Raw genomic sequence first — 144,179 nt, forward strand, 5'->3', positions numbered from 1 at the left:
AAAATACCGTGCTTACATGTAGTTGCAAGACAGGTAAATGTTGCTTGGTTGTTTTGATAGAATTATTTTACTTTTTTACCAAATTATGTTTTAATTTTCGTTTCTGTATTGGACATCATTAATGTATTTAGTTATTCGAAAGAAAAAACACACAATAACCAGTCGAAAGAATTGGTAAATACCAAAAAACTCTATATAAAATCTGGGACCAATAATGGGAGTAGGATTATTGGTCACATATTGATATAACACATATTAATATTATTTTAATGATATATTCACAAATATTATTGAACACAGTAATTACAATATTGGGCAGTAACATTGAAAACGTCAGTGAAATACAGTCTGGTTTTTCTTCAAAATTAAACATTATATTATTGTTTCATGGGTTCTGATCTTTTTTATATAATCTCAAGATCATCCGGAATTATCGAAACATTGGCAACTGTTAAATTTATTATGCCACCAAAACAAAGAGCATCGTTAAATAGATTTAGATGCAGGGTAGCCCATATTCGAGTGGAAACGGACCGATATGAAAAACTTGCCCTTAATGGTCATCTTTGCCCTTTTTGCAACTCTGTTGAATCAGAAAGTCATGTGTTTTTCTATTGTAGGTTGTATAATAATATACGAAAGCCATTATTATAAAGGGCGAACACAATCAATCCAGTATTTCAAAGTATGTCCGATATAGATAAGTTGTCTTATATTTTAGCAAATAACATGTTGTCAGGACATAGTGCCAAAACCTGCAACGATATTCTTAATTAGAGGATGTTTTATTTGTGTAAGTAATGCTGTTGTTATTTTAAACATAAATTATTGTGGTATTTTATGTGTCTATAGCTAGAAATAAATGCTTATCAGTTCATCTACGGTCTGACCGGGGTGATAATCGATTTTTACACCCATTTCTTAAGTATGCACGATTGAGCGCGTTAATGTTTTCAGATTTTTATTTTGTTTGATTTAACTAAGTTTTAAAACAAGATTAGCATTGGTTTCTAGTTTATAACTTGTAAATAGATATATGGTATCCAATATGTGTGCAATACTGTGTGTTGTGTATATGTATCGATTTTAGATGTTGTATAAGCAATGTATAGTTTTATTTTGTGTGTGCTATAGTCTCTTATAACTCACACACTGAGTGGAAATACATGTTTTAAGGTATATTATGTGATGTATATATGTTGAATTGATGAGAAGTTAATAAACTATCAAACTCTGGAATAAGTTAGAACAGATTTCATTATGTTATTATCAACCTTCCTGTTTATTAAAGGCAAAGCACGAATATACACAGCCCTTGGTAATCAATTGTCTCCAAAAGGTGTATGTATTTATTGAATTTAGCCAAGTGACAAGCGTATACTTTATTAATCATAACGAAGTTTACCATGATTAGTTTAAAAAAGATGTTCTTCAATAGTCTCAACTACCTTTAAAATGATAACATTATACAGATCATATCAAAACAAAAAGCTAGCTTGACCTGATCCTGTCATAAGGGAAATAAGCTTGTTCTAGAGGTTGGGTTGAACGTCGGTGTCACTTAGACAATTGGAATTTAAACTGTATCAATTCCAATCTAATTGTTATAAGATGCTATTATGTTGCATCTTGTATAATTGGATTTTCGACATTGCAAAACGCGTGTATTCATACCACCTTATAAATGTGATTAAGTGTATTGTTTGGGATATGCATATAAGAAGTATTGTCTTCAGATGGAACGACAGAAAGCTATAACCGACTTTTAGTTAATTATATAATTCTTTAAGTATGGCGTCACGGTACAAACATATATTTATCTTTAGCTGTTTTGAAGAAATTAGCTATACAGAATAAGAGTGTTCACATGTAAGTATTTTATTAACATAACGTAACGTAGTTCATCAAAGACATAGAACAATCAAAAACAGTCAATAACCATTAACAAATTTTAATATATTGCACATTTCCGACAATGCCAGTTTGCATTGATAACATTGATATCCAGCTTTCCTGGCAATACGAGTTGTTGATTTTCACCGATATTCGCAGAGAATCAAACCGAGGTCTGCTTATGGCCACTTTCATGTCGTTTATCAAGCACTTCGTAGATCTGTAACAGAAATCAGCATCATTTTAAGCAAGCTAAATTATCGAAAAAATAACAAAAAACATTCCTTTAAAAAGGCAATTAAATTACGTCTTATAAACACATACTATGTAAATGTATGTGTTATTATGACGATAAGCTTCTTATGCTTAAGTATAATAAACATTATGTTCTGTTCTGTTCATATTATCTCAAATATTAATGCAGTTGCCGTCCTTGAATGAAAATCAAGTGCGTTCCACTTCATGAAAAAATAGATGAAAATGAGATTTAATATGATACAAAATAAGCTTGCAACTGATAACATACACACACCTTTTCAAAAAGTTTCTTGGATGCCGAGTGATGATTGTAGCAGCGAGTCGAGTTGAGGATTTGTTGTGTACGTCTGAGTAATATGCACCTCTCCACGAAATCCAGACAGGCTTGGGATAGGTCCGGTAGTCTGAACTGATGAGCCCCACAAAATAGACCTGCTACGGTTTCTTCTGTGATACTGATAGACCCACAGTGGACGAACTGGATCAGGGAACGAAATGTCTCGGGGTCGTACTTCCTTACGGGGATGACGAGTCTGTCCGAACACTGCCGAGCGATGCCAACTTTTAATTTGTCTTTACTGTTCTTGATTTTCTTACAGTTTACCTTCTCTTCCGCATCCTTCAGTGAGATGTACTTCAGGATGAGATCGTAAAATATTCTGAAAAAAGAATACACATTGCAAATACAAAGAACTGAGTTTAGTCAATTTGGTATTTCACTTTTGTAGTTTAGATATATATTTTTAAGGCCTATTTTGATTGTAGGATGTGTGCATATAATGTTTCAAATATAATTCGACTATTGTTTCATGTCCTTTTTGTAAGTACAAACGATTATTTTTTTAGCCTTAGACATATGTATGTGGAGTATGCTTTATACAATATAATGATTAAGGTAGATTATTTACCTGCTCCTGGTTGCAAGAATAGCTCTAACCGCATGAACCGGGACTTGGCGTTCACCAACCAAAAATGTGACGTCACACATATCAGGCATTTCTAGAATCACTTTCATGGTCTCGCAGAGTACATGCGTACTTTGAAAGTGCATCACCTCCTCTCTAGGATCACGTGCCGTAAGAAGGTTAATACTGCTGTCATCGACGGCACTATCGCTGGATTCATATGACGTCACAGAATCGACATCGGAGATATCAGATGAACTGTAACCCGATGATGAATCTGAAAAATGTAATAGCTTTCATTAGCTGTTTTGTTTTTGAAACGGGTTTACAACAAGTAAATGTAAAAATTTCGCGTTTTAACAATAAACTATATTTTAAAACACATGTACTCTGTTAATTAATAATTTGGCACAACATGTCTTCCTTCGTTTTTAAGAAGATGCATAATGCATTTCAAGAAACAAATTTAAGGTTGCTTACCATCATACTCAAAGCATTCGTTTATTAATTGGTCGTCGCTACACTTGGGAAGAAGAGGCTGACTGCACTCAAAATCCATTCTTTATTAAGAAATATGAACAGTTTTGACTGATAATTTAAATACAAAAATATTTAATAAGCTTTTAAAATTATTGATTCTGAATTTGTATAGTTGAAGGAAAGTATTCAAGTGAATGACATTTCGAGAAACCAACCCGTTTATATACATTTCAAACACATGTCATTTGTCAGCTAGAACTTTATTTGTGAGTGACACGCTGTTAAAGAGCGAACGATGGTAAACCGGCGTGACAAGCGATTGTGAGTGATCGAAAACGTGCAAACTGCTGAATACTAAAGAAAATTGTTCACACTTCATATTAATTAGATTTCTACATTAATGAACTCCATACTATGTCAGATATGTTTTCCAATGCTGCACTTGTTTATTTAGTTCTGTGTTCTAATATTTGTTTAAAAAAATGAAAATTAATTTATCTCTTAATTAATTAATTAGTGCTTTCATTCATTAATTTATGTATCTTCTATATTATTCAAACTTTCATTCTTTTTTGTTTTTATATTTGTTTTATCATTTTCTTATTGGTTGTATTATTTTTCGTATTTTTCATTTTCTTTTGTTACCATTTAGAGCATTTTATGAGTGTCTTTGTCCGTATGGCCCTAAGTATGGTCCGTTATGTCTGGGCCGTAAGGTCCATGGTCCGTTATGTCCATGACTCGTGCTCTCCGGCTGTTATTCATTTTGTGTATCGAACATAAAAAAAATGTGTATTTTTGCTATAAACCGTAAGAAAAACACATATCATAAGGTTAAAATACCGTGCTTACATGTAGTTGCAAGACAGGTAAATGTTGCTTGGTTGTTTTGATAGAATTATTTTACTTTTTTACCAAATTATGTTTTAATTTTCGTTTCTGTATTGGACATCATTAATGTATTTAGTTATTCGAAAAAACTCACAATAACAAGTCGAACGAATTAGTAAATACCAAAATCTCTATATAAAATCTGGGAACAATAATGGGAGTAGGATTATTGGTCACATATTGATATAACACATAATAATATTATTTTAATGATATATTCATAAATATTATTGAATACAGTAATTACAATATTGGGCAGTAACATTGAAAACGTCAGTGAAATACAGTTTGGTTTTTCTTCAAAGTTAAACATTTATATTATTGTTTCATGGGTTCTGATTTTTTTTTATTTTATAATCTAAAAATCATCCGGATCTTTAAAGCTATATATATATCGAAACATTTGCAACTGTCCGGCATACCAAAGGTGGACGGAGATGAACCCTCATAGAACTCCAGCGCACACGGTGTTAACTGTTAATGGTCATGCATTTCAGAGATACTTTCAATGAGACCTACGTCTTTTTAGGCAAAATTTATTTTCAGCTGACTTTTAAAATTATTGTTAAAATTCTATGTACGAAGGGAGGCCACTGTGTCTGCGGTTTCACAAATAATAACTGTTGTCTGCTTTTAGTTTTTAGTTATAGACAAAAATATGTGGTCTGCTACTTAATTTCAGAAAATGTAAATTGCAAGCAAACTTAAACATTTCAAAGCGATGGCAGAAATGAATAACAAACTGGACAATGGTACTTTGTCAGAAATAAAGTCGCTTCTTTGGGGAAATGATTTGAAGGATGAAGTATTTTCCAGATGGACACAAGGTATGTATATTAGTTGTTGTTGATTGAGGTAGTTTCGGATGAACGAATTCGGATGAACGAATTCGGATGTTACCTATTTAGCTATAAAGATCTTAAAGAAACTATTAATGCTGATGATCATTGTGCATTCATATATTTGGGCATTTTTTGACGAAGTATTTATAAAAATTATATTGTATTCCAAAACATGATAGGTCTGGATCAATATGGGGTATTAGTCCAAATAATTGTACGTTGACAGATTTTTTTTAGATTTTTGATATGGCAAATCCTTCACGTACAAATTGTTTAGTATCAAAAGTGGGTAGTTGTTCTGATCAGGATTCCGGGTTAAAGCATATAGCGTCTATAAAATATCATAAAAACAAGAAATATTACCAGATAATGTTATTTTATATTAGTTCCGTACACAAAAAATAAATATCCAACTTATAATTATGAGTTTGACTGCTTTTTTCATTTCATTCTGTCAAAACATAACGATATATACATGAAGGGCACCTGCAAGACTTTAGGGCACAGTTTTAAATCGCTCGGAACATTTCGGCCATGGCAGAGTTGTTACGATTGTATAACAAGGTCTATCTCGAAGCTTTGTCGAAGGAGGCCGAGCTATTACGATTGTATCGAGTTGTTCCCCTTCGCATAATTGTTGCCTGTGTCAGTCAACTTTCGTTTTATTGGAAAGGTAAACAACTTGTTTTAATGCACTAAATGCTTGTTTAGTGCAAAATAACATTTCACTTACATGGTAAAATATGAATATAACTCTTTATGATCAATTTCAACCATAAAATACTTCACTTAAAACAATTTCAATATTTTTAAAACACCCCCGTTTTTTGCACATTCCCGTTTCGACGTTAGGGATTGGAAGAATCCCGTATAACATGTCTATTATTTTAGACTATATGGGGTATGTGACGAAAACAGGAATCCAGTGGCAGAATTTCATTTCCTTATATACCAGACACTGTTATTCCGTGTCTGACTTTCATCAAGGAGGCATGTTTTCCCCTTTTCCTGAGAAAAAAATCCCCTTTAAAAAATAAATTCCGGGGTTCCCCCTGGTTTGTAAAAGTTGCCGCCACTTTTTTGCAAAGGTTAAGGGGGCAAAAGGCACAAGGGTCCAGGGCAGCGCCCTTGTGGTTGCTCAGAAGGGGCGAAACCCTGAAGCTCATGGGGTTTAAGCATTTTAAGAGCCTTAAATTGCATTTATTTAGCACATTCAATGATTGTCGTGCAGAACATAATATAATATTGTTGTACATGAAGTACAAGATATTTGCTATTCTATTGACAAAATATAGATACAAGTATATAAATTATAAAAAATAATGCAAATATTGCCGAAAATGCGACATATATGTATCAATATGTTGATTTCAGTTTAATGCCTGTATACAATAGTGTCATAGAATTAAAGAATACAATTATGAAATTATGAGATCTATAAATTTAAATTAAATGGGAACTCACTTAAGAAATATATATTGTATATATATACATTGGCCATTATGTGACTGTCCTAATAAAATAGTGTCTACTCTTTACTGCAGCCTTATCAAATGGGATGTAGTTCCATTTATTTGTAAGCATACCCAATGACTTCTGTTAATCTTTTTGACACTTTTTAACCACCTAAAATGCTGCATTTATAGCAATTACAAATTGCGACAAAAACGAAAGTAAATCTATTCTTAGCGCGTAAATGTCATTACGAAATTTGCATATCACGTGTCTTTCTGACAACCTAAAATTTGCATTTTTTACATGTTACATGTTAACTTACATGTTAGTTACGCATCAACAAAGCTGTTGAGCTTAATCGTAAAATTGTTTGCTAATAAGAGACAAAATAGTTAAAGGATGTCGTTGTTAATCCGTGAAAGCAATAAAATTTCGCAATTATTAACGAGGTGTTGACTGGGCTGTGACTGCTTGCCCTAATTATCGGATTTGTTGTCGCACCAGCAGATGCACTTGATTTATAACAGTGACAGAATCAATGCCATGGCAACCAAAAGGAAAAACTTTAAAAATCTTCTTCTCCCGAACCACAAGGCTTAGGCCGTTGATATATGGTAGGTAGGATCACCAAATAGTCCTCTACCAAGATTGTTCAAATTATGGCCCTTGGGTCAAAATTGGCCCCGCCCCCGGGGGTCATGGGTTTTCTCTATATGTTTATAGTGAAAACTTCAAAAATCTTCTCCTCTGAACTTACTTGGCCTAGAGCTTAGATATTTGGCATGATTCATCGTCTAGTGGACCTCTACAAAGTTTGTTCAAATTATGGCCCTGGGGTCAAAATTGGCCCCACCCCGGGGGGTCATGGGTTTTCTTTTTATGTTTATAGTGAAAACCTTAAAAAATCTTCTCCTCTGAACTTACTTGGCCTAGAGCTTAGATATTTGGAATGATTCATGGTCTAGTGGACCTCTACGAAGATTGTTCAAATTATGGCCCTTGGGTCAAAATTGGCCCCGCCCCGGGGGGTCATGGGTTTTCTCTATATGTTTATAGTGAAAACTTAAAAAATCTTTTCCTCTGAACTTACTTGTCCTAGAGCTTAGATTTTTGGCATGATTCATCGTCTAGTGGACCTCTACAAAGTTTGTTCAAATTATGGCCCTGGGGTCAAAATTGGCCCCGCCCTGGGGGGTCATGGGTATTCTCTATATATGTTTATAGTTAAAACTTCAAAAATCTTCTTCTCTGAACTTACTTGGACTAGAGCTTATATATTTGGCATGATTCATCGTCTAGTGGACCTTTACAAAGATTGTTCAAATTATGGCCTTGGGGTCAAAATTGGCCACGCCCCGGGGGGTCATGGGTTTTCTCTATATGTTTATAGTGAAAACTTCAAAAATCTTCTCCTTTGAACTTACTTGGCCTAGAGCTTAGATATTTGGCATGATTCATCGTCTAGTGGACCTCTACAAAATTGGCCCCGCCCGGGGGGGGGGGGCATTGGTATTCTCTGTATGTTTATAGTTAAAACTTCAAAAATCTTCTCCTCTGAACTTAATTGGACTAGAGCTTAGATATTTGGCATGATTCATCGTCTAGTGGACCTTTACAAAGATTGTTCAAATTATGGCCTTGGGGTCAAAATTGGCCACGCCCCGGGGGGTCATGGGTTTTCTCTATATGTTTATAGTGAAAACTTCAAAAATCTTCTCCTTTGAACTTACTTGGCCTAGAGCTTAGATATTTGGCATGATTCATCGTCTAGTGGACCTCTACAAAATTGGCCCCGCCCGGGGGGGGGGGGCATTGGTATTCTCTGTATGTTTATAGTTAAAACTTCAAAAATCTTCTCCTCTGAACTTAATTGGACTAGAGCTTAGATATTTGGCATGATTCATCGTCTAGTGGACCTTTACAAAGATTGTTAAAATTATGGCCTTGGGGTCAAAATTGGCCCCGCTCCCTTGGGGGTCATGGGTTTTCTCTATATGTTTATAGTGAAAACTTCAAAAATCTTCTCCTCTGAACTTACTTGGACTAGAGCTTAGATATTTGGCATGATTCATCGTCTAGTGGACTTCTACAAAGATTGTTCAAATTATGGCCTTGGGGTCAAAATTGGCCCCGCCCCGGGGGGTCATGGGTATATTTGATATGTTTATACAGGGATGATAAAATTCCGGATTTAAGGCCTCACGGATCGATTTTGAGATGAATGTAAATCCGTTGAGTTTTTTTCTGGGGGGAGGGGTACAGGGAGCGATTCGAGCTCAGTTCGAACAATATGGGTACGAAAGGTGAGTTTTCCGGAAGCGTAAAGCCGGAAATTAACGAAACTATTTACGTCTTGGCAATCGAGCTATATGATTGGTTAAGATAGCATCCGGTGATTACGGAAATTACCGATGGGACTAGAAGACTGTATCAGGATGGTCGTATCCGGATATGACAGACGACGAAGACGAATAAACGGGTATTGGAAAATTGGAAAAAAACGACCACCACCAACTTCTAAAAACATCGATTCGTCGATTTTAAGGGTACTTTTTTTTTTAAGAGAAATTCCCGAAACGTTTCTTTTTAAGTTAATAGAAAGTGATCAAACTGAGAATGAATTTTGCGCATGTAGCATATTTCGGACATCCCGATTCGGATTGTGTCATAATCGATTTTTATTTTACAAATTTTATTTCGCCGATGGAAGTTTAAGCTGTAAACCGTTTCTTTATTATTCTCATAATGTTTGAAGCATTGTTCTCAATAAGAAGTGGCTGTTGACCTTTATGGTTCAAATGAAAATTGGTTTGGTTCAAATTTAAAAAAAAAAAATGAATAAATATTTTGTAGTAGTAATATATATATTACGTATAGGCAGTCATTTTATTTTCTATTTGAGACAGTTCAACGAAACTTCTTGAGGACCCAGTTTGAGTGAGATTTAAAATCTATAGTTGTAATTTGTATTTCCAGGTATGTTGATGGTTACAAAAGTCAGGGATGAACAGACACCTCAGCCAGTGCGTCCAGTTGTTCCTGTCAATGACTGACAATTCAATCCAGAGGCCATGATACTTGGATTTATGGCTGAACATGCTCCCTGGCACCACAGTAGTGTGTCTTACTTAAGACACTTGCCAAAGATACAAAAGCTCTCAGTGAATTAATACTTCTAAGGTGTACAGCATCATACAAGATGACTTACGGAGTAGCTAGCCATTTCAATGATGAACATGTGGAGGAGTTAATGGATCTCGGTTTTGTTTCAACTAAGACAAGTCAACAAACACAAACAATGAGAAAACTGTTGCAGATATTTTTCTGCTATAGAGAAAGAAATAGTATTGAGACATTTGGCCTCCTTAAAAATCACAAGAGCTGATTCTGAATCAATTTTCAAGGATTTTGAAAGCCTGTTTGATAGACTTAAACTGCCGTGGGACAATCTAGTTTGTGTGCTACTGGACTCATGTAACACCATGAGGGGAAAAAATCTGGCTTTGGGACCAGAATATGTCAAAGTCCACCATGTCCACAACGGCTACGCTGCAAAAGAATTTAAGTCCCGTTTGGATATTACTTGGAATAATATATATATTAATTAATAATATGATATTCCCATCAAATGTGCAGAAAATGGAATAAATACTCTTATGATACATAAAAATTGAATTGATAACACTTTTACAATAAACATATGCAAGCATGATAATTGATATGTTGTTCATTATTATAAATCAAACATCCCACAGTGTAGACTGTTCATACACAGGCATTGGATCATAGCCAGTTGAGTTTTATGGGAAGTTGACAACTGAACCAAAATGTCAGGTACATGTCTAATGCCTGTGACTTCAGGTAAAAAAAGTAAATTTATCTTTGTTTAAAGACAAAGGTGTTAAACTTCACTGCTAAGATAACCTGATAATTGTTCTGATTGTGGATGTCTCATGTTGAACATAATTATTTCTACCAAACCAAAAGGTGTACTCCTTGATCACTATTCTAAGGCAAAAAAGGGTATTAGAATCCCTGAAAAACTGAAAGCTTCGGGGGGCTTCGCCCCCCTTGTCCCCCCACCAGGGCTTTGCCCTGGACCCATCGGGGGCCTTAAGCGGCCCCCTGAACCCCACGCAGACATTTTCAGGATTGGCAACTTGGCTCTGTTATCATCCCTGTTATAGTTAAAACTTCAAAAATCTTCTCCTCTTGACTCACTTGGACTAGAGCTTAGATATTTGGCATGATTCATCGTCTAGTGGACCTTTACAAAGATTGTTCAAATTATGGCCTTGGGCTCAAAATTGGCCCCGCCCGGGGGGGGGGGGGGGTCATGGATATTCTCTATATGTTTATAGTTAAAACTTCAAAAATCTTCTCCTCTGAACTTACTTGGACTAGAGCTTAGATATTTGGCTTGATTCATCGTCTAGTGGACCTTTACAAAGATTGTTCAAATTATGGCCCTGGGGTCAAAATTGGCCCCGCCCCGGGGGGTTAGGGTATTCTCTATATGTTTATAGTTAAAACTTCAAAAATACTTTCCTTTGAACTTACTTGGACTAGAGCTTAGATATTTGGCATGATTCATCGTCTAGTGGACCTCTACAAAGATTGTTCAAATTATGGCCTTGGGGTCAAAATTGGCCCCGCCCCGGGGGGTCATGGGTATACTTGATATGTTTATAGTTAAAACTTCAAAAATCTTCTCCTCTTAACTTACTTGGACTAGAGCTTAGATATTTGGCATGATTCATCGTCTAGTGGACCTCTACAAAGATTGTTCAAATTTTGGCCCTGGGGTCAAAATTGGCCCCGCCCCTGGGGGGTCATGGGTTTTCTCTATTTGTTGATAGTAAAAAAAATCAAAAATCTCCTCTGAACTTACGTTGCTTAGAGCTTAGATATTTGGCATGATTCATCGTGTAGTGGACCTTTACAAAGATTGTTCAAATTATGGCCTTGGGGTCAAAATTGACCCCGCCCCGGTGGGTTAGGGTATTCTCTATTTGTTTATAGTTAAAACTTAAAAAACTTCTCCTCTGAACTTAATTGGACTAGAGCTTAGATATTTGGCATGATTCATCGTCTAGTGGACCTCTACAAAGATTGTTCAAATTATGGCCTTGGGGTCAAAATTGGCCCCGCCCCCTTGGGGGGTCATGGGTTTTCTCTATATGTTTATAGTGAAAACTTAAAAAAATCATCTCCTCTGAACTTACGTTGCTTAGAGCTTAGATATTTGGCATGATTCATCGTCTAGTGGACCTCTACAAAGCTTGTTCAAATTATGGCCCTGGGGTCAAAATTGACCAAACCCTGGGGCTGAAGGGTTTTCTCTATATGTGTTCATAGGCTTAGGTTTTCAATATTTGTATATAATGGAAGAATGTGCAATATATGACAGGTGAGCGATTCAGGGCCGTTTGGCCCTCTTGTTAATCCAGATGTGTCTTTTTTATGATGGGGTAATAAAATTTAGATCGATCCCAGCATTTTATTACTCTTTGATTTAATGCAATTATGACATTTCAGAGAAATGTTACAATTCCATCTTGGAAATACATTCACAGCTGAAATAAAATAATTTAATATTTCATCATTGACACCATTTATTAGATAATTTACCGTAATTATCTATAAACAATGTATTCACATAAAAAAGATTTGGACACAATTATTTGGAGTAACATTGATTTTAAGGTCATACTGCTGTATTCATTTTCTCATTTTCAAATATCCTGAAAAGTACCTATACAGATAAGGACTGCTTATCAGTAAGTTGGCTATTGACTGGGAGGTGCAATCCGGCCACTTGTCTATGTGCTAAAGGGTTAAGAGTGATAGATTTCGAAAGCTATTAAAGCAAATTTAATGCAAAATGTTAAAACTTGTTCAAACAAGATGCTAACAATACCTAGCATCTGCCATAGTGTTTACAAAGTGTTAATATGTTGGTGTTTGTAGGGCAGTAACTCACTTCTCTCTATTTCACAGTCTGGAAAAAATCATAGACAGGCTATGGAATCCAAAACATTTGTTTGTCATCACAAAAGCTTCTTATAAACAATGTAGGGTACAATATTAATGTAGGTTATGTTACCCTTTATAAATACTATTGTCATTAGAAGTACTTGTAATTCAATATATACACTTTACTTGACTGTAATGTAAGACAATTTTCAGGTTTTGTGTTTGGCAGTGATGAAAGGACGGCACTTGTACAGTATGAAGGGGGTCCTTGTGCAGTTATAGCTCCTGTCCAGGGATTTGTTGTGAAGAATGCACTATTTGGTGATAAACCCTGTAAGGATCATACACAATTGTCAGGTATGCATTATAACATGTTTTTGATCTCAATTAACATATTAAAGTGGATAAATAATCTTTCTAATTTGTGACCTTTTACCATTTATCTGTTCTTAACATAAAGTATAAGAACAATACCTGTTTGTTTTATATAAAAGACAATGTTGTGTATTGAGAATTTGTTTAATATCTTTATAAATGAGATAATTTTTTAGTGTTGGAGCTTATGCCTCCTGCAGTATCTGATTAAATCATTTAGAAAGCCTCTGCGAAAACAACCTCCAAATTTCCATTCACTTATTCATTAATTAGTTCCATTATGTAAGTTTATTAAGCATGCTACTTCTAGTACAAAGGCAATTCTAAGATATTTGTTATTTGTTTTTGCTTTACTGTACAATGAGTTTTGCAGTCATGCTTTGCGCGGTAAATGCCAAGCAAATGGTACTATAAAGAAAAAAATAAATATCACATTTATGTTGTCTTACTAAAGGCTTTTTTTATGAAAAGGAAAATGAAGTTTAATTTAAAAATACTGTTATAAATTTATTAATAAAATAAATGTTTAAATTTAAAATTAGTTAATATGTCGAATCAGTCTCTTGAAGAGTTTTTCTATCAAGTCTTTGTTCCATAATGTTTAACAGCTTTTTACTTTTTCTTCAGAAAATGAAAGTCTGGACTTGCTAGTACAAGCACTTTGTGATATTCTAGTCCTCATCTCCACTAATGGCTATTCGGTTATTAGCTTGGAGGAGGAGGAGGAGCCAGAAAACAACAAGAGTCAATCAGAACTGAGCACTGAGTCAGCTGACTGCAACAAAATTGATATGGACCAATCAGAAGCAGGCCAGAGCTCTTGTAAAAGATCCAAGCTTCATGTAGATCAAAATGTCTTCCATTCAAGATTGAGGTAAAAGTCTACATCAAGAGATGATGCTATTTGAAACTGTTCCTTCTTTCTTTTTTAAAATGTGCTGATGATTATATTGGTAACCATCAATTAAATACACTTCCCAAATACAATTAAGACGGTATTCTTGTTAGAATTAGGTACTTCAATTATTCTCAGTAATCCTAAAGATGCAAAAGATGAATTTGTGTGTAGACTTCAGCTTGTTCTTTAAAGAAATTTATAAAATGTTGGTATGAAACACAAGTAAAAATATGATTGTCTAATCCAAAGTTAACAGAACTATCTATACCAGAGATTCCGCTGTTATATTTGCCTCCCTATTCTGTTAAATTTTTAGGTGTACCAAGTGTGAAAGTGAAGCATCTGTTCGGAAGTGTCTGCGGGAAAATATATCTGCGTTCACAGGTCCTTCAGGCGTTCTACTATATCTCTACTCTATAGTGCTAACTAAAGTAAGGTATAATGGTCTACAGGTATAGTTATTACTATTTGTTGAGCCTGACTAGCTATAAAGATTTTGTCTTTAATTTCATGGAAAAGAATATAATAAGTTACAGGTTTAGAATGTGACCAGATATGGGATATACAGGGCAACGGGTGAGAGCGAAGTTTGAGCAGGAATATGCGCTTCGTATATCCCATATCAGGTCAGCTAACCCGGTAACAATTATATCACGTCGACAACCCATACCGTACATTTATATTGATTTATTGATGGGAAATGTTTCAATGATTCATCTGAATTGGAAAATATACCCAATTTTGGTATGATATATTAAATTGGTGACCCAATGTGGAAAAATACAGGGTCACCGAATGGCGTTGCCTCATTCATGTTGATGGCGTGATATTGCTGAATATTAATATTGACATATAAAGTTGATTGAATTGTTTGTGGTAAGATTGATTTTTTTGCCATTTAAGGTAATATAAATTATGTTTCTAACTTATTTACTTATATTTTGACAGATAAGTCCTACTTAAGTGAACAGTGTTTATCAGTGTCATTCATGTATTTCACCCACCGGGTAGGCTATCCTTTGTAATTGTATGCTTGTCTGACAAAAAATGTTAGTCTGAAAATAGTTGTTATGCCCCCCTTCAAAGAAGAGGGGTATATTGCTTTGCACAGGCATGTCGGTATGTCAGTCGGTCGGTCGGTAGACCAAAGCTTGTCCGAGTGATAACTCGACAATTCCTGAATGTATGGTCATCAAACTTGACATGAAGGTTGGGCCTGACCAGTAGATGACCCCTATTGATTTAAGGGCTCATCAGGTCAAAGGTCAAGGTCACACTGACCTTTAATGGTAAATAATTTTAAAGCTTGTCCGATTGATAACTCAACAATGCCTAGACCTATGGTCATCAAACTTGATATGGAAGTTGGGCCTGACCAGTAGATGACCCTTATTGATTTTAGGAGTCATCGAGTCAAAGGTCAAGTTTACAGTGACCTTGAATGCAAAAATGTTTCGAGTGATAACTCGACAATGCCTGCAACCATGGCTCTCAAACTTGATTTGATGTTGCGTCTGATCTGTAGATGGCCCCTTATGATTTTAGGGGTCATGTGGTCGAAGGTCAAGGTCACTGTGACCTTGAACGAAAAAAATCTTGTCTGTGTGATAACTTGTCAATGCCTGCATCCATGGCCCTCAAACCTGACATTTAGATTTTTTGTGACCAGCTGATGACTCCTATGGATTTTGAGGTCAAAGGTCATGGTATCTTAAAACTGCCTTAACGGCATCCAATGTCAGTGACAAACCAGCTGTCATTTGGGTCCATGCATATTTCATTCAATTGTCCATATAATCCTGACAACATGGCGCTCAGGGGGGCATAATGTTTGACAAACATCTCTTGTTTCTGTTGTCTTGTTTAGTTTAGTTAATACTTACTGTTTAAAGAATAATGCCTGACCTTTCACTGTCCACGGAAAATAATGCCTCACCTATCACTTTCCAATGAAAATAATGCCCCACCTACTACGGTCCACAGAAAAGTTTGGTCACTGCAAGGCAAAAAAGTTTTATTCTGAATTGATGTCCTTTCTTTGTTACTCTTCAGGGTATAGAACAGATTCGCAATGAAGTGGAAGATCCTGGAGAACCACTTATACACGGCCTTTTTGGACATGGCACGTAAGACCAATGTTTGTTTATTTTTGTGTCGTTTACGTAGTATGGCCATCATATACAGATCATGTTGTCCAGCTTCATCAACATCTGCGGCGTTCCATTTGCATTTCTGCCCTATAACTTGGACATTTCTTCTCCAATTTTTACAAAACCTGGCAGCATTGGTTATTGCCATTATATCTTGACTTTGTTTCATTACCAGTCAGATTTTCCTTGAGCTGAAAAAATGATAAGGGCTCTTGACATTTAGTGACACATCTGATTTGGAGGATTCTAGTTAGTTCAGCTGGGTACGAAATAATGATTTTTTGATTGGTTCTTGTATGTTGAGCATTGTTACATAACGCATGTAAACACTCAAGAGGCCGAATTTTCTCTCTCATTGACACTTAGTCAGAAAGTGCGTCTCTATGTAACTAGGTCATATTGGTCAAGTTTGATCATGGATCAAGAAGTAAAACCAATTTGAGTTTTGCTCACATTCTACACCAAATCTTAATGACACTGTGTTTGTTTGTATGAAATCTAGATCAATGTTATTATGCCCCCTCTTTACAAAGTAAAGTAGGGGCCATAATATAGGAATCATGTGCATCAATCTGGTCGATATCTTTCTCATTCATGGTCAGATTTAAAAGTTATTTTGCAGAAGTGACCAACATAGCATGAGAATGTGTCGCGCACAAGACCCGTGTCCCTACCTTTGAGGTCAAGGTCACAGCAATCTTCTGAACTGAACTTGATGTTTTGCCATATAAGCCTTACTGATGATAGTTTGTGTCATATAACAGTAACAATATTTTCCAATCTTCCTTATGTCTCTCTGTGGCATGTTTACCTATAGTGACACATTCTTTACTTGATTTCTTAAGCTGTTCTATCAAGGCAGTATGTCTGACACTTGGGGGTGCAGGGGGATTTATCACATTCTCTGATAGCTCTTTTTATAATTATTCACCTATCAATATATGATAATGACTAAAATGATTGTAAAGAAATTTAATTCCTCCACTTAAACTGTCATTAAAATGCCTGCTTTTAATTAATTATAACTGTACCAATACTTTCATTTCAGACAAAGTCTGATAAACCTGCTCATCACTGGTAAAGCTGTCACCAATGTATGGGATAATGATAAGGACATATCTGGACTCAGTAAGTAATTAATTGAATGTATCGGACTTCTCGACAGTTGTAAAGTTACAGGACATTGTTGTTACAGAACATATGGTTCTGTATTATGAACATTGCCACTTTGTGTTGCTAGTCAGAAACTGTAGCCTTTATCTTTCCGTATTGTAGAAACTATGAGCAATTGCTTCAAGTCTAAATTTTTAACCTGCAATGCCCCCTGACCCTTAAAGTGACACTCTTATTCAAAATCAATACATACACATGTACAACAAACATAGTTTTTGAGTGATAAATCTTTAACTACTATCTAAATAATGCATTTATGGAAAATATTAATAACTGATAACAAAATTGAAACTATGTATTTGATAGCTGAAAACGCAAAAGTATTTAATGATTGGTAAATTTCTAAAACATTTACTGTAATCTGCTATAGTCTCATAAGGTAGAAATGTCGTGTTTTATGCACATTTCTTTCAAATTAAACACAGTATCCTTCAAAAGAACCATTGTTTTCGACATTTAATTATCCTTTTTGGAATATTAAAACAATTGTATTAATTGTGGTAAATCTTATGTGGGAGTAAGAGTGCATCTTTAAAACCTCTTGTATGGCGATGATCACTTAGACCATGAAACAAATCAATACGTCATCTTAAAAGTTCGCGGCAACACATCGTTTCTGTCAGTGACATGTCTGACAAAAGAACAATTGTTTTCGACATTTAATTATCCTTTTTGGAATATTAAAACAATTGTATTAATTGCGGTAAATCTTAACACTATAGAGGTAACATTTTTAGCCCAAATATCCTGGAAATTTGTCAGAAAGGTGGTTTTGATAATTTTGAAGTCAAGCTCGAATATGAGTCATCTGTTTTTTTTATTGTTATTTATTGTTTTAAAATCATTGAAAGTACCAACTTCAAACTTCATGAACTTATTCACAGAACATTGTGTTTTTTTGTGAAGAGTTGTATAAAATCCAACCTAAATATTGTAAGAGTAATTGTCCTTTGTATCTTTTTAAACAAAAACATATTTGTCATGTGTTTAAAAAACTGGACATATAATAGTTCCACCTCTGGTGTATGGAAGGGCAGACAGGCACCATCCAGTATAGATTCCGATCAATTACTTTTTAACCCTTTGTCCAATCAAGACCAAATTTGGACAGAATGTGTATGAGCGTGTTTGATAATTAGCAAAGTTGCTGTAGTTACATGAGAGTTATTGCAATTTAATCATAGAAATTACCTAAAATTGCTCTTGTCCTATCAATAACTTTTTAAGCATTTGTCCAATCATCACAAAATTTGGTGAACATGTGAATGGGCATATTACGTCAGAGAAGCCAAATCCCTGTTATTGCCCTTTAATTATCAACAAGTATGTAGCACAAATTTTTACTCAGGTGAACAATATAGGGCCATCTTGGCCCTCTTGTTTTAAAAAAGGGGTGAGAAAGAGGAACCGCTGGTGTCATTGCGCAAAAACATTTGAAATATTTATATGTTCTCATGAATATTTGTTAAAGGCCCAACATTTCTGCTAGAATTATTGCTGTTATGTCCTATGGTCAACTGAGAACAACCAACAAGCATATGCATCTGCTTACCATGCTGCTGCTCATTATATCCTAGTGACAGATTGTTTTGATCGAATCGTGTTGTATGATTTTTTAATGAGTATTTTGTTACATTTCAGAACTACAAGGTGTATCTCGAAGGTCTTGTATAGGTTTCCTGTCTTATATGGAGCACCTTAGATACTGTGAAGTAAGTTATTTAATCTTTCAATGACTTTTAGTGTTAATGTTGACAAATATTGGTACTTGATGGTACAAAGCACAACACTAACAAAATAAATAGATAAAAAATATGTTCAATTTTGATCGTAGAACCATAATAAATTGCTACAAATGTCTAATTGTTATGTCTCCTGACGAGACAATATACATATGTAGGTTTTACTTTTGACAATGGTTGCATTGATGGCTCTGCAAAGCCTTGTGCGGACAGTAAATTTTTATGCCCCCGAAGGTGGGCATATTAAAATCGCACCGTCCGTCCGTCCGGCTCTGTAACTTTCCCTTGTATGGACAGATTTTAAAATAAATTGCCAAATGTGTTCCACATACCTAGACGACGTGTCGCATGCAAAACCCATGTCCCTACCTCAAAGGTCAAGGTCACACTTAGTGTTTATTCACAATGGAGTGCTGCATATAAGGACATAGAGTATAGGTTGTCGTGTCCGGGCTGTAACTTTCTCTTGAATGGACAGATTTTAAAATAACTTGCCACATGTGTTCCACATACCAAGACGTCGTGTCACGTGCAAGACCCGTGTCCCTACCTCAAAGGTCAATGTCACACTTAGTGTTTATTCACAATGGAGTGCTGCATATAAGGACATAGAGTATAGGTTGTCGTGTCCGGGCTGTAACTTTCTCTTGTATGGACAGATTTTAAAATAACTTGCCACATGTGTTCCACATACCAAGACGTCGTGACGTGTGCAAGACCCGTGTCTCTACCACAAAGGTCAATGTCACACTTAGTGTTTATTCACAATGGAGTGCTGCATATAAGGACAGAGTATAGGTTGTCATGTCTGGGCTGTAACTTTCTCTTGTATGGACAGATTTTAAAATAATTTGCCACATGTGTTCCACATACAAGACGACGTGTCGCGTGCAAGACCCGTGTCCTTACCTCAAAGATCAAGGTCACACTTAGTGCTTATTCACAATGGAGTGCTGCATATAAGGACATAGAGTATAGGTTGTCGTGTCCGGGCTGTAACTTTCCCTTGTATGGACAGATTTTAAAATAAATTGCCAAATTTGTTCCACATACCAAGATGACGTGTCGCGTGCAAAACCCGTGTCCCTACCTCAAAGGTCAAGGTCACACTTAGTGTTTATTCACAATGGAGTGCTGCATATAAGGACATAGAGTATAGGTTGTCGTGTCCGGGCTGTAACTTCCCATTGTATGGACAAATTTTAAAATAACTTGCCACATGTGTTCCACATACCAAGGCGACGTGTCGCGTGCAAGACCCGTGTCCCTTCCTCAAAGGTCAAGGTCACACTTAGTGTTTATTCACAATGGAGTGCTGCATATAAGGACATAGAGTATAGGTTGTCATGTCCGGGCTGTAACTTTCCCTTGTATGGACAGATTTTAAAATAACTTGCCACATGTGTTCCACATACCAAGACGACTTGTCGCGTGCAAGACCCATGTCCCTACCTCAAAGGTCAAGGTCACACTTAGTGTTTATTCACAATGAGTGCTGCATATAAGGACATAGAGTATAGGTTGTCGTGTCCGGGCTGTAACTTTCTCCTGTATGGACAGATTTTAAAATGACTTGCCACATGTGTACCACATACCAAGATGACGTGTCGCGTGCAAGACCCGTGTCCCTACCTCTAAGGTGAAAGATACACTAAGTGTTTATTCACAAGGGAATTCTGAATATAAGGACATAACAGTGTAGGTTGTCAAGTATGGGTGGTATTTTTTATGTTCAGAGGCAATTTAAAATAACTTGCCATATGTATTTGACACGTAAAGGCAAGATCAACTTTTCATATACAGACCTTGTTCGTAGGTCAATGTCACATTCGGGGGCATTCGTCACATACTGTGACAGCTCTTGTTTATCCAATCATGATATAACTTGTTGACAGTGTTTATGGGCATAATGTCTCAGTCAAACTTGATCATAGTGTAAGTATCCTTTTTAATTCAAGGGTTGTTGGCCCTTTTTACGTTAAAAAATAGTAGCTTATGTCTTGTGCAGACAATATCTAAGTTCAGTTGTGGGGTTAATTGCTGCAGTTACCATAGAAATATGCCCCATATACAATATCATGTTTATGAAAAATAGTTGGCTCATATCTTGTGCAGAAAATTACTTCTGATAAGTAACTTCTATCCAATCATGAGGAAACTTGGTGACAGGGATAGTCAATATAATGTGTCGGTCTTTTTTTATTGTGTGGTAAATTATGTCAGAAACACAATAGTTATACCCCTTTTACATTAAAAAATAGAAGGCTTATGTCTTGTGCAGAAAATTACTCAAGTAATTTTATCAAATCATGGTGAGTCTTTGTGACAGTGTTTATAGACATAATGTCTGTCAGCTTTGATTTTTAGGTAAATACCTTTTGTAACTTGGTGGTTATGCCCCTTTTACATTAACTACAGCTGGCTTACTTTTTGTTAAATTGTATGATAATATTAATCAGACAAAATTTAGCTCCCTTGACATTTAAATTGGTATAACAAGTAATTTGATTAAACAGGTAACACACAGGTAAACAGGATGCATGTTCTTGTAAATTTGAGTGTCAATTGAAATGTTTAAATACAACATTGTACATGAAAACATTTTGAGGGCACAGGGCATTTGTTTGACATCTCAATGGTTAATACATGGCCATTTTTTAAACACTAGACAAGATTATCATGAAGTTATCATGAAATTATTTATATTCTGGTCCTCAGGTTTATGTTGATGAAAAGAGGAGGGCATATTGTATAAAATATCAAATAAAAAAGTCATATTGACTCAAATGAAATTATTGACCTTGTGAAAAGTACATTTTAGGAATGTTGATTGTAATTTGCATTTACAGAGGATAAAATTGAAAATCCACCTGTAATGTCTTGTTCTCTGATGTTTTATTGGACACACTGATAAAAACTAAGGCATTTGTTTATTATAAATTGTGATGCATTTCAGGTAGGTTGGAATCTGAAAAATCCCAAATACCCAATCTGGTTGATAGGAAGTGAGACCCATCTGACTGTGCTCTTTTCCAAGGTAAGGACATACAATATCTGATAAAAAAAATGGAATAGCTCACACCGCTTAAAATCCATCAAGTAGATTACAACCACCAAATGTTCATTTAGTATCAAAAACAACTTCCAAATCTCCATTATAGCTTCGTTATAGCTTGGTTTTACTCAGTGACTAAATGGTAATTAGAAGCTTACTTATGTGCACTGGCTAATAAAAATGCATTTGCTGGGCATTTCCCACTAAACACTTAGAAAGTTAGCATTTTTTTGGTCTTTTAAACAATAACTCTTAGACGGGCTGCTCCCAGCTTTATGACTTAATTCTTTAGACACAAATAAACACTCCCCATAACTTGCTGTAGCTTCTCCAAACTCGGTATATATATGTCATGGTTAGTACTTGACCCCTATCGATCGTTTAGCGTCAGGTTCCGATTTCAAAACCTACCTACACAGCAAGAAACAAAAAGGTTCCATTGAAAAACAGTTCTTAATCTCTTTACACTATAAAGAAAGCACATGTACATTTGAAGATCATAACTCTAGAAATCTAAAGTTCTTACTGTATGTGCTATATTTATTGACTCCAATCATTGCTATTCTAATTATTCTATTCTAGGGAAACATATTTAGATTTTGTTTAATGTTTTTGTTTCATTTTGAAGGCCGAATATTATTATCATATTATTCTTAGAAAGTGTATTCAAATTACTCTTATTCCAGTTTAGGCATATAATTAATAGAACAAATGTTTGTTTCAATGTAAAATAGCAATATATTTCACCTTGTGGACACCGAAAGAGAATATTTCACTCATGACTACGCCACTCGTGACTACGCCACTCGTGAAATATATCTTTTGATGCTCACACAGTGAAATATATTTCAATCTTACACTGAAAAAATAATTGTAAATTTTGCAAAGAATGTTAAATATATACTTATTCCAACCCATATTTTTCAGGACACTAACCTGATCATCAATGAAACAGCTCAGTCTGTAGCACGGAAAATATTCCAGAGGTTTGATCCAGAAGGTATAGCAAACTTCTTCAGTACACTAAGAAAATATTCAAGGTCTTGTCATAACAAAGACTTACTTATAAGTAGGCCAGAAAAAAAGTTCTTTGTTTCCACTAACATCTCAAAAAAATAGGGTACGTAGACAGACATTTTTTTTCTTAGTTTTTTTTGAGAACCGGCATTCTGTTTCAAACCAACCTATATCAGGGTATGTTTCTATTGTAGAATGTTTTTAATATAAAGTGGTTCACATTTTTAAGGACTTTTCGGGAAAAAATCCACACTATGGTCAAAATAATGTAGGGTCAGGAGGAATATATAGGGTCGTTTGGGTAAGTGGAAAAAAATAAAATAAATAATTTAACACCCAAGTTGAAGTGTCTAGAATGACTGGTTATTATACACTTTTTGATTGAAGATCAGGTGTTGATTTTGTAGTACGTAAAATGTGATTTTCATTTCAAAAGTATTTTCTATTTTTACTTTATATGTACATTGTATAGGGAAAATTATTGATTATGAATAACCTGAGGAATAACGTGAGGGCTGGATAAATGATCAAAGAACAACCATAAAGATATTATGTTTAACATTTCAATGGAGACATTGTCTTGCAGGTAATGGTTTCATAGCAACAGTCTTGTTAGGAGATCTTCTAGAAGCCCTGGATCTGGTCTCAGAGAAGGAGTAGTAAGTGTTGATCATAGTTTTAATGTAAAATGTATGTAATATCTTAAATATATACATATATAGTTATTACTACACCCACAGACTGAGTTATTGAAATTATGCAGGAGCATTTTAGTGTATAATTCCATTACAAGGGTAGTGGGTGGCTGTATTGTACCATGTTGTCAAGGACTGAAAGGTTAAGGCCACCCACTTGGTATTGGTCGGATATGGGAGTAAATAAACAGAAAAAAACTAAGGAAACCCACTGACAAAGTTGTTTCATACATATTACCTCCAATCTCTGTTGTTTGTTTTGCATTTCATTAATTCTGGCTGAAGGCAGACTCTTTTTAATCACTGTACATGAAACATACATTTGTGACAAAGTTATAGATCAGGCCATGCCAGATTGATTCTTCGTTAAGCTTCATAGGGTGGGGAGGTTTTCAACCTTTGGAATGAGCCAAAATGTAAATAAAGCAAAGAAATATGATGTTCTAGTACTTAATGTAATTATTAAGATAAATACATTTTGAAAGAAGTAATGCGGGATATCATATACATGAAGAATTCAATTTTCCATTAATATTGACTTGTACCGTAAAATGATGCATCCTTTGTGATTTTTATTAGTGAAGTTTTCTATCAAGGGCATCTGTTGTTAAGAGAGTAGGGATTTAACTAAAGAGTTAAGTAAGAGTGCTGCACCCTTCACTTTTCTGGTAGCAATCTCCTGCCCTCATTGACACCAGCATTGGCACCCTTCTGCCTTCATAGAATTAAGTATTAAAGAGTTTCCAATAGTTCTTTTTTTAATTAAGACTTAAACACTGATTTTAAATTCATTCAGACTGTAGACATTTGAAGTTGACACTTAATATTACTCTATTACACACAATTCCTAACATTTTCTGTTAATTCATATAATTAATTAATATATTCATTATGTTCCAGCTTCTTCCCAGCCAATTTCAAGCTTAGCACCCTGGTATTCATAAATCATGTTAAGTCATTTCCTAACTTATCTTAAGTTTCTCACTTGACATATGCTGTGATAACTTAATTATATCTAAACTATTTTATTTTCTATAATTATATGTAATCTACATTCTTTCATGTTAAAGTCACTTGTACTTTTCTTTTAATCTGACTACGGACATTTTAAGAAATCTACTAAAGTTAAGAAATTACTTAAGATGTTTTATGCAGACTCACAGGCCCAGTCCTTTTTGTGCTGCACCCTGTCCTTTGTGTTATGTTCCCTGACCTTTTTAAAAGTCACTGGAACCCTAGAGGATATTAGTTTACCTCTTTTGCATTTTTTTCTGCCAGATAGTGGAAGTCTGAAGCTAGCGCTAAACAAAGAATCAATTTGGTATAGCCTTTTAAATAATTGAAATAATGGTGCAAAGCACAGTTCTGGAGGGAATCTTTTGAAACAATGACTTTGAATTGCATTGATAACTCATTCATATTTGTTTTACATTTATAGAAATTAATTATGCCCCCCTTCGAAGAAGAGGGGTTTATTGCTTTGCACAGGCATGTCGGTATGTCGGTCGGTCGGTCGGTCCGTCGGTAGACCAAAGTTTGAGTGATAACTCAACAATTCCTGGACGTATGGTCATCAAACTTCACATGAAGGTTGGGCCTGACCAGTAGATGACCCCTATTGATTTTGGGGGTCATCGGGTCAAAGGTCAAGGTCACAGTGACCTTTAATGGTAAAATAATTTTAAAGCTTGTCCGAGTGATAACTCAACAATGCCTGCACCCATGGCCCTCAAACTGGACATGGAGGTTGTGCCTGACCAGTAGATGACCCCTATTGCTTTTGGGGGTCATGAGGCCAAAGGTCAAGGTCACAGTGACCTTGAATGGTAAAAGGTTGTCCAAGTGATAACGTGACAATGCCTGCACCCATGGCCCTCAGACTTGACTTTGCGGTTGGGCCTGACCAGTAGCTGACCCCTATTGTTTTTGGGGCTCAATGGGCCAAAGGTCAAGGTCACAGTGACCTTGAATGGTAAAAGGTTGTCCGATTGATAACTCAACAATGCCTGCACCCATGGCCCTCAAACTTGACTTGGAGAATTGGCCTGACCAGTAGCTGACCCCTATTGTTTTTGGGGCTCAATGGGCCAAAGGTCAAGGTCACAGTGACCTTAAATGGTAAAAGGTTGTCCGATTGATAACTCAACAATGCCTGCACCCATGGCCCTCAAACTTGACTTGGAGAATTGGCCTGACCAGGAGATAACCCCTATGGTTTTTGGGGGTCATCTGGCCAAAGGTCAAGGTCACAGTGACCTGGAATGGTAAAAGTTTGTCCGATTGATAACTCGACAATGCCTGCACCCATGGCCCTCAAACTTGACTTTGCGGTTGGGCCTGGCCAGAAGATGGTCCCTATTGATTTAAGGGGTCATTGGGCCAAAGGTCAAGGTCACAGTGACCTGGAATGGTAAAAGGTTATTCGAGTGATAACTTGACAATGGCTGCACCCATGGTCCTCAAACTTGATTTGGAGGTTGAGCCTGGCCAGAAGATTGTCCCTATTAATTTCAGGGGTCATTGGGCCAAAGGTCAAAGTCACAGTGACCTTGAATGATAAAAGGTTGTCCAAGTGATAACTCAACAATGCCTGCACCCATGGCCCTCAAACTTGACATGGAGGTTGGGCCTGACCAGTTGATGACCCTTATTGATTTTAGGGGTCAAAGGTCAAGGTCACAGTGACTTTGAAAGCAAACTCGACAATTCTTGGACCTATGATTAACAAACTTGACATGAAGGTTTGGCCTGCCCAGTAGATGACCCCTATCGACTTTGGGGGTCATCAGGCCATGGTCAATGTCACAGTAACCTTTAACACAAAAAAGTTAACAAATCTTCCCCCACTGATATCTCAACAATGCCAGAACCTATGATCATTAAACTTGACATGGATGTTAAGCCTGACCAGTAGATCACCCTTATTGACTTTAGGATTCATAGAGCCAAAGGTCAATGTCACAGTGATCTTGACTTGAATGGTAAAAGGTTGTCCGAGTGATAACTCAACAATGCCTGAACCCATGGCCTTCAAACTTGACTTGGAGTTGCATCTGACTTGTAGATGACCCCTTATGATTTAGGGGTCATCGGGTCAAAGGTCAAGGTCACAGTGACCTTGAACGAAAAAAACTTGTCTTGTGATAACTTGACAATGCCTGCACCCATGGCCCTCAAACTTGACATTTAGGTTTCTGATGACCAGCTGATGACTCTGGATTTTGAGTTTATAGACTCAAAGGTCATGACAGTCATAACACACTTTATCCTCACACTTTAATGGTCATAATCTTAAAACAGCAACAAATCAGCTGTCATTTCGGTCCATGCATATTTCATTCAATTGTCCATATAATCCTGACAACATGGCGCTCAGGGGGGGGGGGGGGGGCATATTGTTTGACAAACATCTCTTGTTTAAATTTTATTGTGAGTATGAAGACAAAATTCATGGTTGAGTCTGCTTTCTGGGTAAAAACCAGTACTGTTGTCCATATGTTAAATTGAATATTCACCTGTTGTTTCTCGAACTCAAGATGTTGGGTTAGAGATTAACACCTATACAACTAATGGACTATAACCCTCATTCCTCTTTTCAGCGTGGATATTATGGTAAGCAAACTGGATGCAGAGAGTCTTGGGATCATAACACAGAACAGTTTCTTTGAAGAGTTTTACCCAGGGGAGACAACACCTTTGATTCCGAAACGCTTCAAACTCTACCATTACAATGGCATAGCCAGGTCATGCTTGGGCAATACGGTGGGTATTGGGTAGATAATTGGTAAGCAATACTTGCCAGTTGTTGTACCTAGTATGTCTAAATACATGATTTAACAAAGCTTTATTTTTCGACAGAAAGATTCTGAAATTACCAGCATGGAAACTTCATTTGGATATTGGACTATTCATTGTATACGAAAACAAATCTTTGATATGTACATAATACCAGTACATGTATGTTTATTGATAAATGAGCCCCTTAATGTCTACATATTGTCATAATACACAGTATTTTTTATTTGAAAACTGGTTCGCGAAACACTCTTATAATAATAGTATTGCATTTGACACTTTATTGTTCAAAGTCAGGATCAAGTTCTCTTTTTATATGCTTTCCGATCAGTGAGATGAAATTTATATTTCATTGTTTCAAACATATTTTGCACTGTTTTGAATTTTTGCCTTCTTTCTGTTTAAACGTCAGCACAATATCAGTGATGTCATTTCTGAAATGGTGTTATGTGAGCATACAACTTGACTTTTGATTCCAATTTAAGGCATATAATAAAAAGAAAAAATGTTTGTTCAATGTAAGATAGCAATATATCTCACCACTCATGAAATCTAACTTTTGGTTCTCAACAAGTGAAATATATTACTATCTTACACTGAAACACACAATTATCTGTTAATAATGATCAGTTAATCACATTTCTACAAAATAAATAATCAGATATACAAACTATTATTTCAGGTTCAGTACGCAGAGGGTGAGGCAGTCCTTCACGATGAGATAGAGGTCCAACTGGTCACTGATACTTCGCCCATAAAACTCTGCCTTCTTACTAAGTGGCCTACCATTGAATTGCAGTGGAAAAATGATCACATACCCTCAATGAACTAGGATATGGGGGAACTAGCTAGGATCATATTATATATTTAATGAATAAGGATTTTCATCTTTAACTTCAGAAATACAATTATGTTGAAAATGAATTTTAGAAGAACTTAATCTAGTGTAAATAGTAGCACCTCCACCTGCTGACAAAGAAGCTAACTGTTGACTTAGAGTTGATGAATGAAACATATGAATATATACCTTCAGCGAACTTACACATATGGTAGTACCTCTCATTAAACAATAGTGGCATATACATGTATATTTCACAGATCTAGGAACAAATTGGCCTATTGTTGAACTAAGGTAGAAACCTGAGCATAAACCTTATAAGGGGATATACATGTACTCATGTATTCTATAGAACTAGGAGATTATAATAGGCATTGTGTATTTCCCTGAAGTAAGAACATGTATTTTTGTTGAATACACCAAAGATAAACAAATTTAAATGGCAATTTATTGAATTGAATTGTAAATATGATCATAAACCTTCATTTTACTAGGACATAAGACTGAGTTTTTCGTCTATACTAGGATAAAAATACACATGCAGATTTCATGACTACTTCACTATTCCAAATATATAAACTTTTTGATTATGATATAAAACTATACCTTCTTCCAAAGTGGACTACTATGGAATTGAAGTGGACTATGAATGACTATAAATGAGTACATTCTAGTATTCATTTGTGTGAAGATAACATATCGCGGGCCTATTTGTCAATGAACTGCATTGAAAACCATACCTCTTGTATTTTGGAACAAAATATAAATGGTAAAAACTTCTATCAAAAATGACCACATCCACGCTCACTGAACACGGATATAAACTATATAGTTTATTGGACTTGGCGATTTTGCCTTTCTTTGCGGTGTTCTTGTTCTATTTTTGTTGTAAAATCAATTTTTTTGTAATTAATGCTCTTTTAGTGTTATATAAATTTAATGTTTCATACATTTTAAAATTGTTGTTTTCTGAATAAAACGATGGCAGTACACGGTGTCTGTTTGTCAAATAGATTCATAATGATAAGGTGACATCATGTGCTTGTTCATGCACTTATTTCGACATCTATCAAACATCAAGGTCACACGTATTATGACTTTAGAATCTATCTCGCTATATATATATATATATATATATATATATATATAATAGCAGAAAGAAACATGGTTTGACGGCCATATTTAGGCTTGTGGTAGAACCCCTGTGTTCAAAGAAAAACAACCCGGAAGAATTATAGCCTTGGATGTCGCATTCGTCGGATGCAGATGTTCAAAATCTAATCTGCGTCCACTCAATATTCTCTTTAGTCTTTGTAGACATTGCAAAATTGTTAACGTTAAACTTTACAGACCATACCTGACAATGGACGAGATTGACAACCGCTGGGCGCTCTCTTTTATACTATGATATATAACCTTAAAAGACATTTCCTGCCCTACTGTCTATTAGAAAGAAACTCGAAACGTACGTTTTATACTTCAAAATCACTCTGATTGTACAATGTATTTCATGTTTCAACGTACAGATTGTTAAAGAAACATCACAAGTACGCCAGTGAAGCTTGTCAAACGATCACCCCAGACGCCTGTGTTGTCATGACGTCCAACTTGCACGTGCACCTGGTCACCAACGGCCAGCTTCATGGCAACCGTCACGCTTCCTTGCTCTTTGTTACCTCCCATTCCGTTTGCATATGCAGCACCGATTTCAACGCCTGTTACGAGCAAATTTAACTTACAAATTAATTGGAATATTTAAGAAAGTGACACTCTAATTAAAAATCAATGCATAGCATTTATAACCAACATCAATTTTGACGGATAAACCTTTAACTTTTTACTACATAATGCATTTATGGAAAATATCAATTACTGATAACAAAATTGTAACCGTGTATTTGATAGCAGAAATTATTAAATGATTGGTGAATGCTTAAATATTTACTGTGGTCTACTATAGTTTCACAAGGTAGAAATACCATATATGTTCGTTTCTTATTAATTCTTCAAATTAAACTCGATATCCTTCATGAAAACCATTGTTTTCGACATTTACTCATACTTTTTGGAATATTAAAACAATATTATTAATTGTGGTAAATCTTATCTGGGAGTAATCTGTAAATATTGGTTGTATCAGAAACAGCCTAACTTCTTAACATTTGATAATCATTACATGTAGAATGCTACATAACCATTGTTTTTGTTTGAAACTTCGCAGTACTGTTAAACTGAATTTAAGTTGAGTACCAGACTGACATATACCATGCATACATCTCATCTAGAAGACTATTTCTTTCTGAAGAACCAACTATGATCCAAAGAAACATCTTTCACTGCTACACAAACAATTTCATATTGTGATATATTTAACTTCCATCAGTAATTCTTATTGACTTTTACGAAAACAAAAAATCCGGAACTGGCCGTTTTTCATAATGATGGCGTGCATCTCCGCCCCTTGACCTTCAAGACACATGACTGAGGTGGAGAACAGGTACGTCCCGGACATGGTCGCTGTGAACTCCCCTGTTTGTGAGTTGTAGCCACCACCTGTATAGTGAATAGTAAAAGAGAGGTTGCGAAACAAAACGCATAGTTGTACATGTGTCTACAGGTACATGCAACAGTTGTAGTTGAGTGTAATAGTCGTAGGCAAAATCTTGCTTTGAACTTGTAAGTGTAGTCGTACAGATACTCACTTAAAGCGACAGTCCGCAAAAGTAACCGTATTTCAAAAGTTTTTAATAAGTTCCACATTGTTTCAGACCGACTGAACCGCAATTATTTTTTTTAAAAATCGCTTTAATAACTTAGATTTAACAAATTGAAAATTGCCGAAAGTTGCTATTTTTAGACGGCAAAAGAGAAAGTAGGTCTACGGTTTTTCCGACTACTCTTGGGGGCGATACTATTTCCCGGTCCCGGTCTCATCCGGTCCCGGTCTCCTCCGGTCTCTGTTTTATAGTAGCTATCGGGCGTGATCAAAAAGGTGTTAATGACCGCGGGGGGTAATAGGATTACAAAAGATTACAGTTGATTAAAACATTAGATATTTGATGATAATTATGTCACTATTTATTTCAAATTTTATATCAATAAAACATAAAATAAATTTAGGCAAAGATAAAAAAATGAAATATGCACATGTACTGAAATTAATGTCATGAATAACAAACACATTGAGTGTGTGTTTTTTTCATATTAAATTCAGTTATAAGTATACTATTGATAATAGTAATACAAAAAATAACAATGCTTGACTACATGTAAATCAGATATGAGTCGGATATGCAAACATGGAATTTTTCAATTGTAATCATTTATGCTTAAAAATTTTTATGTCGGGGGGGGGGGGGGGTAAACATAAAAGGAAGAACAATAACATAACATAACATAATTTAAAAGGTGCAATTCTAAGTTACTTCATACTCTAGGCGTCCTCAATCTTTTATGCAAAAAACATGAGCATTTGTACTGCATCGCATCTTTCTCTACACCTTTAACACGAATTGCATAAATAGTGTATACCTATAACAAATTGCATAAATTAAGACATAATGTTTATATATAATAATAATGTTTACGCATTTTGTTACATATAAAAACAAATAAGATTGTCAAAATCGTGTTATAAACATCAGCAACACAATCCGTTGCATGGGGCCATAAGTTATGAACCGGGAATTATGAGACCGGATGAGACCGGATTTTACGAGGAGAGACCGGGAAATAGTATCGCCCTGCGCATGCGCAAGAACTTTGGAATCCCACTGTTTTTTCTATTTATATAACCGTTAACTCTCGGGGGGCCGATAGTTAAGAAGAAATATTGAAAATGACACGAAAAACTCATTTCTAGGTCGATTTGAACCAAAATTTTTTTGGATTCGTCAGTCAGGAATGCTTATCAACACATAGATGATTTTTTTTTTATTTCATGGCTAATTTGCCCGATTTGCGGACTGTCGCTTTAAATTGCGTTGTTCGTGCTTCTGTACATTCCATTTTAAACGATGAATTCGAGTCAAGCGAGTTTGACCCAACGGGGTTCGAATGTAAAGCCTGTTTTATATGTTTGATAACACAATTCTCCCACCCCAGATAAGTAGATCAAAATATTTTGCCATGCTTGAAATTCTTTTCTCCCACCTCAGATAAGTAGATCCAAAATGTTGACCATGCTAGAAATACTTTTCCCTATTCAGTTAAACCAAATTAAGTAAAAATGTATTTTTTTGCTGGAACTCTTTTGTGCTTAGTGCCACAAGACAAGGTTTCCGTGGTGCTACAGACGAGTCTTCAACAAGGGAGGTAATTACAATGTGTCGACTAATAAAAGGGAGTTCCATACGGGCATTTTATCTTCGCCCGTGGGCAAGATAAGAATTTCTAGCATGGTTAAATTATTGAATATACTTATCTGAGGTGAGAAAAAATTATAATCACGAATTCCTCTCTGCTCGCAACACATGACTTTAAATAAACTGCCGTGAATAAACACTTATGCTTTTCCTGTACTGCTTTGTCGATTTAATATCTTGACCTTCTTGTGTATGCATCCAAGTACATAGAATCGTACTGACTTGCGATTTAGATAGTATCATCGAAATACAATTAGCATAAACTAACACATCATCAAAACCTCAACTCCTCAAGCATAAATAGGAAAGTATACATGACCTGTATACATAAGTTTAAACAATGTGCATGTTTCGTCTGTTACTGTAGTTGGATGCAATGTATAGATAATGAACCAAACAGCAACTTTCACGCTTGAGGCTTTAAAGGGGCTAGACTAGTTGAATCTTACTTACTGATGTATCAAATCGACACATTTACACTTTAACGGGGAGATTAAGTCCCCGGGGGTAATAACATTTTGTCACCTTAGTGCTTTAACTCAATAACTGCATATAGAAATAGAAGCAGATATTGAGTTCTTGCACTAAGGTGACGATTTATATTTCAAATGCCATGTTTAAAATTTGAGTTATTTGGGTTTGGCCAATGTTTCTTGTATGCTTCTTTGTTTCTTTAATTTTAATTGGGTTTTCATCAAACAAGCAAAAAGTAATGCAGGACATTTGCAATATGTGCCAACCTTTCTTCTTCTGGTGTCTTGGAGTATTTCAAATGCAGATGAATGAGCCATCGGAAAGGATTATTACAATTTATTTACCATAGGCATTTTGTCCGATACCTGGCAACTGTGAGATTCACGAACATTCTCAAGTATTGACTCAGTTGACCGCACTGAGTTTCACCAAAAAATCAAAGAAACGTGAAAGAAACTTTGACTACACCCAAGCCAGAACTGAAGCATGGCATTTACAAAATTTATCCAGGGGACTTAATCTCCAGGTTTAAGTGTATTTCAGGGGCAGATAAACGAGTTATCGGAAAGGACAATACCACGTTAATCCCACTATGTTTTTAAAAAAAGTTTCTGTTCTCATAAACAGATATGATTTAAACTGGGAAACCATAACGCGCTTTTTTAAAGGGGTAAACCGAGATGAGACAGCAACATGACTGTTGCTTTCATTTTAATGATATAATATCGGCCTCAAACTAGCTCGCATTAACAGTTATAGGCTTGTTTTGAGGAAATCCTGTATTTGCCGATTTTTGGACCATCTGGTGTTTAGACCCTTCAGGATCGTTAATATCCATTTGTTGTTAGATCACTTTAATACCGACCGGAGACTGTTTGTCATATTTCGGTCTGTATAGAGTGAGTTGCGATGTACTGCCGTCGTAACTTGGCTGCAATTTGTTCAAGCTTTTTTATAGTCTTTTTATAGTTTGGGCGTGCCTTGGCAATGCAACATCCAGACAATAATTGCATAGTTTTACTAGAAATGACATTCACAATTTGTACCGATACTCAAGGAAAACGCTCCACAAACATACCTTGTATGATATGAGAGTGGACTGAACAAGTGTGATTAAAATGAGTTCGTTGTACTAAGTATCTAATCATAACCATGAGTGTAATTTGTTTGTTTGTTTACCTCAACGTCTAAGACATTAAGCCGGTAGCAAATCATAAAAATTTGGTGCAATCTTGATTGAAAAGCATTTCACAGCTTTGTATGAGCATTCCCTACAAACACATAATATAAGCATTAAATATGGAAATAAACAATATTTAATATAAAAAATGGCTCACGTGAGATGAAGCTGATTGAAACGTCAGTTAAGCATGGAAAACGTCATCATATGGATCGAAACAAATGGTGTTTACATAGAGGACAATATTTTTTTCAGTGTCAGATCGCAATATATTTCAACCTCCAGGGCACCAAAAGCTATGTTTCACGAGTGGCGTATACTTTTGGTGTTCACGAGGTGAAATATTTTGCAATCTGACTGTAAAACTAGCATTTATTTCCCCATTTTTATTTGCTATGTATCTAAATGACTTAGAAGAAACTTTAATCATGAAAGGCCATGATGGCATTGATATTGGTATGTTAAAACTATATCTCATTTTATATGCAGATGATATATGTATTTTTTCTGAAACGGAAAAGGAACTTCAAACTAGTCTATTCATACTTGAAGAATATTGTAATAGATGGAAGCTAAAAGTAAATGTCAGTAAAACTAAAATCATGATATTTAAAAAAGGAGGGCGGAGATTAGGTAACATTATGTTTACTTATAACACTGAAGAAATTGAAATTGTTCATAAATTCAATTATTTGGGAATTCTGTTTACCACAGGTGGATCTTTTAATACGGCCTTTGAAAGTATAGCTGGTCAAGCCATGAAAGCAATTTACACGATGAAATCATATCTTGTTAAATTCCCATACAATTCTGTAAGTCACAGATAAGATTTATTTGATAAACTTATCGACCCAGTGATATGTTATGGTAGTGAAATCTGGGGATATTCAAATGCACCAGTCTTAGAGAGATTATACCTTAGATTGTATAAGCATTTACTTTGAGTCAAATTGCAGACGCAAAATGTCTTTGTTTATGGTGAACTGGGCAAGATGGCATGTAAAAATAGAACTATGTACAATGTCATTAGATACTGGACTAAGATTATATGTACATCGGATATTAAGTATGCTAAACTTGTATATAATATGATGTTAAATGACCTAGATATATATCCAAATAAGCCATCTTGGGCAAAGCATGTTAGAAACATATTACAACGATTAGGACTTAACGATGCTTGGATATTCCAGACCGTAGGAAATGTAAATTTGTTTTTATATCATGTTAAACAAAGAATAAGTGATCAATATAAGCAAGAATGGAATGCAGATATAGAAAGTTCAAGTAGAGCATTAACGTATAGACTGTTTGCTGATTTTAAATTTCAACCATATTTAGATATTGTTTGCAATGAAAAGTATAGAATCTCACTAACTAAATTACGTGTTTCGTCACATAGACTTTGTATAGAAACAGGTCGATGGAACAAACCTACACCTATACCAGTTAATGAAAGAGTCTGTTTATTTTGTAACTCTTTAGAAGATGAATTTCACTTTATTTTCGAATGTGAATGTTTCATAGAACTAAGACAAACACTAATAAACAGATATTACCGTACCAACTCTAATGTTATAAAGTTCAAAGATTTATTACAATCAGAAAGTTGTGTTGTTTTGAAAAAATTAGCAACATTTTGTCATAAAGCATTTGCTGCAAGAAATTTACTTTTTTTACAATTAGTAATATATATATATATATATATATATATATATATATATATATATATATATATATATATATATATATATATATATATATATGTGTGTGTGTGTGTGTGTGTGTGTGTGTGTGTGTGTGTGTGTGTTCATTTATTGTATTGCAAGTTACTCTCCTTTTGCTGTATCTTACTACATGTACATACTACTCATCGCTAACCATATGAATGTACTAACCATTGTATTTGTACACATGTATACTGTACTCATGGGCTTATGCCTACTGTATATGTTTTCCCAATAAACTTATATAATGTTATGTATAAAATTTATGAAAATGAAACGCCTTCACAAATACTTATAGGAATTTGTAAGAGTGCGTTTTTATTTACTGTCAGTGTACATTGGATTGACAAAACATTAACTGATATGGCGAAACCGACATAATGTCGCAGAGGAGAGGAAGGGGGAATGTTATGTCTTCGGGTATGACCCAAGATTTGCATATGGTTAATTTTCGATAGAATTAAATGTCAAGGAAGCCGAAACTGAGAAATGACCCGTGCTTTAAGTATAAGTATCGACAATAGATTTATCAAATAAGATTTGGTGTTGATAATAATCTACGATGCGTTTGGAAAACTCACGAAGTGGTATACATATGATTCAAATTATTACTCCATTAACTAGTGTTATAATGTGAGATTACCAAGGTTGAGAAGCTCGTCATCGAAGACGATTTTCTGGTTGATATGGTAGTTCCTTGCGGCCCCGGATAAAGTGGCATGAAAGGCGACAGTCTCGTCATCCAGGGCGAACCTCTTTCCTACATAAAATGCAATATTTGTTGCAAATTGTATTCCCTGTGAAGATTTGAATATTGTGTTTGGTGATGGACAGGTGAACTTTGCACCTATATCCACATACATGTGTAACTTTATCTTTTGTGCATAGTTAATCAAATGAACAAAATCAATCCTTAGGACAAGAATTCTAAGAACACTTTTTTAACTAACGTTTTGATTACCGAACGGTGGATAATTCTAGCGTATGTTTACTGGTTTAATGAACATGATAGTACACTGGCAAGAATAGCATAAGAAAACTACCTTTCCTTGGTGTAATACTCTTGCCTCCTTGGACATGTTTTTGTTTCCCAAATCCGTGTGGTATATTGTTATGGTGTTCGTCAACTATGTCTTCATCTGAAGGAGTAACAGTCTCGATTGCAAAAATAGTCAACGTTTGTAATTTCAGTTACAACTTTAAATTACTTTAGCGTGCATTTTTATTGTTTTCGCCAAAACAAGTTTAATATTTTGAAAGAAATGCAAAAACTAAGCAGGACCTAGTAGTTTTCCGCATATGTACCATCCTCGGCACCCAGTGTACTATACTCTATGTGATCATATAGGTTATGATACGCTGGGGTGCCGAGGAGGCATATGTACAACCATTTACTGAATGCAATCATTGTAGATTATTCCTAGATAGGCCATTGCAATTGACAGTCAGGGGCAAATGTTTATTCTTTTGTCCTTTTCATACTTCTCAATAGATAGGTAAAACTATTTATAACATAAAAAGGTCATACATCAAAGCTATTCCGACTGGTATATAAATGGAAACGGTATAATGGTGTCGATATCAGCTCAAAGCAGTGCGAACTTAAATAGATTAATATGTCAAATGTGGCCCAGATAAGGACTGAGCATGCTTAAAACTTCCAAATGCAACATTGAAAGATAAGGATCCACATAGATCAATGTAACACCTTCTTGTCTACATTACCGTGCATTTGTGGATCCGCCAACTTTAGCTTCCCAAATCCATGTGGTATACCATTGTGGTGCGCATCGACAAGGTCCTCATCTGAATACAACAACTGAGTTTTGTTACCATTAAAGGTATCCCAGGCGCAAGTATCTTAGTTTTTTGAATGCCCGGTGACCCCATATTATTTTGTATCATTTGGAAGGGAATGATGTTGCTTAACAGATTAATTCAACAGTCAAAGTAGAAACATAACGTTAGAAAATACAAGTATTGTATACGCATACAATTTTAGGGCCATCGTGGATTCTTAAGCAATCTGCAAGAGATATTTGGTAAGAAATTGATAATCTTATATATTGGTCATATGGCCTCCTCTGGTTTAAATTACAAATTTAGGCGATAGTTTTTATTTAATTGGTAAAGGTTCCGTTGCTCGTAAGTTGTCGTTATTACATGTATAGAAACAGAATAATGTTATTACCACGTTCAGCTTGTTGCCAGTTGCCAATGTTTATGTGATGTTGGTCAACAATGTCCTCAGAGTCACTGTCCACATTTTTCTGGAAGCTGTTTATTACGATTTCTTCCTTTTCTTCCTCCTTGGACCTCAGAAGTTGTATTTCTCGTTCCAGTTCATATATCCTTTTATCCTGCTTAGAAATGTGTTCCCTCTGTAGCTGACCTATATATATATGTGTGTGTGTGTGTAAAATCATTGAGAGCTTTAAATACACAATGCATTTTAACAAAAAAGCTCAGCCCAGAAAAATCCATGTGGATATATTAATTTTTTAATCAATAAAACTTAATTCGCAAGTAATGTGAATGACAGGGTTTATGTTTAAACTCTTGCCTACTTATATTGTTTCTGCATTTTTTATGTAAATATACTGGTCTGTGTTTTCGTTTATCAGAACAAAAATTAAATAAATGTACTGCGTTTTGGGGTCTCTGAGTGTGCGCAGTGATACGAAATTGTACCTATTAAATGGTTAAATTGTTAGAAAACTAGTCTGAAACATAACAGGAATTGTACTGATGTAGTTATCAATAACATTATAGCAATTATTAAATGAATTATATAAGATGCCCAATCAGGCATCAAATGTCAGCATAATTGTCATAAGTATAAGTATAAGTATATGTCATAGTTCATTTTTGGGATGTACAGAAGCTGGAGCGAGTCGCTGCGAAGCCAAAAAGCACCAAAACATGATAATATTAAAAATAATCAAATTGTTCATATTTAGATCATTATATTGATTACCTAGATATGCTTGCATAGTACAGGAATATACTGGGATGACCTCGTTAAGTTTGTTATTCATAATGATCAACGGAGGAATGCACTTTTTTGTACTGAATTTGCTTAATTTGTTGTCTTTTCTAAAAAGCATATTAAAGGAAAAAACGTGAATGCTTCACTTCTACATGTAATTGAATATTGTCACATCAGTATTTAAATTGTGAGGTTGAATAATTGCCAATTCGATTTGATAGCTTTTTACAATTCTGGTTTATGGCAAAAACTTCAACTGCCTCCAGACCATCGCTTAATTTGATGCCACTGAAAACTGAAAGACCAATGCCAGTAGCCACAAATGCCTGTTAAAAGGTTGACGAGTCATAGCCAAACGTATCCGAAACTAGAGACACCTCTCTTATTGACCCCAAACATTGCACAAAGATCAACCTATCGTCATTAGTAAATATTGGAATCACTGCAAACAGCTCAGCCTCACACTTGCCCCTTTTGATTTATCCATAAGTACAAATACCATTCGATTCTCTGATCTAAACGCCACTTAAGCCGTATTGAAGACATTTTTCATTTACGTGTCGCCCTTGTATATGCGCTCGTATAAGGACACACACAATGGAATTTCGAATAAGTGTTAAGTGAAGTATTATTGAAATGTCAATCAAATAAAATGTTATGAAATGTGCGACTTTACCTTCCTTTTCTAAAGCCTCAAGCCTGTTGATTATATCTACCAAATAACCATCAGACATTCCTTGTGAAGGCTGCTGCCACAGAAAACAAACGCAAACAAAATACCACAAACGAGCCATCGTTAATTAGTTTCAAGATTCTCTGTGATTATAACTTAAATTAGAAGTCTTACGAAAATGTCGACCAGTGTAAGATAAGCAGCCGCTTACGAGATGTTTATCACTTGTATAACGTATTGACCAAAGATAAAAGGAAACATTCGTCATTATCAATGCATTTAACTCTCATTATAACATATACATTATTTGCGATACAAATCTTACGCTTCTTCATTACTTTGACATTATTTTATTAACTTCAGAAACGTACACCACATTCAACCATATTTTTTTTTTATCTTTTTAAGCTTTTCATTGACTATCAAATGTATAAATCTGACAATATCACGATCTTTACGATATATTATCTCAATCATTTATAAGGTCATAACAAACTACGAAAAAGAGCGAACGTCAGTCTGTCAGTCTAAAAGCAAAATTTGAACAGTAATAAAGAGATTTGGACCTTGCTGAACATATAAGTTTTGTCTCCGGCAACATTTGCACCAATTTTTATTTGCATATCTTAAACGGTTCCTGGGCCCCGTTTTACTAACGGACTTACGTAAGCGTAACTCCAATATTTCCGTAAGTTTTTGCGTACGCACAATTTTTCAGCGTAACTGCGTTCTACTAAATAGTTCGTACGTACGTATGCACGTAAGTTTTTACGTAAAACTACGTTAGAAAAAGCATCCGTAAGTTTGTTATGAAAAACGTAAATATGGCCGACGGATGAAATCCCCGACATCGTCAACCCCATAATTTTCGCGATAGAGTAGATTTGTTAATAATTTGAACGATAGTGAGGTAAAACTAAAGTACAGGCTATCCAGACAGCCAATAATTGATTTGCACGACCTCACTCAAGACGACATTAAACCAAATAACATGCGAATTCATGCCATTCCAGCGATGACAAAGGTAAAAAATGTTTATATTTGATGAGATAAAATCTGATGGTACAGTAATCGTTTCAATAGCTCGTTTCTATAGCATGAATTAAGTTCTTTCACGATAGCCTCCTTTTCTCAGATCTGACCTTCACCTTGGATGTGTCAACGCTTGAAACTGTTGTTTTACAAACTTTCACATAACTTGCTTTTCCAACTGATTTGAAAACAAAAGCATCGGAGGAGCACATCGTAGATATTAAATCATGGTTTAAACGTGTATTGAAAGACTGTGGATTGTTTGTATCAACGTAATGTGAAATTAAAATTTTTATCCGAATATTCTCTCTATCCGGATGAAAGGAAACGAGGTTTTGAGATTTAAAAAAAAAAGTTGTTTGTAATAGTGTTTGTGCTTTATTTCTTTTGGGTGTCATTTAATCCCCAATATGTGATATTGCATGACATTCATTTATTTGCAACTTATAATCTACAAACTGAAATGTGCTGTGTACTGGAAATATTATAGTCTCGGCTCTTGCCGCAATGGCACATAGCCTGTCATAGGTAAACATCATTTTACCGGTAATTGATACAAATGGAGTCACTCAGGTAGGGTTTTCGCTTATTATTGCGCTTTTCTTCCAAAAACTTTGTTGCTACACAAGCGTTGTTGCCTTGATTACTTCCAACCTCTTCTGTAATCAACCTCATATTCTCCTTTCATTCCAAATTCTACCGTTTTATTTTAAAAATGCATACGATGATACATTAATACAAACATTTAATGCCGGGAAGGAAACGCAACGATGTCATTTAGTTTAGTTTGCAGTATGATGTCATTTGGCTAAAATTTAATGTGGTTATCAGGTAAGCTATCGATAAGCATAAAACTTGTTGTTTTTTCAGTGTAAGATTGCAATATAAATCATCTTGTGACAACAAAAGGTAAATATTACACTTGTAGAAAGCCACTCGTGAAACATTTCTTTTGGTGCTGACTCGGTGGAACTTATTGAATGTCTTTAACTGAAACAAACAATACTGTATGTCTAGTTCAAAATTTGATAAATACATATTACCTTCATTTTATATATGTATTTTTCAAAAAGAAGTGTAATTTTATATCAAATTGTTTGGTTCTTTGTTGTACCGGAAGCTCCTCATAACACCGCAGTTCTTGGCGAAAGGGGAATTCTAAAGTGAGGGTGGACTTGTTCATGGCATCTCCAGAAGCTCTGTATGTGTATGATACTATCAGTTTGGAAAGTAAGTAAAAATTTATGTTGATCATTTAATGATTTCAATTAATTTATTTTTTGGTGTTGCATGAAAATGAAATTTTAAAGATGTATCAAACTTTTTTTAACAGACATTCGAAATATATATATATAAATTTAATATGTGATATGGGATCTTGAAAAATCCTATACATTTTCCTACTAATTATGTTCTTTCTCGTCAAGAAAAGATAGGCTCTAAGCATGGGCAGTGTAATTGTTAATCATAAATATTTCATAGAAAATATTAATTTAAGTTAATATAAATAGCCTGGATGGGTTCCACTTTGAAGTTGTGGATACTGTTTTGTGAGCAACAATGGCGATGTTTATGTGCACATTCCATTGTCTTCTTTCAGTAATGTATTCAACTTTATGACAGGCTTACTAAATAGTTGTTATACCTATAAAAGCAAAGCCAATTTAGACAATTAGGAACATTCTTATTCATGAAATGAATTAAATAACTTTTTTCAGTTAAGAATTGACATACAGTCTTTCAATGAATTACATTAAAACTTGTGGAATAGTCAAGCAGGCTATTTTTATGTTCAACAGGTTTTTTTTTATAAACCATTCCTGTTCAATGTAACTAAATCATAATGGAAAGCTAGTTAGCAAGTCTTTTGAATAATATAATTTTGCTGCTCTCTTGAAATTTTGTACCAATAGTTTTAATTCTTATGTAATGTAGTGGAATTGCGTTATAAACATCCAAATAGTAAAATATCCTATAAAAATATATTTCTTTGATAAAATTCTTTAGTTCACCTGGAAGCATATTAAAGAAAGCCATAAGGCATTTCATCTGTAATATGTTATTTTCCAATGAACATTTTTTTCTATATTTAAACAACATCATTTATTTTGAAACAGATGCCTTCATAAAACAGGAGGATTTTGCTGCACAACATTATTGTGCATTGATGGAGGGGTGCAGTTTGATAAACAGATTCAAGTTGCACCAGGAAATGCACCACCATACTTGCGGCCATTTGACCCCAATGCCCAGAGGGCAAGAGCAGCCCTCATAGCCAGATTTCAATATAAATACCCTGGATGTGTTAGTTATCCAAAACAATTATTATTTAAACATTTTTTGTTATTTTTGTCTTCACAAGTGTCAAAATGCTTACCATTTCATTTTTAATGAACTTTTGGTTATTAAATACTGTTATTTTTTTCTTTTATAAATATTTTGAACAATTTCAACTGTTTAAATTGTAATGAAGAGACATTAAAGGTTCTTTTTTTAAACATTAGTAACTTAAAAAATATTTTGATTTTGTAATCTGTTGAATGATGTTTCTCTTACGGTATTTATGTAATGTGATTTTTGTTCTGATTTCTTGTCCACTTGTGAATTTATTAATTTGATATGTTTATATACAGTAAAATACTTATGGACATAAGGTATATGTTTGGTTTATAAACTGTCTTGTTTCCCAAGTCAACATTACTGAGTGTTGATGTGGAAAATCACAAAAGTAGTTTAGGATTGAATCAAAGATCTCATAGTTTGTAGGCAGGTAATGTTCCTCAGTATATGGTAAACAACAAAAACTCATAATACTGTCAAGGGTAGTGGTTGCACTTAGTTTGTTTTGCATTGATGATGGCACCATTTTTGCAGTATGTATTGAAGTAAAAGCAATCAAGAGGAATACAATGTTATTCTAGGGATTTTATTAATTATTCAATACAAAATAGAAAGTGTGCATCTCAATATCTCAATAACATGAAGTGTTTGTGCTTATAATAAAGCATTTTATGCCATATTTTCTGAGCTTATTTGAACTTTTGTCGTGTTTTATCATTGCTACAATCATTTTGTTCACATTTCATACGAAATAAAAAAAATCAATGTCTAACCATATAAAACATGAACGAGTCCCTTTAAAAATGATTATACATGAATTTGATGCTGTATCATTTTGATAATCACTGACATTACTTATGGAGAAGATGATTATAGCAATGAACAAAACAGTACATGAAGGCTGACAATCATAAATATGTTAAAATAGTGTTGACAGTACAAATAACAATTTAAAAACTCATTTACAATTTACAAAACAAATAAATTGACATATTATCTCTCTAAACAATAACAAATTTACACATTCAGCTATTGGTAAAATAATACCATATCATAAAATGTATGATTATGAGCCCCTTTTTTGTGATTACAATGTTTGATAGATGTCACTTTAAATGAGAGTGCTTTTCCATATTTATTTTAATATAAGATTACATGAATATGAAAAGGTTGACAGGTAAATAAAGATTTATTAAATACAATAGTGAATAAAATAGGCAAAGCTTCAAGTGTCAGCAATATTTAAGTGGATTGTGAGTTTTTTAAGTAGATAAAATAACCAAAGACTTCCAGGTATATGATTCTACTATAAGACTTTATTTAAGTTATCATTCATAAATTAGGTGTAATAAAGGAGACAGTCAATTGTCAGTTTTTGTTGATGTAATATTTGCTCATAGAGCTCACTTTGGCATTTAAGAAGTCTTTCAAGTTGCTCATAGATGGAATCTTGGAAACTCTTGTCACTTTTGCTTTAGTTGGTGTTGTACTGAAATATAAAAATACACACATTTATATGTACTTTTTTAAAAGTCTTACTTAGTCTTTAAAAAGAATTTCAAATGTAAAAATATTTAGACAGAAAGGTACTGTCTGACCTATATTTTTTTGCATAAATATCTTAATATCATGTAGAAGAATCTGAGTACTTGCTCCAGTGACCACTTTGGTGTGGCTTAAAGTTTCATTTTAATACATATATTTCACAGTTTTGGGGTTTTGATAGTAAATGTTTAACCTTATGTATTTATTGCATGACTCTTTTGGCATGAAGACACTGCCATAACACAGTCTGTCTCAAGTTTATATGTTTACTTAGTCATATTTTGTGTTCTACCTGTTTGGAATCATGGCAGCCCCCTGGGACATTGCAGGAAACACTATGTTGGAGGTAAATTGACATAACTCCACTGCAAGCGATGCACATGTAGCTGTTTTGGCAGTATGGTGCAGCACCAAAGATGATGGACTTGTTTCTGGAGTAAAATATATACATAAATAAATACATTAGTGTTATTTAAAATAAAAAAGATACATATAAATGACCTGAGAATCACCAATTCTTTTAAAATGACATCATTTAAAGCTGCACTCTCACATATTTACCATTTTTGCAACTTTTTTTATTTTTTGTCTTGGAAAGGGCAATGTTTTGCAAAGATATATGTAAACCAATGATAGAAGATTGCTGACAAAAAAATCAGATCGTAGATTTTCATTTTTCCAAAAATTAATATTTTATGGCTTAGACCGTTACTAACGGTTTATGAAAAATGCATAAAACATCAATTTTGGAACTTAATTATAAAAATCTGAGATCTAATATTTTGTCAGCTGTCTTATATAACTGGTTTCTAAGGATTTTCGCAAAAATTGGCTCGTTTCAAGACAATAAAATAAAAAAAGTTGTCAAAACGCTGCCATCTGATGCCTCCTCTTCATGTCCATCTTGATGTTGGTTAATTTCTTATCAAACTCATCAAGAGTTCTAATGCAGACACCCTGGGCATTCAGTCTGAAAGTCAAATATTTTTTCTTTAAATTTTATTACTAAAGCTTCTTAGAGGATATCAGGGGCGGGCGGGGGCTATGATCAAAACATACTAACAATGAATTGTGAAATAAAGAGTGTGTGCCCGAATGGCTGACACTACAAATACATGTGTAACTTACAAATTAACATATATGGATACCTTTGTGAAACAAACCGTTACAATATTTGAATAAAACATAAAACAACTATACCTTTATCAAAATATCAGTATAAAACTGTAACATAGTATCTGATTATTGTCGTCATCCGTCATAGTCAAAGTTCCAAAACAATATTTTAAAAAAAATACCCCACCTGTCTTCATTCCTCTTCCACGATTTTTCTTCATCGACATGAGTAATGGTTGGACTTGTTTTCAATGGCATGACTTTCATCAAGGAATGAATACCTCAGCATTTCATGCTCTGCTCTGAACCAATTCTCTTTCCTTTTTAAATTTTGCGGCGTCGCCATTGTCCAATGGTAACGTTTATAAACGTCGCCGCCGACGCATATAGAACTACTATGACTATGAAAATACACTTTTTTGTCGACAAACAGACGAGCTAAAATGGTCTGTGTTTAAACGCGTTTGGTCGGAAGTGACGAGACCCAGACGTTTATCAGATAATTTGTAAGACGGTGTGATGACTTAACACTTCACAAGACAGCAACGTATAAAAATATCGAGTCCCAGTTTTCTAACTTGCTATTGATTAGTGGGCGGGCAGCGGCAGACGCACAGTTGTTAGTGATTTTCTAGCTTGTGACAGTAAACTGGTTTAATGGTACAATGGTGACAGCTGTAAAAAACAGTCTGTAAGGAATTAATGTTTGCAAGCGTCAACATAATGTGATATAACACACACAAGGGGAGTTGTTGTTCTTCGTGCAAGTGCCTAATATTGTTTGTTGTCATGTTAAACACACAGACTGATCGGAGAAGAACAAAAATCATTTCATTTAACAAACAAGTTAAACAAATTGTATAAGACTATGCGAAAATAAATTGCTTGTAGTGTTCCAAAATCATTGAAACATACAGTAAATATACGGAAATACTGTAAACGCTGATATATCAATGGCAGGTTATATTTCGACCAATGGCAGATAATATTTCGACCATTTTCATGCTATATTTCGAGCAATGGCAGACTATATATTTTGACCAATTGCAGGTTATATTTTGACCAATGGCAGGCTACATTTCGACCAACGGCAGACTGTATTTCGACCAACAGTAGACTACATTTCGACCAGTTGCAGGCTATATTTTGGCCAATGGTAGGCTATATTTCGACCAATGCAGACTATATTTCGACCAATAGCAGGCTATATTTCGACCAATGGCGGACCATATTTCGACCAACACTGGCAACAGCAGAGTAACGACAATGACCAATGACAGGTTATATTTCGACCAATTGCAAAATATATTTCGACCAATTGCAGGCTATATTTCGACCAATGACAGACTATATTTCCACCAATGGCAGACTATATTTCGACCAATGTCAGGCTATATTTCGACCAATGGCATACTATATTTCGACCAATGGCACGGTTATTTTTGGACCAATGGCAGACTATATTTCAACCAATGGCAAACTATATTTCCACCAATGACAGACTTTATTTTGACCAATTTCACACTATATTTCGACCAATGGCAGACTATATTTCGACCAATTACACACTATATTTCGACCAATGGCAGGCTATAATTTGACCAATGGCAGGTTATATTTCGACAATTGGCAGAATATATTTCCAACAATGGCAGATTATATTTCCACCAATGGCAGACTATATTTCCACCGAAGGCAGGCTATTATTCGACCAATGGCAGGTTATATTTCGGCCAAAGGCAGTCTATGTTTGCAACAATGGCGGACTTTATTCTGACCAAATTGACCAACAGACGACTATATTTCGACTTATGGCAGGCAATGTTTCGACCATTCGCAGACTATATTTCTACCAATGGCAGGCTATATTTCGACGAAAGCAGATTATATTTCGACCAATGGCAGACTATATTTCGGCCAATGGCAGTCTATGATTCGACCAATGGCACATTGTATTTTGACAGACTGCAGGCTATATTCTGACCAAATTTACCAATGGCAGACTTTATTTCGACCAAAGGCAAGCTATGTTTCGACCATTGACAGACTATCTGTCGACCAATGGCAGGCTTTTTTTCGGCCAATGGCAGACAATATTTCGGCCAATGGCAGACTACAGTTCGGCCAATGGCAGTCTTTATTTCGACCAATGGCAGACTATAAATTGACCAATGGCAGATTATATGTCGTCACTTCAGATTTTGTTATGGTTGGATTGACTTTAAAACTGTTTTATTATGACTATGTTTGTTTTCTGTTGATGTGTCCTTTTTGTATATTGTTTTGTTGAACGTATATCATTCCAACAGGGTTAGACTGATCGCTTAATCAAATAAAAAAGGTGACATTTTTTTTTTTTTAAATTGTGTTATTGTTCATGACATGTATTTGAATAATATTACTCTGAAAGGACTTTTGACCGTAATGGATGTAACTTTGTGACAGAAAACAAGGAAACGTGATGAAATTGTGATCTTTAAAGAATATCATATTTCATTTTCGCACGTAGTGATTCCAACTAGGAAATTACATGTCACTGAAACTGATGACATTTTGGACAACTGAATTCCAGAGGATGTTTCTGAAACAAGCAAATGCATTTTCCCCATATAATTGGGATTTATTAACAGACAGGGCACATTTCAGAGAGTTTGCAAAAAATATGTGAAAGTCTTAGTTGTTTGCCAAAATTCGCTTAAATAATGTACTTGAGGGCTCGCGAGTTTGCGAAAAAAACACGTTTAAATTGAGTGTTTGAGAAATTTCAATTAAAGGGACTAGTCACCAGATTGTCCCAAATCGAGGAATACAGTATTGCCTCAAAACAAGCATCGACTGTTCAAAACGATCTCGCCGAAAATACATTTTACATAATTAAAAAAAATGTCGCCATCTCAGCAGTTATTCGTGTAAAAACACCACATACTGGTTTCCCAGTTTAAAGTGTGTATATTTCGCACGTGAAGTCCATGATTAAATATTGGACCTTGTATGATAGCACGCTTTTCACGAACGAAACCTGATGCGGGTCACCTGAAAAGCATCCTTTCATAATATTCCACTTGTTATTTACCTGATTTGTTTTGTCGGTTTCAATTTGATTTCAGTGCACCGCTATCTGCCTAATGTCGGCTTGCGCGTATGAATATGTAACGTACTTCTGTGTATTGAAGTCAAGGGAGGATACTCAATCGAAAACATGTTTTATATCTCAACAAAATAAACAAATTGCTATAACGAAGAAATCAACTGTTAATATCACAGCACAAAAATAACAATAATAACAAAACAAAAAAACAAAACAAAAATAAACAGTACTAATTATATACATACAGTATAAACAAATTGTCGTTTCCTGAAGACGTAACGCAGTCATTTAAAAAAAGTGAATGTTCATAGAATTGTTTTGACGATCATAATATGCAGAACTGAGGGAAGTTCGTGAGTCGATCGCTGACTATCTATGACACAAATTCACTGTGTTTTTTTTTAAATTGGCTAGCTGCTCATGTTTATGATTATGTTACAATTGATGCTATTCGAATTAAATCGGCAAACAACTAGTTTTCTAGATAGATCGGATGTGATATCTGCTTCGTGCTTATCCCCATGTTTGTTCTAAAACCATGTCCCTGACTTTGAAAGGTTTTACCAGTTATTTTTGTCATGCTATTTTTAGCAACGCAAAAGTAGTTCCTAGACTGTTCACCGTACTAGCCTGATATGAAATAACAAAAACGAGATTATGGTGATACGGAATTTTTTACACGGAGTGCCGTATTTTCATTGTTGGATATTGAAAAAGAAATCGATAGACAAATAATAAAGAAACAATTACCGATTCTTTTTTATTTTTCTGGGAGTTACGTGGTAGACAAACACAGTATATTTTTAATTGAAAATAAAAACTGCGCAAAAACTGTGGAAGAAGCATCTGTCGTAAGCAATGTGATATTGTACACATCGATATAAAGTTTATGCAAGTTTTTGACAATTTCTTTTTCATGCAATGGTATTATGTGATGTCAAGTCACTTTACAACTTGTACCAGTAGGCTCAATGATACTTGCCATGAATAACTTATTCGTGGTATTTTACATGTTGTTATAGTATTGTACAATGCACTCATTCCCGGATCACGTAGTGTACAAAAACTCTAGTCCAAATATGTGTTACGTACCAACATTTTAAAACGGAAAGAATATGTCATATGTCCCTGAAAGTTGAATTTCTTGTTAGAAATGTAATCAGAAATTATTTCAATAGCATTTTTTCCCACAATTTTAATTATAAAGGTTTGATTTGCATTACAATATTGGTTTTACGTAGAACACACGCTGAATTTGAGAGACATATGGAAAGTTTCATTCTAATATGCCTTGATTTACGATCAGGATTTTCTGTATATGTGGTCATTATTTTGTTCATATAATGATTTTTTGCCACAGTTTCTTCATTTCTTTCAAGCCAAACCCATTCTCATTCATCAGAGTTTTAATAATGATAAATCTAATCTGTGGTATGCACAGCATCATCACTCTGATGTACGAGGATGGCCTAAACCTGTCTGGCCTTTATCGTAACTTGCATTGATAAACGATATTAAGGTAGCATATCTCTAATGGGCAACATTTTAAACTATGATAAACTTTATAAATCTGAATGTTTATCATTTCCTTAATTCAAAAACGAAATATAAAAGAAATTTACCGTCAAATAACAATTTTATTTAAATTTGAATTACCCTACCCCCATTTCAGAATTGTCGATTAAAACGACATCACCCGAGAGACAAAAAAAATCCTTTATATCATTTATTTTTTAACTTTTTGGTAATAATTTGGTATCAGAGTAACAAGAAATATATTTGCTTTAATAATACATTATTGATCACTTTACTAACAAATATAATCAAACTGTACTGAAATAGCATATGGTATTACTATTTTAACTTACTGTTTTGATCGCGTAAAATTGGAACACCGGCGTTTAAAAGCAAAATGAACCAGTTCTAGAAATACTCATGACCTGTTCTTTACTAATAATTATCTTTAATGTTTTGGGAACATTATGCCAAAAATTCAAACTGTTTTACCGTCTCATTTAAACAATAATACAGTTTGTAATTCCCAACCACCTATTTCGGCCGTGCCTGCAAGTCAAAAAACCTTCACAGAAGCTAATATTTATGTGTATAAATGTTTTTATTCTGTAAAAAGTGTTTCCTGATGAATACAAAGAAGAAAAAAATATTTGTGCTTCTGGCTGTATTCGAACCACTACCTTGAAACCTCAAAAGATTTGTAGTCCTGTGCTTAACAACATAGGCTAAAACATTAAAATTGAAATGTTTCAAGTGGAGGATTCCATTAGGGGTGTGCTACCTATGTTCCTTTTTGCGTATACTGACAGCGAACGCAGACAACGTGCCCATAGAATAACGGCCTAATTGGTCATATATTTCAATTTCAGACAATGACAATTGATGTGTCCGCTAAGAGTTTATTTTCATTTTGATAATTCATTGTTCTTGGACAGATTTTTGTCCATGCTCCTCTCTAAAGAAACTCTTGACATTTATCATTCGAATATTAACTAAGATTGTAAAACATCAATCGCCAACACTTTTTTAATGATTTATTTTCCTCTGATATTTAGCTACGATGTCCTGTTTTAACTTCTTAAATCATTCAAACAACTAGGATTTAAGAAACCCTTATTTGATATTTTGATCGCAAATAAACATACCTTTTCAATGTATTTGATTATCAAAAGAAAACATCAGTACAATATGACTTGGATTGGGATCCACTTCCGTGGTAAATTCTCAACGACGCTGCTATCGGGCAATACACGATACCAGTTTATAGACAGGATGAGTTATATTTTATATAGTGAATTTATGTACTTGGCGAAAGTGGCACATTGCCAAATATAGCGTTATGGCTGAAAAGTGTACTGTGTTACGTCCACTGAGATGATTGTCATATCAAGATTCGACAATGAACCTTTAAACTTCAATTCGCAAAGGCTAGACCTATCATTGATGCGCGTTTAATCAGCCAGCCCAATCTGACATTTGAAAAATTATACCGTTTATCAGACAATTCTTCGAGATACTTAAATTAGTGTTGATAACCATCTGACGCGTATAGACATGATAAAAAAGTTTTGTGTGGTCTTGGAGAGTTGTGCTTTTTTTAGATGGGTATATACAATCATTAGAGGTATATCTAAATGTAACGGCAATGATATTTATGAATATGATACTATAGGTATTCAAAGATGCGGCTGAATGGGTTTTATTGAAAATTAATATATATCTATTGATGTTCATGAAACATTCGGATTAAGTTTCATGAATATTAGACCAAACATAATGCTTCTAGTGTGTTCCAGATTGGACCTAGTCACCTAGTTTTTGACCCACGTGAAAAATATCGATACCCAATTGGCTCAATAAAGTCATGTGACAATATATACAATTGTTAACATTCCGAATATACACGGACATAGCCAAACTATGACGGTTAAATTAACTTTCTAGATCGTAGTTACTCGGTCGTCTCCGGCGTAAATTATTTAGACTGGTACCTTGCATTATCACCGATAAAATTATTGGTGTCGGGTCGGTCGGCCGAGATATCATTTCGGCCTGATCCTTTTCGGCCTACTTTTATTCATTAATGTTTGTTTTAAATCTTGTGATTATGCTTTGAACTTTCATTTTATATCAGTTAAATTTAAATTGTGTTAATATCGTTATTGCGACTTATATTTGTTAGTAAAATCGTGTGAATTAAGCTTTGTAATTCCATTTTATATCACTTAAATTTAAAACAGTCAATTAATGTCGTGTTAAGGCACTTATATTTGTTATCAAATGCATAATTTAAAATATTATTCACAATATGCCCGTAGATTCTCACATGCTTATTTACTACCACAGGTGTATATAAATCGTTTTCACAGAATATAAATTTTTAAAATAACGAACTCGTATGAACGGCGACCAGTCAATACAAAAAGAGAGAGAATAACTATTTTTAAATTCCTGTTTTAAACATTAGGCCTAAAAAAATATGTCCGTTTCGGGTAACCCGACCCTACCTATAAAAATGCGCCGACCCTAACTATTTTTTTCCGTTTCTGAGAAAAACAAATATTCGTTAGCGAATAGACAGTTACGAAGGGCGGATAAATGCAGATTTTAATCAGAATTATTGTTTATATGATAAAACAAAGTCAGGCAATGACAGTAATGTAGGAAAGACTGCCATGTGCAAGAAAACACTCTGAACTTACGACAGATTTTGAAAAAAAAAAAATCCCTACCTACCCTACCTAGAAATTTTGGGAAGGTTACCCTAAACAAACAATTATTTTTATGGCCTTAGGCTTATTCGTTTTATATGACGTTTTGGAAGTTTTACACGCATCAAAACGGTTATTGACGACAAATTTTAGGAAAAGTTGAATAAGAGTTGATATCATTTACAAATCTTTTTTTATAACTACACTTTATCCGTATACACTTCCCCATTGCCAATTGCAAACATGTATCCCTATAGACGCGGCCTCCAGGTTCATCACTGATTCAGTGTCTAGCATATATATGTATATATATGTGACCAAGTCTGCGAAAATGGGTCCTAATGAGGAAAAATGACATTTTCAGGTTTTTACATTTTCTGAATGTGCTATGTTTCAGAAATAAAGTCCTGAAGTTTAAAGCTGATATCTTTAAAATTGACGGATTGAGGACAAATTTCGCAATACCAATATTTGTTATAAAATGGCGAAAAAAATGAAGGAAATGGAAACATAAGTAAATACAACGTCCTTGATTTTAAGAGTCTGTATTCCATTAAAATTGAATCCAGCATTTTTTATTTCTGTGGAAACATTATCATAACATCAATAACATCATTTATGGAAAATGTAACACTACATGTACATTTCATAGAAACGGTTGCCATGACTACAATTTTTTTACGAGAAATTTATCCAAATAAACGCAAAAGCAGCTCAAATAGACAAAATCACATTTGAATTTGATAGATTATGTTTGCAGGAAATATTTTAGTACAGCATTAAAATTTCAGCCAGCTATGTAGTAAAATAGAATGTTAACAGCAATTTTACATAGACCCTGTAAAGAAAATCTGCAACTTTTCTAAAACAAGGTTAATTGTTCAAAAGTAGTGCAGCTTATCCTTGTATTAATCAAAACAAAAAACATATTATTTTAAAACAAGCAATTATTTAAAAGATGTAACTTGTCTGGTGAAATCAATTATTTTTAAAATCAATAAGAATGTTATACTTGGTTGCCATAGCAACTGACTTATACCTAGAATAATTCTTTTTTTTTGCTCATTTCATTCTTTTGGAGTTGTAAGATGACACAGAATGAAATGTATTTACAAGGAAAGCATTGACACATGCCTTATTTGACAAAATTGACAACAAACATATGCATGCAAGGATTATTGAAACTATATTAATGTATAACTATTAACATATAGACTTATAAATGTACACTTTCACATTATACTGGAGTCGTGTATGGAAAATATGAATGCCATCATACTTTACTTATAGATGGCCGACTGTTCAATGATATTCCCATAATTGAAATACATGTTTATACATAAGTATTTAATGATCAATCAAGTGTGTTACTTTTGGTTGCCAAGGAAACCATACATTCCTAAGATCATGAATATTTTATCAATGTAACACAAAGAAATATATTCTTTGAATGTAAATGAAAACATAAAACTTCCACTTACACATGCCAATATATTTATAGCAAGAAACAAACTATAACTTTTGCTGAAACACACACAGAAAGTGTTCTCAATAAAGTTGCCTATTTCAACTTTTGTTTTTTGGCCTTTGAATAGCCTTCTTTTGCAACTAATGGCAATGGGTATGTTGTGTTTTTTGCATTATCTGATCCGCAAAAGTCTCTTTTTACATCATGCAAGTACCATTGCCTTTCTGCACTTATTCCCTCACCAAAGATCTGCTCTGGCAGAACACCAATATCCACTTGGCAGTTTTTCAGTATGTTAATTTTCTCCCCAGGGGCATCAACAAACTTCCTTACTCTTAAAACCCCAGGCTCGTTAGAAGACACCTCAAATGAATGGTATTTCGAAATGTTCTTCAATGGTTTGAAAATGCCTTTGAAGAAGGTGCTCCAGTCATAGAACGACACTTGTTTGCTGTTGCCATCAACAATATGTGGAATGTTGTGTTGTGATTACCTCAACAGGACTCATTTTCGCTGACGACGTCACATATGATAGACAATGAATCAGCCACATGTATTCAATGAGACTAATTGTCATACCGCTGGACTATTCACCAGCCACATATAAAATCAGTGAACGATAATGTCATACTGCTTAACAACTAATCGGCCACATAAATTCAATGATCATCTTTTGATACCGATAGACGATGAATCAGTCACATATAATCACTGACCCCGATTGCCATAGTGCTAGACTATGAATCAGCCACTTTTAATAAATGATTCCGATAGTCCATAAATCAGTGACTCAAAGACGTATTCGGATCTTTCGTTTAAAAACACCGTTACGATTGATAGTTAACATCAGAAATAATTAAGAATCTGAAGATGTGAACTCATTTTCGAAGTGGCGATATCTTAAAGACATGCTTTTAATGCAACTGTTGGATTTACTTCATTGGAATAAAAGGAATGATCATTAGAGTTAATAATATCCATTGCAAATTAACGAGCATCTCATTTGTTTTATTTCAGTATAATTAATAATACATGATCGAACTATGTATTGCTAAAGTATATCACGAACAATGCATGAGTGATGCATATTTGTTTTATAATCTCTAAGGAATTCAGCAAATATTCTCACTTGTACATTGCATCAAATAATATATGCTTTTGACAGAATCATTTCAGGTTTGACATTAACAGAAAACACCGTTTTTTAATATTTTGATGCATTTTTAAGAAACATCTCATTGACAATTGTTAAAATCACAATTGAACGTCTTGCATATTTCATTAAAATTTCACAACCTACTTATTGCTCTGTAAATTGCCATTTCGTATTCATTTTTTGTTAAAGCTAGAGCCATAGTTACATGTATTTCCCTTTAAATGATACATATGTGAACGTTGTCTGTTTCTGTGTGTTTTTGATCGGCAGTAAACACTTATGGAACAAGACAAGCACAAGTAAAATGAAGCGAAATACAAGAGAAAATTGCAGAATTAAATGCGCATAGAATAACACAGATTGTCCTATAAACATTTACGTAAAATTTGTTTGCTCATTTGCACTGTAGGTATGCACAAACGCTATCACTTTGGCACTGAATCCTGCAACGAACCTTATTTTTAACTAGCCAACTGCATAATATAATCACAACACTTGACCGTAAATTACATTATTCCAAAAATACTCGAATTATTCTTCGATATCATCTCGAGAGAAAATGTCAAAAAGCTACTTTCAAATCTTTCAAATGTCATGGTAAAACAACCTGCGTGCTAGTTGCCAGTACCGATGATAGATTTCTCTGTATAGCAACAATTCCATCTTACTCTCTCACATTGTTTCACTGTAAAACCAAAATTAACCTTAGCTCTTAAACTCGGCTAGACTGTAAAAAACTACGCGGACACCCCCGTACATTAAACAATTAAATTCTAAAGTTACAAAGTTCAGTACAGTCTAGGCTTTTATCAATTTACAAAAGGAATGCGGCCTCTGTAATTAATTAAGGTTGATGTCACAACCGCTTGGCGCTCATTTATGTACTTAGATATCTACCCTTTAAAGACATGTCCTGCCTTACTGTCCATCAAAAAGGAAATAAAAACGGACGTTTTATATTTCAAAACTGATTGTACAACGTATTTCATGTTTCAAAGAGCAGTTCGTTAAAGAGGCGTCACAAGTACGCCAGTGAAGCTTGTCAAACGGTCACCCCAGACGCCTGTGTTGTCATGACGTCCAACTTGCACATGAACAAGGTCACCTACGGCCAGCTTCATGGCAACCGTCACGCTTCCTTGCTCTTGGAAACCACCTTTCCCGTTGGCATATGCAGCACCAATTTCACCACCTGTAACGAAACAATTTAAATATTAAAATTTAATTCGACTGTTGGTAACAAAAAACTCGCCAATTCTTATTAACATTTGGTTATCTTATGTGACGTATTGCATATGCGTTAGTATTAGACGAAATATGACGCATAACCATTACTTTTGTTTGAGATTGCACAGTACTATTAAGCTGTGATTGACTTGAGTACCACATGACATATACAATGCATTTCATTAAAAAGACCATTCCTTTCGGAAGAACAATCTACATTCACTGTTTGAAAATATCAATCAATGCTACAAAAACAGTTCAACATTGTATTTTATATTTAACTTCCTTCATTAATTCTAATTGATTTTTACGAAAACAAGAAGCAACAACTAGCCGTTTTTCATAATGATGGCGTGCATCTCAGCTCCTGGACCTGCCAAACACATAACTGAGGTGGAGAACAGGTACACCCCTGACATGGTCGCTGTGAACTCCCCTGTCTGGGAGTTGTAGCCACCACCTGTATAGTTAACCGTAAAAGTGAGGTTGCGAAACATCGCGTATAGTTGTACTTTTATCTACATATAACAGTTGCAGTGTAATAGTTGTTTGCATAAATCGCGTTGCTCTCAAAATGCACCATTTCGGATCAGGGACTAGATATTGTTAATCACATCCCCCTGCCAACACTTGAAAACAAACTTTAATTTTATGGGAGGGGTGCAAGTCAAAAGCTTTCGCATCTTCGTTACGCCCCGTTTTACATCAAATCCTGGACCCGTCCCTATCCAATACAATGTAAAGTTAATTTACCAACCGTAACCATTTCGCTTAAGGCTTCAAGACGTCTAGATCGTTAATATTCATTTGTTGTTATATCACTATCTTTATAACCGTGCATGTGTGCCATGTTCGTTTTATAATATTTTGGTTGTTATAGAGTGAAGTGCGGTCTATTGCCGCTCTTATTTGGCTGGAATTTGTTCAAGCTTTCTTCATAGTCCACATGTTATATTATTCGTGTGTCTAGGCAATACAACATACAGACAAGTTGTGCATAGTTTTACTAGTTCAAGTGATTCACAAATTATACTGACAGTCATGGAAAAGTCACCACAAACAATCCAGTATAATGTGGTAGTGAAGAAGTGTAAACAAAATGCATTCGTCGTAAGTATCTAATCCTTACCAGTGTCAATTTTATTTTTGTTATCTCAACGTCAAAGACATTGAGTCGGTAACAAATAATAAAAATCCGGAATTTGGTGCAATCTTGATTGAAAAGCATTTTCACAATTTGTATAAGTATTCCCTATAAAACGTCATTACAATAGTGAATACAGATATTAATATATGGCTTACGCGCGATGATGCTGGTGTTTACATGTCAGCATGGAAAACGTCCTCGTTAGATATAAACAAATAGTTTTTACATAGAGGTCAACTGATGTTTCAGTTTCTTGCGGTCACCAAAAGCTGTATTTCATGAGTGGCGTATCCACGATTAAAATATTTACTTTCTCTTACACCACAACTAGCATTTTTCTTCTTATATGATACTCCTTACAAAGATATAAAATATCTAACCAGCATTTCAGAAATCACGCCAATTTGTATGCTTACCTAACGTCATTTCGGATGTGACGTTGAAATTGTGTCTCAACCCTGCGCGCGCTACTGTTTGAGATCGGAACAGGCTTAGCATTTCAAAACAGCTTATGTTATCAATTTGTTGTTTTCACTGTTTCAAAAAGTAAACTACCAGTCCTCTATAAACCTTTGTTGATAGTGAATTGGGCAAGATGCCATGTAAAAATAGATTTATGTACAACCTCATTAGATATTTGACTAAGATTATATGTACATCAGATATAAAGTATGCTAAACTTGTATATAATATGATATTAATTGACTTAGATATATATCCAAATAAGCCATCTTGGGCAAAGCATGTTAGAAATATATATCAACGATTAGGACTTAACGATGCAGACCGTAGGAAATGTAAATTTGTTTTTTTATCATGTTCAACAAAGAATAATTGACCAATTTAAGCAAGAATGGAATACAGATATACAAAGTTCAAGTAAAGCATTAACGTATAGACTGTTTGCTGAATTTAAATTTCTTTAGATAGTGTTAACATTTTAAAGTATAGAATCTCATTAACGAAATAACGTACTTCGTCACATAGACTTTGTATAGAAACAGGTCGATGGAACAAACCTACACCTATTCCAGTGAATGAAAAACTGTTTATTTTATAACTCTTTAGAAGATGAATTTCACATTATTTTCGAATATGAATGTTTCATAGAACTAAGACAAGCACTAATAAATAGATGTGACCATACCAACGCTAATGTTATAAAGTTCAAAGATTTATTGCAATTGTGTTGTTTTAAAAAAATTAGCAACATTTTGTCGTAAAGCATTTGCTGCAAGACATTTACATTTACCGTTTTACAATTAGTAATAAATGAGCATATATATTTATATCTATATATAAAACTTAAACATTGAGTTCTGCCTGAAATAATTATTTATTGCATTGCAAGCTACTCTCCTTTCTCTGTATTTTACTACATATACATAATACTTATCGCCAACCATATGAATCTATAAACCATTGTATTTGTATACTGTACTCATGGGCTTATGCCTACTGTATACGTTTTTTTACAATTAACATACGACTATAAACCACCGGGAAGCAATTGGTGTATTCTTAAGATAACAAAAAAGTTTAGTTATTTCCGACGCATAACTGATAGCGCGTATGACCGACTTCACAGGAGCAGCAAACTTATAATGTTTAAACCTTACACGCGTATGTGACTTATGTTTTTTTGTGTGACTGTATTCAAGGAATAAAATTGCGGGGTATGTGTCATTATCGGGGTATGAACGCAATTGGGCTGGTCAAAGTGTGTGGAGTCCGAAGGACTCCACGCATACTGTGACCAGCCCAATTGCGTTCATATCCCCGAAAATGACATCAACCCCGCAATGCATTCCTTATACACCAATAGTTCATTATTTCATTCAAGAGTTGTTAAAAAAATACTTCATTTTATTTAAGAAAACCTTTCAGTTATCCTTTCTTACCCATTCTGTAAATAGAACGACCCGACTGTAACCGTAAACATTTTTTTCCAATGGCGTCACAATAACGCGGGAAAAGATCAACCACTTTTAAACGTAAAATTGAAACACATTTGGCAACAATACATTTAAAATATAATAAATTAACACTTTCTAAAATGTTGAATTATATTTTACGGGATCTGCTGACACAATACAAACAATAACAAAATCAATAGTTTTCATGTATATTGTGATGCATATTGAGATCCGAACATATCCGAAGATGTTGCGTTCATCGATTGATAAACGCAAATGCCGAAAGGCAGTTCATTGAAGGAGTGGAAGTTGAGGGGTAAATTTTTGATTATAAGGCTTACATAAAATTATATTTTTGCAGCAGAAACTTTTTAGTATGTTGATTTTTTCGAAGAATAGTTCTTGGTCGTTTATGAAATTTATGAAAATGAAACGCTTTACCTTCACAAATACTTTTCATATTTTGTGAGGATGCGTTTTTTCAACCTTCAATATATATCTAAATGCTTAAATATAAGGCAAAACTGACCCAATGCCGTGTAATAGAGGAAGGGTATTACCCAAAATCTGCTCAAAATAAACATTTAAAGAAGCCAAAACTGAGTAATGACTGTGTTTTTAGTATAAATATCGACATAAGATTTATCAAATAGCATTATATCTTGACAATAATCTACGATGCGTTTGCAGTAATCACGAAATGGAATGTGGGATTACCAATGTTTAAAATCTCGCCATCAAAGAGGATTTTCTGGTTGATATGATAGTTGTTTGTAGGCGCGGATAGAATGGCATGAAAGGCAACAGTCTCGTCATCCAGAGCGAACCTCTTCCCTACACAAAATGAAATATTTTGTTAGGAAACGTACATTGATAGAGTACTAAGAGCATAAATTTTCGAATTGTATGCCTTGTGAAGATATGACTATTGTGCTTGGCGACAGTTAAGTGAACAATCTATATTAGCATTATTTCCTCTAATTGTTATGGTTAAACAAAGAACTAATACATTCTAGGTTTACAATTCTATGAATACGTTCTTCAACAAACTGTTTGATTGCAGAACGCTGGATAATTTTAGCGTCTGTTAACTGGTGTCAATTTACATCATTGTGCGTCGGAAAAGAAAGCTTGAGAAAACTACCTTTCCTTGGTGAAATACCCTTGCCTTCCTGGACATGTTTTTGCTTCCCGAATCCGTGTGGTATATTGTTATGATGTTCGTCAACTATGTCTTCATCTGAAGGGTTATCAGTTTCGATTGCAAAAAAGTCAACATTTGTAATTTCAACTACACCTTTAAATTATTTAAGCATGCATGTTTATTGTTTTCCCTAAAATAAGTTTAATATTTTGAAAGAAATGCAAACACTAAGCAGGACTTAGTAGTTTTCCGCATATGTACAACCATTTACTTAATGCACTCATTGTAGATTATTCCTAGATAGGCAATTGTAATTGACATTCAGGGGGATAATGTGTTTCCTTTTGTCCTTTTCTTTCTTCTACGTAAATAGATAAAACTATTTATAACAAAAAGGTCATACATCCAACCTATTCCGACTGGTATATGAATGGACACTGTGTAACGGTGACGATATCAGCTCAGAGCAGTGCGAACTAAGATATATTAATATGTCAAATGTGGCCCAGATAAGGACATTGAACATGTTTAAATTTTCCAAATACAACACTGATAGATAAGGATATACATAGATCAATGAAAAGTCTTCTTGTTTTTCTTACCGTGCCTTTGTGGATCCGCCAACTTTAGCTTCCCAAATCCATGTGGTATACCATTGTGGTGCGCATCGACAAGATCCTCATCTGAATTCAACAGTTTTGTTACCATTTGAGGTACCCAAGGCACAATTATGTTAATTTTCGAATGCCCGGTGACCCTATATTGTTTTGTACCATTTGTAAGGGAATGATCTTGCTTAACAGTTTGAAATCAACAGTCAAAATAGAAACATGACTTTAGAAAATAGAAACATCGTAAACGCATTATTAAAAGGGTCATCGTGGATTCTTCAGCAATGTGAAAGAAAAATTTGGTAAGAAATTGATAAATTTGTATATTGGTCATATGGCCTCCTCTGGTTTAAATCACAAATTTAGGCTATAGTTATTATTTAATAGGTAAATGGTCCGTTGCTCGTAAGTTGTCGTTATTACATGTATAGAAACAGAATAATGCTACTACCACGTTGAGCTTGTTGCCATTGGCCAATGTTCATGTGATGTTGGTCAACAATGTCCTCAGGGTCACTGTCCATATTTTTCTGGAAGCTGTTTATTACGATTTCTTCCTCCTTGGACCTCAGGAGTTGTATTTCTCGTTCTAGTTCATATATCCTTTTATCCTGCTTAGAAATGTGTTCCCTCTGTAGCTGACCTATATATATTTATGTGTGTGTGTAAAAAGATTGAAAGGCTTTAAATACACAATGCATTTTAACAAAAAAGCTCAGCCCAGAAACTTCCATGTAAATATATTTACTTTTAATCAATAAAACTTAATTCACAAGTAATTTGAATGACATAGGGTTTATGTTTAAATTTTTGGCTACTGAGCTTGTTTCTGTAGTTTTTCATATAAATATACTTGTCTGTTTTTTCGTTTATCAGAACAAAAAATTAAATAAATGTACTGCGTTTTGGGGTATCTTAGTATGCACAGTGATAATAAATTGTACCTATCAAATGATTAAATAATTAGAAAAAGTGGATACTCTGAATAGGAATTATCAATTATATTATAACAATTATTAAATTAATTCTATAAGATGCTCAATCAGGCATCGAATGTCTGCATTATTGTCCACTAAGTATATGTTATAGTTCATTTTGGGGATGTAAAGAAACTGGAGCGAGTCGCTGTAAAGGCCTAAAATCATCACAACATGATAACGTTAAAAATGAGCAAACTGTTGATATTTAGATTATTAGAATTATCTAGATATGTTTGCATAATACAGAAATACATTTTGGTACTGAATTTGTTTAATTTGTTGTCTTTTCTAAAAGGTATATTAAAGGAAAAAACGCAAATGCTCCATTTCTATTTGAATATTGTCACATCAATATTTAAATTGTGTAGTTGAATAATTGTCAATACGATTTGATAGCTATTTACAATTCTGGTTCATGTCGAAAACTTCAACTGCCTACAGACCATCGCACAATTAACTGTCAACCATAGTTACTTTGCGCATGCGCAGAGGGCAGAGCGATCTATGAAAAATATACAAATGTACCAAGTCTCGTACACCGAAAAAATATGCTCTATCATAATAAGTGCATGTGTTAACTTTCAGTTTCGTTCTGCATGATATGGAGCTACAGTAAATTTAGTAAATTCTAGATTATCATTAGTACATAAATAAGTGCGAACACCAAATTTCGCATGAATTTGATCACACTGAAAACCCTGTTAAAAGGTTGACGAGTCATAGCCAAACGTACCCAAACTAGAGACACCTCTCTAATAGACCCCAAACATTGCACAAATATGAATATATCGTCATCATTAGTAAATGTTGACGTAACTGCAAACAGCTCAGCCTCACATATGCCTCGACATTTATCGATAAGTACAAACACCATTCGATTCTCTGATCTTAACGCTACTGAAGCCGTATTGGAGACATTTTTCATATACATGTCGCCCTTGTATATGCGTTCGAATAAAGACACACACAATGGAAATGGAAATGTACGACTTTACCTTCTTTTTCTAAAGCCTCAAGCCTGTTGAATATATCTACCAAATAACCATCAGAAATTCCTTGTGAAGGCTGCTGCCACAGAAAACAAACGCAAACAAAATACCACAAACGAACCATCGTTAATAAGTTTGAAGATTGTCCATGTATAAAACTTTTAGAAGTCTAACAAAGTCGGCCAGTGTAAGATAAGCAGCCGTTTATCAATTGTTTAACGTTATGACCAAAGATAAAAGGAAACATTCGCCATTATCAATGAATTTAACTTTCATTATAACATGTACATTATTTGTGATACAAAACATATGTTTCTTCATTATTTAACCTTACTATATTTCCTTCAGAAACGTACACCATAGATCAAGCACATTTTTTGTCACTTTTAAACTTTAATTAAGCTGACAATTTCACAATCTCAATCATTTATATAAATATAAGGACATGACAAGCTACAAAACAAGAGTTGTCACAGAGACAGAGCGCTCGACTATTACGCCGCTTTTCAGTGTAAGGATTGAACAGTTTTGGCGAAACATGGATCACTGTAAAATTAGATAAGATTTCAATGCAATAAATGATGTATTTGCTGAGATATTAACATGAATGTTGTTACATGCAAATTTTTAACCAGTATTTCTAAGTCCAATAATGAAGGACCATTATTTTTGACAAAATACAGTTATCTAACTTGGTTATTCCAGTAGGTTTGGTGGTTGAGTACCATTGTATTCAGTCTCAAATGCAATACATGAAGTAGTTGCTGAGATTTTAACTAACATGCAAAACCTTAAGTAGAATTTCTAAATCGCAGAAAATGGGGGCAAAAATGATATAATATGCAAGATAGAGTTATCTTTCCTGATTAATTAAGAAGGTTGAATGGTTGGGAGTCTGTGTATAAAGTTTCAATGCATGATGTTTTCGAATTTCTTTGTCGAATAAAAAAGGGCCATAATTTGAACTTAATTCGAACTAGAGTTATCTTACTTGGTTAGTTAAGTCGAATGGATGGTTGAGTATCATTGTATAAAATCTCAATGCAATACATCGAGTAGTTGCTGAGATATTAACCTATGTGTGCTTACATGCAAAGCCTAAATTATTTGCATTAAATTAAAATAAGTTCTTAACTTCATTAAGTTAGTAGGTTAAATAGTTGGGAATACGTATCTAAAGTTTCAATGCAATACATGATGTATTTACTGAGATAATGACTTAAAGGTGCATGCATGCAAAACCTTAACCAAGGTGTGACGCCAACGCCGACGCCGACGCTTGGGTGAGTAGTGTAGCTCTCCTTATTCTTCGAATAGTCGAGCTAAAAGAGCCAAGGTCAGCCTAAAACAAAATCCGAACTATAATAATAAGATTTGGACCTTGCTAAATATGAAAGTTTTATCTCCGGCAACGTTTGTATCAATTTTTATTTGCATGTCTTAAACGGTTTATGATTTATTTTTTCGGTCAGAAGTGACGAGATCCAGACGTTTATCAGTTAATTTGTAAGACGGTATGATGCCTTCACACTTCACAAGACAGCAACGTATAAAAATATTGTGTCCTAGTTTTGTAACTGGTTATTGATTAGTGGGCGGGCAGCGGCAGACGCACAGTTGTAAAGGATGACCTAGCTTTTGGCAGTAAATTGGTTAAAAAGTACAATGGTGACAGCTTTTAAAAAACAGCCTGTAAGGAATTAATGTTAGCAAGCGTCAACATAATGTGATAAACATAACATACCCAATTGGAGTTGTTGTTCTTCGTGCAAGTGCCTAATATTGTATGTTGTCATGTAAAACACGTAGACTGATCGGAGAAGAACAAAAAAACATTTCATTTACCAAACAAATTAAAAAAAATGTATATGACTATGCGAAAATAAATTGGTTGTTTTGTTCCAAAATCATTGAAACATACAGCAAATAGATGGAAGTACGGTAAACGTGATATATCGACCAATGGCAGGTTATATTTCGATAAATGGCAGTTAATATTTCGACCGATTGCAGGTTATATTTTGACCAATGACAGACTATATTTCCACCAATGGCAGACTATATTTTGACCAATTGCACGCAATATTTCGACCAATTGCAGACTTTAGTTCGAGCAATGGCCGGTTATATTTCGAGCAATGGCAGACTATATTTCAACCAATAACAAACTATATTTTTACCAATTGCACACTATATTTCGACCAATGGCAGGCTATAATTTGACCAATGACAGATAATATTTCGACCAATTGCACACTATATTTCGACTAATTTCAGGCTATATTTCGACCAGTGGCAGACTATAATTCGAGCAATGGCAGACTTTATTTCGGCCAAAGGCAGTCTATATTTCCACCAATGCAGACTTTATTTCGACCAATGGCCGACTATAATTCCACCAATGGCAGACTATATTTTTACCAATTGCACACTATATTTCGACCAATGGCAAACCATATTTCGACCAATGGCAGGCTATAATTCGACCAATGGCAAGCTATGTTTTGACCATTGGTAGACACCATTTCGACCAATGGCAGACTACATTTCGACCAATGGCAGAAAGTATTTAGATTAACAGCAGACTATATTTCGACCAATCGCAGATATGTCATCATTTTGTTATGGTTGGATTGACTTTTAAACTGTTTTGTTATGACTATGTTTGTTTTCTGTTGATGTGTCCTTTTTGTATATTGTTTTCTTGAACGTATATCATTCCAACAGAGTTAGACTGATCGCTTAATCAAATAAAAAAGGTAATATATACTTTTTAAATTATGTTACTGTATATGACATGTATTTTAATTTTAATACTTTGAAAGGACTGTTGACACAAATGAATGTAACTTTGTGACAGAAAACAAGGAAACGTGATGCATTTGTGATCTTTAAAGAGTATTATATTAATTTTCGCACGTAGTGATTCCAACTAGGAAATTACATGTCACTGAAACTGATGACATTTTGGACAACTGAATTGTAGAGGATGTTTCTGAAACAAGGAAACGCTTTTTCCCCATATCATTGGGATTTATTCACAGACAGAGCACATTTTAGAGATTTTGCAAAATAATATGTAAAAGTGCTAGTTGTTTGCAAAAATTCGTTTAAATAATGTACTTGAAGGCTCACGAATTCGCAAAAAACAAATAAAAGTTTAAGTTGAGTGTTAAGATGTTTGAGAAATTTCACTTAAAGGGACAAGTCACCAGCAGCCAATTGTATAAACGTTGGCTAGATTTAACCGATGGTCCCAAATCAACGAATACAGTATCTCCTCAAAACAAGTCCACTGATCAGTACGAACTAGCCGATAATATTTTTTAAATTGTTTAAAACAATATTTTGTCGCCGTCTCACCTGAGTTGTTCGTTTAAAAACAGCGCATACTGGCTTCACATTTTAAAGTGTGTATATTTCGCACGTGAAAGTAACGAGAATATGACAAAGGGGATATTATGATCGGACGCTTTTCACACATAGAGAGACGTGATGCGGGTCACCAGAAAAGCGTCCTTACATAATTTTTCCATTTAATAAATACCTTTTTTTTTTTTTTTCCTTTTTATTTTTTCGGTTTCAATTTGATTGAAATCTACCGCTATCTGCCAAATGTCGGCTTGCTCGTATAAATATGTATTGTACTTCTGTGTATTGAAGGCAAGGGAGGTTACTCCAGCGAAAAAAAAAATCAAGTTACAGAATTCACTTTATTGAGCAAAATAAGAAGAAAATGTTCATATCTCAGCGAAATAAACAAATTGCTATTACGAAGAAAGCAATTGTTAAATGTCACAGCACTAATAATAACAAATAAAACGGTACTTATTTACGAGTTTAAACAAATCGTTCTTTCCTGAAGATATAACGCAGTCATTTAACAAAAGTAAATGTTCGATGGATTGTTTTGACGATCATAATATGCAGAACTGAGGGTAATTCGTGAGCCAATCGCTATTACTATTGATGACGCGAATTCGCCTTATTTTTGGTATTGGCGAATTGCTCATGTTTATGATTATGTTACAATTAATATTATTCGAATAAAATTGGCGAAACAACTAGTTGTCTGGATGGATCGGAAGTGATAAAAATGTACAACTGTCATGAAAGAAATCACTAATGTCGAGAAATGTGCATAACTGTCGAACTTGACACTTCATATCACAAATAAAAAAAAATAATTTTTTTTTAGCTTAATAGAAACAGTTTTCTTAAATAAACGTTGAATTTTAAAAGTATTCTTTTCTTTTGGTTTAGAATACCCACAACCTATTCGCCAGATAACGCGAAATATACGCAATTTTCGTTCAAGACGCATTATTTTCATCTCGTATAAAATGACAACGGTAATATCCTGTAAATATCTTCTGGCATATCAGTGGCATGTTCACTCTCAATAGAACTTGTTTCTGATTACTATGTTTTCCTGTTCTCAGATGTGCTATGAATACATTGCAAACATCCTACAATATCATCCATTTCATAAATTATAAAATCATTTCCTGACAGCACAATGCCTATTATCTGCTGAAGTATCGTGTATTCGAAGACAAGTGTCTATTGTCATGGTCATCATTTACTCAAAGTAATCAGTAGTTATTTCAAGGCTTCTGGGAAATCCACTGAAATTATTACCGCATAAAGAATTATCTAAGACCCTTTTGTCATTTAATTCTTGTTGATGATGCGTTGAACTCACATTTAGCAGCCATGTTTAGAAGTTAAGTTAGAAGTATGGCATGCATTGATGTTTATAACCAGACCGCGTGCAAGCAAAACAATGACGCTTTTGCGTCGTCATTTACACAGCTTTAATACCGTACACGGTGATCTTGAAATCGTGTCACCACATACAACAGTAACATAATTGATTTAGGTATCTGGTCTAATCGTATCCCGTTGTCGTATTCAATTGAATGGATCTGATAAATCAAGCATGTTTAAATTTAACAATAAAAAACAGTTGATGTAAATTCAATAACGGATTTTAGTCTGTAGGTACGTAACAGATTGCATCAAGGTAATATCAAATGTTTCTCGCTACTGTACTTTCATCTATAGTACTGGATTAAATTATTGTCATACTAAAGTTTTGCAAACGAATGAAATATGACGCTAACATACTTTTACTTTACGACCTAGATCTTTATTGAAACAGGCCCCTTAGTCATCCTTTAAAACTCGTGAAAACGTCATTGTTAGTAACAATATGTTCTAGTTGTTGTTATTTTCGTTTCGTCATCTGTGTTTGCAACTTTAATAAAGGCTTCAGACTTAAAAACAAAATATATTGGAAAATGGCATAACTACGACGATAATATCTTTACGGCTAAGTGCATTAAAATCCCAGTAGGTTGAGTTAAATGAGATCAAATGACCACTGGCCTGGTTGCTGCCATGCGGATTTAGTAGAACGAGGACGGTCTGAATCAAGCGTTGAAAGCACTGAGGTATTCCGCATCTCTAATCCACATATGTGTAACGTTAAAATCTTCATTTAATACGAAATACAATATGTCGTATGCCCCTGAAAAATGAATTTCTTGTAAGAAATGTCAGCCGATGGTTTTTCAATAGCATTTCTTTCAACAGTTTTAGTTACAATGTTTGATTTGGATAACATTATTGGTTACACGTTGAATATGATTAAAGACATGAAAAAACCAAATATGCTTTGCTTAACGACCATGATTTTCTGTCTATGTGGTCATTATTTTGTTCGTATAATGGATTTTTTGCAACAGTTTCTTCATGTCTTTCAAGCCAAACCCATTCTCATTTATCAGAGTTTTAATAATGATAAATCCAATTTGTGGTCCGCATAGCATCAACACTCTGGTGAACGAGAATAACTCAACCCTGTCTGGCCTTGATCGTAACTTGCATTGATAAACGATATTAAACATGTTTCTTTCTGCGTATACTGACAGCAAACGCAGGCAGTGTGCCCATAGAATAACGGCCTAATTGGTCATGCATTTAAATTTCAGACAATTGATGTGTCCGCTAAGAGTTTAATCTTATTTTTAGTTTGATAACACATAACACGTAGACCGATTTTTGTCCATGTTTATATTTAAAGCAAACTCTTGAAATTTATCATTTGAATATTAACTAAGATTGAAATACATCAATGGCCGACACACTTTTAACGATTTATTTTCCTCTGATGTTTAGCTACGATTTCCTGTTTTAAACTTCTTACAACATTTGAACAACTAGGATTTAAGAATCCCTTATTTGATATTTTAATTACAAATAAACGGGTCTTTTCAAAGGAAAATATCAATGCAATATGACTTTGCTGGGAATAAAATACACTCATGAGGTAAATGCTCAACGACCCGGGTAATAAACGAAATCATTTTATAGACAGGATAATTTATATTTTATTTAGAAAGTACTTGGCGAAAATTGTACATTTCCATAAATAGCGTTTTGGCTGAATAGTGTACTATTTTTCGATATCAAATTTCGATAATGAACCTTATAACTTTAATTCGCAAAGGCTATTATTGATGCGCGTTTAATCAGGCAGCCCAATATGACATTCGAAAAATTATACAGTTTCTCAAACGATTCTTAGAGGTACTAAAACTATATTTATTATATATATTTATATTTCATAATAAACCTAATTATATATTGCGACATTTATCCTAAAGAATAGTTCTTACCCTTGTACTTCTATGACGTAGTGCAACTGTCTTTGCTCTTTTTTTCGTAGAAATCCCTACATATATATATATATATATATATATATATACTTCAAAGGTAATAAACAGACTATAAACGAAAATCCTAATCAAGAGTTTCTACTCGCTGATCTATCATAGGTTTTATTCTCAGACTGGATGAACATTATGTATAAATCTATCTTGATACTAGGGCCGTTGACAGTTATGTTAAAACCATTTTGACAATAAACAGATTTTTAACTGAAATATGACGTTTAATTTCATATTTTTCACTCTTTTAAGACAACAAAATCCTTGTTTAACATAATGTTTTGTATGTTGTTTACAAATTCCTTCTTTCATACATTCAAGCCTGTAAAATGATACCAACATGGACGTCGGGGGCCTTCACTCCAGAAATGTTGCAATTTCAAAGCCTTACATTTTAAACTGTTTTCTCACAGGTCTATCGTTCTGACAACTAATTTTAGTTTTTGTCTTTGAATGAGCCAATTTGTGCGTTAATGTCTGGAAACCAGATAATATGATAAACTCATATCGCAGTTAATCACATCTACCTTCGGAAATTGATGTTTTATGGCTAAAAGAGTTACTAACGTGTTCAGAAAAATGCGATTTTCGACATTTTCACCAACAGTTGAGGTCTTTAAACTATTTCTGAGACAAAAAAGACAAGTTTAAGCTAACAATCTGTGAGAGAGCCACTTTAAAACCAGCCATAAGAACTTGGATACATAAAATAACCAGAAACACGTTACTGTTGTATTCTCCAAGCAAAACGGCAATAGCTCTCAATTAACACTCTCTCGTGGGACTCAGATATCAGTTGCTTTCGACATAATCATTTCTTTGTTTTGACAGCTCTTGGAGAATATTTCATAAGAAATAAAATAACACTGTCACTTAGAGGCAATACTTTTTTTTGGAGTACATACAATTGTATATCTCATTCTACATGTCTAGCAAATATAATCGCCTATCGGCCTCTTCGCTTTGTTGTTAAAGGCCCAAACCTATCCAGGTTATAAGCTTTGTAAAAGTCAATTACAAACAACACAGAAACGAATGCTGCCGACATTATGATTTGCAATTAGTGCAAGACAAGAAATGCTGAACACTGTTTATGTGCATTTATATTTATGAGACGAAGGTTTCTAACATTGATTCACCCCCTGTATAATTAACCTGAAAAGGTTCAAGGAATACAATAGCATTTGTATTGATCAAACATATTTGATCTGATTCAGTCCTGAAAGGAAATCATACTGGAAAACAATGGATACAATGTTTTCGCAAAAGTGTTTGTGCATGAAAGTGCTCAATGTAAGATGTAAACACAATCTTAACAAACAGTGATACGAAATTGTCAACATTTGAAAGTTTATTTATATTGTTTTGAAAACTACTTTTTGGTGTAGGAAGATATTTTAAACAAAGTTGTCAAGCCGGCACCTTTTGCTTTTAGGTAGTTATGTCATGAGGAACACAGATATTTAATGTAAAACACTTTTTTTTCATTCCTTAAAATAACAGAGGATTCACCAAAACCGATAATGCCTCTTTTATAACTTAAAAGACGTGATGTCATTATTTGGGTCATGAGATTATTATTTATATCAGTTAGATCATATTGTGTACTATAACATACTATTTCGTACTTGATTTAACTTGCTTCTGTTATCATCACCCTTGTAAAATTGAGAATATTATTCCAATTTTATTGATCAGCGAACATATTTCGTCTCTGGGATTGCTTCTTGTTAAGGTTTTGAGATATATATTGACCGGGGTTCAACGACTTCAGCGTTAATACAACAATACTGTCACCACTTTTTGGATTCGAAACACAAATGGAATGTCAATAACGGTCAAGTTTTCTAGTATGTGAACGTGTGGAGTATTTCAGACTGGTGGTTTGCGTGAAATAGATTTAGTTAATATTGACGTAATTGATGCATTTGGTGTGTAATAAACTCAAGTTGAGACATACATTTGGGGCATGTGTGGTCAAGTTAAGGTCCATCACTTTTGTGCATACAGCTGTTTCAAACTTGGGATTATCTGAGATCCGAAACTAATCAAGCTGCAAAAATGATCTGTGAATTGTTTTTATTGAATGCACCTTTTACGGATTTATTTATTACGAGGAAGTGTGGCAACACATTAGAAGTGTCAAAACTAAAACACTGACAGCAAGAATCCTTGAATGAAATATTGAATTTGGTGAAATATTTTTTTCGAAGTCCACACCTTTGAGAAGCATTACAAACACGATTGAACAACGTCTGTAGCATGATTGGTTGAATGTCATTATCACGTGATGCTACCAATGTTTTCAAAAAAGGTTTAAATATCCATCGGCATAATGTGAGCCCGTGCGGGTGAGTGGAGAAAGTATCGGTTATCTATGATTTCTTGATCTACACATAGCGCTATAAAACCTGATTAAGATCATCCTAGCTGAACCGAAGCTCACTATTTCTTGTTCTCAGAGAATTATCTAAGAATGGTAATAAATTCCGCATGGATCCTCGTGTAAGTTGTGCACACGGTCATATATGCTAAACGTTGATGTCGACATTACATGGAATATCTCATGGATAAGTACGGAAAGGCATTATCTATGAAATAAATCTAAAAACCTTTTTATGACAAGGAAGATTAAAAACAAGAGATGCTTGTCAAACATTATGCCCCCTCCCCAATCCCTGTTCGCCGACTTGACAGAAAGATGTGCAAGATTGAATACCACGGTTTTAGTAAGAAGAAAATTGCTTATAAATCAGAAACACTGAGACAAAGAATTCAACCTGCGCACTACTTTTGACTTAAATATATTAAAACATTAGGGTCAATGTAGCTGCCAAGGAATATCTACAATTGAAATGGTCCTACGTGTACTTGTGACCTGCCGCATACCACTGCAGCTGCATGGTCCTAAATCAAACCTTCCTTTAATTGTTGTGCAGGCAAGATATGGCCAACCGACCAACTTACTGACCAACATTTGCAAACCTGTATAGCCCATCTTCTTCGAAGGAGGTATATTTAGATATTCATAGTAATACTTTGATGATATGACAAAAGTTCTTTTTAGGATGAGTTTTACTTTATTTATCTTTAAGTTAACAAAAGTAGTTTCTCAATCTGTCAGTTTCTAACGGACCCTGCATTGGCTTTAAAAGTCAATAATGCATTGTTATTTGTTTAACCTCAGTCTTATATAAAACATATGTATTGGTATAGGATCTCGCCAGCATTTTAGATTGGTCTTGTTTTAAGCAACATTAATTTTAAAATATAGAACAAAGGAATAAATACAGTGACTGTAGAAACATTAAATGAGTGAGAATACCTGATATATGTTAAATGGTAAAATATTATACGTAAACGTTTGTGTAAACGAATTCTAGAAGAAGTGAGGGACAATACGTGTGTTATACATGCCGTTAGATGTATACAGCTAAAACGTATTAGGATGGATGTCATCGGGTAACTAGGGAGAGGAGAAAGTGGCAGCAGAAAGAAAAAAAGAAAAGGGGGAGCTGGTCATTGCTATGGGCTAGAGTGGATCTGACCGAAAATATACTAATTACCGAATTATTTTGTTTAGCCGAATGTAATACGTGTGTTAAAATGATGCCAGAAATGAACTGGTCCGTGCCGTCTTTCGATTCAAAAAGTTGGAGTGGAAGAGAAATAGGCTTGCAACGGCAGAAGACGGCTCGAACAAGCTAAGTCATATATCGCTTTGCTCGAATTTCTCGTTGGTTCAAACTGCATGTAAAGGACCGATTTCATTTTACAGAAGGTTAACATTCCCGCTTGGCTCGATTTTTTTAAGCCTGTGAAGGTTTTTTCACCACACTGACAATATGGGTTGTTTCCGTTGTTTTAGAAATCAGGTGTTTTTTAGGTTGCAACAAAGCGCAGTTATAAATGAGTAACACTGGAAGTTTGGTCACCTTCATAGTAGAATATTGGAATATCTTTTTGCGAAATCTTTTATCGTTTAGATTATATATGAAAGCTGACAGAGATGGAAAGACGGACTTTCGCCTGGGAGGATATTCTTAAAGGTAATTGTTTAGGGAAGGAATGAATTGGTTAATAGTTAATACTTGCTGGAAATGTTTCTGAGATTATCCAAGTTCCGGAGATTGTATGAAGTCGTTTTGCCGATACGTACAGAAATCACAAATGTTTTAACATTCTCGAAACAAACAATAATACACAAATGTTTAACAGTATGAACTTGTGTTTGTCTTTGTCTTTCAGCGACTCCAGTAAAGTTTACTGATATATATATAATATTATATAAATATTGCATGGCTTCCAGTGTGACAGTACATATTGTCAACATGAGGGAAATACTGTTACCCGAGGCGAAGCCGAGGGTAACAGTATTTACCCGAATGTTGACAATATGTACTGTCACACTGGAAGCCATGCAATATTTATTTTATTATACCGAACACAGTTACATTTATATACATATATAAAGATTTTTTACCATTACACAACCTTCAAGTTGAATCAATTTATTCTGTAATTATTGTTTGTTTACATTAGCTGTCATTTTGTTGCAAATGTCACTTAGAACTAATGCAAACACCGGTTGTACCCAGATTTACAACACATTTTAATAAGCGCTTACCACCTCAGACTTGGGATACCAAAAAAATGCCTAGTTTTAGACACGCGTGCTATGTGACAGTAATAATGTCAACCGGTCAAAACGGTACTGTCAGTGTGACAGTAAGAAGTTGCCCATGATGGGTATATGAGAAATTAACATGGACAGGTCACTTGAGGTATAATATTAAGGAATACAGGTCGGGTGTCACTTGATATAATTATTTGAGATAGACATGAAAAAATGACATGATTGTTCATGAGAAACAAACTGTCCATTTTGTTTTAAAATTATGTGAATGGATGGGTTACATTAATACAGTATCCCTATTGGTTATTATAAAACATATGCAACATTTAATTCAACAACTGCATACATTTTAAGATATATTATGTGCCTAAATGGGTTTATTGTCACTCAGACATCATGACGAACTTTTATGCAGGATACACATTAGTGTGATTTAGCATTCTGTATAGACGTCTTCAGTCGTCGTTACAACTAGGCAAAAAAATCATATTGGAAAGTGTTGTGTTCCCCTTTAGATGTCACTTTCTAAAAAATATATTCGTACTAGCCTATAGCTAAGTTTGCCATAGTATGCATACATACGTTTCATACAAAAATCAATACTCAAAAGTTTAAAGCAGTGATTGATAGTAAATCATTTAATAATTATTCAGGGGGAAGTCGCGTCACATATATTATACCTTTACAAAATAAATATCTTAGAATTGAATTAGTTGCGTTATTTCGATAAAATGTAACTGCTAATAATGTCGTTCATTAGGAATTGTGTAATAGTTCTCGGAATCGTACTTGTTTTTACATTCGGTCTACAATCGTATGTTAACTTTTCCTATATAGGTGGTCAATATCTCTCTTATTATTATAACACTGAAGAAGTTACAGGACCACTTAACGAAGTCACAAAAGTGTATTCAAAAATTCAAAATGATATCTTTCGAAGGAAGAACAATGATGGTGTAAGAAAAGACGCGAACAACCATATAAGCGTCAATGAGTTTATGAATCAGTGGAACGCACTGGATGCCATTGACTCAAAGAACTCATCATGGTTTAACAGTAAAATAGCCACGAACGAACATGTGGAAAAACAGCGCATGTCCAATGAGTCAAGGAAAAGTGGTTTTCAGGATATCGATCGATTAAAAGTATATGTATTTTTCCATTCTCATAACGATGCAGGCTACGTAAAAACATATCGCGAATACTACCATGAGTTTACAAGACACATTTTGGATCTACTGACGAAGAAAATGAACGAGTTCAGGTTAGCTATTATTCACGTAACATACTTGTTATCTTACCGGCGAAAAAAACGGCGAGAGGAGTAACCAATACACATATAAAAAAGTGGTGTTTTATCAATGTCATATTATATATTGGCTTTGGGTCGTCTGGGCCCTATTCTTGTGCTTCTGAACAGGGTTGATGTTTGATGAGTAGAACATAAGGTATGTGGACGAATAAGGGAACTTAAGGGGCTTCAGGCGCTGGATCAAAAGAGCTTATTTTATACACCCATAAGGTAACCCCCATTCTAGAAATTTTATTTCAACGGGTGCTTCCGACAAAAAAAACTTATAAATGCACTGTGCTGTTTGTAGAGTTTTGTGCTGTTGTTCCATGTGTGTTGTTTGTGATTTTTTGTTGTTGTATTCTATATCTTTGGCGTTTACCCAGTGCCAATTAATGGGGTTTATGTTTCAACTTTTGGCTACTGAGCTTGTTTCTGTAGTTTTCTAAATAAGTATTTTTAAAACTGTTTCAGATTTTAATCTTTTAAATTATAGTTTCATATGTATTTTGTACTTGCTTTCTAAGGATCTTTCTGTCATACCTCAGGACGGCATGTAGAAAGACGTCCTCGTTAAAATCATGCACACCGGATGATCTTTCTTTTTTATACTGGTCGATGTTTATGCTGTTTTCAATAGATAATTGTATGCACATTTTAATGTTTTTCAGAATATATTTTTTTGATTTAGTATATCTTTGTTGATACTTTATATCTGCAACTACTTGACAGTTTATTGGTATTTCTAAGATCAACAATTCCGAATAAATAGAGCAATTGTCGAGAAAATGCTTCGTCTCTTTTAAAATCTTTAATTATTGCAATATATATAGTTCTTATGTTTTCAACCTTAGGGACGCTACATTTGTCTGGACTGAAATTTGTTTTCTACAAGAATGGTGGAAGGAGCAAACGGCAGCCAATCGTAGTCTCCTTCAACAGGTTGTGAAAGGTACTTAATGAACGCTCGTGCTTAATATTTCTCTTCAGGACTTGTACAACAACGCAAGAAAACATATCGCAATAAAGGCCTCCTGCACATGATACAAGCTACATAATTTTATATTTTATTTCAAATGTATAAAGGCCTAGGGGCAATGTTCAAATTATGATGTTTTGGTGTACACACCAGTTGAGCAAATTTTACGAAATGCATGTACATCTTTTTAAGAGAAAAGTTTCGAATTTTGAAATTTCCTCAAATATCGTCTTTGAAGACCACAATTTTTAATCGCTTAACTGACGGCACTGAACGATCTCATTGTTGTGTGATGAGTTGATTGACATTATCACTAAATGTTATCAATGTAGTTTTAAAATGACAACAGATCCATCATTATTGTTTCAGTCTTCGTGGCTTCATGGATAATGTGTCGGTTTACTTTTTTTCTTGATTTTACCGGCTTGGTTTCGCACACCAGTAAACCAGAATATTTTGTATTCTTAAGTTGTATTTTGTTTCTGCAATTTCGATATCATAATGTAAAATAATGATAGAATAAGTGTTTTAAGATTTTGGACTTTAACCTGGGCTGTATTCAATATTAATTTTAAGAGTAGAGTATTGAGATTAATTTTGCCAATAAACTAAAAACAATCACTAAGACATATCTTAGGAATATTATGGCAAATTAAAATGTGGCATACACGTTCTTGTAAGGAAGTGGGCAGGATAATTCCCGTGCAGGTATGCTAAATACAGACCTTAATGATGCTATTTATACATTTGTAGAGAGCCGACTTGAGATATCACCCGGGGGCTGGGTGATAGCAGATGAGGCGACTGTCCCTTACACTGCTTATCTTGACCAGCTGTCCGAAGGCCGGCATTGGGTCAAGCGTAACATGGAAACATTGTCAGACATCTCTCTTGATCTCGATCAGGTATAATGGATCTGTATTAAGTATTGCATATAGATGAATTTATAACATACTCTCAATGATTGACAGATTTCTATAATATTTTATAATATCTTACCTCGTTCGATTCAATGTACATTTATATGTTTTTTTTATTAATTTTATAAATTTTGTATTGTCTTCGAAAGAGCATTGATAAAACAAATCAGACGCTTGAAATTAAATTTGTTTTAGAAAGAAGAAATAGAAAGATAACTGTCACTTATTTTATTTCATCAGTGTTACTTTAAACAATGTCATAGTGGCTCATGATTAAATGAATGTCAGTGAAAACTTATAAATATATCTAAAGCTAAGAAGTTTTATTCGGGGTCAAACCTGAATATGCTTATGCAGATCATATTAAGTTTTGGTAAATTTTGTAAGCTATTTAATATAACAAAGGTTAGAGGTACACTAGAACCCTGTTGGCCAGCACTCCCAGAGACCGGCCGAAATACCTCGAGCCTCGGGAAATTCGAGCCAAAGGGAATACTTATCTTCATTACATCCAGTTCGAGCTCAACGAAGGAATCGATCCAAGCAAGTTCGAACCAACGGGGTTCGACTGTATGTGAATTTCAAAAGTAGTTTTCATGGCCCTAGAAATCATTGACTATGATTTAGTGAGCATAAACATAAAATCTAAGCCAAACCCTTGAGCATGAATCTTGCTTTAGTCGCTTAGAGGGGGCAGGATGTTGAAAGCGTTTTACCAGTTTTATTTATGTATAAAATGTCTTGATTAAACAGAGACAGCTGTTTAATAATGTTGGTGTTGTTTGGCTTCCAATGGATCGTTCTGCCATTGTATTTATTTGTTTATGTTCCACAGTTTGATTTGTCTGCTGGAGCCCACTATGTGCAACACCACTATGGGATTCGAAATGCTGTTGTTAAGCGGGTCCATCATGGAATCAAAGAGTTTATGATGAAGAACCGGTTAATGAACTTCTGGTGGCGACAGGCGTCGGATAAAAGCGGTGAACACGATACATTCGTGCAGGTGAATATAATCTGGTTATGTGTTTCCTTCCGCTTAATTAACCTATCTTATCGATGTGTTCCTGGTGACCTGTCTGTTTATTTCTGTTTTTGTGTCCATTATGTCCTTGTAAATGCATGTAAAAATTGAACGGTTATATACGATGGAGCAGAAGGCAATATGCCTATACTATTTAAGTCTACCAACCATATACATTTGCACAACCTAACGGACAACGGCACTTTATTGTATGCCTTAAGCTTTAGCTAAATTACATGGCAAAATTTCTTCAATAATTCAGGAACATAAGATACTATAAATTGTGTAAATTTTGTTTTTGGCATTAACACAGTATGGTTATTAATAAGTGAACATCAAAATAGCAAAACACACTGTTAAATAAGACACCACACAGTTATCACTATACATGAAAATGGGGTTTACCGCCTGTTGGTTAGTGAAACATAAATGGTATTTCAAAAGAATAGGATGACACAGTAACCCAAGCATTCAATCTCAAAGTTTATTTCATCTTTGTTTGTGTTTCATGTGAAAATTGGTCATCTCATCTTTGTTTGTGTTACACGTGAAAATTGGTGACCTCATAAACTTTGCTATCAGTTGGAAAGGTTTGACAAGGAATTGTAGACAGTTTATCGAAAACATATAAGAAACAAGCCTTTTTGACCTTAAGATAAAAACAAACATATATAGCCTTTATAATAATAAAGGTTTTGCATCAACATATATTTTGCGCCTTCATTCAAGATACATATAGATATTTGACTGCTGGACTAATTGCAATTACAACTTTGCAGGTCGAGCCATATGAATGGCTTAGTTTTACGGATAGCTGCGGCCCAGACCGAAATATATGTTCTGACCTTGATCTTACAAGAGCTGCGCGATTACCCGATCTGAACACACCAGAGATCAATAGAACGATTCACTTACAACACCATAATTACAATAACCTGGATGACTTTGCAACAAAACTTGTGAAAGCGCTGCATCAAAAGAGTCAAGGCTATCAGCACAAACAGAGTCTTCTACCTATGAGAGATAGTTTCAGATACCGCACTGAAGATGAATGGAATCATCAGTATCGAAACACGCAAATACTCATGGGTTATATCAATTCACAAAGAAAATTTAAAACGAATATCGCATTCGGTTCGATGAAAAAATTCTTCGATGATTTGAAAGCAAACAAAGAAAACGCCGATTTACGCTATCCTAATATCACTGAAGATTTTATGCCATTCAAAGTCGATTCTGTGCCAAGCTACTGGAGCGGTTATTTCACCACACGACCCTTTCTAAAAAGACTTGGCCGAGAGGTACAAGTGTATGTTACGGCAACAGACTGCTTTCTGGCTTTGTCTTTAATGAAGCTTTCTCGAAAACAAAGTAATATTGACAAGCGTAAAAATTTGACAAAAAAGGTTACAGATTTTTGACATGAAGTAGATCTATTTCAACACCATGATGCTGTTACGGGAACGTCAAGAGCGCGCGTGATTTCAGACTATAAAACACGATTGCTTAAGACGTTGGATCAGTCCCAACATCTTCTAGCTTTTATTTTGGTTCATTTTATAACTGAACTAAATCATCACGCAGTAACAGGGAATGAATTCCTTATTCCATTATCACATCCTAACGGCCTTTACCATTTGATTGATGACTTGAACATATATTTTCGAGATAAGAATGACACACAAATCAGTTTAATGTTTGTAAATTCTTACCATAGAGCTAGAAAACACAAAACAAACATGGAAATACGTGTTCATAGAAATAAACGTCTACTAGTATTTGACAATCATGGACGTAAAGTAGATTTTCAAGAAATACTTGTTACCGAAAATAAACGAAGAATATCTTTCGAAGTAGATATTCCAGCATTGGGTTGGGTGACTTTTAAATTAGTTTGCAATTTGAAAGTTTCGAATCAAATACCTATAATAAAGAATAAACTAGTGTCTAGAGAGTGCTTAATAAAAAAGCTGATGTGTGTGAAAATACTTTTATTAAAGTATTGTTTAATGCATTATCGGGATCGAACATATTATTATGCAACAAAGTTGATGACGTTTGTGTGAATTTAAAAATTACGTTTTTGCATTATGATGCACCTGGATCATGTTTTACTACGGGCGTGAATGGTCGATTAACTTTCACTTGAAACCGATTTTATATCAGAAACTAAAGAGTGCGTATTTACATTGTGAAATAAACAAGAAACAATTGCGATGGTAGCAACATTTGCAAACACATCAGATCAATTTGGAAGTCTATTGCAAATTGATGTAAAATCGCACCTGTTCAATTATAGCAAAGAGTTTGTAGGTGAGTTAATTATAGATATTCAGACTGAAGTAAATGGTACATTGTATACGGACACAAATGGATTATGGTCGTCTAAAAGAAAACATCGACAGCACTTACATTTCGGTACCAGGTTTTATCCAATGACATCCTTCGCTTTACTTCAGGATAATGAACGAAGGTTGAATGTTTTTACAAATGCCGCCCATGGTGTTGTAAGTCAAAGACCCGGGAATTTAGTAGTGGTAATTGACCGGGTTGCTCCTCTTAGGCAGTCAACTATGAATGAAACAGTAGAAGAAAGGAGGTTATCGAAAACAAGCCTCTTCCTCGCCCTGAAGAAGCAACTAACAAACAGGGACGTACATAATAGTTTGTCAAGAAAAAGCATTTTACAAAACGGTCTCGTTCAGCATCCTATATATGCCTTTAGCTTTAAAGACTTGACGAGGCATATACCTTCATACTATTCCTTTGCTAGTAAAAGCATTGATATTTTCCCAGAAGATGTCGAAATTGCAAATTTCAAAGTACATTTAGACGACGAATCAGCCATGGATGAGAGTAGAATTTCTTTCAGTTTAAGTCTTTATCGACATGCATGCTATGACAAGAATGAGATGAACGTAAAAATTGACCTTAGGCAACTCTTCAATGTAGACGAGACACATGACATATTTTCATGCAATATACAATCGGGAGGTTTAGTCGGCATAGATGTGCTCCATGAATGCCGTGTGAGTCTGAAACAGTCCGAATTGCTTACGGTAATTATTACAGTATCACAGGGAAATTGATTTGTGAATGTTTTTATAGAAACTTAACAATTTAAACAACTCAAGTCTCCATTTTTGAAGACAAGTTATACTGGCCCCTTTAAAAGTTCGATCACAGGTCATTCAGTCTTAAAATCCAGTTAACAAAATAGTGATAATTTATATCTGGACAATGAAATAGTAAAAGCGGAATAGCATTTCGCCGCCTGTGGAAAACGAAATAGAGGTAACGTCAACCGTGGAAAGCGAAAGAATGGTATTTCGTCTACGGAAGGTAAACCATATTGCCATTTGTATGCGTTTTGTAACTCACGGTTTCATACAAGAAGTGCTTTGAGAGACAAAAATCAGAAATAATTCCAATTTTCATGACCTTAGGACACAATGGAAAGAAAAAAAAGAAACCGATTGTGTGGTTGTAATAATTAGCAGTCAATAATATATTTTACAAAACACAGTTTGTTCTAGAATGTGAACTCACCTGTGACATTATATTCGTGAAATTCAGAATATTACTGCTCGATTTTCCACCCTGTTAGATGTACGGGTATTGTTCGCCGACGTTTACTTGACCAATTTATACAGGCAATGTGTAAAGGGAAAAAATGTGTAATGCGTTACTCCGTTAATATTGCAGGGTTCGTATCACCCATTTGTAAACATATGTTGTATGCGTTTGGAGCCTTTAACAACAATTGCGCATAATGGACACACACCTTGCATTTTGCCAAAAAATTAAGGTTTTAAAGGCTTAATTATCTACGAGTTGTATTGGAATACTATGAAAACTATAACGCGAAGCCCAGTAAGAAAATTGCAACGATGATACTGTAAAAAGGCTATACATTTTGAATATTAAACGGCACTGTTTTAATTCGAAGAATAATTGTTGATATTTAGTGTTAGGTAATTTCTATAACATTGAAATATTTTCATAATTCTTATAGAAATAGAATAGTATTTAAATTGTATTGATTTTTGTTGACTGGAGCACTCAGAGATTTTAAACTGTACTGCTTCTATATAGCTTCGACTCATGACCTTTCACGCCTGACTATATCCGACCCGCAAAAGGATAAACAATTATGCCTGGAGACCCTATGAGATCATTTGGAATAGTTTAATGTGCAGAAAACAAAGTATATAAAAAAATCTTAAAATAATAAAATACACAAGGTTTTAAGGACATGATTGATGCAAACTAGATCGTGTCCTATGAAGTTGAAATAAAACAGCAAATTTGCAAAATGCAAGTACTACATGTATAATGCATTCTTTGTCAATTCTTTCACATATGATTTTTAAGCAAGCAAATACCTTTCAATCGATATCAAAATAGTATGGAGTCATCAGGTATCAAAACTTAACAATATCGCTAATAAAGAATTAAGAGACCTTTGGGTAATAAGTAGCTTATTTGCGAACCATATTCCTTAATAGTTAAAATGAGAAAAATGTTTTTGATCACTCAAAAATATTGATTCGAAAATTCGATAGGAGCCATGATAAAATTGCCATTTATGTTCAATCATTAGGATGGAACTATGTGCTAGGACATTTTAAATATTAACGTTAAGATTATTTGTACGTATAATTAATAATGATTATTCATTCTGTATTTTGTATGGGTTACATTTTTTGGAAATCATATATCAAATGGATTAACAAAACAAAATGTTACTATCATGATTATATAGCAATTTTACTTATTTGTTTCTTAAAGGTGAACTGAACTGTAATTTCTAGTTCTTAATTGTATTCATTGTTTCTACTAAACGCGCTCAAATTTAATATACAAAGCGTAAATTTTGCTTCTACGGTCTGCCGTTACCACGGAATCCGGCCTCTGTTCTGCCCATTCTATGGTTGCTAGATGAATTAGTGCCCTTGAAATGAATGGACACTGTGTTATCTCCCTTTGTTTTAAGTGCGCTTGCCCAGCGAGTACCACAATGCATTGCACCATTTACCACAATGCATTGCTTTAATTTCCCGGAAAATGTTAGATATTTTCTGGGTTTCTGATATCGCCTACATATTGATGTAAGAATTAAATCTACATAATTACGTAGTCGGTTTGAATAGCGATACGAAGTGTTTTATATGAAGTCAGTCTGTATCCTTGCGATAAATATAAACGTGTTACTTCCCTTGGATTAAAATAAGCCATTTAAAATGGAGGCCATGGCAACACTACGTTTCAGAAACCGTCAATGACAGACAAGTCAGTGGCACAAAATAAGGTAGCGATAATGAAATGCAGACGATCTTAATTTTTTACGACCGTGCTCGTATTAAAGTATTCCCTATTATTACTTAGACCAAACCTAGCTTACCATTAACTTTAGGGAAAGCACACGTGAGGTCTTTTATTAAGCAGTATATCAAAGTACGTCTTGCTTCTTCTACAGCTGATCTCGAACTCCCCGAGATATGCGCGCGCACTAGTGACGTCAGTACTTCATGTGTAAACAGGTCAAAGAGTGCACTCGCACTACACTCTCCCCCTGTTTCTTTTGTTGGGACGGCACCGGGGTCTGTAGAAGGCTGATCAAGTCAAAAGTATCTGACAAGATCACTGCTAGGGCTAGGTCCAACCAGTAAGTTGAACGAGCCGCCGACGTCTACCAAAATATCTACATCAGTAAATATTTTCTTCCAGCACTTCTGGGTGAGGCTACATGGAGTAACCAACTGCAACTAGGTGTTATGGGCTCAAATTTAGTAAACCCACCCACTTCACCTTCCCCCTCCCACCTAAAAGAAAAGGAAGGCAGCTAATCCTGTAGTTCAGGATACTGCATACAGCCTCCTACCATTGGAATTGGCTGTCTTCAACACATCCTGCCATGGTGCATGTCTGACCTTTGAAACAGCATTGGCAATACTCCCTAGATGTCCAGGTGTGGTGTGGCTTGCTTTTGTATTTCCGAAGTATGGAGAGTCAGTCTCCAGGAGGTAACGGGACTCATCCATGTTTCGCAGAGCTTGAATGGCACTTTCCCCATAGCTCAAGAATGAAGTAGTATACCCAAAGTGGGTATTGGGAAAGTGCCTACTCCACTGGTCCACTGCATACTGGCTTCCGGAAAAGCAATGCAGGTGAATCCTCTGCTCAGTTGGGATGCAGCCCTTTAGCTGAAACAAAAGCTGCAGCATGTCATCCCCAGAATTGCGCTTGTCTGGCCTGTTATGGAGTACCAGAACATGATCTGGGCGAAGATACTCAAGGGCCCGACGGAGAACAGAATGCTGGATCCCCCATGTGGATGGTTGTGAAGTATAGTCTAGGCCTACTTCACCCAAGGCAGAAACACCCGATAACGCCAATGCTGCCTCAAAAGCTGACCAATCTTTCTCGGTCAACTTTGCAGCATGCTTCGGGGGGATACCAACAGCCACCACAACACCTTGCTGACGTAGCCTATCCACATCTAGCTGAGTAGGGTAACTGTTCACGTCACAGAACACCGCTACTCCGCCAGTTACCTTGACCTTCAGAGAAGGGATACAGGGTGCCGAATCGACAAGAGCCTGTAAATCATCTATCCCCATCTTGGCCCGTTCCGCTGTACAGTCAGCATGGAAATGACTATCCCATGCCATGGGGACTTCCAGGCACTCCACAGCTGGAAAGGCCTTCATCATGTCTTCCATTTTGGACTGGTTTAATAGACTGCATATAACAATCTGAGCTCTCCAGTGGAGCAATAAACCAGGGGTTGAAATAGGGGACAGAGAAAGCACCTCCGGACAAGGCACTTCGAGAGCATCACAAAGGGCCAGTACTGAGGCCTTACTCCTGTTGTTTATTTGTATCTCATCTGCCCTGATTTGGCCCGCTAGGTTAATGAAATTAACCAGGGACTGCAAGTCCGGGGTGCGACTCAGCTGCATGGCCTAAAGATTCAGGGCAGTAAGGCGCTGCGTGGTCACCTTTTCAGTGACGATCTGCTCCTCATTGAAGATGCCTGGAATATGGGCCTCAAAAGCATGGGCCCTAGAAGGAACTGCGCCGCATCCGGCCACACAGCAGATGTTTCCTACGCGCTGCTTCTTGGCTGGCTGTCTAGCAGGACTCACGCGCCTAAGACTCCTAGTACCGGAATCAATAGGCCGTGATCTGGGCTGGTAAGACCTTTGACGACCAGTCGGCTTTTGGCCTTCTGGTGATCTCCGATTCTTATCTGGCGTTCGCTGCCTTTTTGTAGGTTGCTGCCTGGAACGGGAATAGTCCCCAGAGGAACGATAACCCGAACCAGAGCTACGACGTGAGGAGTCCCTTAAGGAACTATGCCTCGTCATCGGCTCTTTCAGCACTTTGTGCTCTGTTTTCTCCTTTGGAGCATTCCTAGTGGTGGCCTTCTGTGGACTCTTAGCCTGACTTACAGGCTTCCTGCGTGGTTTTCGACGCGGGGATGGCGGCAACGGCTCCTGCACTTCCTCTGTCGGCTCAGCCAACAAAGCTTCCTCCTCTGCCTCCACCATCTCTACTGAGGCACTTTCTGGTTCAAGTGAAGCCTCTGCGAAGTTCACGAGAACCTGCTCCAGGGAAGGATCCTGCTCAAGACGAATGTCCTTTGAGGGACCAGCCGGCATCTCACTGACGGGCTTCTGTTTGTGGGGGATCTTGAAGATATGTTCATCCACCCACTGGTCTGACTGAAACTGCAGATCGCAAGCTTCTACAGCCACAGTCTTCAACCACTGTCGTTGGTTTTGGCTCTTCGCAATGGCGACCTGCTGCTGCAACAGGGCCATTTGACGCTCCGTTGATAGCCCGGAGAGACCTAATTCCCTTATAAGGTTCCGGCTCGCTACCAAGGCCTTCTTCTCCCCTGCTCGTTCCAAACATTCTCCAAAGTCAGACATCTGAAAGCAGAGAAAATACTGATTGCCCTTTGACCCATATTACAGAATAGGGAGCTATTGCTTAGCTCTACAGGTCTTGCACCAGTACTGATCAATGTCTAGTGCCTCTGTTGCTGTAATGTTGACACACGCACCATGAAACCACTCGTCACAAGCGTCACACTGGATCATGAATCTGCCTTGCCAGGGTTGGCGGCAGAAACAATATGCTGAGGTATCTTCAGCTCCATCATCTGTTTCTAACTGAGGACTGGACTGCCATTGACGGACCCAATCTGGTAAGGATCGATCACGGCATGGTTTCATCCGGTCATGATTAACCACGAAAAGTGATTTCCTCAATGTGATACGGTAAAGGGATGCTGAGATCTTCTTTATAATAACAGCCGGTCCCTTCCAAGGTGGAGAGAGCTTTCGACATTTACCCTTGATAGACGCTGTGTCTAAGAGATAAACCACATCACCAACCTCATATGCCCGCTGCAGGACGCGGACATCATAGTCTCGTTTCATACGTTTCAGTGACGTATTCAAGTTTTACGAGCTGTCTCATGAGCTACCTCAATGTTTTTCATTAAGGTTGCTACATACTGGTCTGCTGGTACCCTAGCGGGTGATGTATGTGGGAACATCAGATATGCAGGAGTGTTTACTTCTCGGCCAAGCATGAGCTTGTTTGCCGTAAACCATGTACTACGGTTGACAGCACTACGTAATGCACCTGCTATCTGTGGTAGATGGATATCCCATTGGTCTTGTGAATCCCCAATGTAACACATTACTGCATCCACCAGGGTACGATTGTATCGTTCTACCTGACCATTAGCGGAGGGGCGATAAGGTGTCGTTCTTGCCTTATGAATCTCAAGGACCTCACAAAGTGAAGTAAAAAGCTTAGATTCAAAATTACTTCCCTGATCAGAGAAAACCTGTAAAGGATACCCAAATCTAGAAAAGAATTGGTCAACGGCTGCTTTAGCTGTTACTGCCGCTGTTTGTGATGGCAATGGAACACACTCTACCCATTTAGTAAATTGATCTACCATCATAAGCACAAACTGGTTTCCCCTGGGCGTCATTGGTAAAGGACCCATGAAATCCAAGTGTACTCTCTCCATTGGAGCACTAGCTTGATACTCCCTCATAGGTGTATGACCGTACTTTTCTGACTTTTTCTGCTGATTGCAAGCAGCACAAGTGGAAACATAGTTGGTTATGTCTGCACCCATTCGGTACCAGAAGAACTTCTCTTTGATACGGGACTTAGTTCGTGATACACCTTGATGACCTGCCGAAGGCAAGTCATGGTTCAAATGCATGGCCTCACTTTGAAGCGATTTTGGAACCACTAGTACCTTTTCCTCTCCCCCATCCTGTTGTCGATACAAAACTCCCTCAATCAACAGGAATTGCTCTTTCGTTATCCAGTATGATTTAGCACATGGACTGGACAGGAAAAGATCTCTCTCCGTTGGGCTAGATGAATTTACCAACCATTCAATTATGTGGTCCAGATCCTTATCTGCTCTCTGAGCCTCATGGAGATCACTCAGAGTAAATCCCCATATGGCTCTATCTTCAATGTCTGCACCCAGACGGCAAACATTAATACTGACCACATCATCCTTTTTCAGGATTTCTTGCCACTATTGTCACAGACATGGTGTTGTTGCTCTGTAATGTATTGAGCACTCGCTGATCCCCTGTGCACAATCTCACTCTGTATCGTTGAGCCCTCCGGCCACGAGATACTATGTGCCCGTTGTGTACTACCCAATGTGGCTGTAGCCCCCACTCCCTGACAGACGCTCCCGGATGCTGGGTTCACGAAGACGCGACCTTCCCCAACCTCAGCCTTCTGCGCTGTCATCGGGACTACATCTACCTCCCGGGAAAATGAACCCCATTGGTTGTCAGCCCTCACACAATACTTACAACCCCCACAAGGCAGATCTTCAACTGCAACTCCTGCTACATATGAATTGCAGTGACCAGGGTGTGGCATACGAGAAAGTGCATCTGCATTCCCATGCTTTTTCCCTGGTCTATACTCCAAGATCATGTTGAACTGAGCCAACTCCTCAATCCAACGAGCTAGCTGACCCTGTGGTTCCTTGAAATTCAACAACCAAGTCAAACTTGAGTGGTCGGTCCGGACCTTAAAAGGTCTTCCAAGCAAATAATGTCTATACTGCCGAGTAAATCTTACAACTGCTAACAGCTCTTTTCTCGTGGTGCAGTACCTTCTCTGCTCTTTTGTTAGAGCATAACTACCGTAAGCAACAACGTGTTCAGCGCCATTCTGCATTTGCAAAAGTTCTGCGCCAATAGCGTTGTTTGATGCGTCACAATCTAGAACAAACTCTCCAGTTTGTTTAGGGAGAGCAAGGACTGGAGGGTTTACCAATGCTTGCTTTAGTAGATCAAACGCATTTTGCTGTTCGTCACCCCACTGGAACTTATGTTTTCCCACAACCGCGTAGAGCGGTTCACCTAACTTTGAGAAATCCTTAATAAAGCTCCGGTGATAGTTAGCTAATCCCATGAAGCGCTCAACGTCTTTTGAGCACTCTGGAACGACCCAGCTAGAAACTGCTTCGGTATCAGCAGAAGTCATAGCCAAGGTGCCGCCGCTAACTTTTCTGCCAAGAAACTCCACTTCCTGCTGGAGAAACTCACATTTCTTTGGTTTAAGTTTCAGACCATGAAGTCTAAAACGCTGCAATGTATCACTCAGATTTACTAAGTGATCTTCAAAGGTCTTCCCCAACACAAGGATGTCATCTAGGAAGGCGAGGACAGTTTTCCAGGTCAAACCACGCAAAACCAGGTTCATAACCCTAGCATAGGTGGCGGGGGCATTGCAAAGGCCGAAACCCATTTTTACATGCTCAAACAGGCCCCACTTTGTAAGAAAAGCCGTCTTTTTGCGGTCCTCGGGCTTGATGGACACCTGCCAGTAGGCCGAATTAGCGTCTAGCTTTGAAAACCAAACGTTTCCGGCAAGTGTGTCTAGACAATCATCAACAGGAGGGAGGGGAAAAACATCCTTAACTGTTACATTGTTAACAGCCCGATAATCAATGCACCATCTAACGCTACCATCCCGCTTACGAATGAGCACCGGTGACGATGCCCAATCGGAAGTGGATTCTTCAATTACACCAGCTTGCAACATCTTCTTTAGATGTGCCTCCTCTTCTTCAGCAAATGCAGGGGGCGTCCTACGAAGACGCTGCTTGATGGGTTTGGCGTTACCAGTGTCAATACCATGCTCGATGTCGGTAAATGAACCAAGATCAAACTCATCTTTAGCAAACACGTCTTCATAGGTGGTCAAGAGCTGCGCTAATGCAACTTGTTGTTCAGCTGTCAAGTGTCTGATAGATGCATCAAACATCGCCTGGAGGTGATGTGGCACCTGGACCTTTACATCAGATAAAGACTGGGCACTCGTGATATCCGAATGAGTGCCTTTATCTTTTGGGGCGACAGAGCAAATGGTATGCTCCATCAATTCGGCGGGATAGGCCCTACCCACCTCTCTTCCTTTACTAAGGAGTTGGTACCTGTCGCTTGCATTGACAATACACATAACTGGCTTGGTGCCAGCATTGCGCACTATCCTAGGACCAAAAACCTTACCATCTTCACAAGGCTCTACAAAGTAGTCTGGCATCTCAGTACTTATCACACAATCTACTTTTGCTACTGAGTTAGGAGGAATGACACGGCGCTTTGCAACTGTCACACGAGCGACAATAGGTGCACCATCTATCTTACCAGAGTTTAAAGTAATCTCGTAGCCCTCATAGTTGAGCGTACCCTTACCCATGTTGAGTATAGCATTACCTTGCTTCATGAGGTCCACCCCAAAGAGCATGTCTTGCTCAATGGGGGCGACATAAATTGGACCTATATGGCGGTGCTTGCCTATTAACAGCTTCACATCATCAGCAATGAAACCTTGCATAGACATTTTCCGACCGGCAGTGTCAAGCCTCACATCACGAAGCTTATTTGGGGGTCTTTTAAGATTGGCAAAAACCCTGTCTGAAATAATCGTTACCTCAGCAGCGGAGTCGACGATGGCGTCTACCCATACATTACCCACACAGACAGGTATTGTGAATGCTGACATGGATTTCAACAAACACACCTTGATGGGAGGCTCAAACTCGTTGTCTGTAACTCTACCAATAGCTGGCAGAGGCCCTGGAGACGAACAAGGAGCAGGGATCTCCCCTTGTTCTTCTGGCTGGATGTCATTAGTGGTCTCATTTAATGAAACAATGACTGCCGATGGGCCATCTGGTAGTGCACTGGATGGTACAGTCTCATTTAGAACAAGTTTGTTACTTACCTCCTTTCGCTCGGCTGAGCTTGAGCCGGAGTCTTGCTGGGTCGAGGTTCGGCTCCCTGTCCCGACCCTTTTGCGTTTAAAAGAAAGGACTTGAATTCTTTTTTGTGTGGACATTCGGCAATCCTTTGAGATTTGCTATCACATACGTAGCAACTAAAAGTACCTCTTGGTTTGTTGAACCGTTGCTGAGATGGACGCTGCTGAGTGAAGGGCCTAGTTTCACCAAGCCGCTTCACCTCTTCTCGTAGACTCTGTATTTCGGTCTGTAGTTTGATCATGTCTAACGCAGGTCCAGAAGGATTCTGAACGGCGTAGACATTTGCTACCTCCTCGTCATAATCTACTGCTTTATGAATAAATTTTTTCTTACCCATAGCACTCTTGGAATGCTGAAACAACCTGATGTTATTCATGGCCTCTTCAATGGTTGTATACGTACGCATGAAGGTGCTATGCCCAGCTTCTCGATCTTGCAGGCCTTGACAGAAGCGGTCTATCGCCTGCTGGTTTGTGAAGGTCTCCGGCAGTGACCGGAAAGCTTCAGCCGCTAACTCTTGTACCCTATCTGCCCAGTCTTCCATACACTCACCTTTTTCCTGGGAAGCGTCAGCGAACTTGGCTTGCGCAGAGGCGGGAAACTCTGAGCCGAACCGCTCCTTAAGTTTGCTCAATAAAGAACGGTAAGGCATTTGTGGACTGCATTGAAGCAATCGAGCACATTTGTCGAGTGCCTTCCCTGACAAACAATGTAATAAACAGAGTTTACAATCATCTGTACTCCAGCCAAATGATTGTGCACACTGCTGAAAGAGCGAGGGATACCAGACGCTGACTGGACATCCTCGTCTCTGTCACTTTCTCGCAGTCTACCCAGATCCAACCTTTGTTGAACGGGGTACTGGGGTTTCAGCTGTTGTGGTGTTGGCATATAGTGGTGGGCCATTGGAACAGGGGCATTTGTCTGATTGTAAACACTGGGGCGTGGCAATACATGAACAGATTTATAGTGCTGTGGGACACTAGGTAGCATTGATGTAAGTTGATCAATGCGGTCATTCAACTGCTTTTGTGCAGAGGCAACCAAGGTCTCAAACCCGTCAACCTCTGTCTCAATCTTTGAAACAAGAGGGGTGGTATGGGATGTTTGTACACCTAGAGGAGGTGGGCAGGTGTTGCCGACCAAGTCTCTGTTTGGGGTGAAATCCAACTCTTGCATGACAGTGTCCGGCAGTTTATGCCGAAGCATTGTCTGCAAACTTTCTGGTGTGAGATTGCCATAATGCTCACGCAAATCCACAATAGTAGATGCTAACCTTGGGCCAATATTTGGAATTGTCTGCAAGTCTTCAACAGACAAGAAGTTTACAAGCACTTTACTACTGGCCATGCTTACAAATCAAATGCTCCTGAGTAGAAGATTAACTTGATTGTACAACCACCGACCTTGTTTGTCTTCTGTCCGGCTACTCTTCCCGTCCGAAAAGTTGCTAAGGACGCTGAAAAGGCCTCAAAAATTAAACAAAAGCAAACGAAGGGGCCGGGTTAGTGGCAGTCCATGGAGACTACGACGTAGAATCAAATAATCAACTGGTAAGACCAGAAGAAAATTAACAATGGCCAAAAATTGACGAAAAAATGTGGCTTCAAACGCGGGAAAATTATCGAGGAAAATTTGCCAACAAAAGTTGCAGAATTTCAGCAACAATTGCACTGGAACGGCTTAATAAAACACCGCTGCCACCATTGAAGTATTCCCTATCATTACTTAGACCAAACCTAGCTTACCATTATCTTTAGGGAAAGCACACGTGAGGTCTTTTATTAAGCAGTATATCAAAGTACGTCTTGCTTCTTCTACAGCTGATCTCGAACTCCCCGAGATATGCGCGCGCACCAGTGACGTCAGCACTTCATGTGTAAACAGGTCAAAGAGTGCACTCGCACTACAGTATGTTGGGGCAGCTGGTTGAAATGGATTGATATACCAAACAATAATTGCAGTGCCATTCAATCGTAATACTTGCGAGGACTTGGACAGGTTATAAACATTGGAGATTTTTTGATACAAGGAAATTGGAACAACCAGCATTCCATAATATTGCTTTACATTTGGCTGTTTTTAGTCAGCATTTTTAATGGAATACTGTGTTGCACTCTACTTAGGAAGATAAAATTGTGAGTGATAAAGGTGAGTGATTTGATAATTACTTGTATTTTATCAACGAATGACCTCCACAATAACAGTTAACAGTAAATCTGTGAGGAAAAGTGGGCCCAATGATGGGCTCGAACCTATGATCACTAAAACACTAACCGATGTCCCATGTTCGTATAGGATTACCCAAACACTTTACCCCTCTCCCTTTTATCTAAAGACTTATCAAGACACCCTTGCATTTAACATCAAAGCTAACCTTGGATGAACAGTGTGTCCGGTGTTGGACTCTAGCCAAAAAACACTCAAAAGTTAGGACGGAATTCTTATTAACTTAGCTAACCAAGCCGCTGGTTCCCCAAACACAATGCACACTACAACAATAAGTAAATAATTCATTGCTGGATTTTCATACCCCGACATCCTTTTTTTTCGCCGCCACTTAGAAATATTGACTCAAATAAAAATGTTGATCTAGTGTACCAGTATGTATTTGCATATCGGTCCAGAACTGTCTAGGAACTGAGTTTATTCTTCGATGTAAAACATTGACTTATAAAAAAGGAGAAATGTTATGATCTTGATTGTGGTTCGTCTAGAAACTCATGTTTATGGCCCCTTATGCATTAAGAAAGAGCATGAACATTCATCTAATTAACAAGAAAATACCCCCATTTAAAAAAAGGTTGAAAAGCAATTAATGTAGCAATTAATTTATATTGGCCAAAAAGAGACTTTGAGATTTTAAAGACCGTCATTCACATTTTAAATACAACAATGGTTGGTTTTCATTTAAGTGATACTCACTTATTTTGCCTATTTATTGAATGTATGTTGTAAAATAAATCTGTAAACAAATCATTGAGCTAGAGTTATGGGCCTTTAGCCCCCATAATCACATGATTCAACACTTTTAGGAACCGCTTAAAAGGGAGTGATCCATAAAGATAATAAAACAAATAAAAACAAGAAAGACTAAAAAAATCATAAATCAACAACTTTAGAGTTTGTGGAAAGTTCAGTTCATAATTCTGGGTGAAAATAAGGTTCAGTGATTTTAATAGAAATTTGTACTATTTACAGTCATCAAAAGGCTGTTGGTCCTAGCTAAAAGGTTGTTGATCCTTCAATTGTGCAATTTTTAATAGAGGCTTGATTTACAATGGGAAATTCAAGGGCGGATTTAGTATTTGATACTGGGAGGCATAATTTAGGGGCAAAAACATTTACTTTGTGGCCCTCCATTAGAACTGAAATGTATTTGGTTAAAAGCATTGGCAGTGGTGTTTGATATGTTCACAATTTCTTGATCGAAATGGTGCATTTTGGGATATTATTTTATTACTCTTTTTCTACTATATTGAAACAAAACTGATCTTAGATATTGGGATGGGGGTGGGGGGATGCCCCCATCCCACTGGATCTGCTTGTGAAATTCTCTATCAAATTGTGATAAATCAGAAAACTTAAAATATTAATGCTTTAAGACAAACTTCTTATCATTCTAACTTTTGTTGTACAGCAGACTGAAAAATCTTTAGTTTTTTTTCTGAATTTTTTTAATTAAACCCCACTTGAAAATATATGTTTACCATATTTACATGCATACAAGTCATTTTGTGAACAAAAGGCAATCAGCTGCTATAAATGCAATACAAAGAGTGAAATGGACAATGGCTGTATTTAAAAAAAAATAAAACTGCTTGTTGAAATGCATTTTTTGTTGTAATGAATAAAAATTCATACATAAATTAGAGAATTAATTTGATAAAACTTGTGTATGATTTTTAATAATACTACATGTATTAAATACATTGTATTAAAATACTGTTTAACTTGTGCTCATAGAAATATAAGTTTACACTTTAATAAAATAATTAATAATAGTAATGTTTCATGACCAATTTTATGAATGTAGTCACTGTCATTCAGAAGAACTAAAATAAAATCAAAGTTTAAGGACATTAAATCTGTATGCTGTACGGTATGTCAAATTTTGTGTTGGTGGAGATTCGTTCTTTATGTACATGTTATGACCTACTGATGCTTTGTTTATGATTTTATTGGTGAAATATTCTGTATTCAGCATTTGATGCTTACTTTTATTTTACTGCTTTTTGTCCTTAAACTGTAATTCTATAGGATTTAAAAAATACTGTAAGGTTAAACATCAAAATCAAACATCAAAATCAAATTTCAAACATATTAGAGTATTGAAAATCAATTACATGCAATATTTTTATATCAGTATCTTTTTCAACATTTAATATAAGCATAAAAACAAGTATCACTATCAGTTATATTGTTTATTGTGTATTATTTTGATTGGATATCATGAAGATGAATCGACTTAAATAAGTCAACATCATAAAATGCTCATGAATACATGGAATACTCATATGGAAAATCAGTATTGTGAATAATGTTTTTTCAAGACATTATCTAGATCTGGGCTAAAAGCATTAATCAACGAAATTTATCATCATATCATAAAATTAAAACTGCACTCTCACAGATTGAACGTTTTGACAACCTCTTATTTTTTTCTTGAAACGAGCCAATTTTTGTGAAAAATGCACTGAAACTAGTTATATGACTGCTGACAAAAAAAAATGATCTCGGATTTTTATATTTAAGTTCAAAAATTGATGTTTAATGCATTTTTCTTAAACCGTTAGTAACCATTTAAGTCATAAAACATGAATTTTCGAATGTAAATATGAAGTTCTATGATCTGATCTTTTGTCAGCAATCTTTTATCGTATATTTGCTGATACCAACGCAAAAATTTGCTCTTTCCAAGACAAAGAATAAAAAAATTGTAAAAACGCTATATGTGTGAGAGTGCAGCTTTAACATGTCTTGACCACTTTGATGTTTAAACTCTAGAGTTGCAAGTTTGTCCTTAATCTTTCCACATGACTTTGTTCTTTGAAATCGTATCACACTTACCTTAATTTATCTAGTTAATTTGTATAACTCTGTCAGATTCCGTGAATGGCAGATTGTGACTAAGCATCTCATAGACTACAAATGCACTGGTTTGGAACTGCCAGTGCATAGTACATTCATGGCATACTAATCATGTTCAGATGTTTGTAGTAATTTCACCAATTTCCTATGTAGAGAATACATGTGTCTGGTCAAAGCCAGCATGAACCATGATGAAGTTCTCTCACCTTTAGAATGAACAACATATGCGCTTCTTTGCAAATTTCACAATAGATAGTTTTGCAAAATTAATGTTATAAATAGATGCATACATTTGAAGTTTCTGCTAAATGATTTAACATTTTGTGCAGGTTTTATCTAGCTAACCTTGATGTAAAATTTGGTTGACATTTGAGAACTTTTGCTTAGCAAATAATCTACTCCATGGCTAATTTACATAAAAGGGATGTTACTCTTTAGTCAAGCCGACGGTTAGAGATGGCCTTTCTTTAAATACAAACTTTGATAGTACTCCATCGATAAATACCTAGGTTTTTAAAGCCACTTTTGTTGTAACATAGCACGACATTCCTTTTGTCAGTCAAATGACTGCCACTAAATCAGCTTGGCATTGCCATCGTTTTGCGTGTCACTACTGTTATGCCAAGTTTTTCATGAGAATTTAAGTGCCTAAATTTTTAATGGCTGGCAATTTTTTTCTTGGTCTTTCAACATCACATCTGGTCAAGGGAGTGGATTGGACAGAGGCAAAGTTGTTGCCTATTTGGGCTAACACACCGATCCCCAATTGAAATTGTATAACCGCCCCTGCATATTATTGGACTAGACCAAATGTACCAAAGTTTGTTGAGTTAATGCAATCGGACAATGTTAAAGTGAATAGAAATTTAGCTATGTATATACATAAGGCATTTAATGTTAGAAACCAATACCATTATTACTATAAATAATATGTGTTTTTCATGTACACAATGATCTCTCGCTGTCATATACATGTACATAATGCTATATTGTGTCTCTATTATGACATGAAACATGAATATTTATTTATATGATCATTGGTGATTTATTTGACCATTTGATTACTTACATGCATATAATTCTCTATTTGTAAATGTATACTCATGGACATATTGTCTATTGTATTTGTTAATAAACTAAAACTAAACATATTATACTGATACTGGTACACTAAATTATTCACAGATTCAGACTTTAGCCGGTTCAGGAACAAAGGATTTATCGTCAGTTTGAAACTGTTTCAAACTTTCTGTGTTTGACTTGGTTGAACATATTGATTCGTTCCATTTCTTCTGTTAACTTTCAAATTAAAAGCGTCTACTTCGGAAGATTAAGCAAAATCCATATGTTTTATTCGTTATTATGGTGATAAACCATGTAAGTGGACTGGAAACCTCGGAAAGTCCATGTTTTTTTACTGAATTTTCGCGGACGCGGAAGTTGATATGTCGATTGACTGGCTCCCGTTTCATCTTCATTCTCTATCAAAACCGAGAGGCAGTACTAAGGGAAGCAACTACGCATGTATAGCAACGCCAAGGGACGCAAGTCAGTCGAGTTTTTCAGAAAATGCGGAACAGGGGGTAGTTTGTAACAAAATTGCCAGCTTATGAAAATGATTTGAACTGAATAACATATCGTATCAAACTTGAAAATGATCAATCTTTTATATCGTTATGTAATAATTAAATGTCAAATATCAGTTCAGTTCTACTTTATATAACACAAGTCTATATATAAACGGCTTTTAGAAAAATCCTGGTAAAATAATATTAAACCTAGTAAGATTTGGCAACTTTAAAATGAAACTTTACCATTAATATTTATATATATGATGGATGGATTGCCTTAATTAATTATTATACACAGTAGGTGTAGATAACACTTTATTGTTCTTTTTTATCTATACTCTTTGTTGGTGTGTAATTGTTTATTTATTTAGGATCTACTATTTATGGAATTGTGGTCAAAAAGCATTGCATTGAATTAAACATGACTGACTTCTAGAATATCGCTTTCTGTGTTGCTTTATAAATCTATTTTCAACTCAATTATTTTCCTACCTTAGTAACGATTCTTTGTATATCCGACTTATTTAAAGAAATTTTCAAACAAAGCGCATTTAAGAAATATTCAAGTGAACTCAACATAAATCAGTGTTGAAGGTGACATCCAACTTTAATGGGATATTTACAGATTTACATAAGGCAGTGTAGTAATAATTAACAACGAACACGTAAATTGTTATTGTCGAATTGTATGCAACAAATCCTCTCGTTATTATGTAAAATAAAACATTGTTTTGTGTGAATGTTACTGTATGATTTTTTTATCATTATGTTCATGATTTTGGTGGTAGAACTAGAGTTGGTCAGGTCTGCTCGCGCCCATTGGCTGCATCATGCAAAATGAAGAAGGTTAAAGGGTGCCATTTACCCTCACCCCTTACTTTATATTAAATAAAGGTATCCAATACTATTTTTACCTCAAAAGATTGGGCACATGTATGTGTTTTTTGCTCGAGATGCACAAACATGTTTGCAAATAGTAGGTTAATTCTTTAAAAGTATTTGAGTAATCCAGCTGATTATCCCATTTTTATCATGGCCATATTTATCAAACATCTTACCTAGTTATAACCATATATCTATTATTGTATCCAGAAACATTTGATTGAAATGTAATCATCTCTGACTGATAGTACCATCTTTGTGAATGAGGTGAAAAGCAAAACGTAATAAATTTAGCAAAACAGTGTGTGTATACAAACGATGAATGGCATCAAAAACGTTACGCAAACGAGTAGAACGAAGGAGTTGCCAGCCCCGGTTTAATGGAATGCGGCGTCACTGGATTCACTCATCATGTAGCCATTTCTCGCATGATGTTGCCTATTGTACGCTGTGCTTAATTCCTGTCAATATTTCCATTGTATTAGTTGTTTCATTTGTACTTACTTCTTGCATTTTGGGAAAATAAAGGGTTTAAAAGTTGTTGTTTTTTCAACGGAGGCAATAGAACTACGATAATAATATGGTACAGTAGTGTTCAGTTGGAATCAGAAATAATATATACAATGAAAATCAGAAATTATATACATTATAATTCGTTTCTTATAAAAACAATCTTAGAATTTGCTCGTGTGTATTAATAAAGCCATATTGTCTCGTCTACTTGTGTAAATTTGGAGTTCTATCGCAATTCTTAATCTTCCTTAAATATTTAAAAGTAAATTTTAGAGCGCAGATTCATGTTTTATATAATATGTCAAATGTTTATGCAATATTGATGATAAATTTAACATCGAATAAGGGCTATGTTGTAAATTATTCATGTAAATGTGATAATGAATTACACTTTGCTGTATATTGTTCACATACGGTGATATTGTAACCATCTCCTATTGGATGTTCTAATCCACTATATTAAAACATTTTTTGTGCGCAACCCTTTTTCATAAAGGTCGCAGGTCAAAGGTTTTTGAATGGCGGAGAAAATAAGAAACCATCGCCAGATTAAAAATATCATTTATTTGTTGTATTGGCGATGCAATAAATAGCGTTGGCCAAACATGGTCATATAATGTCTATGCGTAAGTAGCACAATGCTCACTAATGTACATGTACCGCAATACCTACAGAACATGGCATTGTCCACAATAGATTGAGCAGTTAATTGTGCAAAACATAAAAAAGAACACTTTCATTTTTTATGTATGTACACTAATAGCATAGAAGATTTTACAAAGTATATGAAGCGATGGTCGAGACTTTGAAAGGAAAGGCGATTCTTAAAATACACGCTGCTGTAATTTAAAAAGGTGTCGATTTTTTTTGCTTTTCTGAAATCAGCTCCACGCGAAAGTTTCTTTTCCTGGAACTTTCTATATAATTAGATTTTCTTTCGAAAATGCATCAACGAATACGCATAATCAATTCATTTTGATTCAAAATCAATAGCACTTCGTGCGTTAATCATCTCATTTCGATCGCAGATTATAAGTTTTTAAGAGACAGAGAAAAAAACCATCTCATCAACTGAGAATGAATGAGGTTGGTTTTGAAAATCGCCAAAGTTGTGTAACAGTCTCCAAACCTTGACACTGAGAGGCGAATGTTTAGAAGAAATTCAAAGCCACGAAATGAACATAGTATTAAAGACCCAAGCTCCATGATTAAAGCATGATCACTTTAGAGGTATTAAGCAGATATTGTTTATATGCCACAATGAGAGGTGTCATTTTTTATTAATAACGCCTGTCGTCTTTTATACGATTCAGACATGCCTTAAAAATAATTAGTACAAAATTGACCGTCATGCAGACATACAGAAGCAATGCTAGATTTTGAAATTGACGCGAATGCAAGCAGATGTGCGGGACTAATGTGAGATACATCCTATTTTATTTCTGTTATTATCATTAAAACTTTGAGAAAAAACTGCTAATTCAGGGTATTGTACAAGTTCAATATGTATCTGTATGTGCTAGTTTGTAAAATTATTCCATTTATCAAGATGAACCATAGATTTTTGAGAAACTAATAATATACTAGCCTGTCAAACCTATACATGCACATATAAGTGCATATAAAATACTCAATCAACCATAGTTGTGTATGAATATTCGTGACTTTACAATAAATACTGAACCAAAGTTATACATGCACATTATTGCATACAAATTATAAAATCAAATTGGTATTAGAAAAGCTCCAACAATATGGGATTGCGTTCTTTAACGTGTTTTTCACATTCAATAAATGATTTTCCCCATTAGCTTATTTTCATTAAAACAAGTTATTTCTTGACACATTAATTAATATAAAGACTGTAGCAAACGTTTCTTCTAGACACTTTTAATTAAACGTTTTGGCATCTGAACGGACTTGATAAATCCTATTGCTATATGAAGACATGAACTTGTCAGCTGTTCTGGGACTATTTTCTTGCGCAATATCCCGTTGATATGGTTGTCATGCTAAAGAGAAGAAGAGCAAGGGATTCGACTTAATTCAATTACAAGAACAAGAATTAATTGTAAAATGCATTCGCCTACATTGTTTAATTACTAATTCACATAACCTAAGAAATGGAGGCTATGTCTAAGGAAAGGGATTTTCGCTCCATTTCCGCCATTTTTTCTTTTTCCAACGCATATTGACACGTACACCTGCCTTACGCTTTTAACGATTGGACCATATTGCAATTTTTTGATTATTTGGGTGAAATCTCAACAATGTTTAAACCATTGTATGACCAGAGGGACAGAAGCGAGACATAGTACATGGTTTAAAGCTTCCTTCTCTGTTTTGTCTTGCTTTTGTTCTGTTTTGCGCGTATAACTCTTGTCTTCATTTCAAACTTATTACCATAAACATCCTTTGACTGTGCTCAAACTTTGAGTGTCTTGAATTTGAAAATCTCCTGTTGAAATATATATTGTTGAAATCAAGGTCGTTGTTCTAACTTATGATTATTTGTTTTTAGTTTACAACTACAGTCTTATTTTGCCCATATATAGATAGTTATGTAACACCTCCACGATATTACTATTTTTAATTATCTTCAAAGATCAAAAAACATTGGGACAGGAAATACTATTAGAATCATCCAGAGCCAATTTAGTTTTTATTCGGGTCAAACATCTAAAACAATAGTTTCGTGTGAAACAAGTAGAACATGCTTTTTTATCAATCATGATTTATGTTCATTATAAGTTCAAATATTAAAGCGCTACATTGTTGTTCAAAATATGTTTAAAGTTAGTTACGGTACTGAAAGTGCAATTTTTTAGGCTTTACTTTACAAATTAGGTTCAAATAAGTATCTGTCATTTGCTGTTTGGTGTTTGTTACAATAGTGAGTAAAATAACTCAGTTCAAACTAACTTGGACACGTGTTTTTTGTCGTGTGACAAGTTTCTTTTTTAAACTCTATTAGTGAGTCATCTTTGGGGTAAGCGCTAATCAACACACACATATCTGTTACAGGTTCGATATATAGTTTGTTCCGTTTCGTTTTCACTATTTGTCATCAACAAAGTATATTCAAACATCTGATCAATATGATTAGCCAATTAACTTTAAAATGACTAATTTCAATAAAACCAAGACTGCCATTCTATATAACTGGATGCGATCTGTGCATCAGATAGATTCCTACACCTACATCATGAGTGTATGTTTTAAGCCATTGATCCATAATTATGTCCTTAAATGGAGGCGATGCCGTGATGCGCAATAATTTGAATATATTTAAAATAAAACGTCTTCACAGTTTTAGACAGGTACATAATTGTTTCGTTTTCATAAACATACGACGTTAAAAGCCAGTCCAAGCCGCCTGTTACCCTTGAACATATGCATCAGTCGCACATAACGTGTAAATAATTACAAAGCAAAACAGCATTTTTTCGTATACTGTCTCGTGGGCATAAAAGGTCAGTTGCCTTAGACAATATCACGACTTATGAATAAATTTTCTCACAAAAGTCCGTTTGAATAAAACATAAAAAATGTCATCAATATGAAGAATAGATTATTCAAGTTTTTGCACGAAGGTGTGTCAGGATTTCCGTCCGTTCTTTCTCAAGTGCCGACGGAGTTTCCATGTTCGATTTCCTCCTAATTTGAAATATCTATGCCCATTTTCCTACCAATTATATCTGTGAGCTAGCATACCTAGTCTCTCGGGGATTGCTTCTCGTGTTGAAATATGGGAATACGGATATAGACAAATTGATTGAGTAGAAATTTAATTCTAATGATGACAAATGCAGCTTGAATATCCTCATGTCGGCAATATAAGATGGATTTGATGCACAAATATTGAGCTGTTAAACCGGGTTTAAACAATAAAAAAATCGCCAATTATGCTAAACAATTATTTCTGGAATTTGAATTTACACGGATGTGATTCATATCATTTGTTTCTATTTTAATTTGATAAATGAGTGTATGTTGATTGGCATATTCTTAAATGTTAAAATATGTACAGACTTTAACATTGAAGTACAGATTATAGTATAAAATATGTATTTAACTGAAATAAATAAGAATTCAATAAAAACATGTTTGTGAAAATGTGAATACATGTGAAAATTCTTTCAATCCCTAGTTTGTTAAAATATTTAGAATCGCTGTTTTTTGTTTAATACTTCCATTACAATTTTCTACTAAAGTTATGTACATCTTTTATTGTATACTTTTATCTGTTGTGCATAAGTTAAGTGAATATATACGCATGATATCATTTAGATTTTTTTATTCAAATACCTCTTACCTGGACGAGTGAAGTCAAAGTATACATAATATAGGGTAGAATTTATTCTAAATAAACCTTGTTACCTTTGATGAAAATATTAAAATATAATTGAAGTACTGAAGTAGTGCCATAATGTTGCAAAATTTCAACTTCATAATTTATAAGTCTTTCTTACGTTTAAAATATTATAGAATATTCATATTTCTCTAATTATAATGACAGGGATTTATAGTTATATTTATTAGCTATAGCTTTTAACCTTAAATAAAATATGTATTACTGCAATTATGTGTGTTTTACTGAATAAATTTGAATGAGGGTTTACGTACATATAGGAAGAGCGCATTACTATAAAGTTAAAATACACAATTAGTATTTAAAATCAATTGAACATGTTATTATCGGCGATATTTTCTGTAAAAAGCTATAGTAAAACGAAGCTAAATATTATATATACAACAAAACAGTTCAATTAGTGAAGTGTCCTTTTTATTTCAAATACACTGTTCATGTAAAGCTACATATATGAAAGAAAGACCCTAGGCACGAGGACATGCAATCTGAATATTGTTACAATATACCAAATAATCTACTACTTTTACATGCCACTTGTAAATTGAGTCGTCTAAAGTTGATGCTGATAAAACAGCATTTTACATCAGCAGTCAGTAGAAGACTACCAAAGGTCAACTGTTAATCACTGGGCAAATTCTCTGGAGAGCCAATCTTATTATCGCTTCCAGAGTTTGAATCATGCTCAAATCTTCATGTACTTTCTTCACTCCAAAGTTTCGAGGAGAATCTGATTGCCATGATAGGTCATTTTTGCCCATTAATTTCTGGTATAGTAGATGTTGAAAGAAGCAGAACATATTATGAAACTACTAAGCACATTCTCACTTTCCGATTACAGGGTACTTATAATTCCTTTTTTTTGGTTTGCCACACACAATTAAATGGAAAATAATCTCCTGTTAGTCTTGATAAGTCGAACCGCAAAGTGATATTCTAAAACTCAACATGTCCGAAACGAATGACAGAAGTTGACTTCGACATAAACTGCTTAGCCATATGATCTTAATCACTCTAGTTCCAGGTTCAGTTTCAGGATAGTATACAACTTAAACACATACTTCAGACAGTTTGACAATTACGTTACGTTTACGAATATGCCTTTTGTTTTATTTCCAAATTCGTTATTGTTTATAGCCCCAAGTTATCAACTATCATGTTCGCCGAGGATGTCTTATGTTAACGACTTCCGTTTCCGCCGAGGATAAAACTTTATAACAAAGAGGCATTTATAATTTAATCAGAAAATTTAAAGCATATATTTAACATTTATTATGTATTATTTTCAAGAAATACTGCAAACAAAAGTACATGTGCAGTCAGTCTCGGCAAACTTCCAGGTGTGGGAGTAATTAAAGTTCATTTTTCATTTCGGAGGTGCGTTCATCTGATCAATTTGTTGTGGCCTAAAGAACGTTTATCATGGAAACATGACTCATTTCGCAAACAATTAGACTCGTTTGAGACGTTGATCAACAGTAAAACAGACAATTAGCATTGCAGCTAAACTTAGTGCAAAAAGGTGACAGTAAGTAAACGTAATAGAAAACATTTCACACTTCTTCTAGACACGTTTAAATTAACTTGGTGCCATCTGCGAGGTCTAGTTCAATCATATTGCTCTAGGATGACATGAACTTGTCAGCTATTTCTGAACGATTGTCTTGCGTAATAATGCCTTAGTTCTGGAGGTCAGGTTCAAATTATGAGAGAGAGAGAGAGAAGAAGTGAGGCTTATCGAACTTTTATTTCTATCGCTTTAGACACATATTAATATGGTATTACTTCGCACAATTTATGTTCTGTTATCACATGAATATATATCATTTACCATTATTGGTAAATTTAAATGTTGAATATATATTATACACATGCCTAGTAATGCCGCCTTTAAGTCGTTATAATCATTCACTCCTTCCTCTTTTTTGGCCCTCGCCATGGTCAATGTATATGTTTTGTCCATATTACAGTATCTGTTACAGCTAATAAAACAGAACACAGAACACAATCAATTTCATCTACACAGTTCAAACAAATATACACAGTGAATTAGACTAAAAATGACCCTTGATCATTTACGTAAACTACGTTTATTATACATTAAGATAGTGTAATGGTTCATTGACATAATAAATTTGATGCTATCATATCAGTTACAAAATGTCCATGTCTTTCATGGGCTTGAAAGAGTCATGCTTAATTAATTTAAGAACATATATATGCCATTTGAAAAGAGCGGAACACCAATTCAACAGGAATGCCGGTGAAGACCTTGTGATATGAACACAATGCTTCTTTATCTCCATGAATGATAATGCTTAATAAAATGTTGAATATATAAGCTAGTACAAGAAGTGACCAGTCTGAGACTACATAATGATAAATGCGGTCAGTGGTAGTATACAACCTTCAGTCATCGGAATAATTTTCTAGGTCAAAGCAAAGTTTGATATATTTATCAATACAATTAAAATATATTTGTTATATATATTTAAATATATGTTTTATGTTTAATTTGGCACAAATTGATAGCTGTTTGGACAAGTTCGAAGCTGGGCACCCGAAAACAGTTGAAAGCCCCTTAGCTCTTGCTTCGTTCTCACTGTCCGTTCCAAGGCATCACTTATTGTGCCTTTTAACCGGATATTGTTTATAAATGGTTTGACGATTTGGCTTGTGTATGCAATTTTATTGTTTAATTAGCGCATCAAGTGTTCACTTTAATACTTTAATAATAAGAATGCATTTTAATGCATAACCAAGCAGTGCTGAGTTAATGCTAAAAATTTGTCTACGCCATTTACAAACAAATTGAAAGGATGATAACTTAGCTATTGTTCAGTCTTTTATAATTGCCATCAAAGCTATACATATTCACTGACCGACCTCTTATAATCATGTCATGTGACGATGCTAATAATTATGTCATTAAACATGCTTTATTAATTTGATATCTACATAATATTGCATTATACATGTTGCAAAAACGCTTATGTAGCCTTAGACATAGATTATTTTAGACATATGAGAAAATTACACCCGTATTAAAGGAGAGAGAGAGAGAGAGAGAGAGAGAGAGAGAGAGAGAGAGATAATACTAGGTTAGTGCCGTGGATGGAGGAAGTTTATCTGGCAAGGCGGAGAAATTTATCGGGTGAGTCTGAGGCGAACCCGAAAAATTCCGCAGCCGAGCCAGATAAACTTTCTCCATCCACGGCACTAACCTAGTATTCTATTTATCCTGTTATTTTGTTTATTTAAACACTATAAACAACCTTAAAATCATTAAGTTTCTTTAAAAATAAGGGGAACAAATGTTTTTCCCTGATGACGTCATCACAATCGGTAACAAAAAGCTACAGAAACAAGCTCAGTAGCAAAAAGTTTAAACATAAACTGGCACTGGGCAAACGCCAAAGACATAGAACACAAAATCACAAACAAGAAACGTTGAAGAACAGCACAAAACAGCACAGTGCATACATATACTTCATATAAAAAATAGGTATGTTTATCAAGAATTGTTAGGTACCGCCTTGAAACGGTCAGTAAAATGTAAATTTACTGGGGGTTTGAAACTGTTTATGTGCACAAACCTCACTCTTATCCCAACAATCCTTAATAAAGATAAAACGCAAAAGGTAAATCTTAACAAAGTATGCATTAACTTGAGGAAACTTGTCAATAAAACAAATAATAATAAACGTATAGGTAAACCCCAAGTACTTCTATGATTCGAGATCCCAACTCTATCCGCAGACGGAGGGAAACAATTCAGAGCACTTAATGCAAAAACGTTTCAAAGATACGATGCAGTCATTTTTAGAAACTGTAAACATCCCACACAGTCTGCCTTATAAAATAAAAGGTTTAAAACTGTGTGATCAAAGAGTTTCATAATAAAAAGCATCAATGTACTAAAACTGGGAACAAATAAGGAAAACATTATTAAAAATTAAAGCTACATGTATTCGCTAATCTTTCTTTCCAAATGATTTGAAAAATATTTGAATAAAATGAAGTCACATGCCGAGTCAGCCGAAAACGTGTTCGCCAAAAACGGTTTTAAGGATAACATGAATTAGCAAAATCTTCATAAAAAAATTAAAGGACTGAAAGCTTAGTTATGAAAGGATGCTAAATTCAACCCTATATTTTGTTTCAGGTATTCATCTTCAAAAACTAGAAGGCAGGGGCCTTTCAAAATATTGCTTTTATATCCACGGTTTAAATAAAAACCAAGTAATTTATTAAATCTATATGCCCAACTACCTGCTGGAAACATTTTAATTCTACGAATTTTCTTTAAAACCTCACCATAAAAATCGGGATGAGCAATACTATTAGCAATCAGCGATTTAAGACTACTATTGTACTTTGATATGAGATTATAATGACCATTAACTAATTTTGAGAAAGTTTTCCTTAATTTATAATATCTCAAACCCTGTTTTAGAAGTTTTTGCGTCATAAGTTTACAGCGAGAGCTGATTTGTTTTACATCTGTTCATCTTCTAGCAAATCTTATCAACTGTGCAATAAAAACACCATATGATGGTGAACTAGGAACATCACCATCTAAAGAAGGGTAATTAATTATTTTAAAATTAAAATCATCACGTTTATCATAAAGATTGATACTCAATATATATTCCTTTACTTCGACTTGCAGATCTAAATAGGATGCTTTTAAAACGGAAGTATTAGACTTATTAAGTTGCCATTGTGAAGGGTATATCTAATAAATGTTATCTGTAAACACAGGATTATCTAAACTTAGAATATCATCGATATATCTAAAAGTGCTATTGCATTTATCAACAAGAGCTAGATCTCCAGACTTAGATAATTTTAACATATATTCACGTTCATAGCAGTATAAAATAGGTCTGCAAGTAAAGGTGCATAATCAAATGAGAAATATGAGAAATTAGAAAAAATGCAAATTTATAACTACCATGCTTTCAATGGTTATTCCATGTTTAAATCGTTACCGAAATAGTTGTCAAAAGTGTTCAAAAAGTTTCCATTACGCTTGCATTTTAATAAGTGATGCAAACGAGAATATTCAATCAAACGTTTGGTATTCGAATGTCAAAATCGGTATTCGAATATTCGATGTTTTGTTGCGGAATAAATATAACAATAAAACTTTTGCCTGCAACCCGGTTGTTGTGTTTAAAGTTCGTTTGTCTTGTTTTTACAACGATTGGCCTATACTGACAGAGGTGTAAATGTGATGACAATACAGTAAACACGCGTCATATGTCATTTAGGGACATATCGTCGGGCACTATAAAAAGTCCCCGTAATTTTATAACTGGCTATAAGACAAGTAAAACAAAAAAATACTATTTCCGTAAATGCCTTTGCCAATTAAGGTCTTAACTACTTCCCGAGTTGTTTTTTCCATAGTTGTATTTAGTAGAGGTCAATCCAAGATCGAGGCTGCTCGTCCTAGGGAAAAACCCTTCATTGGCGTATAACGACATTTGACCAGAAGTTCACGTTGTGTACAAATATGAAGGCACATGAATATATATGAAAATATTATGGTTTTTACTTTGTCGAAAATGTTTTACTTTTTGTCTTTCTGAAATGAGGAATTTCAGAGGCTCATTTGGTGTAATTCAGGGTCCGACGCGCGTAGTGGTTACGACAAACTAGGGCTATTACTTTAGCAAATACTATTATAATTTACTACAACCTTTTAAAGATGTATGTTGGTAATCGAATATTCAAATATTCGTTTGAAAGAATTAACGCATATTCGAATATCAGCTTTGCCATTCGTTTGCATCCCTAATTTTTATACGTCAATATCAATTCAAAACATAATAAAGCTTTTAAAAGTGATTAAACTTGAATCGGTCACCAAACGTTAATTGATGATGTAACAATTATTCCGCAAGTCACAGAGTACAGTACACAAGATCATGAGTGTTTACAAACAATCGCCACATGTTAAATGGATTTTATTCGTGTTGATAGTGTTGGATTTTCAGAGCAGCACCGGCAAAGAGATAATACATTTATGTTGCAAGTGAGATTTTGTCATTCACCACAGAAATGGAATTTACTATCGTTGAATGCTGCACAGTTCTAGATTTGCGGGTGGGTAAGATTTTCACATCAGATGTAGATTTTCTGGTCGATTGTTCTACCAGTGTCAATATTATGCAGAGTGAAGGGACTTTATGGGCGAGTGACTGTTGAGGTCGGTTGTTGGCGGACTATTGATATGATACTAAAACATAAATTGTGCTTTTCCTCTGACATTTCAGAATTGAGAAGAAGTCCGTTTACGCGGTCACATGAACAATTGACTGTAGATAAACATCACGTGATCTACTACCCTAATAAACTCAAATTTACACGGCACCTAGTTATTTGACCGATTTGTATGCAAGTGACAAGATAAAGAGAGATAAAAACATTCTTTTTTCTCCAAATAAGTAGAGTCCGTGCATGTAAACTACAATGCATGAACAAATAATTGTCAATACGAATAAAAGACAGAGCGAACAATTAGCACACTAAACGCAAACATATGAGTTTAGCAAGCAAGACATATGAGACATTAGAAAAAATGCAACATTATAACTACCATGCTTTAAATGGTTAAACTAAAAGTCAATGTGAATAGCCTAAAATACTAAAAACAAAACATTTAAGAAACATTCAATGATGGCATTCTTTAGAACATAGTAATTATTTGCAAATTTAGCGAACAAGAGATAATCGCATCCATTATTACCTATCATATGGATGTTACACAATGCTACCTTACAACGATACGTACAGATTCAATGCAGTTTATCCTAAAAGCAGTACATAAGTTTTATCTTCAGGTTCAATACTGATGAAATATTATTATATCCATTCCCTTTTATAAATACTTTTTACTTCTGATACCATTCGTTCTATTATTTTACAGGACTGAATGTATTGTGATCGTTGTCGGTTGTGATTTTAAAAATTAGTATAGTGTCAGCCAAATATTTTGCACATGACATTCAAAGTTAATTGGCAATATTACAGCTGGTCGCGATGGATACCACTGAACAACCATAGTATGCATGAGTCAAAATGAATTTATTTAAACGTCTGTAGTGCAATAACGATATCTTTTACGTATTCATATTCGTTAGCTATATTAATGAATCGTTTTTCGATTGGCTGATTTCCATACATTTTCGTTTACGAATTGAGACGTACTCATATGCTCATTCAGATTACTATTCAATGCGTATTTAATATATAATTTTGAGTAAATGTCAGGTATACATCTAATATTTAATAGACGAGCTTACAAAATGGCACGTTTTTTTAACAAACATTGCTTTGATGTGATTCGATGGATCATTCCTACATACCTTACCAAAATGATAAAATGAAGCGTTTGTCATTTATATTTCAAATGAATACACACCAAGGGAGCTTAAGGCAATGTCGGATTTCTGCTCCAGGCATACTTTACATGTGCTTTATGCAGGTTCGGTGTGCGTGTTCAAAGCGTTAGATCTGGGAGCCCGTTAGATTGTTTCAGAATTCGCTGCCTTATAGAGCTTTCGGCAATACCACAATTGCATGTAATCGCTTGATTGAAGATGGATGGACAGTGTTGCTGTTTAAACCCGTAGCTTTGTATAGTCGTGGCATATGTTTAACATCCTTTGAACATCATGTCATCAGCGACCGTTAAATAAGCCATATTAGTGCTGTTGACTTAAACATTTCCCGGAAAAAGTTTCAGTTTGCCTAGACCGTTGATGTATAAAAATATTAAAAAGAACACACTAAGACATAATGCTTATCCCCTGTCCCACACCTTTCTTAATTGGGAACCTGTCTGAAGTATGAGAACGTGATATAACACAACTATGTACATCCGGTTGTTGGTTGATCATTATATTAAGTAAACTGAGTGGAATTCAGGCTTTGAATAATTGATGTTGAAGTACACGTAAGTCCAAATGGTCAAAGACCTGTTTGGCGTCAAGGTAACATCCGTATAACTTTGGTGAGTTTTCTGTTGCGAAATGAATACACTCGTTGGCCATAACTGATGTTGACCTATAGCTTAACTACTTTTGGATACCACCTTAGAGTCCATCAAGTTGCACTAGTTAGAATGTGTTAATATTCCAAAGTAGCACTTTTTGGTATGGTTATAGTTGAAGCATTGAACAAAACAAGGTTGCATTGTAATTTTTGGTGGTTCGTCTTATATTTTTTACGGCCTTTAAGTGGGAAGTGTAATAATCGTATTCGCCGTCAAAACTGCAAGATTGATTCTTTTTTAAACGTTTTGAGTGCATAAAATTCAAAGTATTTCGTAATAAATGTATTGTTACATAAATGTTGTCTGTATCACAGTTATTTTGATCATACTCTTAGCAAATAACTCTACTTCTTATGATTTTTGTATGTCGGTTAGTAGAGTTTTGAAAAAAAGTTAATTCAGCCTTCATTATTGGCATCCGTAGAAAAGCATATCTTGCCATAAAACACATTGCAAATGTCTTACTGTTACATGTTTTCGCTTTTCGTTTGTTTACAATGCTCAAAAAAGATCTATTGTCCATTTCAGCGCGTTCATTTAGTTCGTTTTCAAGCTTGTTTAGTATTTTAAGACTCACTCATGATTGGTTGAGCGAAACATTCGTTTTGCATTTTTTACTACCTGTACTATTGAAATTAAGTACTGCTGTAACATAAAAGTTGTATCATGTATCCTCACAATTGAATACTTCAAAAGAATTATCGGAAAAGCTAAGTATGCTTTGTACAAATGCGTCGATTATTTTTTTATCGTTTCTAATTTATCGAAGTGTCTTTTGAGTCTGAAATAACAAAAACTGCAGAGGAACCATCCTGGATAAATATTTGATGGGATATTGTCTCAAAATGCGCAGGGAATCGGAAAATGCAATTAGCAACAAAATGAATTAAATTACAAAATTGGAATGATATTTTTTAACAAATTTAATACACGTGGAGGTGGATGAACATGTTTATTCAATAATGCATGTGGCAATTAAATTATTTTAAACACTTAATAAAGTATATGCATAATGAATTTCGAAGCGATGCACCAAAGAAAAGCAAGCACTATTCTGTCCAGGCTCCCTCAATTCACATACCTTCTTACAAACAAACATACTCTATGATGTATTGTAGTTACCTTTACATTCTCAGAGCATTTTTATAATAGATCTTACTTTTTAAAACATAGTTATTTTCGTTATGTTAAGGTTAATAAAAGTTAAATCAAAATCAAGATAAGAAATAATTGATGCTACAACCATAAGTAATGTATTTTAATTTCAAATGATTTAAATTACAAAGGCAGAATGAAACCAATATCCTGTTTAAAGAAACAAATTCTAAGGAAGAGATTTAATACGTCAATACTTAGTCTAAAGTTTACAAGACTAACATCAGTCGTCGCTGTCAGGTATTCTTATCACTACAACTCGACATGCTGTTAAAATGATGTAAGGCGATATCAACCTTTATAAATTACAATTGCAGCATACCTCTTATTATTATACCCCAACAAACGAAGTTTGAGAGGGTATATAGGAGTGAGCTTGTCGGTCGGTCGGTCGGTCGGTCTGTCGGTCGGTCTGTCTGTCGGTCGGTCGGTCTGTCAGTTTTCATGGTTTCCGGACGATAACTCATGAAAGGCTAGACAGATTTGAACAATTTTTGGTACACAGGTGTAACATCAGAAAATACAGGTCAAGTTCGATATTGGGGCTGGTGGGGCCAAGGTCAAGATCATTGTTACTAAAAATAGAAAGACGGTTTCCGGACGATAACTCATGAAAGGCTTGACAGACTTGAACAATTTGTGGAACACAGGTGTAACATCAGAAGATACAGGTCAAGTTCATATTGGGGCTGGTGGGGCCAAGGTCAAGGTCACTGTAACTAAAAATAGAAAAACGGTTTCCGGACGATAACTCATGAAAGGCTTGACATATTTGAACAATTTTTGGTAAACAGGTGTAACATCAGAAGATACAGGTCAAGTTCGATATTGGGGCTGGTGGGGCCAAGGTCAAGGTCATTGTTACTAAAAATAGAAAAACGGTTTCCGGACGATAACTCATGAAAGGCTTGACAGATTTGAACACTTTTTGGTACACAGGTGTAACATCAGAAGCTACAGGTCAAGTTCGATATTGGGGCTGGTGGGGCCAAGGTCAAGGTCACTGTTACTAAAAATAGAAAAACGGTTTCCGGACGAAAACTCATGAAAGGCTAGACAGATTTGAACAATTTTTGGTACACAGGTGTAACATCAGAAGATACAGTTTGGTACACAGGTGTAATATCAGAAGATATAGGTTAAGTTCGATTTTGGGGCTGGTGGGGCCAAGGTCAAGGTCATTGTTACTAAAAATAGAAAAACGGTTTCCGGACGATAACTCATGAAAGGCTTGACAGATTTGAACAATTTTTGGTACAAATGTGTAACATCAGAGGATACAGGTCAAGTTCGATATTGGGGCTGGTGAGGCCAAAGTCAAGGTCACTGTTACTAAAAATAGAAAAACGGTTTCCGGACGATAAATCATGAAAGGCTTGACAGATTTGAACAATTTTTGGTACACAGGTGTAACATCAGAAGATACAAGTCAAGTTCGATATTGGGGCTAGTGGGCTCAAGGTCAAGGTCACTTTTACTTAAAATAGAAAAACGGTTTCCGGACGATAACTCATGAAAGGCTAGACAGATTTGAACAATTTTGGTACACAGGTGTAGCATCAGAAGATACAGGTCAAGTTCGATATTGGGGCTGTTTGGGCCAAGTTCAAGGTCACTGTTACTAAAAATAGAAAAACGGTTTCCGGACGATAACTCATGAAAGGCTAGTTTTTCTTGTTAGCAGTGTAACTTCTAAATTACTCAACAGATTTAAATAAAACAATACATGCATGATAAAAGAAGATGCAGTGTGTAGTAACCTTGGAGTTATGGCCTCTTTTCAAAGGAATGGTTTGCCATTCCTGTGTCCAGGCGGCATTTAGGGGTATTCGTCACTCCTGTGACAGTTCTAGTTTGCAATGTTATGATATAGTATGCACTTGAGGATCCAGGGGGTTGGGGCACACTCGGCATCCCCCCCTCAAATCGTTCGAGTTTACTTTCCATTTCAATATGAGAGAAACAAAGTATTATCGATCAACCAAAATGCACCGTTTCGGACTATTACATCATTTCCCTCCAGTTGGGTTATTAATACAATAACCTTGACTGGATGGGAATGATGTATCTACCTTTGTACTTTTACAATATCTTTTCAGGATATCCCTGTAATTGTGACAGGGCAATTGGAACGGGTTTCTAGGCGGAAGTCCATGCCGAGTTTAACACTAAGGTAACTGTTAGTTTAACAATGAAACAATTGACATAACTATTGCTATAAAGAGAAAACCGACATCGGCACTGGTGACTAGCGGGCAGGTTGTTGACGCGTCGCGCCAGTGCCAACCATGGCTAAAAGGGTGTTTCTGTATTGAATCAGATCGACTTATAAGAATAGAAACATTTCATAGAATCAAAATAGAAACATTTGTATAGAATCAAATCAAATTGTAAGAATATGTTTTTTTTACAAAATCGAATAGACACATTTTTAAAAAAAAAATGATCGACACATAAGAAAGGAACATTTTATAGAATTAGATCGAATCGCAAGAATAGAAACATTTTATGGAATCAGATCAAATCGCAAGAATAAAAACATTTTAAACAAATATGTCGACGCACAAGGATGGAACATTTTATAGAATCAGATCGAATGGCAAGAATAGAAACATTTCATAGAATCATATCGCCCGTAAGAATAGGAACATTTTGAATTTGCAAAGAGATTTAAGAATCTAATACTGATAATGGAAGACCTTAATGTGTATCCCATAATGGCTTGTTTAGTATGACGCAGAACGTGTTTGGGAACCAAATGTTGAAGATGGACATATATTTGTCGATCCCACTGATAATCGTGAGCATTGCATTTATAAAAGAACCCATTTTGTACTAAATTTTAAGCCTGACTTTATTGCATATTCTTCGAAATAATTGAGTCAATTGAATAATTATTAAGTATTTTAGGTTGAAAAGTAACTATAAAGCTTTTCGTATAATCTTGACACCGTTTTTGCTTAATCAATATGTTTCCTCTCCTAAATTCGTAGTATCAGTATTAATCCCTATGGTGTCACTTTCTGATGCGTAGGAATCGTAAAAGATCCATTACAGTTAAGAAACCATATTATTAGCAGGAAATTTTAGAGACGTAATTAAGTCATGAAAATGTCTATTTCCTAGGCCCTGAAATTAACTGTTTAATAAATAGAACTAATAGTTGAACATCCTAAGACTGCGTGTGACATTGAGTTATCATGATGTAAAGGACATATTTTAGTACAAAATCTTAGCTGAGATTTCCAAGTACGTTGGTTTTTATTTGACCTAGTGGCATTGAGCTTAGAGTTCGTTCGTATCTTAAACCAATTTATAAATACTAAATAATAAATTCAAGTAGTCGTAAGGTTGAACACAACCCCCTTCATTGCCCAGAGTCAAAGACAGAAACACTGATTGACACACACATCCACAAACAACAAATAGCATATATAATGTATAAAACTAGGGTGTTTGATCAAGAATTTTTGTGTACCTCATTGGAACGGTCAGCAAAATGTCATTTTTCTTTGGGTTAAACAAGTAAATGTGCAGAACCTCGCAAGTATCCCGAAAATCCCGAAAAAAGTAGAAACGTAAATGTTAAATCTAATCCAAGTATATGTTAACAATTGTATGCCAACAGTGATTGACTTTCCAATAAGTGTTATGATAACTTTATCTTTAAATAATAAATATATTAATATATGTTGCTGACTAAGGTGATGTCATTTGAAATATTGACCGATTTCGATATCTACTAGGTTTGTAGCCATCATATCGTAGGTACAAAATAAAAGGTAAAGTTGCATTCAATGACAAGTTAACAGTCCACTTACAAAAATAGCATGTCTGTTTTATAGCAAAAAGACAAACATTAGACTAACCTTCTCACCTTGCTGGGTATAGATGTTTTAAAATTGTTTAGGGACCATGTCTAAATCTGACTTCTTTCATCAAAAGAACCAAACAAAGTTAACCTTGTTTACAGTTTATGATATTTCTGGCATTGCCTTTTGTCTATACATTAACACATACATATACTTGTATTACATACATATTCTGGAATAAATATCAAGCATGTTTTAAGTATGAATAAATAACTTATTCGAAACAGCTAAAATATTAATATAAAATGGATCTTACACTTTGATTAGCACAAACACAACATCGTATTCTCGCTTTATATTAGATTTAAATTTGCGGACATTAATTGATGCTAAAACACCACGCATTTCCTGAAGACACTTTTAATTAAACGCAGTGCCATCTGCAAGGAATTGATAAATCCTTTTGCTCTAGGATGGCATGAACTTGTCAGCTGTTCTGGATTACTTTTCTTGCGTTATACCGACTGAGAATGGCGGTCTTACGAGAGGCACAAGACATTCGACTTTTCTTTCCATTATAAGGAAAAAAACTCATTAACATAGATCAATGTAATGGGTATTCGCATACTTTATTTCCAGTTTACGATATGGATCCCGTGCAATACTGTGATATTCAATTATGCGCCTGGCATATGCTTATTAAATGTTTATAAACAACAGATCTTACTTACGTTTTTAAACTATATCTACATTCTCCGTACAAATACAAGCGACTGATTTATTTTGGCGTTAATGTCTTATGAAATCGAAGAACATATTACAGTTTAATTAATAAAGATAAACCAACAAGACTTAGAAGGATTTCGTCTTACTGCCATGTGCGTCTTAAAGTCAATTCTCCTTTTGCAAAAAAGGATAATCACTTCAAAGTCGCCTTAAAACAAATATAGTTTATTTAATGATGTCTTGTGCTTTATCATAATATTGTTTGATTGTTTTAGATATAATAGTTTGTAAGGATCCAAATTTAATGTTCTAAATGTGGAAACAACAATTTGTTAAAGGATATTCAATAATACACATGATTACAATGGAAATCCAAAATGAAATATTTTTGCTCTTAAGTACAGGAATAAACCCCAAATCTTATATGTTATCAAGAACCCAGTTAGTTAAAGGCAGAATGATTAGAGCAAAAAAGACTTAACGTCACAAATTGAAAACGTCTGAATCAAGTCAAGGTTCTTGGTGATATAATCAATAATAACTACACCACGGCACAATGACGTCATTTCACTTAACATAAGACCTATATACATGTAAGTATTTCGTAATTTGCAGTGGTGAAATTGGAACGTATTTTGGACAGGCTATTTATAGCACCGAAGCTGCAACAATGATCATGTTGTATGTTAAGTGATACCGTTCTTGATTTGAGGTCAATGATTTTAATAAACATTTTGTGTATACCTAATCACAGTACGAAAGATCTGTCAGAGATTGTCTTGCAGCTTTAAAAACAATTACCGGCACCACTTGAACAGAAACTACTAACGACAATTGATTAAAATGAAAGGAAGATCATCTCAAAATAATATTAAGATGTTGTATTGACATACAGAAATCTCAGTTGATATCTTTAAAAGACGATAACCTGAATATACTTTCTAACATTTTGTTTGAAACTCGCGAATTTGAGATAAGCTTGTGCTTTGTAAACCGAACGAGCTTGAACGTTATTAAATTCCTTCATGACAACATATTTGCTTTCATGACATTATATGTTCCTATTACCTCGAAAAATAAATAATTATGCTAAAAGCATTTAAGTAAATTTGATTTGAAAATAAACCTTTATGTTATGAAAGAGTTTTGACACCGTTCAATGGCTTGATCAATAATTATTATCTTCTAAAGTGGTATATTCATTATTAATCACTCTCTCGTCTCCAACTGATTCTTATTTACCGTAAAATATCAATTCCAGTGAAGAAACCATATTATTGGAAATACATATTAGGGGCGTTATTAAGTCATTAACATGTATATTTCCCTTGCATCAATATCAGCTGCTAGATAAATAGAGCTTATAGCTGACCATCTAAAGATTATACGTGACTAGCAGTAATTTTGAGGTAATGGGTAATGGATGCTACCGTATAATTATTTAGATATTCAAGAGAGAGCAATATGTGTTTTAACGTATAACATTTAAGCTACAGACGTAGCAAGTAGCTAGTACAGGGATGTTGCTGCGCCCTGAGAACGCCTTGCATTAATGGAGTCAAACATGTCAATGAAATGGAAATCTTTATATTTTCATTTGTTTCTTTTCTTTTGTTGTGTTAACAAACTTCATATTTATAATTATCCATAAACACTTAATTACCTGGCAGTTGAATCCTAAAACTACTTCAATTACACAAATCTAAAATTTGTCTGAAACTGAATCAATTTTATATACGTCTGTTGATGACATTTTAATATATATTTTGATATTATTATAATTCCATCGATAAATACAACAATTATCACTATCGATGGTTCATTCAATTCTACTCTTTCAAATTATATATTAACATGTAATATAATTTTCAAAACAAATATCGGGTTTATATTGATCAAGTTTATATTCAATGCCTTACGTGATTAAAATTGTTAGCGCGTTATCATCTGATCTAGTGAGCCTAAAGCGTCTTCAACACGATGAACCAGTTAACATCTAAGAACTTAAACTTGGAGGATTGGAATTTTACAACAGTTGTTTGTTTAGAGATCGGTTTTGGTGCCTTAGATAAAAATTAAGTGAATACAGGTACAGAAAAGTATTGTATAACTAAGCTACGGTATTAATTTTAACATCACAGTTAACATGAAAGTGTTATATCCATTTTTATGAAGTTATATTATTTTAGGTTGAGGCAAATGTTATTTAGTTTGTTCGTTAAAAATCGACAGTTTCATGATATTTTAGTAGTATTTGACATAATTGAAAATTCTGTAATTGGTTTCTAGTGCATGGACCGAAATGGTTTATGACTTTGTTGTTAGGTAAGGCCTTGGAACGGCCATTAAAATGCAAATTTACTGGGGTTTTCAAATCTATTCAGCAATACTGATAAGTAAATCCTTCATATTAACAGTATGGATTTGATAGTTTAAATGGATTGAAAGGTATATCAATTGTGAGCAAATGTTCATGTTAACGTTGTGTCCATATGAAACAACGCAACAGCTGAACTTTTATTGTCTTGATTTAAAATAAAGACATAAATTGTAATGCAAACGAAGTTCATTTAATGGAGAAGGCCAGGCAAGAGCCATTAATGTATTGCCACTGATGAAGCAATTCAAGCACTTTGAGTAGTGATATATTGCTTAAGGCGAGGCGAAGTTAGCTTTCGAAATTAGATCTCAAAATGTGGTTGTGTCTCACTACATAAGATAAGACGGAAAGGACTTCATGAAAATTATTTAGTAATTTCTTAAATGTAAGTTGTTTATTTTTAGAGATAGTCAATATAATTATTTGGTAGAAATGTAGCATAAGCAACAAATACAATTAATATATGCACACTTTTCATGATTTCATAGTGTCATCAATCGATATGAAAACAACATCCATTCAAATGCCTGCATAATAAGGTGGAAGGTGTTTGTATGCATTGAATTTCTCTAACATTTAAACTATAATATTTTCTCGTATTTAAACGCTTCACTTGCAACCGAATGTTGGTTTACAACTGGTATGTATCTACGAGACGTTTGTTCTGTTGGGAATATATTTTTCAGATAATGGTGATTTATTTCAAACTTGGGGTCAAAATTAATATTAAGATATAAAAACGATATGCAAATTCCACCCCAAATTTGTTCGTTCATTTGATTTGCTTCTCAAGTTCAAGCTTCAACACTGCGCATTTTAAACATCTGTGGGAGCGTTTCATTGATTTACGAATATCTGATGGCAGGATAATGAAATGTTTAAACAAGCTGCTTTGGTAAAATTGATAACATGTACATAATGAAATATTAAACCATGAATAAATACAGGTAGTTTATAGGAGATTTCAAGACATCTTTCAGATTAGATATTAATAACATACTAGGATGGTTATATGTTAACCCGACTGATTGGATTGATTTTATGGTAAACGACGGTGTGACCCTTTATACAAGTACAACTTTAAGGAGAACATATATAAACAAGCTTTGGGGACAACAAATTTAAACAAATATGGTTTCAAACATGACATTCATAATATATTTTTGTGTAAATTGTTCACGGTGACATTTAACAAGTTTTTTTTTCATTTTTATTCCATAGTATAGGTGCGTTGCGAAACGGTGGCTATCAATGGAATGTTTTTGCTTTTCTTTTCGATCATGAATTTTTCAAAAAAATTGCGTCTTATACGAGAAACCATATTGGAGGGTCGAAAAGATGTCGATCAAACAAAAGTCAGTTTACCGAAAATAAGATTACAGTTGGCAAAAAAAACAAAACGCATTGTTATATTATCCTATATATGAATTGAAAAATCTGAAACATTGAAAAGTGTTTTCGAAAAGATGCAATGGTTTGTTGTGGCGACTTGCCAGGCTGAATAATGATTGCACAGAATGTTTGCAGATACAATGTATGTTGGCTAACCACTGGTATTTTCAATTATACACTTTCAAGATGTGTAAAGTTTACGCATTACAAAGGATTTCCTGTGGCAATAACACAAGAGCAATCACGCCCGAATTGAAAAGCGGAAGCTTTGACACTCGCATCTGTTACTCTTTCAGGGTGATGTACTGGCGTAAAAACTGTTATGATCAGAAATACATTTCACTTGTTATAGTGTGATAGTCTGAAGGAATGTGACGAAATGAGACAGGAGGAGTGCCTGGGTAGGGCGTTGTTGACAAATGATGTAGTTAAAATTGGTCACGTCTGTTAAGCCTTGATCATGTACTTTCTTTTTATCTGGTTTGATCGTGTGACTTTAAATTCCTTTCAATATCATACTTATTTTCGATAGTTTCACATGGTACGCTTTTATCCATGACCTGTTTGAATTGATAACCATTTTTTCTTATTCTATTCCTCGCTTTTGTCACTATTTCAAGCTGTTTATTCTGGTAAAAACTGTCATTATTAGTAAAACATGTTTACTTGTTATAATGAGATCAATAAAGCGGAAGGTTGATGACAAAATCAGACAGGGGGAGTGGATCGGGTTGTTGACAGGTCAGGTCTCTTGAGGGTTTTGGTCATGTCTGCTAAGTCTTGGTCAAGTATATTGTCGATATCTGGTATGATCGTGACTGTTTTTCCTTTCAATATCATACTTGTCTTTGTCAGTTTCAGATATGACGGCATTATCCATGACCTTTTCAAAACAAGGTATTTTCAGTACATGCTGTAGATTAATGACGATAATTTGATAGTTGTATAATGTTTGTAGCGTATTATTCTCGGTATGGGGTTTATTTGGCCTTAAAATTTGTACCTGTAAAATTTATTGAGTATCTTCTATTCTACTGATCTTGTCCGTGTTTTATTGAACATCATAAATAACTAATTCAGACATTTGGGATATAAATTAAATGAAGATAGTGTTCAGCATAATGCAAAAGATTTAAAACTGATAGCGTCCAATAATAATTTTGCGGACAGAACTGAGACCGTTCATATGTTTTAAGCAATCTGTGTAATATAACACCAAGCGGTCACTCGAACATTATTTGATACATTATTTTTGATGCATATTTAGTCTGACTGATTTCTTCTTCGTGACATGCTTGTCAGTGCATGTATGGCCTAAGCATTGTGTCTTTTAACTGGCTCCTTGTTACTGTCCAAGGGGTTTCCACTTAAATGATACCATGTTCTTCGTGTATTTTATTACTGTAGAGTGCGATTTTAATATTATGTAGGTTTTTACGAGGAGCTAACAATAAATGGTATATATTACTTTACAGAAACATATTGAAAAGTTCAGGAAGTATCACAAATCATAGCAGAGTTTCGCAAATGAAAGAGTTTTTAAGACGTTGTAACATGAGTGGTTGCCATTTAACACTGCTTATTGATGTACAGGTCAAAATCTAAGTTAGCGCTAAAACCGAAAACAGGGGATTATATTCAAAACAAATTATATTTTTATAACACTTAAATCCGTAGCACCAATTATATTATAAGCTACTAAGCTTTTAACATACTGACCCTTACTTTCTTATTAACTTTCCTATGAAGGAAACAACAAAATGGTTGGTAAAATATCAATAGTTTTATTTTCAAACAGCTTCTAGACCGAATGTCAAGCAAAGGAATAAAATGTAATTTCGATTAATAGGTACAAGCACATTTAACACGTTTTCATCATTTTAAATAAGAACATAATTATTATTATATTATGTATATCCCTTTAAACACATGAACCGTATACCATGATCAGATTCTAGTTGCCTATGTTTTGTAAGTCTATTGAAATGATTAGTACCGTAGGGAAAGTTTGACAGATATATTATAACTTTTATATTTTTACTAAATGTTGTCTTCTAGATGAATCTGAAATCAATCAGCAGTTTAAGTTTCGCACTAGAGGGACTTTTAAAATGTCGTTTAAAGTGTTTGGATTCTGGGCTTGTGCCTGTGATTGCCATTGTTATATTGCTGAATAGCTAACTGAAACTGTATTATTTCATTTTGCATATTTAGAAAGGTTACTATATTATGTTTAATACGTCTTGGCTTGATAACACGAAGGGGCTTCAATGTATTCAAATTTGATATTGCACATGACGATAACCTGCTCAAGATCTTTAGCATTTGTTTTAAATCCTGTTACCATTAGACAGTCTTCGTAAACTCTTTTACTTAAGTGCTGATTCATCAGCTAGATATACATTATAAAAATATTTACAAAGAACCATTTCCGTGTTTTAAGTATGGCCATGACATCTAAATGTGTACTAAGCACTTCGATTTTAAACTTGTTTAATTGCATGCAATGTATCGATATTTCGTTGAACTTCCTTTGCATACTTCGGTCAATATAAAGTTCATTTTGTACTTTTTTTGACTACCAAAGTAAGGTCGTTTATATTTGTATGTATCGTTCCATTGTCCATGCCACTTAAATATTTCACACTGATGAGATAGGAATATACCTGGAATTAAACGTTTAACACGTTTGCTAGATATGCCATTTTCTATACGTCCGAGTTTACATACAATGCATATCTCTCCAAACGCAATAGCGTATACCATATACCATTTATAACACTAACTGTAAGTTGGCTTTCTTATGTCAGACATACATTTAGTATACACCCAATTGGGTTGATATAAATCATAGGAATATCTCGACAGATAATGAGAGAAAATGATGAATATATTAGATGAACACTGATGAAAATATTAGATGAAAACTATTAATGAATTCTGAGAAAGTATCGTGATAAAATGCAGCCTAGTATTATTAGCACAAGAGGGAATTTGTAAGGGTCTATGTTAAATGTGAGACGTCTGTTATTGTCACTGTTTCCGTCTTGTTAAACTGCATGTTACCGTACATGATAGTTAGCAAGTGGTTTTCAACATCCTTGACTCTTTTGTTAAGTCTTTATGAACTCTTTTAAACATATAAGTTGTGTTGGAAATGTTTGTTTATTGTTACCAACGGCGTTTAATGCAATCCATATGAGTAATAAAACACAGTGTATTATATCAATTGATATATAATTTACTGGTTTCAAAGACACTACACCAATGCGAATTAGAAACAGGTTAAAACTATTTCAAAAATAGCGAAAAATACAGTTCAGGTAACTGTCAATGAGTTCACATTGTTTTTAAAGTGGTTGGATGTGCACTCAACCCCAACATCATTTAATTAAGACATTCGGCTATGGTAGTCAATTAAGTATTTACCATAATATCAATGCTGTTGCCTGGTGACCATATATTAAATTGGCATAATTTGAAATATGAAACGTACAATTTAAGGTTAAGTACCATTGTTATTTATTATGGTTTGGCTTTTTCTACGGCGTATCATATGCAACGTAAACACGAATAATATTTTATAGCTTATCTACACTATTTTAAACTATGTACGTACTTTACTATGAGAAACTTGCCAATATGAATGCACGAAATGTATATTGTAGATATGTGTTGGTAACTTTTGTAATAAGGTAATATATACTGAGCAGAGTCAAGCTCAAACACCTTAAACTATCCTCATTACACCTTACTTGCTACTTGTTAGTCCAAAGCTTTGTTTGCAATATATAGAAACACACCTCCAACAAAGCTAATTTGTTACATACAGTCAGTACAAAGATAAACTTACCTAATATTTGAAAAACAAATATTTTGCAAAATTGCAAGTTTTACCAAGTAGAATGTTTTCGTGGAATGTATAAAATGTATACTGAATATGTTTTTTGTAATATCGTAATAATGTTATATACACCTTTGACAGCGTTTATTACACCTAACTTGTTATGCATGGTCAATTCCAAATAATTTGGCCTAATTTGGAAAAAAACAATTTGTTTACAAAAACGAATAGAGCTTATCTCTAGGAACTAAGCAGTATATGTAAGCATCGTATACCAGCCATATACGCCTGTTTTACCATTACACCGTAACTATGAATTGTATCATATCATATGTCCATTTACGTCCTCAAAGTTAATACCAAACTCGATTGTTTAACGATCAGCCTAGTTTTCATAACAAATACTTTGTCACACTCTATTCCTTTTGTATTATTTTTTTTATCGTTGAGCCTGACTGGTTTCTAGATTACTTATTTTTTGACTGGCACCGAAACTGGAGGTATTGTAAATACCTTTGTGATAAATTACAGAAACAAGCTCAGTAGCAAAATGTTTTAACATAAACCCAGTTTAATGGCACAGACTAAACGCCAAAGACATAGAACACAAAAAAACAACAAATCACAAACAAGAAACATGAAAGAACAGTACAAAACACGACAAACAACACAGTGCATACATACTATATAAAAAAACTAGGTATGTTGAACAATAAGTACAAAACACATTTGATACAAATGAAAAGAAGATGATCTCACAATATGACTAACACGTGGTTTTTACACGTGCAAAAATCTCAGAACAATACAAACTGTGCAGTTTTGAAAGAAAACCTAAATATGCAATCTTGTTTTTTCGGGAAAATGCGAAAACGTTAGATTTCCTTTAATGTGCTTTGTTAACCAATCGAGCAAAGTATCACCAACTGAACTCTTGATATAAGATTTGTTTATGAATGCGAAATAATGAATAATGATGAAAACCACAAAAAGAATATTTGATTTAAAAGTAGTCGTAAATCTTTTCGACGAGTATTGACACCGTTAAATAGCTTGATTATTATTTTTCCTCTTCTTAAGTCGAATTATCACTATTGGTCATTCTCTCGCCTCTAACTGATACGTAGAAATCGTGACAGATCAATAACGGTGAAGAAACCATATTAACAGAAAGAAATAATAGAGACGTCATGTAGTCATCAACATGTATATTTCCCTTGCAGCGCTATCAGCTGCTAGATAAAAAGAGCTAAAAGTGAGCATCTCAAGATTATACGTGACGTGCAGTTCTCTTCAGAAGCCGTCTCAAATCAAACATTTGGCGTCAAAGTTTTAAGTGAAATTTTTGTTCGATCCCGATATGGCGCGAATCACTTAGAAGAGTTAACGAAGGGCACGAAAGGGTTAAATAACACCGTAAGGACATGACGAACCAAAGTTGTAATATTTTCGTGCCTCATGCATACTGTTGAAAATCTTAATCTAGTTAAAATAACAACTAGAACTATTATCAATCATATTTCTGTTTACATGAACATAAGAAACCTTACGGGGCTATGTTAAATACTTAGTATATTAAAATGATTAACGCGTTATCATCAGATCCAGTGAGCTGAAAGCGTTTTTTGATACGATAAACCAGTTTACGTCGAAGAATGGTTTGGCTAAAACTAGGAGGAATGGAATTTTTACATAAGTTGCTTTGCTTGGAGGTCGTATCGGGTGTCTAATGTGGATAAGAAGTGAATATAGTTGGAGAAAAGTTAATAACATAAAGTTTAGTAAAATGGTATTTAGTTGGTACGTTAAAAATCGACAACATACATATACATAATTAAAAAGCCATGAAAAATCTCATTGATGCGATTAATGGATTCATATGGTTATTTGAAATCAATAATACCAGCATTGTTGAAAGAGGTGACATAAAAGTAATGTATTGTAAGTTATAGTAAAAATGTAAGACCAAAGCACGTAATATATATAAACTGTGAAATCTAAATAGCACGCTGGTCGAGGAAATATTACCATACAAACGAAATGCAATTATAAAAAAGTAACCTACTAATAAATTGCATTAACTATATGACAGTTTTTGCCAATAATATGAACTTCAACAACGCATTAATGGCAGACGCCTTCCAAAGTTAACACCATGTAAACTATAACCAAATATCCGCTTAGAAGCAATTGTAGTGATGTTAAATTCAATACTGCAATGCATAAAAGCCTTGCTGAAGTAAAAACCTTTATTTCTCGCAGATTAGTATTTGTTTTGATATACACCATCTCATTAAAGGCGCTGGAATCATTAGAAAAAGCATTTAACATTTGCTGGCTCTTATCATTGGACTAGAAATCACCAATGCAAATTCATCATCGGGTAATTGAGAGTGTACATATTTTTGTTTGGGATGCAAATTGATGATAACGGTTGTGGCTGTATGCATACTGAAATTTGCCCGACTATTTCTCATCCGTATCATATGTTGATATATGAATAACACGTTTTGAAGACATAGCTTACACTTGCTCTGTCACAGAACCCATTTTAGATTATGAGTTAAATAATACGGGATGTCACAACGACTGCGGCACTGCCTGAGAAAGTATAAGTACATGTTACTTGTATTTGACATAAGTAAACGGAATCTATTTGTACGTTCATAATGTATGAAGCCGAACTGACGCGCTTGTGCTAGTCTCTTACACGTGTACACGTATTCGATTCGACCCGATAATTTTCTTAATATAATGGGTCAATTGTACAGAACTAATGCTGATGTTAAATTTCATATGTATATACGAAATGTTTGTACTAATTGGAAATTATTAAAAAAAAGAAATACCTCAAATGTGATTATTAAGATTATTATGATTATATAAAAAAAACTTAAAAAACAATCTAAGTAGTCGAACGTTCAACATAAACCCCTTTAATGGCACAGGTTAAACGCCAAAGATCTATTAGCTATTTTTTATTAATATACTAAGTTCACTACAATCTAGGGGTGATTATCATGGATTATTAGGTACCGCATTGGAACGAAAATGGTATATATTTTAAAGTATACTTCAGCATGAGGAAATTAATAATAAAACAAATAATGATTAACTAATAGGTAAACTCCAAGTACCAATATGATTGGGATCCCGACTCTGCAGACGGACAGATATAATTCAGAGTACCTAATGCAAAAACGTTTCAAAGATGCATTGATGCAGTTATTGTTTGAAACTATAAAAATCCCACAATGTCTGCCTAAGCAAATAAAAGGTTTAAAACTGTGTGATCATAGAGTTTCATGATGAAAAGCATCATTGTACAAAAACTGGGAACAAAGAAGACATTATCAAAAAACAACAACATATGTTTGCTAAAATCTTCTTTTAAATGTTTACACTAAGTAAAATTTTGACGTTACACCCTGAAACATTCCTAGCGATCCAAATATTAAGATAAGATGTTTTGATCAAACTTAGAAAGCAAAATAAAACCTACATCTCATATATGATCAAATTTACATCTCATATTCGATCTTTACCACTGCGCATTTTAAATATCTCCGAAAGTGTCACATTGATTTTCGAATCATCTGATCGTCTGATGGCAGAATAATGAAAAGTTATACTATTGAAAACAAACTGCTTTGCAAGATGTGAAACCATCTAGAATATTAAAATAATAAATCTAGAATACATATACCGTGTTTACAGGTGATTTTAAAGAAATGTATCAGATTTAATATTCATGACATACCAAGCTGGTTATATCCTAAGCCGGTTGATGTTATTTATTTAATGGTGATACGACGGCGTGACCCTTTAAACAGGTGTATGTATATATAGAAACAAAATGTAAACATCACCATATTTCAAAAATGTGCAAGCGTCACATTGATTTTCAAATAATCTGATCGTCTGACAGCCGAATAATGAAATGTAATCTCTAATGGAAACAAACTACTTTCGTATATGTAATACCATGTAGATTAATGAAATAGGAGATTTCAAGATTTATATTCATTACATACTAAATCGGTTATTTATTAACTTGGTTGATGTGATTTATTTAAATAAAATGGAGATACGACAGTGTGATCCTTGATACAAGTAAATTTATAGGAAGAACATGTGACCAGAATTACAATTTTAACTTTGAGAGTCATAGTACCTTTCTTTCGTCAAATGTACTCTAAAACAACTTCCACGTTTTGATTCATATTAAATACAACAACATAAGTGCATTACGAAACAGCTATCATTTTATCGCTTTTGCTGTTCTTGTTGTTTTCGATCATAACGTTTACAAAATAAGTGTGTTCCTGAAACGTTTCACGATATAAGAGAGGCGGATTACAGTTTCTAAAAAATAATAATAAGATATGGCTGCAACATCCCATGCATTATTTGATAAGCCTCACAAAATTATCTCTACAAATTGCAGCATTTGTTGCGGGGACGGGCCGAGTTGAAACATGATTTAAATATAGTGTCACAAATGAATTGTCTGTTATTTTAACACTCTTTATTTTTTGAATAAAACTTTTTCCAGATGTGCGAAGTAAAGGTTTAATCAATGACAAAGAACTTTCTGCGACAAAAACACGTGAACAATCGAGGAATGATATATACACAAAGCAATATAATTAGGCACGAATTGAAACGAGAAAATTTGTCGCTTACTTTATTCCACGCTTTTGTCAGTATCACAAACTGTTTACACTGGTGGAAAACTGTAATGATTAGAATAACATGCATTCTTGTTATAATTAGATCGATAAGTTGCATATGTCAAACGTGGGGGGGGGGGGGATCGAGTTGTTGACAGGTCTTGTCTCGTTAATGGTTGGTCATGTCTGTTAAGTCAGGGTGTCAAGTACTCTCTCGTTATCTTGTATGGTCATAAGGTATTGTTAAGACTGTTATTCCTTTCAATATCATAACTGTCTTTGTCAGTTTTAGATATGACGGCATTATCTAAGACCTCTTAACTTTTCATGAGTCTGGTTCTTCTTAACCAGCTAAGTAAGATCATGCCTTGGATTAATATAGGAATTTTGTTAGCTGTATAATGTTTGTAGCGTTTTGTCTGTTGCTCTGGGTTTGTTTGACCTTGATAAATGTGCCTCTAAACATATTTGGTTTAATTATTGGTTACTCGGCTTGTCCATGTAGTTTCAAGTATTTAATTAATCATTATTTATTTATTTAAAAACACTTATCAATACAATGGTATAAAATAACTTGTGAATATATTCATGATACTGGACAACATACGAGTTATATATTTTTAACAACCGTTGTATAACACGTTTCGGTGACTCAAACATGTACTGATTAAGTTATGTTGATGCACTTGTCTTCTGTCTTGTGTGTAATTCGTTGTAAATTGATATTTGAGTGTATGTGAGGCATTAAACTTTATTTCACTGTTTGCAATTTGCCTTCCCCTAGTTGTCTTCACCCAAATCATACTATGTTCCTCGCTTACTGTATTCCATTACATTGAAATTTTAATACTAATGTAGGATTTCACGATGGGCTAACATAAACTTGTCACTGTCAACTCACAGATCTAAATGAGGACTGCAGGAAGAATATAAAAGCATAGACGTTTTTTTTTATGTTTCGCACAAGAGTTGTACATTGTAGTAACATAATTCGGTGTCATTCAACAAGTTTTATATATGTACGGCTCAACATCTCAATTAAAAGTAGTAGTAAAAACCGTTGATCTACTTTTTACACAATTTATAGCCATAATAAAGATGGTAAAAAATTAAGTTTTGTTATGAAACAATTTCTGAGCCAAATATCAATCTTTAACATTTCATATCGATATAAAATAACAAAAAGGTAAAGGTACCTTTTTTCTGTACGAGGGTTGTTCTAAAATATCGCGGAAATATGTTTGAATATTGGTACAAACACCGTTTATTGTTTGATGGAATTTATTCCATGTATATTGTAGAAAACTCTTTAATTATAACATCTTACTTTTTACGCATAGTCAGTCCACAGTTAATTTTGCGACATACAGAATAACCAATTATTTTGCAAAATTTCAAATAGAGCTAATCTTTGTTAACATAGTAGTGTGTTATTATCTTATTCAAGCCACGTCTATGCATATACGCCTTTTCTTAACAAATTAAAATTATTTGGCCGTTCTTAAATTGCTCATATAAAATATCTATTGAGTTTCTCAAAAACATTATCGAACCTGGAAACTCTACAATCCTTCTAATAATTAACATAAAACCTTATCATTGAAAAGGACATTTCTTACCATGTGCATCAGCTTTGAATCTTGTATTTTAATGGCTATAATGAATGAAATAACATTGACTCCAAATAATACCCGAAGTGTATTCATTATTATTATTTATGTATAAAATTCGGAAGATCAGTATTTATATGAAACACTACAAAAACAAGGGTTATGCCAATGAACAGAACAGAAACATTTACAAATCTTCACACAGCATTCATTTTGTATTCATCGTTGAGCATTGGATTCTAGAGAATTTTAGGGGATCCAGTGAGGTTGAAATGTATCCCCTACTTAAATTTTAATGTCCAAATGTTGGTGTAAATATACATACATTACACCAGAGTGCATCCAAATACTCTTTAGAAACACTTAACCGAAAAGCCCTAAACGGATTCTAGTAACTTGATTCTTCTGGTCAATTGTCTGTGTATTAACAGGTCGAATTCTGTTAACTGCCAACGGTCTTTTTTAGACAGTATTTCCCTTGCTAGGCTTTGTCTGAATATACATAAATGTAACTAAAAACAAATCTATCAGTATTCTTTCGAAGCCTTTACTTCTGAGATTGACCGTAATTGTCTTGTTATTGGTTTCAAAATATGTATACATTATAATTGGTACTTTAAACGCACTACAAGCTTGTCGGTCGGAAAGAAAGCGGATGTAAACACAGTCAGGCACATATTTAGAAAAGAACACCATGTCACTTAATTAGTGCATCCTTATTGGGCTAGATCCTTATTTTGTTCTGGCTCTTTGCTAATTCCGGTCAATTTTCTGCATTTGACATATCCTGTAATTGCCTGCTCGATCTGTCTCGCCACGAAATGACCGATGTTCATGTTACTGACATCGACCCTCTAGGTAATACATGGTTTTACTTAGCAATTAAGTATGGAAAAACAAGCTTTTTCAAGAGCTGATAATGGTCTACTGGGTGCAATGTGCATCTATAAGGTGTAAATCAGGTTTCAGTCGTTTATTCAAGCCCGTAAATGGGTCGAAAATGAAAAAAGGTGAAGAGCTTTACAACACATAGCAGTCACAGCAACCTAAATTTGACTATTTCTGATTGTGTTCCATCTTTACACTTCTTCTGGGAAAAATATCCGGTATTTGTATGTCTACTCCGTCCCATCACGAAATGACCTATAATGCTAAGGACATCAGCAACTTGCATAACAAGACGCGCTCTGTTTGATTTTAATGGGATTTGCTTATGAGTTCAATGAGAACAAACAGCAAAAAAGCAAGAACTAAAGTCAATGAAATAAACTTTATATATAGGGTTCCAACAAACAGTATCCTGCTTTCGGCTACATGAGGCATTTCAAGTTATGATGCACATATACCAAATGTCACTAACTCGTACGTAACAAATTAGAATTAATGATTAACTCGAGCTTATTTGAAATAATGATAAAACACGCTTTTCTTTCAGCTTCCTGTATGAGAGAGTGTAACAGGTTTGTGATGCCTTCCGACGATACGTGTCTCTCAATGAAGGTCTGTTGAGCCTTTGTCCTTGTGCTTTTAACAGACTCACTGTAGTATGTAAGGCTAACGGACTGTGCCTGAAGTTTCTATTATATCATTATTTTAACAGTGTTTTGGCCTTCAATATGACATGTAAAGGGTGGATTTTGGTAGGGGAGGTACATCCTGAATTTGGAAACGGAAGTTACTAATTTCAATATTTGAAAAGAGGTATGGACGCAATAACCAAAATACACTATTTAAAACTTAAAATAGCCACATTAATCTTGCCAGAATTCCTCTCATTTATACCATAATTATACGTCACGGCGAAAAGCTTTGTCTCAAAGTTTTGCACCCTGTTACGCAAACTCATTGATCATGTACGCCAGTTTGCATTATATTTCTAGGATTTTAGAGAAAAAAAGGCATGTTAGGCAAGATTTATTTCTCCAATTGTTGACACTCCAGACTAGGCTCTCAACGTTTGAAGCATGTAAAAGAACTGGTAAAACAAGCTATTACAAAAAGTAGTTGATGTTTCGTAAACCACTCGATGGAAACTTAAGGAAGAAGTTGATTGTACAAACCTTTATGTCATTTACTTTAATTAGATAAGTCTTTAAAGGCAAAGGCAAGATTCCATTTCCGTAACAAAGCATTAACAAACATAGTTCATAGAGATATATCGGACTTCCGTTATTTATAAAGGTTTTAATTCTTGGAATGATAATAACAAACTTTCTTTTATTCTTAGTATATTGCGTAAGTGAGACGGATATGTAATGCATTTAAATAAAATAGTTTGAATGAACTATATATCATGCGGACTTATATAAGCTTTGAAAAGAAATTGAACTCATCGTACTTATTTGCCTTACATTATTTAATTGAAACTCGTCTTCGGCAGACATAATAAAAATTGCATTGTCGTCTTCGGCAGACATAATAAAAATTGCATTGTATTTTTTGATCCAAATGAATATGATTGGTTATATTCGAATATCAATATTTCGCTATGCTTTACAATATCAATACGCCACGGTACCAGCCTATAAGCGTTTAAACTCAGTTTAGAATGTGGGGAACGACCAGAGCGTCCCGTAGCCAAATTAAACTTTCTGCTGAGTTGGCATTACTTATTCATTTCTGTTAATAGTCGTCTACTCAACTTTAGTGTCCCTTGGGAAGAACAAGCCACAATTATGCCGACTTTGTCTTTCTCTTCGATATGCGCATGAACAATTTAATAAGCGAAACAAATATAATGATAACATTTATGGCTTGACCCTTGGATATGTTTTCAGCAAAGGAAATTTGTTTTACTGTAATATAATATTATTATATCAGTGTAGTGTTTTCGTGGGAATATGTTAATATGAATATCAATTATGACTGATCCGCCATTACTTTATACACATAAAATGTTTCATTGCAAATGTAAGTTTAATTCAACATTGATAGCCTGTTATTGTACGAATAAAAACAACTTAAGATTGACCAAAAACATTGTTTCTGTGTTCAACATCATTAATCGGGTAGGCTTCCATCCTAAGGAATAAAAAGAAAAAGAGATGATATATTTACCCAAACTAATTTAGCTTCAACACAAATATCATTTACAGTAAAATAAAAATATGTTTATGGGCTACAAATGTTCTTGGTGCTTACTTATGTTTTTATATTATCAAGGATATAAGTTGTATAAGACTATGTATGGTTTGTACAACACTGTTTTCGTCTTTTTTGCAAGTATGATCTGATTTACTGGTGGTAATTATGAATCAATTTGTAAAAGTCCAGACTAATGTTTATGCTCATGCAACATTATATCACGGTGCATTTTGCTGCCCAGACATAGTTAAGTGCACTGAGTTATTTATTTTTCAAGTCCTCAGGGATTACTTTATTTGACTAAGTGATTCATGGATACAGACTACACTTTAGATGTATTAAATAAGAAATATTAACAAAATGTTGAACCCATTATAACTAAAAAAATATGTGGGCCTTGAAAAATTGATGAACGTCCAATTTCAGGTGAATAAAAGAAAATATACAATTTTACTTACTGTACGTTTACTATAAATTAGGGATGGCAACGAGTAGTAAAATTAATACTCGAGTACTCGGACGATCGTTCAATCGAGTACTCGGGTACTCGATTACTCGGAAAAATTGAATATGTGTTCGCGAAGACAAGATTGTGTATACATGTATCGTTAATGGCGTATATTGTGCGTTGGTCGTATTTATGGTCATTTACACCTTTAAAGTAACTTTCATTACGTATTTTAACAAAAAATGATATAACAAGAAAACAAATCTTGTTTCAGGCTTTTAATTTGTTTTATTCGTTTCATTTTATACAAGTATGCACTGCAGAAATAAACAACAATCAGAATTTCAATGAACGAAAGTTAATAGCATAAAAAGTGAACGAAATTCAATACGAAGTTCAGTTTTTTAGTTGTTTACTCTACAATTTTTTAAGATGATAGTTTTTCGTACTGTGTAATTGTTGTGTACCTCATTAATATTCATAATTCTTGATTTAAAATATCAACCAATCAATTGTGATAATCATTGCAAAAATAGTTAAAATACGCCCATTAAGAAATCAATTCTCGTAACGGTCGATAGTCTTTCGCTCGTTAGCGTCCATTGTTTGGTGAAAGGTCTCTTATTGGTATACAATAGAATTGTGTAGGTGAAAGTACCGCTATCAAAATTTCGCTAATTGACATCAGTGCTAATTTGAAATAGGGGTCCTTTGATGACAGTTTGCAACTATCACAACAACTGTCAACTAATTGATTGAGGTCAATTGTATACACAGCGGGGATTAGAGGGACCGTAAATTGTCCTATTGGCAACTAACCAGATCTGATATTTTGTCTGTAAATCGTGTATTTGGTGATTTATATAGATTTTTTTTTTCGAGTACTCGAGTACCAAATCACTACTCGAGTAAAATAGTTTGAATGAACTATATATCATGCGGACTTATATAAGCTTTGAAAGGAAATTGAACTCATCGTACTTATTTGCCTTACATTATTTAATTGAAACTCGTCTTCGGCAGACATAATAAAAATTGCATTGTCGTCTTCGGCAGACATAATAAAAATTGCATTGTATTTTTTGATCCAAATGAATATGATTGGTTATATTCGAATATCAATATTTTGCTATGCTTTACAATATCAATACGCCACGGTACCAGCCTATAAGCGTTTAAACTCAGTTTAGAATGTGGGGAACGACCAGAGCGTCTCGTAGCCAAATTAAACTTTCTGCTGAGTTGGCATTACTTATTCATTTCTGTTAATAGTCGTCTACTCAACTTTAGTGTCCCTTGGGAAAAACAAGCCACAATTATGCCGACTTTGTCTTTCTCTTCGATATGCGCATGAACAATTTAATAAGCGAAACAAATATAATGATAACATTTATGGCTTGACCCTTGGATATGTTTTCAGCAAAGGAAATTTGTTTTACTGTAATATAATATTATTATATCAGTGTAGTGTTTTCGTGGGAATATGTTAATATGAATATCAATTATGACTGATCCGCCATTACTTTATACACATAAAATGTTTCATTGCAAATGTAAGTTTAATTCAACATTGATAGCCTGTTATTGTACGAATAAAAACAACTTAAGATTGACCAAAAACATTGTTTCTGTGTTCAACATCATTAATCGGGTAGGCTTCCATCCTAAGGAATAAAAAGAAAAAGAGATGATATATTTACCCAAACTAATTTAGCTTCAACACAAATATCATTTACAGTAAAATAAAAATATGTGTATGGGCTACAAATGTTCTTGGTGCTTACTTATGTTTTTATATTATCAAGGATATAAGTTGTATAAGACTATGTATGGTTTGTACAACACTGTTTTCGTCTTTTTTGCAAGTATGATCTGATTTACTGGTGGTAATTATGAATCAATTTGTAAAAGTCCAGACTAATGTTTATGCTCATGCAACATTATATCACGGTGCATTTTGCTGCCCAGACATAGTTAAGTGCACTGAGTTATTTATTTTTCAAGTCCTCAGGGATTACTTTATTTGACTAAGTGATTCATGGATACAGACTACACTTTAGATGTATTAAATAAGAAATATTAACAAAATGTTGAACCCATTATAACTAAAAAATATGTGGGCCTTGAAAAATTGATGAACGTCCAATTTCAGGTGAATAAAAGAAAATATACAATTTTACTTACTGTACGTTTACTATAAATTAAGGATGGCAACGAGTAGTAAAATTAATACTCGAGTACTCGGACGATCGTTCAATCGAGTACTCGGGTACTCGATTACTCGGAAAAATTGAATATGTGTTCGCGAAGACAAGATTGTGTATACATGTATCGTTAATGGCGTATATTGTGCGTTGGTCGTATTTATGGTCATTTACACCTTTAAAGTAACTTTCATTACGTATTTTAACAAAAAATGATATAACAAGAAAACAAATCTTGTTTCAGGCTTTTAATTTGTTTTATTCGTTTCATTTTATACAAGTATGCACTGCAGAAATAAACAACAATCAGAATTTCAATGAACGAAAGTTAATAGCATAAAAAGTGAACGAAATTCAATACGAAGTTCAGTTTTTTAGTTGTTTACTCTACAATTTTTTAAGATGATAGTTTTTCGTACTGTGTAATTGTTGTGTACCTCATTAATATTCATAATTATTGATTTAAAATATCAACCAATCAATTGTGATAATCATTGCAAAAATAGTTAAAATACGCCCATTAAGAAATCAATTCTCGTAACGGTCGATAGTCTTTCGCTCGTTAGCGTCCATTGTTTGGTGAAAGGTCTCTTATTGGTATACAATAGAATTGTGTAGGTGAAAGTACCGCTATCAAAATTTCGCTAATTGACATCAGTGCTAATTTGAAATAGGGGTCCTTTGATGACAGTTTGCAACTATCACAACAACTGTCAACTAATTGATTGAGGTCAATTGTATACACAGCGGGGATTAGAGGGACCGTAAATTGTCCTATTGGCAACTAACCAGATCTGATATTTTGTCTGTAAATCGTGTATTTGGTGATTTATATAGATTTTTTTTTCCGAGTACTCGAGTAGTGATTTGGTACTCGAGTACTCGGACGTTCGATCGAGTACTCGAGTACTCGGGTACTCGTTGCCATCCCTACTATAAATACATGTGTAGCAATGTGTAGACCCTTATCTTGTGCCTCCAAACAGGGTGTTTATTTGAATGTTGGACTATTGGGCGTCTTATTGAAGTTTGCAATGTATTATAGAATTACGAACATTATTTTTTCGGGAATTAAAGTGAATGATGTCATATTCAGCATTTGATATTTAGAGGTCTGTCATACCGAATTTCTACACTGCGTGTAAAACCTTCATTTATCACAATATGATGCGACTTTTGCATTTCAATTATTTGCACATTCAGAGCAAGGATATTGGAGAAGTTATACGAGGGAGCAATACAGAGCAATTTTGCTGCCCAGATGTGTTTGAAAAGACAATCAACAAAATATAATTCGTGCATTTGTCTCAGTTTAGTGAAGCTTTCAATACTTGTGTGATGACCAAAAATGAACCCGATTTTCTTTCCGTATAATTATTACATTCATCTTGATTTCGGCTATAAATCAACGACTAGTACAATCACGAATGTGTAGCGTAGAATTTTATCTGGACACCATATAAACATAGGAGTACATCATTATCTTGCAATCGAAACAAATTCAATAATCCCTTGGTACTTCATGTAGGGCTTATTCATTAACGTCCATAAAGTGTTGCACCATTAGAATAATAAAATTAAGCACGCCAAATGCTGATGTACCACTGTCTGTCTGCCATAAAGGACGCCCAACAGAAGTATTATAATAAGTACCTTGCAAAAATTAAAATGTATTGTTATATACAATTCCTATATTTTGAAATGATAAATGCGAACAACCAAATGTTCATCCTGAATTTGCAATAAATATGTGAATGCCATTTTCAACATACAATTGAATTACGAAATGTAATTATAATAACATTTACATATGAAGACATTCAGCAAGTCAAATTAAAAGGATGATGCTCACTTACAGAGATGTAATATTGTTTTATTACATTAAGTGACAATGGAAACTACTCATTAAAGTCAACAGCCCAACATTTACCAAAAGCCCCTGTATAATGGCACAAGAGTCAAGGGCAATTATTCCCCAAATGTGATACAAAACGATACAAGTAAAAAATAATTAAATAACTATCAACATATCGTTATTGGTAAATATTCGGATCACTTGACGCGGTCAGAGAATACTAAAAGCGAAATCACAATCTTACTACCGTACTCTAATTGCCTATTTTACAATTATTTTTTTTTTAAACAAGAACACAAGACTATTACATATGTTTGTCACTTTTTCAAATATAACATATTCTTTAAAGTGATAGATAGACAGTGTTGTATAAGTCGTTGTATACGATGCAACCGTTGTATAACACGTTTCGGTGACTCAAACATGTACTGATTAAGTTATGTTGATGCACTTGTCTTCTGTCTTGTGTGTAATTCGTTGTAAATTGATATTTGAGTGTATGTGAGGCATTACCCTTTATTTCACTGTTTGCAATTTGCCTTCCCCTAGTTGTCTTCACCCAAATCATACTATGTTCCTCGCTTACTGTATTCCATTACATTGAAATTTTAATACTAATGTAGGATTTCACGATGGGCTAACATAAACTTGTCACTGTCAACTCACAGATCTAAATGAGGACTGCAGGAAGAATATAAAAGCATAGACGTTTTTTTTATGTTTCGCACAAGAGTTGTACATTGTAGTAACATAATTCGGTGTCATTCAACAAGTTTTATATATGTACGGCTCAACATCTCAATTAAAAGTAGTAGTAAAAACCGTTGATCTACTTTTTACACAATTTATAGCCATAATAAAGATGGTAAAAAATTAAGTTTTGTTATGAAACAATTTCTGAGCCAAATATCAATCTTTAACATTTCATATCGATATAAAATAACAAAAAGGTAAAGGTACCTTTTTTCTGTACGAGGGTTGTTCTAAAATATCGCGGAAATATGTTTGAATATTGGTACAAACACCGTTTATTGTTTGATGGAATTTATTCCATGTATATTGTAGAAAACTCTGTAATTATAACATCTTACTTTTTACGCATAGTCAGTCCACAGTTAATTTTGCGACATACAGAATAACCAATTATTTTGCAAAATTTCAAATAGAGCTAATCTTTGTTAACATAGTAGTGTGTTATTATCTTATTCAAGCCACGTCTATGCATATACGCCTGTTCTTAACAAATTAAAATTATTTGGCCGTTCTTAAATTGCTCATATAAAATATCTATTGAGTTTCTCAAAAACATTATCGAACCTGGAAACTCTACAATCCTTCTAATAATTAACATAAAACCTTATCATTGAAAAGGACATTTCTTACCATGTGCATCAGCTTTGAATCTTGTATTTTAATGGCTATAATGAATGAAATAACATTGACTCCAAATAATACCCGAAGTGTATTCATTATTATTATTTATGTATAAAATTCGGAAGATCAGTATTTATATGAAACACTACAAAAACAAGGGTTATGCCAATGAACAGAACAGAAACATTTACAAATCTTCACACAGCATTCATTTTGTATTCATCGTTGAGCATTGGATTCTAGAGAATTTTAGGGGATCCAGTGAGGTTGAAATGTATCCCCTACTTAAATTTTAATGTCCAAATGTTGGTGTAAATATACATACATTACACCAGAGTGCATCCAAATACTCTTTAGAAACACTTAACCGAAAAGCCCTAAACGGATTCTAGTAACTTGATTCTTCTGGTCAATTGTCTGTGTATTAACAGGTCGAATTCTGTTAACTGCCAACGGTCTTTTTTTAGACAGTATTTCCCTTGCTAGGCTTTGTCTGAATATACATAAATGTAACTAAAAACAAATCTATCAGTATTCTTTCGAAGCCTTTACTTCTGAGATTGACCGTAATTGTCTTGTTATTGGTTTCAAAATATGTATACATTATAATTGGTACTTTAAACGCACTACAAGCTTGTCGGTCGGAAAGAAAGCGGATGTAAACACAGTCAGGCACATATTTAGAAAAGAACACCATGTCACTTAATTAGTGCATCCTTATTGGGCTAGATCCTTATTTTGTTCTGGCTCTTTGCTAATTCCGGTCAATTTTCTGCATTTGACATATCCTGTAATTGCCTGCTCGATCTGTCTCGCCACGAAATGACCGATGTTCATGTTACTGACATCGACCCTCTAGGTAATACATGGTTTTACTTAGCAATTAAGTATGGAAAAACAAGCTTTTTCAAGAGCTGATAATGGTCTACTGGGTGCAATGTGCATCTATAAGGTGTAAATCAGGTTTCAGTCGTTTATTCAAGCCCGTAAATGGGTCGAAAATGAAAAAAGGTGAAGAGCTTTACAACACATAGCAGTCACAGCAACCTAAATTTGACTATTTCTGATTGTGTTCCATCTTTACACTTCTTCTGGGAAACATATCCGGTATTTGTATGTCTACTCCGTCCCATCACGAAATGACCTATAATGCTAAGGACATCAGCAACTTGCATAACAAGACGCGCTCTGTTTGATTTTAATGGGATTTGCTTATGAGTTCAATGAGAACAAACAGCAAAAAAGCAAGAACTAAAGTCAATGAAATAAACTTTATATATAGGGTTCCAACAAACAGTATCCTGCTTTCGGCTACATGAGGCATTTCAAGTTATGATGCACATATACCAAATGTCACTAACTCGTACGTAACAAATTAGAATTAATGATTAACTCGAGCTTATTTGAAATAATGATAAAACACGCTTTTCTTTCAGCTTCCTGTATGAGAGAGTGTAACAGGTTTGTGATGCCTTCCGACGATACGTATCTCTCAATGAAGGACTGTAGAGCCTTTGTCCTTGTGCTTTTAACAGACTCACTGTAGTATGTAAGGCTAACGGATTGCGCCTGAAGTTTCTATTATATCATTATTTTAACAGTGTTTTGGCCTTCAATATAACATGTAAAGGGTGGATTTTGGTAAGGCAGGTACATCCTCAATTTGGAAACGGAAGTTACTAATTTCAATATTTGAAAAGAGGTATGGACGCATTAACCAAAACACACTATTTAAAACTTAAAATAGCCACATTAATCTTGCCAGAATTCCTCTCATTTATACCATAATTATACGTCACGGCGAAAAGCTTTGTCTCAAAGTTTTGCACCCTGTTAGGAAACACATGGATCATGTACGCCAGTTTGCATCATATTTCTAGGATTTTAGAGAAAAAAAGGCAAGTTAGGCAAGATTTATTTCTCCAATTGTTGACACTCCAGACTAGGCTCTCAACGTTTGAAGCATGTAAAAGAACTGGTAAAACAAGATATTACAAAAGTAGTTGATGTTTCGTAAACCACTCGATGGAAACTTAAGGAAGAAGTTGATTGTACAAACCTTTTATGTCATTTACCTTAATTAGATAAGTCTTTAAAGTCAAAGGCAAGATTCCATTTCAGTAACAAAGCATTAACAAACATAGTTCATAGAGATATATCGGACTTCCGCTATTTATAAAGGTTTGAATTCTTGGAATGATAATAACAAACTTTCTTTTATTCTTAGTATATTGCGTAAGTGAGACGGATATGTAATGCATTTAAATAAAATAGTTTGAATGAACTTAATATCATGCGGACTTATATAAGCTTTGAAAGGAAATTGAACTCATCGTACTTATTTGCCTTACATTATTCAATTGAAAATCGTCTTCGGCAGACATAATAAAAATTGCATTGTATTTTTATATCCAAATGAATATGATTGGTTATATTCAATATGTTACTCTGCTTTACAATATTAATACGCCACGGTACCAGCCTGTAAGCGTTTAAACTTAGTTTAGAATGTGGGGAACGAAAAGAGCGTCTCTTAGCCAAATAAAACTATCTGCTGAGTTGGCATTACTTATTCATTTCTGTTAATAGTCGTCTACTCAACTTTAGTGTCCCTTGGGAATAACAGGCCACAATTATGCCGACTTTGTCTTTCTCTTCGATATGAGCATGAACAATTCAATAAGCGAAACAAATATAATGATAACATTTATGGCTTGACCCTTGGATATGTTTTCAGCAAAGGAAATTTGTTTTACTGTAATATAATATTAGTATATCAGTGTAGTGTTTTCGTGGGAATATGTTAATATGAATATCAATTCTTACTGATCCGCCATTACTTTATACACATAAAATGTTTCATTGCAAATGTAAGTTTAATTCAACATTGATAGCCTGTTATTGTACGAATAAAAACAACTTAAGATTGACCAAAAACATTGTTTCTGTGTTCAACATCATTAATCGGGTAGGCTTCCATCCTAAGGAATAAAAAGAAAAAGAGATGATATATTTACCCAAACTAATTTAGCTTCAATACAAATATCATTTACAGTAAAAGTAAAATAAAAATATGTGTATGGGCTACAAATATTCTTGGTGCTTACTTATGTTTTTATATTATCAAGGATATAAGTTGTATAAGACTATGTATGGTTTGTACAGCACTGTTTTCGTCTTTTTGCAAGTATGATCTGATTTACTGGTGATAATTATGAATCAATTTGTAAAATTCCAGACTAATGTTTATGCTCATGCAACATTATATCACGGTGCATTTTGCTGCCCAGACATAGTTAAGTGCACTGAGTTATTTATTTTTCAAGTCCTCAGGGATTACTTTATTTGACTAAGTGATTCATGGATACAGACTACAC

The 144,179-nt window shown here is 34.6% G+C and overlaps 5 protein-coding genes across 7 annotated transcripts; 1 reads left to right on the forward strand and 4 right to left on the reverse strand.

Moving 5' to 3' along the window:
* Window positions 1-2,056: 2,056 nt before the first annotated feature.
* Window positions 2,057-3,615, reverse strand: LOC128227941 (serine-enriched protein-like). The gene is made up of 4 exons (XM_052938908.1): window positions 3,537-3,615; window positions 3,060-3,333; window positions 2,426-2,810; window positions 2,057-2,113 (listed from the first exon to the last, which is right to left on the reverse strand). Exons 1-4 carry the CDS (start codon window positions 3,613-3,615, stop codon window positions 2,057-2,059), a joined length of 795 nt encoding a protein of 264 aa, XP_052794868.1.
* A 1,469-nt stretch (window positions 3,616-5,084) lies between these two features.
* On the forward strand, window positions 5,085-29,433 carry LOC128232936 (ubiquitin carboxyl-terminal hydrolase MINDY-3-like). Its single transcript, XM_052946748.1, has 12 exons — window positions 5,085-5,254; window positions 12,914-13,057; window positions 13,703-13,949; window positions 14,290-14,404; window positions 16,026-16,099; window positions 17,172-17,251; window positions 18,938-19,008; window positions 21,995-22,075; window positions 23,021-23,093; window positions 23,697-23,769; window positions 27,405-27,567; window positions 28,283-29,433. Exons 1-12 carry the CDS (start codon window positions 5,149-5,151, stop codon window positions 28,430-28,432), a joined length of 1,377 nt encoding a protein of 458 aa, XP_052802708.1. The 5' UTR covers window positions 5,085-5,148; the 3' UTR covers window positions 28,433-29,433.
* Window positions 27,636-40,037, reverse strand: LOC128232946 (uncharacterized). 2 transcript variants are annotated; one of them, XM_052946766.1, is made up of 8 exons: window positions 39,849-40,037; window positions 38,375-38,575; window positions 37,909-37,989; window positions 37,227-37,322; window positions 36,827-36,943; window positions 30,866-30,991; window positions 29,963-30,153; window positions 27,636-28,034 (listed from the first exon to the last, which is right to left on the reverse strand). In XM_052946766.1, exons 1-7 carry the CDS (start codon window positions 39,964-39,966, stop codon window positions 29,969-29,971), a joined length of 924 nt encoding a protein of 307 aa, XP_052802726.1. In that variant the 5' UTR covers window positions 39,967-40,037; the 3' UTR covers window positions 27,636-28,034; window positions 29,963-29,968. The 2 variants fall into 2 exon arrangements, with proteins under 2 accessions (XP_052802726.1, XP_052802717.1); XM_052946757.1 differs by lacking the exon at window positions 27,636-28,034 and having other exon boundaries at window positions 29,897-30,153; window positions 39,849-40,036.
* A 16,719-nt stretch (window positions 40,038-56,756) lies between these two features.
* On the reverse strand, window positions 56,757-64,028 carry LOC128232960 (uncharacterized). Of its 2 annotated transcripts, none has more exons than XM_052946786.1 (7): window positions 63,837-64,028; window positions 62,316-62,504; window positions 61,853-61,933; window positions 61,251-61,346; window positions 60,824-60,940; window positions 57,378-57,503; window positions 56,757-57,008 (listed from the first exon to the last, which is right to left on the reverse strand). In XM_052946786.1, the coding sequence occupies exons 1-7, from the start codon at window positions 63,952-63,954 to the stop codon at window positions 56,824-56,826; spliced, it is 912 nt and encodes a 303-aa protein (XP_052802746.1). In that variant the 5' UTR covers window positions 63,955-64,028; the 3' UTR covers window positions 56,757-56,823. The 2 variants fall into 2 exon arrangements, with proteins under 2 accessions (XP_052802746.1, XP_052802738.1); XM_052946778.1 differs by having other exon boundaries at window positions 62,313-62,504.
* A 21,244-nt stretch (window positions 64,029-85,272) lies between these two features.
* On the reverse strand, window positions 85,273-86,379 carry LOC128227946 (putative deoxyribonuclease TATDN2). The gene has a single exon (XM_052938920.1). It carries the CDS (start codon window positions 86,377-86,379, stop codon window positions 85,273-85,275), a length of 1,107 nt encoding a protein of 368 aa, XP_052794880.1.
* Window positions 86,380-144,179: the final 57,800 nt, after the last annotated feature.

The sequence above is a fragment of the Mya arenaria genome, chromosome 1 (genome assembly GCF_026914265.1).
Source record: "Mya arenaria isolate MELC-2E11 chromosome 1, ASM2691426v1".
NCBI classification, from domain to species: domain Eukaryota; kingdom Metazoa; phylum Mollusca; class Bivalvia; order Myida; family Myidae; genus Mya; species Mya arenaria.

Coding starts and splice junctions, on each gene's coding strand:
- LOC128227941 (XM_052938908.1), bottom strand. CDS start 3,615: ATGGATTTTGAGTGCAGTCAGCCTCTTCTTCCCAAGTGTAGCGACGAC. Junction 3,334..3,536: donor CGAATGCTTTGAGTATGATG/GTAAGCAACCTT, acceptor TACATTTTTCAG/ATTCATCATCGGGTTACAGT. Junction 2,114..2,425: donor CCAAGAAACTTTTTGAAAAG/GTGTGTGTATGT, acceptor TTTCTGTTACAG/ATCTACGAAGTGCTTGATAA.
- LOC128232936 (XM_052946748.1), top strand. CDS start 5,149: ATGGCAGAAATGAATAACAAACTGGACAATGGTACTTTGTCAGAAATA. Junction 5,255..12,913: donor ATTTTCCAGATGGACACAAG/GTATGTATATTA, acceptor GACAATTTTCAG/GTTTTGTGTTTGGCAGTGAT. Junction 19,009..21,994: donor AGCACCTTAGATACTGTGAA/GTAAGTTATTTA, acceptor GATGCATTTCAG/GTAGGTTGGAATCTGAAAAA.
- LOC128232946 (XM_052946766.1), bottom strand. CDS start 39,966: ATGGCTCGTTTGTGGTATTTTGTTTGCGTTTGTTTTCTGTGGCAGCAG. Junction 37,323..37,908: donor GGCGGATCCACAAATGCACG/GTAATGTAGACA, acceptor TTACTCCTTCAG/ATGAAGACATAGTTGACGAA. Junction 36,944..37,226: donor GAGTATTACACCAAGGAAAG/GTAGTTTTCTTA, acceptor CATTTTATGTAG/GAAAGAGGTTCGCCCTGGAT.
- LOC128232960 (XM_052946778.1), bottom strand. CDS start 63,954: ATGGTTCGTTTGTGGTATTTTGTTTGCGTTTGTTTTCTGTGGCAGCAG. Junction 61,934..62,312: donor ATGGCAACAAGCTCAACGTG/GTAGTAGCATTA, acceptor TGTTGAATTCAG/ATGAGGATCTTGTCGATGCG. Junction 57,009..57,377: donor CGCCATCATTATGAAAAACG/GCTAGTTGTTGC, acceptor GTTTCGTTACAG/GTGGTGAAATTGGTGCTGCA.
- LOC128227946 (XM_052938920.1), bottom strand. CDS start 86,379: ATGCAGCTGAGTCGCACCCCGGACTTGCAGTCCCTGGTTAATTTCATT.